This window comes from Scomber japonicus, chromosome 1 (genome assembly GCF_027409825.1).
Source record: "Scomber japonicus isolate fScoJap1 chromosome 1, fScoJap1.pri, whole genome shotgun sequence".
NCBI classification, from domain to species: domain Eukaryota; kingdom Metazoa; phylum Chordata; class Actinopteri; order Scombriformes; family Scombridae; genus Scomber; species Scomber japonicus.
The window spans coordinates 42,350,020-42,494,198 of NC_070578.1; the positions used below are offsets into that span (position 1 = coordinate 42,350,020).

Below are 144,179 nucleotides of genomic sequence, written 5' to 3' on the forward strand. Positions count from 1 at the left end.
TGTTGACTCATGACCAAGTTGCTGCCATCCTCTTTTCATCACTGGAGGAATTTGAACACATCAGTCACTCTGTTCTGAAAGATTTCTGTTTCATTCTGGGATTTAAACTGATGATTAATCCTTCATTTCTTTGGTGTTAACTTTATGTTTTTGTCACTGTTTTATTTGTATCAGGATGCAGCAGCAGAGATCAGACTCAGACACAGGAAGTGAAGACTCTATGGAACGTCCTCCTAACTTAACAGATGGACAACCTGCTGATGGAAGGTAAGAATTTAAAAGTGAAGTTTGTTATTATCTGACTCTCCTGAGAAGAGGAATCAATATATAGTTTCAGCAGTGACATCACAGTGTGCACCTGTGCAACAATCACATGTCAAAGAGTTCAGTGTTATAAGACACCAACATGGTCACTATATCAATATGTGTGTGTAACTTTGAAAACATCACATCAATAATCAGAGCAGCAGCTAACTTGGATGTGTCTGTCTTGAGCTCAGTCGCATTTTCTCACAGAGGCCAAGGGAAGCCAGGTTTCCTACCTTTTTTCAGACTGTAATTGTCGTTTAATAAAAACACTTTTTTTTATCAGTTAATGTAATCCTTCTGTGTTGTGGCTCTGTCATCTCCTCATTTCTCTTCTCTAATTATTGAGCATTTTATGATGTGTAAAACAGCGCCCCACTACATGTTACGAGGTAAATGAGCTGTGAAAACATGGTATTGCACACTATTGTCTGTGCAGAGGCCTAGCTGAGTTGGTGTCCATTTCTAAAAAAAACAGAAGAATGATTAACCAATTAGGTGAGGCTGCTGTCATGACACTGCTCACCTGTGATTAGTCAGGACAGTGTGAAAGGAAGCCACCAAGCCTTAAATAACGGGAGATTTGCTCATTTGTGTTGACAGCTAGTTAGCAAAGTTAGTAAACACAGTTATGGAGGGCGGAGATTTGGAGTATTTAGTAAAAAATGATTTAACTGAGCTACCTCTACAGCAGCAACTTGAGACTCAATCAGACGGCAAGCCAACACTGAATCTAGAGCTGCGTACTGAGAGGAGGAAAGGTTTTCAGACCTTCAATTACAATTTTTTCTGGTCCTGTCTCCTTTTTGACAATGATTCCTGCTCACTGAGCAAATAGGGTGAGTAAAATACACTTTTTCTGTGTGAAGCTTTTGAACTGCCCATTTAGCAATGTTTGTTATTTGTGATGTGATTATATTGCTTATTGTGCCTTGCTTGCCTTGATTAAGCAGCATGCGGGTCCACTGAAGTTGTTTATTGCAGTTGTTTATGCTGAGAAAATGAGCACCAATGACAGCAGCCAACATGAATAGGTGCACGTCACGTGTGCTGTTTATAGCCACTGGTACTGGGTTGTTTTGTTGCTGTCTTTCAGGTCATGCTGTATAATGAACATTTAAATATATTAAACAATAAAGAAAAGTGGAAAGTATTTGTAAGGATTGATAAACTGACTGAACAGATTTATAACTGACAGAAAGGATTGTTAGACACAAGAACGTTTTTTTCATTTATAGAAAAAGAGAAACATCTAAAGAGAGAAAATGAGATATAATGCATGTTATGAATACATGTTTATTTTTCATATCAGTGTTTACTGTGTCATAATTAATAGAAAAACCTTTGATAAAGAGACAATGAATGGTTTCTCAGCCACATTAAAATCAAATCAGAACACAGGAAACAAAGTGAAAAGGTGTGTTACATTTCAGTGTGTGTTGTCTTGTCTGTTCTTTCATGCAGCACAATCCATCTCATTAAAACTGCAAACAGTCCCTCACAAATGGAGCTAAACATACAGTCAATAGTACTGTCCCTCAGACACATGAAACACTTTGATTGTCAAAGGCTGTCTGTCATGTTTGACTTCACCTCTGCTGCTGTTGATAAGCTCCGCCTATGGCTCTGCCTCCAAGCTGTGATTGGACAGCTGATTATTGTTCAGTTTGACAGGAACATCTTCATCTCAGAAAGACTCATCTTCCTCTCTCACAGAGCTTCTTAGTGTTGGCAGGTGTTTGCTGCCCTCTGCAGGACAACACTGGCATGTAACACACCTCCTCACTTTGCTTTCTGTCACCTGATTTATTGTTGTCATTTTCACTTTATTTATTTAATCCTATTCAGTTTAACAGACAATACATTGATATAATGAGATAAGAGACCAAGTCATTGTCGTCCCCTTTTCATCACTGGAGGAATTTGAACTCATCAGTCACTCTGTTCTGAAAGATTTCTGTTTCATTCTGGGATTCAAACTGATGATTTATCTTAAATTTCTTTGGTTTTAACTCCAGGTCTTTGCCACTGTTTTCTTTGTATTAGGATGCAGCAGCAGAGAGCAGACTCTCCTGAACCCAGCTGTGTGCCGATGAAGGATTACTGGTTTACGTACCATCCCAATAAATTCAAAGATGGACAACATCCTCATGGAAGGTAAGAATTTAAAAGTGAAGTTTGTTATTATCTGACTCTCCTGAGAAGAGGAATCAATATATAGTTTCAGCAGTGACACCACAGTGTACACCTGTGCAACAGTCACATGTCAAAGAGTTCAGTGTTATAAGACACCAACATGGTCACTATATCAATATGTGTGTGTAACTTTGAAAACATCACATCAATAATCAGAGCAGCAGCTAACTTGGATGTGTCTGTCTTGAGCTAACTTCAAAGATGGACCCTGCTGAGCAAAAGTCAGAATATTGTACTACTGATTTTCATTCTGCTTCTAAAACTTCAGCTGCTGACAGTCTGCTCAAAATTCATCTTTTTAAACTCTTTGATTTGTTGTTTGTTTGTATCAGGATGCAGCAGCAGAGAGCAGACTCTCCTGAACCCAGCTGTGTGTCCATGAGGAGTGACTGGTCTATGGTCTTTAAAGATGGACAACCTGCTGATGAAAGGTAAGAATTTAACATCCAGTAATCAGAGCAGCATTTACAGGAGTTCATTTAGTCATCCTGACAGAACATCTTTAATAAGCTGAGTGCAGATTTGAGTCATTAAATGTCCTTAAACGTGATGTTTTCTCCACAGAGTTCAGCAGCAGAGCTCAGAGGTTCCCAGTGATCAGTCTGCACAGCAGCATCAAACACAGCTGGACTCCATATTTATGGTGTGTACATGTACAAACACACCTTTTACTATTAACTCCATCAACCACAGATGAAATACTAAAGCAGCATTCAGGTCCTAACAGTGTCCATGCTGCTCTGTTTAGACCAGCAGGCCTTCAGACTGACACATGAATCACATGTTGTGTTCTACCAGTTTAAATGAAATGTTCACTTTATCTTTCTGTTCCAGCTGCTGGAGGAGAACATCGTCACTTTTGTGAAGAAGGAGCTGAAGAGAATCCAAAGGGGTCTGAGTCCAGATTACCCAGAATGCTTAGAGAGTCAGAGTGAGGATGAGGAGGTGTTGGACGGTGAGGAGGAAGAGCAGAGGAGGAGCAGCAGAGAAGCATTTCTGAAGATCACAGTGCACTTCCTGAGGAGAATGAAGCAGGAGGAGCTGGCTGAGCGTCTGCAGAGCAGTAAGAGGATTTTAACAGATTTAACATGATGGAGAGGAAATGGAGGCAACATGGGAGAGGTTTATATTTCAAACTCTGCTGTAAATATGCTGCACACATCTGCATCAGATCAGAGACTGTTTGTCCTCCACTGATGAGCTGAATAAAACTGATGGAGGAGGAAAAACTACACAGACACACATGTTCAGATTTCTAGACTTTCTGTAGGATCCACTCACTGATATCATTTGTTGTTTGTTCATTCAGGAACTGGTGCTGCAAAGTGTCAACGTAAACTCAAGTCTAACCTGGAGAAGAAGTTCCAGTGTGTGTTTGAGGAGATCGCTAAAGCAGGAAACCCAACCCTTCTGAATCAGATCTACACACCGCTCTACATCACAGAGGGAGGGACTGCAGAGGTCAATGATGAACATGAGGTCAGACAGATTGAAACAGCATCCAGGAAACCAGACAGACCAGAAACAACAATCAGACAAGAAGACATCTTTAAAGCCTCACCTGGAAGAGATGAACCAATCAGAACAGTGATGACAAACGGAGTGGCTGGCATTGGGAAAACAGTCTTAACACAGAAGTTCACTCTGGACTGGGCTGAAGACAAAGCCAACCAGGACATAGACTTCACATTTCCATTCACTTTCAGAGAGCTGAATGTGGTGAAAGAGAACAAGTACAGCTTGGTGGAACTTGTTCATCACTTCTTTACTGAAACCAAAGAAGCAGGAATCTGCAGGTTTGAAGAGTTCCAGGTTGTGTTCATCTTTGACGGTCTGGATGAGTGTCGACTTCCTCTGGACTTCCACAACACTGAAATCCTGACTGATGTTACAGAGTCCACCTCAGTGGATGTGCTGCTGACAAACCTCATCAGGGGGAAACTGCTTCCCTCCGCTCGCCTCTGGATAACCACAAGACCTGGAGCAGCCAATCAGATCCCTCCTGAGTGTGTCGACATGGTGACAGATGTCAGAGGGTTCACTCACCCACAGAAGGAGGAATACTTCATGAAGAGATTCAGAGATGTGGAGCAGGCCAGAACCATCATCTCCCACATCAAGACATCACAAAGCCTCCACATCATGTGCCACATCCCAGTCTTCTGCTGGATCACTGCTACAGTTCTGGAGATTGTGTTGAAAAGCAGAGAGGGAGGAGAGATGCCCAAGACCCTGACTGAGATGTACATCCACTTCCTGGTGGTTCAGTCCAAACTGAATAACATCAAGTATAATGGAGGAGCTGGGACAGATCCACACTGGAGTCCAGAGAGCAGGAAGATGATTGAGTCTCTGGGAAAACTGGCTTTTGAGCAGCTGCACAAAGGCAACCTGATCTTCTATGAATCAGACCTGACAGAGTGTGGCATCGATATCAGAGCATCCTCAGTGTACTCAGGAGTGTTCACACAGGTCTTTAAAGAGGAGAGAGGGCTGTACCAGGACAAGGTGTTCTGCTTCGTCCATCTGAGACTTCAGGAGTTTCTGGCTGCTCTTCATGTCCACCTGACATTCATCAAGTCTGGAGTCAATCTGCTGGCAGCAAAACAAACAACATTCAGGTGGTCTAAAGTGATCAGAGACAAATCAACAAGTTTCTACCAGAGTGCTGTGGACGAGGCCTTAAAGAGTCCAAATGGACACCTGGACTTGTTCCTCCGCTTCCTCCTGGGTCTTTCACTGCAGGCCAATCAGACTCTCCTACAAGATCTGCTGACACAGACAGGAAGTAGCTTAAAGACAAATCAAAAAACAGTTGAGTACATCAAGAAGAAGATCAGTGAGAATGTGTCTGCAGAGAGAAGCATCAATCTGTTCCACTGTCTGAATGAACTGAATGATCGTTCTCTAGAGGAGGAGATCCAACAGTACCTGAGATCAGGAAGTCTCTCCACAAATGAACTGTCTCCTGCTCAGTGGTCAGCTCTGGTCTTCATCTTACTGTCATCAGAAAAAGATCTGGATGTCTTTGACCTGAAGAAATACTCTGCTTCAGAGGAGGCTCTTCTGAGGCTGCTGCCAGTGGTCAAAGCCTCCAACAAAGCTCTGTAGGTGCACACAGAACTATAGACTGAGCAAGGGGGTGATGGGGGGCTTCTTGAGCTACAGCCGCAAATGTTTTCTCAAGAGTCCTGAGTCTTTTAAGTTTTAAAATAACTTCAGTCTCTCTGACTGCATCAGCAAATCAGTGGAGCCACATTTCTATAACTGGGGAAGTATCTCCACATTCAGTTATGTTATGATGAGGAGAGTGAGAAAGGACTTAAAAGCAGAAGTAAGGAGAAGAGGAGAAAATGTGTGATGAAGTCAGGAGTAAATGAGTCGAAAATCAGTGAGAAGAGGACAGAAGCCGAAGTCTGGATTTAAGGAGTGAGAATAGAGAAGAAAGGGAGGAATGAAAGATAAAGAGAGGAAAAACATGAGGGAGAGAATAGGAAATGAGATGTGGAAACATGGAAAAAGAGAGAGAGAAAATGTGCTGAGAAGAAAGGAGTGAAGGAGAGCAGAGGAGAAGATGTAAAAAACATAATCTTTTTCATTTCAACTTTTATTTAGTCTTGGATATAAATGTAGAGACATTTACAACACAGCCAAGCAAAATAACACAAACACATCTCAGACAAAACAAACAGGTAATGATGTTGTAAGAAGATAGGGAATTACATACAACCCCATATTTACATCATGTGGCTTCCTCCCTGCACATAACTATTTAGATTAACATCATTTAAAGATTCTATATGTAAGAATTATAAAGATTTTTTTTTTTATTGCCAATGAGTGAACAGGTTATCATGGAATTTTAAAAATTAGACCTTCCCCGACTTTCTCATTTGGGTATATCAGCATTTGGACTGATTTCTATGTGTTAGACTCAGGCACAAAATCCAACAGATGTGATGTTTTTTGGTGCTCCTTGGTGCCTTGCCTCTGTCCCACTGACATCAACAAACCAGCAGCATCTAACACAACAAAAACTGTTCAATCTGAGTAGAAACATCCTGCAGATATTAGCTCTCCAGCAAATGAGACATCTAGCTGCCACCATCAACCACAACACATTTCACAACAAAACACCCCCACAATGACAAGTCTTCACCTCCTGAGAACTAACAGCTGAAACATTATTTCCTCAACAAAGGAGCAGAAAACAAGCTTCAGAGTGAAAGCAGAACACAGTTAACCATGTTTGTTTTTTCTGTTGATAGTCAAAAGGAAGTTGTTTCAGGTTGGGCATTGGATTGGCTCTCAACGGCCAGGCCGCGGAGCAGCAGGAGCCTCTTTGTGTGTATTTGCTTGTAAACAAACAGACTGACTGGGAATGAGAGATGTAAAGTAGGACAAAAACATCACATACAGTCAGCTTGTTCTGATGGAGTGTGATTGATGGAATGTGATCAACAGGATGTTGACTGCAGCTCACTTATGGAGAAGGAATTTCTGATTCCTACATATGAACCTGTAATCTTTGCTCAAAGAAGAAAATGAATGCCATTATTTTATTTTGTTCTTCTGATTCTTCTCCAGGTTGACTGAATGTAACCTCTCAGAGAGAAGCTGTGCAGCTCTGTCCTCAGTTCTCAGCTCCCAGTCCTCTAGTCTGAGAGATCTGGACCTGAGTAACAACAACCTGCAGGATTCAGGAGTGAAGCAGCTTTCTGTTGGACTGGAGAGTCCACACTGCGGACTGGAAACACTCAGGTCCTTCTTATGACTACGTATTTGAAGTAATATTTTGGCTTCACCTTAGTTTATAGTTTACATTTCATGCCAACATGTGAGTTACATTCTGTCATTTAATCTTCAATGTAGACTCAGTGTGCATAATGTCATGAAAATCTAGTACAATCGAAGTAATACCAGAAAATATACCACATTGGATTGCTGTCAGGTCCTATTCATGCAGGTGAACATACAGAGTATATTTTTTGCTCAGGAAATGTTGCACATGATTGTGTTTGCATTTTACATTTTTTGGAAAATATTACAAATAAAATGTTACTGAAAAATATAAATATAAAATGTTTGAGTTGAGAATGTTTTTAAGCTCATTAGATGAACTGTTGTGTGTGTTCAGTCTGTCAGGATGTCTGATCACAGAGGAAGGCTGTGCTTCTCTGGCCTCAGCTCTGAGCGCCAACCCCTCCCATCTGAGAGAGCTGGACCTGAGCTACAATCATCCAGGAGACTCAAGAGAGAAGCTTCTGTCTGCTGGACTGAAGGATCCACACTGGAGACTGGATACTCTCAGGTATGGACAGACAGATGTACACTCTCAGCTATGGACAGACAGGTGGACACTCTCAGCTATGGACAGACAGGTAGACATTCTCATGTATGGACAAACAGTTGGACACAGACATTTTGTGAGGAGGAAGAGCTGGAAACATTTTCTCTGTCAGAGCTGATCACCTATCTCAACTGAATCTTTGACTTTTTCTTCTTTCTAACTGAAGTTTCCTGTAAATGTTGAAAGTTAAACCTGATTAGATTCTATCACGGTTTCAGCCTGGAGCCTGCTGGAGTCCGATGGTTGACACCAGGTCTGAGGAAGTGTAAGTGTGCTTTTATCTTTATTTTTTATTTTATTGTGAAAAAAAACAAGAATTAAAAACAAAAATAAATAAACAGGGGGGACAAGAAGCATAAAGTCAACATTCAGACTAACAACCAGAACAGAACAACAAAAACACCACAAAAAAATAGAATAACTCAATAAATAAAAAGTCATAAAACATTAAATATCTGTACAGTTATACAGCTACAGACTGTGTGTTTCTATGTCTGTCTGTGTGCGTGTGTGTGTATCTGTGTGTGTGTGTGTGTGTGTGTGTGCGCATGTGCGTGTGTGTGTGTGTGTGTGTGTGTGTGTGTGTGTGTGTGTCAGTGACATCCTACTGTGGATGAAGATGATGTCATCATCAAACAGATGATAGATCAATAACTGCAGCTGTATTGTGTCTCGTTCTCTCCATCAGATGCCTGTGAACTGGAACTGGATCCAAACACAATGAACAGAAGAATCAAACTGTCTGATAACAACAGGAAGGTGACACGTGTGGAGGAGGATCAGTCATATCCTGATCATCCAGACAGATTTGTCTACACACCTCAGCTGCTGTGTAGAAATGTTCTGACTGGTCGCTGTTACTGGGAGGTTGAGTGGAGAGGACATGTTTCTGTATCAGTGAGTTACAGAAGAATCAGCAGGAAAGGAGTCAGTGCTGACTGTTGGTTTGGAAGGAATGATCAGTCCTGGAGTCTGAAGTGCTCTGATGATGGTCGTTACTCTGCCTGTCACAATAACAGAGAAACATCTGTCTCCGTCTCCTCCTCCTCTTCTGTCTCTAACAGAGTAGCAGTGTATGTGGACTGTCCTGCTGGCACTCTGTCCTTCTACAGAGTCTCCTCTGACACACTGATCCACCTCCACACCTTCAACACCACATTCACTGTACCTCTGTATGCTGGGTTTGGAGTCTGGTCTGGTTCAGTCTCTCTGGTTCCTCTGTAGGAGGGAGAGTCTCTCTGTGTCCTCTGTAGGAGGGAGAGTCTCTCTGTGTCCTCTGTAGGAGGGAGAGTCTCTCTGTCCTCTGTAGGAGGGAGTGTCTCTCTGTGTCCTCTGTAGGAGGGAGAGTTTCTCTGGTTCCTCTGTAGGAGGGAGAGTCTCTCTGGTTCCTCTGTAGGAGGGAGAGTCTCTCTGGGTCATCTGTAGGAGGGAGAGTCTCTCTGTGTCCTCTGTTGGAGGGAGAGTCTCTCTGGTTCCTCTGTAGGAGGGAGAGTCTCTCCTGTGGACAGAAACTCTGCTGACTGAAGATCAGCTGCTGAAATCAAACATCACACACGCTCTGCACTGTGAAACAGATCTGTCTCAGACTCAAACACTCTCTCATTCTACATGATGCAAATGTTCTGTTAATTTTTAGTCTGAGGACGACTTGCTATGTGTAAAGATGACACATAGGACTGAGTATGAACTCCTACAGCAGCACTTGAAGTCTTTTGATTAATGATGTAAAGGCTCCAATATTCCTTATAAATGTGTATCTTGAGTAAGTATGATATATTTTTATATTCCTCCTTAACATGCTAAGTAATTAATGGTTATATTTCACACATTTATTTTTGAGTTTAAGTTTTGATTAATATTTTCTACTTATATTTTTTGATGTTTTCATTAGTACTGAGTAATAGTTTTGATTTCTACGCAATATTTGACACGTTGCTTACATTACATTAGTAACTGATTTCAAACACCTTATGTTAATCATAAGTATATCTGTATAATCATCATCATGATGTTTGATAAGTGTATACATTTGAGATGTACAACATCAGAACAGAAAACAGAAAAACATCCATCTCCTCCTCTGCTGACTGAAGATCAGCTTTTTGAGTGTTTTTATGGTTCTCATTTTATCACACAATCATCAATAAAACTATTCATGACATAATTGTTGAAAGCATCCTCACTTTACTGACACAATGGATAATATAACAAGCTTTAAAATACAACACATCGTTAAAGTCAGCAGTGTGTAGTCGGCTCACATTTCAGATGTCTGAGTTATTAACAGCTCCACCAAATAGTGATTCTTCCCTCTAAACTTCTCACATGCTTTCATTTCAATAAATGTTCAAATGATCCAATATTTCAGCAAAAATCAAAGATTAGAGAAAAAGTCCAAAAACTTGTAACCATGACTTGAAATGAGATTAGCCAATTGTTAAGTTAACAGTTACATAAATATCACACACATAGGCCCGATAAGGAGGATGATAAGCTAAACACAAATGCAAAGTAACGGGAATAAGAAAATATATTTATTACACAAAATAATAAATAATGAAATAATTGAATAAACCAAGATTTTCCCTTTTTTTCTTTTAGATGTGAACTTGGATTCACTTAAGAAAATAAAATGGATCAACTGAAGTATATCACTTTGCTCGCTGTGTTTCAATTTCAATAGTAAATTTTCAATTCAGTATTAAATCAAAGTAATAAAAAGAATGAAATTAAAGTGTCCACCTTTACAGTTTGTTCTTCAGGTAGTGTCAAAATCAGTTTCCTTTATAATCCTTCTGTATTCACTCTTTAGATAATTGTCTTTCTTTTCTTTGCAAGTCCATTTCTGTAAAGTCAGTATGTCTCCCCGTTTGTTTTAGTCAGTAAGTCAGATTCAGTTTAGTTAGGGGCCCCTTTTTGGTATTTTATTAATGCAACAACATTAATGATTTAATTGCAATGAATATCTGTGAAACATAAGTAAATATAAGTTAAATATGATTTTATGTATGAATGTATACAAAAAATGAATGGAAATGTAACTATAGCTGTAGTTTGTCTAATGTTAAGAATAATCAACTAAATTAATTAAAACAACAGAATTTAATATATGTTAAATGTATGGGGGTTATATGTTTATTAAGGAAACCAGTGTACAAATGTTTATTGTGTTAATAGGAAAAGCTAAGATTTATTGTGTCTAAAAAAATAAAAAAAGAAAAAGAAAAGCAGAACTGTGAGTTCAAAGATAGAAACGTTATGATGAACAGTGTTTGTAGAGTTTCATAGATTTAATTTAGTAAAGTAATTAATTTAGTTTATGACCTGTCGTACCGGTCAGGTTTGTGTTCCTGTTAGAAGTTGTGTGGAGATTTTCCCGCAGTGTGTGAGAGACAGTACACACTTACGGACACTAGATGGCGGTAAACCCCAAGAAGTGTTTCCAGTGAGGAGAAGTCTTCTTCTTCTTCTGCTGCACGGTCACTGTGATAAACTCACTGCCACAGCGGTAGGAGGGCTGGATTGAGTTTCTACTGAACTGGAAATATCTTCCCAGATAGCAAAAGATGTTAATTCAACGTTGAATTATAGTCAGTAAGGTTGACTTCTGGTTGATATTTGGTTTGGTTTGACTGTTTTTACTGTTGAAAAAATGTCATTGAATCAACATTGAATTAAGCTGGTTTTAAAGTCGAGAAGTGGGTGAGACCATTTTACAGGAGGGCGGGGTCAATTGTTATTTTTGGCATATTAATCAGATTTGGACAAAGAGTTCATCTCAAAATTATACAGAGCAGTAGAACTTTTAAAAGGTAACAAGACAGCATCTGTAAAAGAGAAGTGGAGAAAAGAGGCTGGAAGGATTTTATTAGAAGAGGAATGGGAAGAGATCAGTGAGCAACAGTGGAAAACAACTGTCTCCCTTTCATGGAGAGAGTATGGCTGGAAGGACATAGTGAGATATTTTATTACATGAAAGAGAAAATAGAAATATCAGGATACAAAATGTGGAGAAAATCATTTCCATGTTTTTGGGGAATGCCTAAATTTCTTAAACATACGAAAAATTAGTTTGACATTGTATCACCACTGAGATCAGACTTTGCTGAGTAATAGTTGTATCCATTAAACCCCTTGGTTCTTGCTACAGACTTTAAATTGTTCATTTATTCACATGATTATAAGTTTTTCTACATCCTCCATCAAGAGAAAAGTTACTTTGTAAGAAGGGAGTGTTTGTTTATGGAGGATGTAATTTGATATCAATATTCATGGCATTATTTTTGAAATCCCAAAGAGACTTTTCTTCCCCTCTCAGTCTGCATGGACCCTCCCCCTTCCTGGACTTCTGCCACAGGTAAAACTAGTTCTGACGTCAAGCCAGATGTGGACTCTGAAGTTATGAGGGTGTGACAGCGTCTTCAGATCAAATGAACACAGACAGCAGGACTGACGAGGGAGAATGAGCAGCTTCTTCTCCCCTCATGTTTCTCTACACATGAAGGTGGAAAGTGTCTGTAAGTTGACCTGAAGAGACTTTAGCAGGTGAGAATCCTACCAGAGAAATCTGTAAATATCTGATGAACCATCAGTTTGATCACATTGTGTTGAATCACTGTTTGACTGGACAGTAGAAATGTTTCTGATGATGATTGTCTGTTTCACTAGATTTATTTAATCCTTCAGGTTTTGCAGAAATTTAGATTCTTGATGATTTGTTTCTTTATGAGTTAAAGGAGAGCAGTTTGAGAATGATTTCCTTGTTTTACTGTTAGTGATTCTCAGGTTGAACCAACAGCACTTTGATTGTAATCTGTGATCTTATCATCAGTGGAAAACGCAGGCAGTGTCAGAACTGGTCAAACAGCTATGATCAACTTGGCTGTGGTGCATTTTAATCCAAAAAACAACCATCCCCCAACACTGAGACAGACTTGGCTTGACTGAAAGCTCTTTTACAGTCCATGTTGTGAACTGTCCCAGAGGCTGCAGAGTCCTCAGATGGACCTGCTCAGTGTGTCTGATGGGAAGAGCTGCTGCTTCACTGTTTTCTACAGTATGTGTGACATGTTAGAGAGATGAATGAGAACTAATGTGTCCTGTGATGAAACCTTGTTGTAGTGAGTGAGTGCAGCTCTCCCAGCAGCTGTTTCTCTGCTATGGATCAGTGTGGGGACAGAGAGGAGGGAGTCCCTCCCTCTAAAAGCTCTCTGTGTGGGGAACATGACAGCCAGACCAAAGCTCAGAGGTGAGATGAGGATCTCTAACTGTCCATCACTGTTCTCCACTCACATCACTCCACCATCATTATTCACACTCACTGTCACATCTGACACTCAACTACTGAATAATAAGTCACAATAACTCAGAATGAACTACTAACTTTGTGAGTTAACAAAGAGCTCAACCACTGATTAGTCAACTAATCAAATGTCATCTGATGAAAGATGCTGTCTCATCTTTCATCAGATGACATTTTGATGAACAGGAGAATGTTTCTCATCCACTGTCTTCTTACTGATTTTCATTTTGCTTCTAAAACTTCAGCTGCTGACAGTCTGCTCAAAATTCATCTTTTTAAATTCTTTGATTTGTTGTTTGTTTGTATCAGGATGCAGCAGCAGAGAGCAGACTCTCCTGAACCCAGCTGTGTGTCCATGAAGAGTGACCGGTCTATGGGTCGTCCTATTGACATTAAAGATGGACAACCTGCTGATGGAAGGTAAGAATTTAAAAGTGAAGTTTGTTATTATCTGACTCTCCTGAGAAGAGGAATCAATATATAGTTTCAGTAGTGACATCACAGTGTACACCTGTGATGAAAAAAACAAACAAACACGTTTTAAGTAAACGTTTACACATTTTTTTGAAAAGTAGCTGATCATGTTTTCTTTTTTCTTTTCATTGTTTTATTATCAATATGTAATGAGAGAGCAGCACAGGTAAGCCTAAAATGCCCTCTACTTTTAACCTTTCAAAGACTGATCCTTGAGAAGACATTGATTAATATCCAAGTAAAGAGAATCTCTTGTGCTTCAGTCACTCCATAGGTGAAGGTCGGTACTCTCAGAATAGGACAAATTGTGAGAATTAGTTCAACGTTTTGACACTCACTGCGTCTTCATCAGAGTTAAAGGTTTGAGTCGAATCATTAGTCATTTGCACCTGAATAAACTGCCCAAGTGAATTATGTGCTCCACCATTGTTTTGAGAAGTGACCCATTGAACTGTTTCTCACTGCTTAATATGGGTCTTTTTCAATGACTGGGTTACAATATAAAGTACTTCAACTTTTTGATCCTTATTGATAGAGATCCTCAGGTATGTCACTGTGTCTTTGTTTACATTCAAGTAAACTCCAGAGGCCTGTACTACGAAGCTGGATTTTCTCTTATCTAGGTAACTTCAGGGTTATCCCTGGGTTTTCCGTACTACGAAGCTGGTTCACTTCTTACCGGGGTAAATCACCATGGTAACTTATGCTGAACGGCTAACCTGCTCCGGAGCAGGTTATGTTCTGGATAAGAGATCAACGAGTATAAAAGCACCACCTCCTGACCAATCAGTTCTCTTAGAAAATGACCTGCCCATTCTTAGAAGATCCTGGCAACATTGGTGCGCGGATCGTGAGAGGAGCGCTTAGGAGAGAATGAGCTTTTAGGGATAGATGCAATTTTTTAATTGGCCAAAATATATATTTAAAAAATAATCATTGAGGCACGTGGGCGATATTATTCTGTAGGTTTGACATCCTGAGATCAAAGTGTCAGGGAGCATAATAACTGTATTTATTTATTGTAATTGTAAAAAATTGACGAAAATATATATTTGTAAATAAGCCTTGAGACACATGAGGGATATTAGTCTGTATGTTATACAGTTGGTTTGAAATCATTCACTCAAATGGTTGAAGCGCATAATAGGTTTGTATTTTGAATGTTGAATATTAAACTAACTTAATGTCTCTATGAAAGGAAGGGCACTGAGGAAGCGCCCTGCCCCAAACGTCTGTGCGGTAATGAAGTGACATTGTGTGATCAGAGTGCTGTCCGTTTATATTGACCAATAAATTAATATTGTATGATCTCATGAATTTACGCTTTAACAGAGTCGGCAATTTCCTGCCAGCATTCCTTCCTGGCTTTTGCTGCAGCAACAATGTTGCTTTTGGCCTGGATGATGTGATTTAATTCTTCATATTGTTGAAGAATAATTGTCTGCTCCTCCATGGTAAAGTAGCTCTGCAGGGTTTCTCCATGTTTGTGATTGGTCAGATGCTGCAAACACCTCCCCTTTATGTGAGCGTGCGGAGATCCAGATTGGAAAACCCTGGGTTGATTTACCGAGTTGATAACCAGCTTCGTAGTACCGTTTATCCTAGACTGCGAATATCTGGATAAATCAATTCAGGTATCGGAGAGATATCCTGGATAGGTTAATCCAGCTTCGTAGTACAGGCCTCCGAAGTCTCAGAGAAGACATGAATTAAATAGAGAGCAGGGGTCCCAGACATTTTAGACCGTGGCACCCATTTAAAAGATTTTTTGTCATGGCACCTCTAGCTACCCAACCTAAATATAACTTGCATAGCATATATTTATACAGACACTTATTGGTGTCGACAATTTCATGTTAAATTAGCAAATTAGAATTAAAATACAAATATTATAACATGTGAAATGTATTTATATCAATGGTTTTGATTTTTATCTGCATGTTTTTGTTACTGTTTTATTTTTTTATCAGGATGCAGCAGCAGAGAACAGACTCTCCTGAACCCAGCTGTGTGTCCATGAAGAGTGACTGGTCCATGGATCGTCTGATCAGGTTTAAAGATGGACAACCTGCTGAGCAAAAGTAAGAATTTGACACCAAGTTTGACACCCATCAGAGCAGCATTTACAGGAGTTCATTTAGTCATCATGACAGAACATCTTTAATAAGCTGTGTGCAGATTTGAGTCATTAAATGTCCTTAAACGTGTCCATGAAGAGTGACTGGTCTATGCCTCGTCATATTTGGTTTAAACCTGGACAACCTGCTGATGGAAGGTAAGAATTTAATAATGGTTGGTTGGCTGTTTGGGCTGAATAAACCTCCTGTGTTATGTGGGGCGGAGCAGGTGGACCAGGCACAAACACCACAGACAGGTTAAATGGAAACAGCTTTAATGCTCAGAAACCAACAGACAGGCTTACAGACCATAAAGGGAAAGCAGTTCAAATAAGGTTGAAACCAGCAGGAACAGGTAACAAGAGGAACAGGAACAGCATCACAATCTAGTATCTAGAATGAAAGAAAATGAGTGAGAGCAGCATATGTAGCGAGGAGCTGATGAGGGAATTACACAGTGGCAGCAGGTGAGCAGGTGGGTTTGAAACTGAAGGCAGGGACAGAAACAGACAGGACAACACAAACAGCTTAAACAGGAATCATGACAGTCGCCCCTCAAGGGACAGCTCCCAAATGTCCCTCCGGGCTGCTCAGGAGGGAGAAAACAAAGAGGAGAAAGAAGGCAGGACAGATGGACAGGACCACTCTGGAGGCTGGAAGAGCTGCTCAGGGCAGAAACTTTGGAAACCAAGGTGTCAACAAAACCACATCGAAAGGGGGTCAAGATGCACGAGGACCTCGGAAGGGGCAGGCAACATTTTAGGAGACTCAGTGAAGCTGGGCAGCAGAGAAAGTCGGGATTGTGGCTGTCCTTAGTTCATAATTTAGGGGTTTAGGCTGCTTTCTCTCCATTAGACCAAATCTGTTTGATTCTGATGATTCAACTGATGGTCAGTCCTGCATTTCTTCATTTAATTTTATTAAACTTTATTGTCCACAATGTGGAAAATTGTTCACTGTAGTCGACATCAATTAGAAATTAGAACAACATGAAAAAATAGACAGAAGAATTTAAGAAAACAATTAATGTATTGGATTAAAACAACAAACAATACAGTTAGTTTGTTGAAAGTCATGGGTTACTTTTTGTACTATAACTAACCCTTCCTTCTTCTTCTGTTGATTCAAGACCACTTTTTATCACTGGAGCAATATGAACTCATCAGTCACTCTGTTCTGAAACACTTCCTTTTAATTCTGGGACTTAAACTGATGTTTAATCCTTAATTTCATTGGTTTTAACTGCATGTTTTTATCACTGTTTTATTAGTATCAGGATGCAGCAGCAGAGAGAAGACTCTCCTGAACCCAGCTGTGTGTCCATGAAGAGTGACCGGTCTAAGCATCATCCTATTAAGTTTAAAGATGGACAGCCTGCTGATAGAAGGTAAGAATTTAACATCCAGTAATCAGAGCAGCATTTACAGGAGTTCATTTTGTCATCATGACAGAACATCTTTAATAAGCTGAGTGCAGATTTGAGTCATTAAATGTCCTTAAACGTGATGTTTTCTCCACAGAGTTCAGCAGCAGAGCTCAGAGGTTCCCAGTGATCAGTCTGCACAGCAGCATCAAACACAGCTGGACTCCATATTTATGGTGTGTACATGTACAAACACACCTTTTACTTTTAACTCCATCAACCACAGATGAAATAGTAAAATAGCATTCAGGTCCTAACAGTGTCCATGCTGCTCTGTTTAGACCAGCAGGCCTTCAGACTGACACATGAATCACATGTTGTGTTCTACCAGTTTAAATGAAATGTTCACTTTATCTTTCTGTTCCAGCTGCTGGAGGAGAACATCTTCACTTTTGTGAAGAACGAGCTGAAGAGAGTCCAGAGGGGTCTGAGTCCAGATGACCCAGAATGCTTAGAGAGTCAGAGTGAGGATGAGGAGGTGTTGGACGGTGAGGAGGAAGAGCAGAGGAGGAGCAGCAGAGAGGCATTTCTGAAGATCACAGTGCACTTCCTGGGGAGAATGAAGCAGGAGGAGCTGGCTGAGCATCTGCAGAGCAGTAAGAGGATTTTGACAGATTTAACATGATGGAGAGGAAATGGAGGCAACATGGGAGAGGTTTATATTTCAAACTCTGCAGTAAATATGCTGCACACATCTGCATCAGATCAGAGGCTGTTTGTCCTCCACTGATGAGCTGAATAAAACTGATGGAGGAGGAAAAACTACACAGACACACTTACATGTTCAGATTTCTAGACTTTCTGTAGGATCCACTCACTGATTTCATTTGTTGTTTGTTCATTCAGGAGCTCGTGCTGCAAAGTGTCGACGTAAACTCAAGTCTAACCTGGAGAAGAAGTTCCAGTGTGTGTTTGAGGGGATCGCTAAAGCAGGAAACCCAACCCTTCTGAATCAGATCTACACACCGCTTTACATCACAGAGGGAGGGACTGCAGAGGTCAACAATGAACATGAGGTCAGACAGATTGAAACAGCATCCAGGAAACCAGACAGACCAGAAACAACAATCAGACAAGAAGACATCTTTAAAGCCTCACCTGGAAGAGGTGAACCAATCAGAACAGTGATGACAAAGGGAGTGGCTGGCATTGGGAAAACAGTCTTAACACAGAAGTTCACTCTGGACTGGGCTGAAGACAAAGCCAACCAGGACATACACTTCACATTTCCATTCACTTTCAGAGAACTGAATGTGGTGAAAGAGAAAAGGTACAGCTTGGTGGAACTTGTTCATCACTTCTTTACTGAAACCAAAGAAGCGGGAATCTGCAGGTTTGAAGAGTTCCAGGTTGTGTTCATCTTTGACGGTCTGGATGAGTGTCGACTTCCTCTGGACTTCCACAACACTGAGATCCTGACTGATGTTACAGAGTCCACCTCAGTGGATGTGCTGCTGACAAACCTCATCAGGGGGAAACTGCTTCCCTCTGCTCGCCTCTGGATAACCACACGACCTGCAGCGGCCAATCAGATCCCTCCTGAGTGTGTCAGCATGGTGACAGAGGTCAGAGGGTTCACTGACCCACAGAAGGAGGAGTACTTCAGGAAGAGATTCAGAGTTGAGGAGCAGGCCAGCACCATCATCTCCCACATCAAGACATCACGAAGCCTCCACATCATGTGCCACATCCCAGTCTTCTGCTGGATCACTGCTACAGTTCTGGAGGATGTGTTGAAAAGCAGAGAGGGAGGAGAGCTGCCCAAGACCCTGACTGAGATGTACATCCACTTTCTGGTGGTTCAGTCCAAACTGAAGAACATCAAGTATGATGGAGGAGCTGAGACAGATCCACACTGGAGTCCAGAGAGCAGGAAGATGATTAAGTCTCTGGGAAAACTGGCTTTTGAGCAGCTGCAGAAAGGCAACCTGATCTTCTATGAATCAGATCTGACAGAGTGTGGCATCGATATCAGAGCAGCCTCAGTGTACTCAGGAGTGTTCACACAGGTCTTTAAAGAGGAGAGAGGGCTGTACCAGGACAAGGTGTTCTGCTTCGTCCATCTGAGTGTTCAGGAGTTTCTGGCTGCTCTTCATGTCCATCTGACATTCATCAAGTCTGGAGTCAATCTGCTGGAAGAACAAACAACATCCTGTTGGTCTGAAGTGTTCAGAGACAAATCACCACGTTTCTACCACAGTGCTGTGGACGAGGCCTTAAAGAATCCAAATGGACACCTGGACTTGTTCCTCCGCTTCCTCCTGGGTCTTTCACTGCAGACCAATCAGACTCTCCTACGAGGTCTGCTGACACAAACAGGAAGTAGCTCACAGACCAATCAGGAAACAGTCAACCACATCAAAAAGAAGATCAGTGAGAATGTGTCTGCAGAGAGAAGCATCAATCTGTTCCACTGTCTGAATGAACTGAATGATCTTTCTCTAGTGGAGGAGATCCAACAGTACCTGAGATCAGGAAGTCTCTCCACAGATAAACTGTCTGCTGCTCAGTGGTCAGCTCTGGTCTTCATTTTACTGTCATCACAAAAAGATCTGGACTTGTTTGACCTGAAGAAATACTCTGCTTCAGAGAAGGCTCTTCTGAGGCTGCTGCCAGTGGTCAAAGCCTCCAACAAAGCTCTGTAGGTGTACACATAACTATAGACTGAGCAGGGGGGGCTTCTTGAGCTACAGCCGCAAATGTTCTTCTCAAAAAGTTTTTTTGGCTTTAATGTACAGGTTAATAGACAGAGACAGGAAATTGGAAGCAGAGAGGGGTGAATGACACACAGGATAGGACCACTCGGTGCAGGATTTGAACCGGGGTTGCCTGCAGCGAGGACTGTAGCCTCAACACATGGGGTGGGTGCTCTATCCACTGAGCTATGCTCTACCCCAAAAAAAGTCATGAATCTTAAGTTTTAAAAATAACTTTTTGAAAATTCCCTATGACAAGTTTCTATAACTGGGGGAGTATCTCCATCTGTAGGTCCACCCTAACATTGAGGATTGTTTTGTGTCATTTCACATTCAGTCATGTCATGATGAGGAGAGTGAGAAAGGACTTAAAAGCAGAAGTAAGAAGAAGATAGGAGAAAATGAGTGGAAAATCAGTGAGAAGAGGACAGAAGCAGACGTCTGGATTTAAGGAGTGAGAATAGAGAAGAAAGGGAGGAGTGAAAGATAAAGGAAATGTGGAAAAAGAGAGACACACAACACATTTCACAACAAAACACCCCCACAATGACAAGTCTTCACTTCCTGAGAACTAACAGCTGAAACATTATTTCCTCAACAAAGGAGCAGAAAACAAGCATCAGATTGAAAGCAGAACACAGTTAACCTTGTTTGTTTTTTCTGTTGATAGTCAAAAGGAAGTAATAAGCACACATTAAAAACACACAGCCTTTTGCTCCCTCACCACAGCATGCTGAGCCTACTGGTGTTCATGGTTTGTAAACAAAGTTTGCAGTTCATGGTTCAGGTTTGGATGGTTGATTAATCATTTTTCAGGTTGGCCATTGGATTGGCTCTCAACGGTTAGGCCACAGCGTAACAGGAGCCTCTTTGTGTGTATTTGTTTGTAAACAAACAGACTGACTGGGAGTGAGAGATGTTTGACTGCAGCTCACTTAATGGTCACCAGTGTCATTAATGAGAAGGAATTTCTGATTCCTACATATGAACCTGTAATCTTTACTCAAAGAAAAATAAATGCCATTATTTTATTTTGTTCTGCTGATTCTTCTCCAGGTTGACTGACTGTAACCTCTCAGAGAGAAGCTGTGCAGCTCTGTCCTCAGTTCTCAGCTCCCAGTCCTCTAGTTTGAGAGATCTGGACCTGAGTTACAACAACCTGCAGGATTCAGGAGTGAAGCAGCTTTCTGCTGGACTGCAAAGTCAACACTGCGGACTGGAAACTCTCAGGTTATTTTTATTACTGTGTATATGAAGTGATATTTTGTCTCTTCTACTGCCAAAGTAAAAACAGAATGGCATCAGATTAAACTCTGAGTTTCAGCAGTTGCAGCCTCCAGCAGGAACATGTGCTTTCTCTCCTTCTACTAACCTAAAATGTATCTGAATGACACCAACATACAGCAGGGGGTGCTGAGTTTGAACATAAAGGCCTGAAGGGGGAAAAAATGTTTGAGTTGAGAATGTTTTTAAGCTCATTAGATGAACTGTTGTGTGTGTTCAGTCTGTCAGGATGTGTGATCACAGAGGAAGGCTGTGCTTCTCTGGCCTCAGCTCTGAGCTACAACCCCTCCCATCTGAGAGAGTTGGACCTGAGTAACAACAACCTGCAGGATTCAGGAGTAAAGCTTGTTTCTGCTGGACTGGAGAGTCCACACTGTGGACTGGAAACCCTCAGGTCAGGATTCAACTGTAATCTGTAAAGGTATACCCACCAAGTTCAGACCTTCTGTATATATTGGATCTGTGAATTAACTTATTAAAATTCTTCTTCAGGCTGAGTGTCTGTAACCTCTCAGAGAGAAGCTGTGCAGCTCTGTCCTCAGTTCTCAGCTCCCAGTCCTCTAGTCTGAGAGATCTGGACCTGAGTAACAACAACCTGCAGGATTCAGGAGTGACGCAGCTTTCTGCTGGACTGGAGAGTCCACAATGTACACTTGGAAGCCTGAGGTCATGATTAAGCGGTCTATAAAAGTTTACCTACCAGTCATATACTTTCTTTATAAGTTGGATCTGTGAATTGTCTTATTGAACTTCTTCTTTAGGTTGAGTGACTGTAACCTCTCAGAGAGAAGCTGTGCAGCTCTGTCCTCAGTTCTCAGCTCCCAGTCCTCTAATCTGAGAGATCTGGACCTGAGTAACAACAACCTGCAGGATTCAGGAGTGAAGCAGCTTTCTGCTGGACTGGAGAGTCCACACTCCGGACTGGAAACTCTCAGGTCCTTCTTATGACTATGTATTTGAAGTAATATTTTGGCTTCTCCTTAGTTTATAGTTTACATTTAATGCCAACATATGAGTTACATTCTGTCATTTAATCTTCAATGTAGACTCAGTGTGCATAATGTCATGAAAATCTACTATAACGGAATTATTAACAGAAAATATACAACATTGGATTGCTGTCATGTCCTGTTCATGCAGGTGAACGTACAGAGAATATTTTTAGGAAAATATTACAAATAAAATGTTACTGACAAATATAAATATAAAATGTTTATTGAGTTGAGAATCTTTTCAAGCTCATTAGATGAACTGTTGTGTGTGTTCAGTCTGTCAGGATGTCTGATCACAGAGGAAGGCTGTGCTTCTCTGGCCTCAGCTCTGAGCTGCAACCCCTCCCATCTGAGAGAGCTGGACCTGAGCTACAATCATCCAGGAGACTCAGGAGAGAAGCTTCTGTCTGCTGGACTGGAGGATCCGCACTGGAGACTGGACACTCTCAGGTATGGACAGACATGTGGACACTCTCAGGTATGGACAGACATGTGGACACTCTCAGGTATGGACAGACAGGTGGACACTCTCAGGTATGGACAGACAGGTGGACACTCTCAGGTATGGACAGACAGGTGGACACTCAGGTATGGACAGACAGGTGGACACTCTCAGGAATGGACAGATGGACACTCTCAGTCTCTCAAGACCTGGAAACATTTTCTCTGTCAGAGCTGATCACAGATCTCAACTGAATCTTTTGACTTTTTCTTCTTTCTAACTGAAGTTTCCTGGAAATGTTGAAAGTTAAACCTGATTAGATTCTATCATGGTTTCAGCCTGCAGCCTGCTGGAGTCCGATGGTTGACACCAGGTCTGAGGAAGTGTAAGTGTGCCTTTATCTTTATTTTTTATTTTATTGTGGAAAAAAACAAGAATTAAAAATAAACACAAATAAACAGGGGGGACAAGAAGCATAAAGTCAACATTCAGACTAACAACCAGAACAGAACAACAAAAACACCACAAAAAAATAAAAGAACTAAATAAATAAAAAGTCATAAAACATTAAATATCTGTACAGTTATACAGCTACAGTCTGTGTGTGTGTGTGTGTGTGTGTGTCTGTCTGTCTGTGCCTGCGTGTCAGTGACATCCAACTGAGGATGAAGATGACGTCATCATCAAACAGATGATAGATCAATAACTGCAGTATTGTATTGTGTCTCGTTCTCTCCATCAGATGCCTGTGAACTGGAACTGGATCCAAACGCAATGAGCAGAGAACTCAAACTGTCTGATAACAACAGGAAGGTGACATATGTGTATCAGATTCAGTCATATCCTGATCATCCAGACAGATTCAATGTCAGGCCTCAGCTGCTGTGTAGAAATGATCTGACTGGTCGCTGTTACTGGGAGGTCGAGAGGAGAGGAAGAGTTTCTATATCAGTGAGTTACAGAGGAATCAGCAGGAAAGGACGCAGTGCTGACTGTGTGTTTGGAAGGAATGATCAGTCCTGGAGTCTGAACTGCTCTGATGATGGTTACTCTGTCTGTCACAATAAGATAGAAACACCCATCTCCTCCTCCTCCTCCTCCTCCTCCTCCTCCTCCTCTGTCTCTAACAGAGTAGCAGTGTATGTGGACTGTCCTGCTGGCACTCTGTCCTTCTACAGAGTCTCCTCTGACACACTGATCCACCTTCACACCTTCAACACCACATTCACTGAACCTGTGTGTGCTGGATTTGGGTTTGGATTTGGGTCCTTGCCATCTGGTTCCTCAGTCTCTCTGGTTCCTCTGTAGGAGGGAGAGTCTCTCTGTGTCCTCTGTAGGAGGGAGAGTCTCTCAGACAGAAACTCTGCTGACTGAAGATCAGCTGCTGAAATCAAACATCAAACACTCTGCACTGTGAAGCAGATCTGTCTCAGACTCACATTTTTCCCTCTAAACTTCTCACATGCTTTCATTTCAATAAATGTTCAAATGATCCAATATTTCAGCAAAAATCAAAGATTAGAGAAAAAGTCCAAAAACTGAAAACACATTTGTGTATCAGACCTTTGTTTTTTCTTCTTTCCTCTCCCATTAATCATTTATCAATAATTTAACTACATCACTCATAATACTGCAGTACTTTTACTGTAATAGGATTTTTCATGCAGGACTTTTACTAGTAATAGAGTATTCTTACTTTGCTCTACTGGTACTTTTACTACAGTAAAGTATCCGATTACTTTTTCCACTTCTGGATTTACAGAAATGTTGGAATGTTTCTTTACTGATGGATATTTTTTAATATCAACTCATCACGTGAGTTTTAGTCTGACAGTAACTTCCCGCCCCTCCCTGAGGATGAAGCCACGCCCCTTGTTTCCTGGATGCGTCAAGCTGTTGGACACAGACTGGAAACCGCAACGGATCAGACTTCAAAATAAAAGCTCATAACTGTGCTCATCAAAGAACAAACACTTCAGCCCAGAGATGTTTATTTTCAAACACTATTAAAGTCTCTGCTGGTGTGTGCTGTGATATGTTGGTTCAACCTTTACTTAAACAGCGTGATTCACTTTCTTTTGCTTGTGTACTTTGGACAATAAAGTAAAAATACAACACAAACGTTACACCTAAAACAACGACAAGTAAAATATACAATGGTGCATCAAAGCAGTGTTGCAGGTTCGGATGGAGACAAACTCAAACATTTAAAACCTGCTAGCTAAAGAATTAATTTGAAAGTGTCCATTTAATAAATCTAATAAACAACTTTTCTCTGTATGGAAGATTTTAAAGTACTTGAAGCTTTATCTCAAGGCGCATGTGAAAGGCTTTTTATGAAAGTTTTATTACTATTATCAGAGTCATTGTTTATTATGGATAATTGTTATTCTAGGGACCTTGATTTTTATCTTTAGATGTGATCATTTCTGTAATTTAATATATAAAACCTGAATTTTAGGTTACTTCATTTACTGTCCAAATAACAGAAATGCATAAAGAAGTAAAAGGGTAAAAAATATTGTATATAAAAACATCCAATAATGAGGTTTATTTAAAAAAACTCTCTAAATATATATAATATGCATTAACATGTTCTCGAAATTATGAGATGAGGAAAGGTGCCACATTGGAGTTTAAGATATTCACAGATCTTCTAGGATCAATTAGTCACAGGAGAAGCGTTTTATTAACATAAAAACCTCTATGCGTAGCTGGCAGCCACACAAGTGTGTCTGCAAATTGCAATACCAGAGGACAATGCTGCAAACAATCAATAACTGCTCTGGTATATAATATAATGACTCCAAAATCACTACATGCATCAACGGTCTCCTCATAGTCATACTACAACAGCTGTTTGAGAAAAATATATTTTTGCGTAATTTTCACCACTGTGGTCATCTATCCTAATAGGCGACGCAACAATTCCATTTGATTGCTTTTGTCTGTTTTGATTTCTTTTACTGTTTTTGTAGGCTAACATGTCTTTTTCACATTAGGAACGAATGTTTGAGAGAGAGATTAAAATAAGGGAGACGTGAAAATAAGAGGCTACATGTGCAAGACACCTCTCTGTTTTCTTGCTTTCACGTCTCTCTTATTTTAATTATTATTATTTTACTTATTGATCCTGGAAGTTCGAATTTGTGAATATCTTCCCAACTTTACCGAAATCCAATGTGGCACCTTTCCTCACCTCATAATTATGAGATAAGGTGTCTAAAAAATAAAAGATGAGAGAAAAGGTCAAAAACTGAAAACAGATTACATTTAATCCTGTCCCTACACCAGGAGAGGCATTAAAATCATGGTTGTGCCCTTCTATTTGAACAGTAAAGGTGCTGAAATTAAGTCTAATGAACATAATTGAAATTAAAGTTTGTTCTTCACAAGCACAAATGTTTGAAAGTCCAACAGAAATGGTGTATTGATGCCATTTTCCCCTCAGATACAGTCCTTAACAGTGTTATAAATCAATTTTATTCTTCAATGAATTAAAATAAAACATCAGTCTGAGTTTCCACTGCAGCAGTTAACAGCCCCCCAATGAAAGATCCTGAAACAAACTGGCCCATGGTTATACCTGGTTGCTGACCCCTGATGTAAGGTATTAAAGACATCAAACTAGAAATACAACATTCACAACACAAACTAACATCTGTGAATGTTGGCAGTGAACATTTGTTCAGATTCTTCAAACTGCAAAACGAGCTGTAAACACAATATCTGACACATCATCATAAATAATAATATATTACATTATACTAGCTCCACCTTACCTCTCCCCTTCTTCTGATCAAAGCTGAGATAAAACAAAGTAAAAAGCTAGTAAACAGTAACAGTAAACTACAATTGAGTAAAACATTGTAATTGATCTTCAGTTCTCCAAGGTCGAACACCAGACTCAAAGACACATGTTATGGAAGAAATTAGAAAATCTGAAGCTAAAAATAAACTCAGAGATGTCAGATGTTCTTGTTTTGGATAAAAAAGCATCGAAGTCAAGTTGAATCAAGCTGCTGAGTGATGTTTTTGGTCAGAGATACTAACAGCAGCTGATGATGCTGAGCTGATCTTTAGCTCATTACATGTTCAGACAGTAGAAGTACATCTACAGGTTAGACTGGTTTTGACTTCAGTTACAGTCAGATATGGTAAACTGCAAAAACAAAGTCATAGTGACGCTTCTTTTAAGAGATCTTTGCACCTTCCTGATACAGCAGAAGCTCACAGAGCAGAGAGGCAGAAACAAGCAGCAGAGGAGAAATAGAGAGAAAAATACTTCTAAAAGAGAGTTAATATAGCATCTGAAAAACAAAACCTGCCTGGTCGTGATTTGCTTTAAAAAGCACCTTCAGTAAGCCACAGAGGTTTTGGTGAGTTTTGACCAAATTAATTACACTTTTATTTGTGTTGTTTATATTTAACACTAGCGACCAGCTGATAATATAACAGTATGAAGAAAGCCTTAAGTACAACATATTTAGCAGTTAATGTATTTTGTTTATTAAGGAAACTAGTTTATACATGTTTGTTGTGTTAGAAGAAGCTGAATTGAAAAGTGTAACAAAACGTGATGATGAACAGTGTTTGTAGAGTTTCATAGATTTAATTTAGTAAAGTAATTAATTTTGTTTATGACCTGTTGTACTTGTCAGGTTTGTGTTCTTGTTAGAAGTTGTGTGGAGATTTTCCCGCAGTGTGTGAGAGACAGTACACACTTACGGACACTAGATGGCGGTAAACCCCAAGAAGTGTTTCCAGTGAGGAGAAGTCTTCTTCTTCTTCTGCTGCACGGTCACTGTGATAAACTCACTGCCACAGCGGTAGGAGGGCTGGATTGAGTTTCTACTGAACCGGAAATATCTTCCCAGATAGCAAAAGATATTAATTCAACGTTGAATTATAGTCAGTAAGGTTGACTTCTGGTTGATATTTGGTTTGGTTTGACTATTTTTACTGTTGAAAAAATGTCATTGAATCAACATTGAATTAAACTGGTTTTAAAGTAGAGAAGTGGGTGAGACCATTTTACAGGAGGGCGGGGGGGTCTCATATCCTAAATTAAGCACCATATACTGTGAACGACAGATTGTGATTATTTTAATAAATGTGTTTAAATCTTATAAAGTTATGTGTGTAATGTTGTGTAATGACAAAAACATCTACAAGTCGCTTTTAAACAGAGACAGTGAGGAAGGAGATAGGAGCGCCCCCTGCAGGAAGGTTCAACCATTTAAAATGTAACGGCTGTAACGGTTCCCAACAGACAGCGCCACCGTGTGTCCTCTGAGAGAAAGACGGTAGGTGAGAGTTTTTATTACTTTATTAGCTTTGTGATAAATGAATTCAGTGTTATGTACTAATTTTGTTAATAATGTGAAGACAAACATTTCACACTGCAGATATAAACAGGGTCTCGTAACGTTTTTTATTTTATTTTTAACACCAGCAGCAGGACACTAGATGGCGGTAAATCCCAAGAAGTGTTTCCAGTGAGGAGAAGTCTTCTGCTGCTGCACGGTCAGTTATTGCGGTGGATTGCACACTGATCTTTAGCTCATTAGATGTTCAGTTGGCTCCATCTCGTGGACAGATAGTAGAACTACATCATGTGTTCTATATCTGACACTGACTGGGTTTCTGCTACAGGTTAGACTGGTTTTGACGTCACTGATGTTGTTTAGATGTGGACTCTGAAGTTATGAGGGTGTGACAGCGTCTTCAGATCAAATGAACACAGACAGCAGGACTGACGAGGGAGAATGAGCAGCTTCTTCTCTCCTCATGTTTCCTCTACACATGAAGGTGGAAGGTGTCTGTAAGTTGACCTGAAGAGACTTCAGCAGGTGAGAATCCTACCAGAGAAATCTGTAAATGTCTGATGAATCACTTTGATCACATTGTGTTGAATCACTGTTTGATTGGACAGTAGAAATGTTTCTGATGATTGTCTGTTTCACTATATTTATTTAATCCTTCAGTTTTTGCAGAAATGTAAATTCTTGATGATTTATTCCTTTATAATGAGAGCAGTTTGACAATGATTTCCTTGTTTTACTGTTAGTGGTTCTCAGGTTGAAGCAGCAGCACTTTGATTGTAATCTGAGATCTTATCATCAGTGAAAAATGCAGTAAATGTCTGAACTTGTTCAACAGCTATGATCAACTTGACTGTGGTGCATTTTAATCCAAAACACAACCATCCTCCAACACTGAGACAGACTTGGTTTGACTGAAAGCTCTTTTACAGTCCATGTTGTGAACTGTCCCAGAGGCTGCAGAGTCCTCAGATGGACCTGCTCAGTGTGTCTGATGGGAAGAGCTGCTGCTTCACTGTTTTCTACAGTATTTGTGACATGTTAGAGAGATGAATGAGAACTAATGTGTCCTGTGATGAAACCTTGTTGTAGTGAGTGAGTGAGTGCAGCTCTCCCAGCAGCTGTTTCTCTGCTATGGATCAGTGTGAGGACAGAGAGGAGGGAGTCCCTCCCTCTAAAAGCTCTCTGTGTGGGGAACATGACAGCCAGACCAAAGCTCAGAGGTGAGATGAGGATCTCTAACTGTCCATCACTGTTCTCCACTCACATCACTCCACCATCATTATTCACACTCACTGTCACATCTGACACTCAACTACTGAATAATAAGTCACAAAAACTCAGAATGAACTACTAACTTTGTGAGTTAACAAAGAGCTCAACCACTGATTAGTCAACTAATCAACTAAGATGAGACAGCATCTTTCATCAGATGACATTTTAATGAACAGGAGAACGTTTCTCATCCACTGTCTTCTTACTGATTTTCATTCTGCTTCTAAAACTTCAGCTGCTGACAGTCTGCTCAAAATTCATCTTTTTAAACTCTTTGATTTGTTGTTTGTTTGTATCAGGATGCAGCAGCAGCTAACTTGGGTGTGTCTGTCTTGAGCAAGCTACTTAACCCTAAATAGCTCCTGATGAGCAGGATGGCACCCTGTGTAATAGTCCCTGCCATCAGTGTGTGAATGAATGGTACACCCTCATGTACCGATTCCATCAGGCACAGCTTATACCAATTTTATTTCATACCTTTTATTTCTCTTTCTTCTTTTTCTTCCCCCTCCTCTCTTCTAAACAAAACAAACAAAAAATAAATGATCCAATTCAAATCAGAAAAAGTTTTGAAAATCATTATCAGGATTTTTATGGATCAGATGGGAAATGGACAAGACATTATTCTCATAATTTACAGGAACTCTTACTTACTCTACTCTTATTTAGTAAAAGCTGCTTGAAGCTGTGTTCATCCATCTGAAGATGAACTGGGATGTTTATATTTCTTTAGTAATTGACTCATGACCAAGTCACCTGCCATCCTCTTTTCATCACTGGAGGAGTTTGAACTTGTCAGTCACTCTGTTCTGAAAGACTTCTGAACATCTTTAATAAGCTGAGTGCAGATTTGAGTCATTAAATGTCCTTAAACATGATGTTTTCTCCACAGAGTTCAGCAGCAGAGCTCAGAGGTTCCCAGTGATCAGTCTGCACGGCAGCATCAAACACAGCTGGACTCCATATTTATGGTGTGTACATGTACAAACACACCTTTTACTATTAACTCCATCAACCACAGATGAAATACTAAAGTAGCATTCAGGTCCTAACAGTGTCCATGCTGCTCTGTTTAGACCAGCAGGCCTTCAGACTGACACATGAATCACATGTTGTGTTCTACCAGTTTAAATGAAATGTTCACTTTAACTTTCTGTTCCAGCTGCTGGAGGAGAACATTGTCACTTTTGTGGACAACGAGCTGAAGAGAGTCCAGAGGGGTCTGAGTCCAGATGACCCAGAATGCTTAGAGAGTCAGAGTGTGGATGAGGAGGTGTTGGACGGTGAGGAGGAAGAGCAGAGGAGGAGCAGCGGAGACGCATTTCTGAAGATCACAGTGCACTTCCTGAGGAGAATGAAGCAGGAGGAGCTGGCTGAGCGTCTGCAGAGCAGTAAGAGGACTTTAACAGATTTAACATGATGGAGAGGAAATGGAGGCAACATGGGAGAGGTTTATATTTCAAACTCTGCTGTAAATATGCTGCACACATCTGTGTGGGATCAGATAAATTAAAAAGGCTAAAATAAGGCCAAAGCCAAGGGAGTTGAGAGTCAATTGATAGGGGAGAATATGGTGTGAATGGCGGGTTGTGCTCAGCTTGTCTTCCTGACATGTGGCAAAGACAAAACAGGCACACCAGGGGCTGTTGGGTTGCTGCTGGTTAGTTGCAGCATCAATGAGACCGGCTCTGCTTTATAGCTGCAGCTCTTTACCCCACAATTCTCCAGACCTCGACCCAGCTGTGTCACATGGTGAAAAGGCAGGAACAGGTCCAGTGCACCTCCACACTGCAAACCTAAAGGAGACAGAGAGAATGACTCGTCAAACATTTCTATATTCATTACTACCAAAATTCTACAAAATAATGGGATACAAAAAATGCTCCATATAAACACTAATATACTCAGATTCCTACAATTGCACCAGGAAACACTTAAAAAACCCACAAATAAAAGCACTAGTCTGTACCTGTGCTCTAAAAGGAGACAATGAGAATGACTCATCTAGTGTGTATGTTGCTGGCTAAGTATCTGCAGGTTGGATACACAAGTGAAAACCACACCAACTGATCACTGCTTACAAAATTAGGCCGATACAGGTCTACCCAGTTACAGAGGCAACATGGGAGAGATCAGAGGCTGTTTGTCCTCCACTGATGAGCTGAATAAAACTGATGGAGGAGGAAAAACTACACAGACACACTTACATGTTCAGATTTCTAGACTTTCTGTAGGATCCACTCAATGATTTCATTTGTTGTTTGTTCATTCAGGAATTCGTGCTGCAAAGTGTCGACGTAAACTCAAGTCTAACCTGGAGAAGAAGTTCCAGTGTCTGTTTGAGGAGATCGCTAAAGTAGGAAACCCAACCCTTCTGAATCAGATCTACACACCGCTCTACATCACAGAGGGAGGGACTGCAGAGGTCAATGATGAACATGAGGTCAGACAGATTGAAACAGCATCCAGGAAACCAGACAGACCAGAAACAGCAATCAGACAAGAAGACATCTTTAATGCCTCACCTATAAGAGATGAACCAATCAGAACAGTGATGACAAAGGGAGTGGCTGGCATTGGGAAAACAGTCTTAACACAGAAGTTCACTCTGGACTGGGCTGAAGGCAAAGCCAACCAGGACATACACTTCACATTTCCATTCACTTTCAGAGACCTGAATGTGCAGAAAGAGAAAAAGTACAGCTTGGTGGAACTTGTTCATCACTTCTTTACTGAAACCAAAGAAGCAGGAATCTGCAGGTTTGAAGAGTTCCAGGTTGTGTTCATCTTTGATGGTCTGGATGGGTGTCGACTTCCTCTGGACTTCCACAACACTGAGATCCTGACTGATGTTACAGAGTCCACCTCAGTGGATGTGCTGCTGACAAACCTTATCAGGGGGAATCTGCTTCCATCTGCTCGCCTCTGGATAACCACACGACCTGCAGCAGCCAATCAGATCCCTCCTGAGTGTGTCAGCATGGTGACAGAGGTCAGAGGGTTCACTGACCCACAGAAGGAGGAGTACTTCAAGAAGAGATTCAGAGATGAGGAGCAAGCCAGCACCATCATCTCCCACATCAAGACATCACAAAGCCTCCACATCATGTGCCACATCCCAGTCTTCTGCTGGATCACTGCTACAGTTCTGGAGGATGTGTTGAAAAGCAGAGAGGAAAGAGAGCTGCCCAAGACCCTGACTGAGATGTACATCCACTTCCTGGTGGTTCATTCTGAACTGAAGAAGGTCAAGTATGACGGAGGAGCTGAGACAGATTCACACTGGAGTCCAGAGAGCAGGAAGATGATTGAGTCTCTGGGAAAACTGGCTTTTGAGCAGCTGCAGAAAGGCAACCTGATCTTCTATGAATCAGACCTGACAGAGTGTGGCATCGATATCAGAAGAGCCTCAGTGTACTCAGGAGTGTTCACACAGGTCTTTAAAGAGGAGAAAGGGCTGTACCAGGACAAGGTGTTCTGCTTCGTCCATCTGAGCCTTCAGGAGTTTCTGGCTGCTCTTCATGTCCATCAGACATTCATCAAGTCTGGGGTCAATCTGCTGGCAGAAGAACAAACAACATCCAGGTGGTCTGAAGTGTTCAGAGGCAAATCAACAAGTTTCTATCAGAGTGCTGTGGATGAGGCCTTAAAGAGTCCAAATGGACACCTGGACTTGTTCCTCCGCTTCCTCCTGGGTCTTTCACTGCAGACCAATCAAACTCTCCTACGAGGTCTGCTGACACAGACTGGAAGCAGCTCAAAGACCAACCAGAAAACAGTTCAGTACATCAAGAAGAAGATCAATGAGAATGTGTCTGCAGAGAGAAGCATCAATCTGCTCCACTGTCTGAATGAACTGAATGATCGTTCTCTAGTGGAGGAGATGCAACAGTCCCTGAGGTGAAATGAAATTAGATGAAGAGAGAATTGAGAAAAGAATGAAAGGCAGATATTAGGAGACGGAGAAATTGTATGATCAGGAGTCAAGAGTAGAGGAGCAGAGAATTGATGAGAGGAAGACAGAAGTGGAAGTGTGGATTTGAGGAGTGAGGAAGAGAGAAGAAAGGGAGGAGTGAAAAAATAAAGTGAGGAAAAAGATGAAGGAGAGAGAATAGTAAATGAGATGTGAGAACTCAGTGGAAGTAGAGACTGCATTTACCATATAGATGAGCAAAAAAAACACATCAGACACACATATAACACACTTAGATAAGGATGGCGATTAAAATAATAAAACCAGGCCGCGCAGGTGGTCGAGTGGTTAATAATAATAACAATACATTTTATTTGATGGCGCCTTTCAAGTCAAGGTCACCTTACAGAGAATAAAATAGAATAAAACAACAAACATTATTAAAACCAGACATCAACCTAAAAACCTAAAAACAAGTGTAGTGCACAGTGTTACAGTGAGTATGACAGTTTGAACAGGTGTGTTTGAATTTGGATTTGAATGTTGTGATGGAGTCTGACTGTCGTATGTGTGGGGGGAGGGAGTTCCATAGTCTGGGTGCCGAGCAGCTGAAGGCTCGGGCACCCATGGTGCTGAGGCGTCATGTGGGGATGGTTAATAGACCAGCAGAGGTTGAGTGTAGGGTGCGGGAGGGGCTGTAGTCCTGGAGGAGGTTGCAGAGGTAAGAAGGGGCTAGATGGTGGAGGGCTTTGTATGTGAGGAGGAGGTTTTTGTATTGGATGCGGTATTGTACTGGGAGCCAGTGAAGTTGTATGAGAATAGGGGTGATGTGATCAGACGATTTGGTGGAGAGTTCTGAATAATTTGTAGTCTGTTGATGAGTTTGGCGGGGAGTCCGGTGAGGAGGGCATTGCAGTAGTCAAGGTGGGAAGTGACAAATGAATGAACCAGGATTTCAGTGCTGGGTTGGGACAATGATGGGCGGAGTCTGGAGATGTTTTTGAGGTGGAAGAAGGCAGTTCAGTTGATGTTTTTAATGTGAGGTGCAAATAGAGGGTGCTGTCCAGAGTGACGCCAAGGCTCTTGGGTGGCTTTGGAGCCGGGCCTCGGTTTTATTGCCGTTGAGCTTTAGGAAGTTCCTGCTCATCCAGCTCCGGATGTCTTCCAGGCAGGTGACGAGGGAGGTGGGAGGGATGGATGGCGGTGGTGGGTTTGGAGGAGATGTAAACCGGAGTGCCATCAGCGTAGCAGTGAAAATTGATCCCATGATGACGGAGGATTGTGCCCAGGGGGTGGAGGTAGATGATGAAGAGGAGTGGACCCAAGACTGACCCCTTGGGGACACCCAGTGAAACACCCGAACACCCAGACTTGTGGTCCCTTATTTTCACGAATTGTTGGCGGTCAGTGAGGTATGAGGTAAACCAGCAAAGTGCAGCACCAGTGATCCCAACAATGCCAGCCAGGCGGTCCAGGAGTAGTGTGTGGGAGATGGTGTCAAATGCTGCACTGAGGTCGAGGAGGATGAGGAGGTAAGTAGTCCAGAGTCAGCTGCACAGAGGAGGTTGTTGGTGATTTTGACCAGAGCTGTTTCAGTGCTGTGTTTTGGACGGAAACCGTATTGAAAGGGTTCATGGAGGTTGTTTGTATCGAGGTGGGACTGTAGTTGTGCAGCAACCACCCTTTCAAGTGTTTTGGAGATGAAGGGAAGGTTGTAGATGGGCCGGTAGAGGTTGAGGTCTGTTGGGTTGGGTCGTGTCGTATCAGAAGATAGCAGCTCAATACTTTGTTATTTTAAAGTTAAAGTTTCAAAAGGTCCAAATAGAAAAATCACCATGAGTCGTCCAGCTGAATGCAGTCAAAGTTTTATTCGTTGACGAAGAAAGCCTTGGAATCAAAATGGCACAGACAGCGCCTATGCCAAAATGATTTTTGATACAAATTCCCCTTTTATACTGATAATTCTGATACTGCCCACCGTGAGAGAGAGAGATGTCCCTCTACCTTATGTAATTTTTAACCAATCAAAATCTTGTCAAAACAACTTTTTTTGCAATGGTTTCATCCCAGGTGCACTGGGGACTTTCCACTGTGGCTTTGGCACTCACAGATGGGCAGAGGTTAAGTTCCGGTCAAGATAATCTAGGCCATAGTTATATTTTATAATCTTAATCAAATTATGACTTTGTAACAATCAAATTATTATTTTATAACACTTGTTACTGCATACTTTTCTATAAAGTGCAATGCATTTAATCACATATAATCAGAAAGTTCTTAAAACATAGGATGGGTGTGATAGCAGCCAGTTTGAGAGTGGGGGGTACAGTGCCAGTGGTGAGGGAGGAGTTAATTATGTTGGTGATCATGGGAGAAATGGATGGCAGACAGGCTTTGACGAGGGAGGTGGGAAGAGGATCAAGCTGACAGAGGTTTTGACTTTGTGGATGAGTTCAGAGATGGTGTGTTCTGATACTGGGGTGAAGTCGGAGAGGGAGCTGATGAGAGGTTGGTCGGTGGTGATCATCCATGTTGGATCGTTGGAGGAGGTGCCGGAAGAGGCCAGTTGTTGGTGAATGGTGTTGAAAAAAGTCCAGGAAGGCAGTGCACTGATTGGTGGAGATGTCTGGTGGGAGGGTTCTAGGAGTCTGAATTAGGTGGTGGAGGTGTTGAGAAGAGCACTTGCCATATACGCAGCCGACCCCGGTTCGAATCCCGGCCAAAGGTCCTTTGTTGCATGTCCCCCCCCCCCCAAGGCGTGACTTTTGAGGACCCCGTGTCAACTAATCAGGAAATAAACATTCTGATTACTTTGCCTCTCTACCACATCAATTAGTCTGTGCCTTTTAGACTTTATTAAAGCTGCAGTCTGTAACTATTTTTGTGTTATATTTGCTAATAAGATACAGATAAGCTGTGACAAAATCCACTGTCTCTGGGTCCAGCCAGAAGTTGTAAAATGATTTGCAAGAATCCACCGCTCACGAGTCAAAACAATCAATCAGAGCCCAGAGTAGTGTTAATGACGCTGTACACATGCTGCTGGCAGCTCTCTTCCCCCGTGCAGTGTCTGCTTTGCTGTCACTGGTCAAACAGGCTTCCTCTCTTAGGGCTGATTCATAGTCGACCAAAGCGAGGCAAGCCACGCGAGCAATGCACTTCCTTTCATAGTGTACACCAAGGGTCTTCAACGTTTTCCAGGCCAAGGACCCCCAAACTGATGGAGAGATGGAGCAGGGACCCCCTACTTATATATATTGTATAAAATTGTTTTATATTAAACTAGTCCTATAGTGCCATGTATAAATGTACCTTGTTATTGTGCATTCAATGCTAAGATATTAAAATAATACCAGACGTCCCAACCTGCAAAAAGTCATTTCAGGGAGGTCCGTTCTGGGGGTGGGGGGGTTTCCCGTTACACTTGGTGTGGTCCGGGTGGGGTGGGGGTGCGATCGTTCTAATAAACGGCAACACAGAGCTATAAGGACGCTTTGCTCTCATACACGCTGCATTTATAGTCGCACAAACGCACATGCGCGCAGTCACTAGTTCGCGCTCTTTTTCACTCCAGATTCCGGGAGATTGGATCTCATTTGCGGCCATCAGGGAACCGCTATCAATATGCGAGAGACTCCTGTAACTACCGGTAGAGTTGGGATGTCTGTAATAAACAGGCTCATATAGTCATGTTTTTATTTTAAATTTGTGCAAGGTACGGCCTCGTATTTGGCACAGCAGCGATGGGGGCGGGTCCTCCTCGTTGGCGGGACAGGTGTTGTGAATGAACCGGAGCCCAGCTTGAAAGAGCTCCTGTGTGTCGCTGAATGTGTGCACTGCTGACTGAAAGACGTCTTCTGCCTCCATTCATCTGTTCACTACAGTGTGTTGGATTCATGTTAATGTGTATTTAAAGACATTTCAATTTGTGGAAAAAATTGAGAGGGGGAATATAACAAGAATCAACCAAAACTTTCGTGACCCCCCTGCAGTACCTCCGCAGACCCCCTGTTGAAGACCTCTGGTGTACAGAGTGGAAGCAAGCCGCATGGGCCATACCTGAAATCCAATACACCACTCACACAACAGGGGGTAGCAGAGTCACCGGTGACATCGCAAAATGGCTACTGCGGAGGAGTGCATTATTTTGTTGTTGTTAAATTGGTGCCGGCAAAAAAACAAGCATGCAATTTCTATCCACGCATTCTCTATGGAAATCTTATTTGAGTGTAGGGATGTGGAAGTGTCATATAAATGCACAAGTTCACATAATTTCTCCTCTTCACCCGCCATGTTTCATACAGTCTTCTTCTGTTGTATAACAAAGTGGTTAATATTAAATGCATTATATGCATTACCACCTCCCACAGCAACGGATGGTATTAAATGCGTCACTGCGTTGCGTATCAAAAAATCTGACTGCACATTTTGAAACGCAGGCAAGCATCATGGCGGCCAATGCGTTGCGATGCGTTTGCGTGCCTTTGCGTCGACTATGAATTGGCCCTTACCGTGGGGACGAACCTTCACGTGTGTGTAGCGTGCATGGCAGGTTCCTCCGTGGGGAGGGGCTTTGAAGGCAGGATTGCAATGCAGCAGAGAGGAAGAAGGAGGGACCTGGAGGCTGTACTCATTAAAATTTTCTGGCTAAGTCCACTTTTTTTCTCAAAGCTACAGACTGCAGCTTTAATGTCACAGAAACAATATTCTGGAACATTTATGTGTCAACTAAAATGTATGAAAATACTAGACACTATGAACAATTAATTCACTCTCTGGTCATATGAAAACACCAAACTACCCGAGTGGAAATCGAACCACTGATTACTTTAACTATCAATATGTGAACCGGTGTCATCACTGTTACACCACAAAGACATCAAAGAAAGAAAGGAGATATTCACATAAACACTAAACCGTAACAAATCCTGATTAATCTAAAACAAGAGTTATTTATTGCAACCATTGGGTATAAAGCATTCAAATATTTTCTAAAATTACTGTTTAATTCTGGGATTTAAACTGATGATTAATCCTTCATTTCTTTGGTTTTCACTGGATGTTTTTATCACTGTTTTATTTATATCAGGATGCAGCAGCAGAGAGCAGACTCTCCTGAACCCAGCTGTGTGTCCATGAAGAGTGACCGTTCTATGGGTCATCCTACTGACTTTAAAGATGGACAACCTGCTGATGGAAGGTAAGAATTTAAAAGTGAAGTTTGTTATTATCTGACTCTCCTGAGAAGAGGAATCAATATATAGTTTCAGCAGTGACATCACAGTTTACACCTGTGCAACAGTCACATGTCAAAGAGTTCAGTGTTATAAGACACCAACATGGCCATAGGTTTTCTGAGAATGAAGCCATAGCTTGACACTCTAACAATTCCCTTTCAGAGTCTATACCCCTTCCACACCCCTCCTCCCATAATCCTCCCGTAAACCAACCTTGTTTTTCTTTTTTCTACCATTATGTAACTTGTCCAACTTGCCATTGCAAGTTTTTTGTTTGTTATAAATCCCTTGTTGCGTTTTACTTGTCATGTCGGACCATTATGTTGTTTACCTGGTTTCGTCCTACAAATCATTCCTGAAGAAGAACAATCCGGAATGACGGTTCATTCTGGTTTGGATGGCGGAGTCTACTCAGGGTCTTCTTTGGTTTTAACTGCATTATTTTATTTTTTTATCAGGATGCAGCAGCAGAGATCAGACTCTCCTGAACCCAGCTGTGTGTCCATGAAGAGTGACTGGTCTATGGGTCATCCTACTGACTTTAAAGATGGACAACCTGCTGATGGAAGGTAAGAATTTAAAAGTGAAGTTTGTTATTATCTGACTCTCCTGAGAAGAGGAATCAATATATAGTTTCAGCAGTGACATCACAGTGTACACCTGTGCAACAGTCACATGTCAAAGAGTTCAGTGTTATAAGACACCAACATGGTCACTATATCAATATGTGTGTGTAACTTTGAAAACATCACATCAATAATCAGAGCAGCAGCTAACTTGGATGTGTCTGTCTTGAGCTAACTTCAAAGATGGACCCTGCTGAGCAAAGGTCAGAATATTGATCTCAGGATTGATAAACTGACTGAATAGATTTATAACTGACAGAAAGGATTGTTAGACACAAGAATGTTTTTTTATTCATAGAAGAAGAGAAAAATCAATCTAAAACGTTTCATTAAAGGCAAATCAAAGAAAGATAGACAATTATATATCCTTTTCATATCAGTGTTTACTGTGTGATAATTAATAGTAAAACCTTTGATAAAGAGACAATGAATGGTTTCTCAGCCACATTAAAATCAAATCAGAACACAGGAAGCAAAGTGAAAAGGTGTGTTACATTTCAGTGTTTGTTGTCTTTTCTGTTCTTTCATGCAGCACAATCCATCTCATTAAAACTGCAAACAGTCCCTCACAAATGGAGCTAAACATACAGTCAATAGTACTGTCCCTCAGCCACAGGAAACACTTTGATTGTCAAAGGCTGTCTGTCATGTTTGACTTCACCTCTGCTGCTGTTGATAAGCTCCGCCCATGGCTCTGCCTCCAAGCTGTGATTGGACAGCTGATTATTGTTCAGTTTGACAGGAACATCTTCATCTCAAAAAGACTCATCTTCCTCTCTCACAGAGCTTCTTATTCAGTGTTGGCAGGTGTGTGCTGCCCTCTGCAGGACAACACTGGCATGTAACACATCTCCTCACTTTGTTTGCTGTGGTCTGATTTATTTATTTCCTCTTCACTTTATTTATTTCATCCTATTCAGTTTAACATACAATACATAGATATAATTACTACATTAATGCACCTGATCCTGACTCTTTAGTAGCTCATCCTCATGTACCGGCTCCATCAGGCAGACTTTATACCAGTTTAATTTCATACATTTTATTCTCTTTTTTATCCTTCCCCTCCTCTCTTCTAAACCAACCAACCAAAATTAAATGATTCCATTTAAATAAGAAAATGTTCTGAAAATCATTATCAGGATCTTTATGGATCAGAGTAAAAGCTGCTTGATGTTGTGTTCATCCATCTGAAGGTGAACTGGGATGTTTATATTTCCATCTTTAGTTATTGAAGTTAACACAGATTGTTACTGAGCCATAGAACTGCTGTGGAACATCCTCACTTCCTTCTTCTTCTGTTGACTCATGACCAAGTCGCTGCCATCCTCTTTTCATCACTGGAGGAATTTGAACTCATCAGACACTCTGTTCTGAAAGATTTCTGTTTAATTCTGGGATTGAAACTGATGATTAATCCTTCATTTCTTTGGTTTTAACTTCATTATTTTATTTTTTTTATCAGGATGCAGCAGCAGAGAGCAGACTCTCCTGAACCCAGCTGTGTGTCCATGAAGAGTGACCGTTCTATGGGTCATCCTACTGACTTTAAAGATGGACAACCTGCTGATGGAAGGTAAGAATTTGACATCCAGTAATCAGAGCAGCATTTACAGGAGTTCATTTTGTCATCATGACAGAACATCTTTAATAAGCTGAGTGCAGATTTGAGTCATTAAATGTCCTTAAACGTGATGTTTTCTCCACAGAGTTCAGCAGCAGAGCTCAGAGGTTCCCAGTGATCAGTCTGCACAGCAGCATCAAACACAGCTGGACTCCATATTTATGGTGTGTACATGTACAAACACAGCATGGGTAGTATATGCAAATAACACAATGTTTAAGTTCCATCTGCACCCAGAGCTCAGTTGGTGGTAAAAGTTGTCATCCAGCAGACTTTGGAGATGTGAATTAGACAACAAACTATGTTTCCTCATTTTCTGTAGTGGTGCCTTCAAGGACAGTAAAATGTGGGTCTCCCAAAACACATGTTAAACTAGTGTTAGGGAAAACCAGTAAAATGTCATAGGACTAAATACTTTAAAATATCAGCTTATTTGGAAAACTGGTTTCATGATACAAGGCTGAAGAGGAGGAAGAAGCAACCACAGGAGCTAAAATAGAGACGCTGCACCCAGGTAGCTTTGCAGTGCTTTGTTACACCTGACTTTGTTTCCTGACAATAAATGATATCACTTTTCCAACTCTGAAAACAGAACAGAACAACAGTGACTGTGTTAACCTAACACCATGCAGCCCTCAATGGTACATTTCTACTACATAAATGACCTACTTACAATAAAGCATCTGGTCCGTCCCTTCCAACTTTTAAATTCAGTGTGAGTCTGTGCATCTGAATGTGTCATGCAATCCCTCACACATCAGAAGAAAAAGTAAATAAATAACTTCTGGGCAACGGAATTTGGAAAAGTTAAATATCAAAAATCAACTTTAGCCCCGGGTCTGTTTTGTCAGTTTTGTCAGTTTTTCATTTTTTGACCTGAGCATAAAGTCAAAAGTCTGAAAAACTATTGGTAAGTTCCTTTTTTGTATCACATTCATAAACAAATCATGAAATAGCAAGCCATTTTTGGATTTTTGGATTCTCAAATAAACAAATGATACACAGACCCATCATATTCACAGTGATTAATTTTTCCTTTAACTCCATCAACCACAGATGAAATAGTAAAGTAGCATTCAGGTCCTAACAGTGTCCATGCTGCTCTGTTTAGACCAGCAGGCCTTCAGACTGACACATGAATCACATGTTGTGTTCTACCAGTTTAAATGAAACGTTCACTTTATCTTTCTGTTCCAGCTGCTGGAGGAGAACATCCTCACTTTTGTGAAGAACGAGCTGAAGAGAGTCCAGAGGGGTCTGAGTCCAGATTACCCAGAATGCTTAGAGAGTCAGAGTGAGGATGAGGAGGTGTTGGACGGTGAGGAGGAAGAGCAGAGGAGGAGCAGCAGAGACGCATTTCTGAAGATCACAGTGCACTTCCTGAGGAGAATGAAGCAGGAGGAGCTGGCTGAGCGTCTGCAGAGCAGTAAGAGGATTTTAACAGATTTTGTTTTTTAAACTTTATTTTTTCCAATCAATAAAAACAGATACAGATATACAAAAACACAAGGGGAATAAACACTACTTTGTCACATAAAGATGCCATTTTGTCCATCTTACAGCATACAGCTCTGTTTTGATTCGAAGACTGTAGGTCATTTGTTCCTTTGATCGAATTTCTTCTACAGTGACCAGCCAGTGGCTCAGTCCAGGTGGGTCCGTTCTCAGCCAACTTGTAATGGCTTTCTTAGCTGCAAGTGATAGGATCTTGAACAGGTGTATGTCTTCTTTACCTTTTACATTGTCTGGTATCAGTCCTAGATATATATACCGAGGATCATTAGGAATATTATATCCAAAAATTTCACCCATGACTCTTAAAACCCCCTCCCAAAATTACCAAAATATATGAGAATGGTTGGCATTCAGTTGCCCATAATTTCTCCAACAATATTGTTGTTGGCCTAATTGTTTATTTTTGATTTTTGGTGTAATAAAAAAACGTGTTAAATTTTTCCAACCAAACTCCCTCCATCACCAACATCACGAAGCCTCCTTTTTTAGAGCTTGTTGATGTATGTTGGGTCTTAAATATGGACTGCCAATCACTCCCAGACAACTCAATATTGAATTATTTTTCCCATTTCCCTTTTATATACACTGTATTTCTTCTCTGTTGCTTCAATAAACCCTTGTACAGTTTAGAGATCATTTTTGAAGGAGTTTGCTTGAACGCACCTGTCAACACCTCAATCACATCATTCCCTTCCAATGAGATTTCCTTCTTAATTTCTGTCTCATAAAAGTGTCTTAATTAAAGGTATCTGTATAAATTTCCATTTTCCAGTCCAAACTCATTTTTAAGTTGTCTGAATGATTTGAAATGTTGCTAATCTACCAGTGTACATGCAGCTGTTATTCCTTTGTCTCTCCACTCCTCAAAGGTCTTGTCTAGCGTTCCTGGTCTGAACCTGGAGGATTGGGAAGGCCAAATCAACAGCTTACAGTCTCCTGTTAACTTATACTTTTTAACCACATCATACCATATTTCAAACGTTTCTCTCATGATCGAGTTTTCTCCCTTCTCCCCATGCTGATAATTGTGAATCTACTATTCTAATTGGGAGCGATAAAAAAAGATATAACAACCTAGGCAAGAGATTCATCTTGACTACCTCAATTCTTGAGCTGAAATCCATTACTAATGTTGTCCACTTTGCCACATCTTTTTGAATTTTATCGTTAACTAGTTTGTAGTTTGTCTGATAAATTCTGTTGAATTCTTGAGTTATTATCACTCCTAGATATTTTATTGACTTAGCATTCCAATTTAATTTATATCTCTTCCTGATTTCTTTATTTGGCTTGTAGTTAAATTAAAACCTGAGTTTTAGATATATTCAATTTGTAGCTCGACATCAATCCATATTCTTCCATTATGTTTACTAATTCAGTAAACGTTGTATTTGGGTCTTGAAGGAAGGTGATTATATTGTCAGCAAATAAACCTATCTTGTGTTTATCTCTTGCTATTGTGATTCCTGTCAGCCCGTCCTCTTGTCTAAACATTTGAGCAGGTGGCACTATGAAAATCGCGAAGAGGGCAGGGCTAGCACAACAACCTTGTCGTGTCCCTCTGTACAGTTTAAAAGTGTCTGACAGGTGACCATTAATTTTAACTCTGGCTGATGGGTTTGTATACAATGCCTTTATGCATTTAATGAATTTATCATCGAAACCCATCCTCTCTAGTACTTTATACAAAAAATCCCAGCTGACCCTGTCAAATGCTTTTTTGGCATCTAAGCTGATCAGGGCATCGCTTGTGTGGTGTTTATTAACATGGTCTATAATATGAAGGGTGTGCCTTTTGTTATCCTGTGTTTGGCGTCCTTTTACAAAGCCTGTCTGGTCTTCGTGTATCAGGTCAGGCAGAAAATGCTCCAATCTTTTAGTGATAATGGACGTAAACAGTTTATAATCCACATTTAGTATCGGTATTGGGCGATATGACTCGCAGTAAGCTTTATTTTTCCCCTCTTTGGGAATAACAGATATCAGAGCATCCCTTGAAGATGGTGGGGTTATAGCCTTCTCAAACGTCCAATTAAATGATTCCAATAGTACCGGGGCAAGGACTTCTTTGAATTTTTTGTACCATTCATTTGGATAACCGTCGGACTCTTATTAGTCTCCAGTCTACCTATGGCTTTATCCAATTCGTCTTTTGTAATAGGAGAGGTCAAATATTTATTTTGCTCAGAACCTATAGAGGGGAGGTCCAGTGGAATCAGGAGTTGTTTTATTTTCTCTTTGTCAATCTTCTCAGGGTGTGAATATAAAGTCTCATAGTAGTTTTTAGATTAGAAAGTTTCTAGATTCTATGAATTTCTTCTTGATCATATTTTAATGAATTTGATAAAGGGTCCCTGATTTTATTAATTGAATTTGTTATTTGTTGCGTTCAAAGACACCTCGCTAATATTCGTGTTGCCATTGGGCCTGACTCATAGAAGGTTTGCTTTATGAATCTAATTAAGTTACATTAAGTTTTCTATTTGTTTTCTTATTTCTTTAATCTGATTCCCTATTGAATCTTTATTGTCATTTTTGGGTCGTTGTTTCTCTAGTTTTTCCAATTCCTTCTGTAATTGGTTGTATTTTGTTTTCCTTAGATGAGCTGTTCTTGATATTAGCTTCCCTCTCATAACTGCTTTGACTGTATCCCAAATAATAGTTGGGTCAACCTGGCCATCCCTATTGTCATTTATACATTCACCAATTTCTTTTTTAATTTCTTCCACTGTGGATTTATTGTTTAAAATTCCAATATTCAGCCTCCATAGTGTGTTCCTTGGCTTGCTGTTTAAATGTATATTTAGAGAAACAATGTTGTGTTCGGATATATATCCGCTGTTCCGATTGTGCACTCATGTACCCTGTGTCTATCTATAATATTCATCAGGAAAAGGTCCAACCTAGAGTGTACTTTGTGTGTAGCTGAGTAGTGGGTAAATTCCTTATTCCTTTTCCTCACTGAGACCCCGTTGGTGGGTCGAGGGTAGATCCTATGACTAAGATAGGGCCCTATGCATAGGGTGGCTAGGACTAACCCTACCATCCTAAAGGCCAGCGTAAGCTATTTAAAATTAGGTCGTCATTCCCAGACATTTCTTGACAATAAGCCTAAATAGAGCCTGATATTAGTCCAGTTCAAATCTTGTATTCCAGTCTCGTAGTGGCAGTAATCTTACCAGCCTGTGATGATTTCCAATTCTTCATTTTACCTCCCTTGCACTGGGTATCATCTCTGAGCAGTATGATCACTCTGGAAACTCTGTCTCGTGATGTCCCGTTACCTTCTGCCACGACCCCAGGAGCTCTCCCAGACGTGCTCCCCAGTCAGCCTCCCCCTCGGCTGGCGTTGCGTCTTCCACCATGATTCCACGTCTCCTCAGCTCGACTCTCGCGTCCTCCGTGCTGTTGTAGAGTGGGGCTCCCGTCTCCCAGTGGATGCGCATGTTTACATACGGTGTTTGGAAACTGACTCCTTTCACTTTCAGAGCCTTTTTGATCCCGTTGTATTCTTTGCGTTTCTTGACCACCTCTGCAGTGTAGTCATGATCAAAATAAAGAGTCTTGTTATTCAGCTGGATCCTATCCTTCTTGTTTTTTTCCACGCCTCTTTTAAAACCCATTCTTTGGTTGCGAACTCCTGGAAATTGATTATGAACTCTCTCGGGGGTTTATCTGGTGTGGGTCCGTGTGCGCCCGTTCTGTGTGCGTGTCGTATGTTTAACTCAATGCCGCCCGGGATCGGTAGCTTGCTCCGGATGAGCGCCTCCACAAACTCTAGCACCGAGTCTTCCCCCTCCTCTCCTTCTGCTACTCCAAAGATGCAGATGTTATTGCGTCTGGAGCGTGACTCAAGATCGTTTAATTTATGTTGCAGGGCTTTTTGCTGTTTCAAGCAGGGGCTCAGGGCCTCGGTTGTCCGATAAGTTGCGTACTTCTGCCCCAAGCATATCCAGTTTTCCGTTGATTTCTTGTCTAAGATGATTTCTTCTCGCAGAGTGTTATTATCGCCTTTTAGATCCGTTTTGAGATCGTTAATCGATTTAATTATGTCTGCGGGCACCATGGTGACCTGGTCCACTTTGCCGCCGCTGTCTCTGGCTGTCGTTGTGTTTTTCTGTTTTATAGGCTCTCTTTCGTCTGCTTTTTGGCTTCTAAGTGTTCTTCCCCAATCCAGCTATCTATTTTATCAACCAATACTGAATTTTGAGTTAGTTTCGGTTTAAATTGCGGTTTGTCTGGGAGAGCGATCTCACCGTGCGTCTGGCTACTCCATGTGCTAACCCGGAAGCCGATTTTAACAGATTTAACATGATGGAGAGGAAATGGAGGCAACATGGGAGAGGTTTATATTTCAAACTCTGCTGTAAATATGCTGCACACATCTGCATCAGATCAAAGGCTGTTTGTCCTCCACTGATGAGCTGAATAAAACTGATGGAGGAGGAAAAACTACACAGACACACTTACATGTTCAGATTTCTAGACTTTCTGTAGGATCCACTCACTGATTTCATTTATTGTTTGTTCATTCAGGAACTCGTACTGCAATGTGTCAACGTAAACTCAAGTCTAACCTGGAGAAGAAGTTCCAGTGTCTGTTTGAGGGGATCGCTAAAGCAGGAAACCCAACCCTTCTGAATGAGATCTACACACCGCTCTACATCACAGAGGGAGGGACTGCAGAGATCAATAATGAACATGAGGTCAGACAGATTGAAACAGCATCCAGGAAACCAGACAGACCAGAAACAACAATCAGACAAGAAGACATCTTTAATGCCTCACCTGGAAGAGATGAACCAATCAGAACAGTGATGACAAAGGGAGTGGCTGGCATTGGGAAAACAGTCTTAACACAGAAGTTCACTCTGCAATGGGCTGAAGGCAAAGCCAACCAGGACATAGACTTCGCATTTCCATTCACTTTCAGAGACCTGAATGTGGTGAAAGAGAAAAAGTACAGCTTGGTGGAACTTGTTCATCACTTCTTTACTGAAACCAAAGAAGCAGGAATCTGCAGGTTTGAAGAGTTCCAGGTTGTGTTCATCTTTGATGGTCTGGATGAGTGTCGACTTCCTCTGGACTTCCACAACACTGAGATCCTGACTGATGTTACAGAGTCCACCTCAGTGGATGTGCTGCTGACAAACCTCATCAGGGGGAAACTGCTTCCCTCTGCTCGCCTCTGGATAACCACACGACCTGCAGCAGCCAATCAGATCCCTCCTGAGTGTGTCGGCATGGTGACAGAGGTCAGAGGGTTCACTGACCCACAGAAGGAGCAGTACTTCAGGAAGAAATTCAGAGATGAGAAGCAGGCCAGCACCATCATCTCCCACATCAAGACATCACGAAGCCTCCACATCATGTGCCACATCCCAGTCTTCTGCTGGATCACTGCTACAGTCCTGGACGATGTGTTGAAAAGCAGAGAGGGAGGAGAGCTGCCCAAGACCCTGACTGAGATGTACATCCACTTCCTGGTGGTTCAGTCCAAACGGAAGAAGGTCAAGTATGATGGAGGATCTGAGACAGATCCACACTGGAGTCCAGAGAGCAGGAAGATGATTGAGTCTCTGGGAAAACTGGCTTTTGAGCAGCTGCAGAAAGGCAACCTGATCTTCTATGAATCAGACCTGACAGAGTGTGGCATCGATATCAGAGCAGCCTCAGTGTACTCAGGAGTGTTCACACAGGTCTTTAAAGAGGAGAGAGGGCTGTACCAAAACAAGATGTTCTGCTTCGTCCATCTGAGTGTTCAGGAGTTTCTGGCTGCTCTTCATGTCCATCCGACATTCATCAAGTCTGGGGTCAATCTGCTGGCAGAAGAACAAACAACATTGGAAGTGAACAGAGAAACACGTTTCTACCAGAGTGCTGTGGACGAGGCCTTAAAGAGTCCAAATGGACACCTGGACTTGTTCCTCCGCTTCCTCTTCGGTCTTTCACTGCAGACCAATCAGACTCTCCTACGAGGTCTGCTGACACAGACAGGAAGTAGCTCACAGACCAATCAGGAAACAGTCAAGTACATCAAGAAGAAGATCAGTGAGAATGTGTCTGCAGAGAGAAGCATCAATCTGTTCCACTGTCTGAATGAACTGAATGATCGTTCTCTAGTGGAGGAGATCCAACAGTACTTGAGATCAGGAAGTCTCTCCACGGATAAACTGTCTCCTGCTCAGTGGTCAGCTCTGGTCTTCATCTTACTGTCATCACAAAATGATCTGGACGTGTTTGATCTGAAGAAATACTCTGCTTCAGAGGAGGTTCTTCTGAGGCTGCTGCCAGTGGTCAAAGCCTCCAACAAAGCTCTGTAAGTGCACACAGAACTATGGGGGGTGGTGGGGGCTGAATCCTTTAGGTTTTTAACTTAACTTCAACTTGCTGTCATTTCCCTTCAGTGTCTCTGACTGCACCAACACATTTATTTATAACTAAATAAAACCCACCCCTCCCTGAGCTACTACCTTACCGTGGTGGAGGGGTCCCAATGACCCCAGGAGCTCAGTTGTCGGGGGCTTTATTCCCCTGGTAGGGTCTCCCATGGCAAACAGGTCCGGGGGGAGGGGCCAGACAAAAGGTAGCTCAGAAAACCCCGATGATGAATACGACTATTGGTTTTTCGTGTCCCTTGCCCGGACGCGGGTCACCGGGGCCCCCCCCTGGAGCCAGGCCTGGGGGCGGGGCTCGGAGGCGAGCGCCTGGTGGCCGGGCCTTCCCCCATGGGGCCCCGCCGGGCATAGCCCGAAGAAGGGACATGGGACCCCTCTCCCACAGACCCACCACCATTGAGAGGGGCCAAAGGGGTCGGGTGCGCTGTGAGCTGGGCAGCGGCCGAAGGCGGGGACCTTGGCGGTCCGATCCTCGGCTGCAGAAGCTAGCTTTAGGGACGTGGAACGTCACCTCTCTGGTGGGGAAGGAGCCTGAGCTGGTGCGTGAGGTTGAGAAGTTCCGGCTAGATATAGTCGGCCTCACCTCGACGCACAGCAAGGGCTCTGGAACCAGTCTCCTCGAGAGGGGTTGGACTCTCGTCCACTCTGGAGTTACCACTGGTGTCAGGCGCCGGGCAGGGGTGGCAATACTTATTGCTCCCCGGCTTGGTGCCTGTATGTTGGAGTTTACCCCGGTAGACGAGAGGGTGGCCTCCCTCCGCCTTCGGGTGGGGGGACGGATCCTGACTGTTGTTTGTGCCTACAGTCCAAACAGCAGTTCAGAGTATCCAGCCTTTTTGGACTCCTTGGAGGGGGTGCTGGAAAACACTCCCCCTGGGGATTCCCTCGTTCTGCTGGGGGACTTCAACGCCCATGTTGGTAGCGACAGTGAGACCTGGAAGGGTGTGATTGGGAGGAACGGCCCCCCTGATCTGAACCCGAGCGGTGTTCTGTTGTTGGACTTCTGTGCTCGTCACGGATTGTCCATAACGAACACCATGTTCAAGCATAAGGGTGTCCATATGTGCACTTGGCACCAGGACACCCTAGGCCGCAGTTCGATGATTGACTTTGTAGTCGTGTCGTCGGACTTGCGACCGCATTTCTTGGACACTCGGGTGAAGAGAGGGGCGGAGCTGTCAACTGATCACCACCTGGTGGTGAGTTGGCTCCGATGGTGGGGGAGGATGCCGGGCAGACCTGGCAGGCCCAAACGCATTGTGAGGGTCTGCTGGGAACGTCTGGCAGAGTCTCCTGTCAGAGAGAGTTTCAACTCCCACCTCCGGGAGAGCTTCGACCATGTGCCGGGGGGAGGCGGGGGACATTGAGTCCGAGTGGGCCATGTTCCGTGCCTCCATTGTTAAGGCGGCCGACCGGAGCTGTGGCCGCAAGGTGGTCGGTGCCTGTCGGGGCGGCAATCCCCGAACCCGCTGGTGGACACCGGCGGTGAGGGATGCCGTCAAGCTGAAGAAGGAGTCCTATAGGGCCTTTTTGGCCTGTAGGACTCCGGAGGCAGCAGACGGGTACCGGCAGGCCAAGCGGAATGCAGCTAGGTCACTGAGGCAAAAACCCGGACATGGGAGGAGTTCGGTGAGGCCATGGAAAAAGACTTCCAGACGGCTTCGAAGAGATTCTGGACCACCATCCGGCGTCTCAGGAGGGGGAAGCAGTGCACCGTAAACACTGTGTACGGTGGGGACGGTGTGCTGCTGACCTCGACTCGGGACGTTGTGGATCGGTGGAAGGAATACTTCGAAGACCTCCTCAATCCCACCAACACGCCTTCTGGTAAGGAAGCAGGGCCTGGGGGCTCGGGTGTGGGCTCTCCTATATCTGGGGTGGAGGTCGCCGAGGTGGTTAAAAAGCTCCTCGGTGGCAGGGCCCCGGGGGTGGATGAGATCCGCCCCGAGTTCCTCAAGGCCCTGGATGCTGTGGGGCTGTCATGGTTGACACGACTCTGCAGCATCGCGTGGACATCGGGGGCAGTGCCTCTGGATTGGCAGACTGGGGTGGTGGTCCCTCTTTTTAAGAAGGGGGACCGGAGGGTGTGTTCCAATTACAGGGGAATCACACTCCTCAGCCTCCCTGGTAAGGTCTATTCGGGGGTGCTGGAGAGGAGGGTCCGTCGGATAGTCGAATCTCGGATTCAGGAGGAGCAATGTGGTTTTCGTCCGGGCCGTGGAACAGTGGACCAGCTCTACACCCTCTGCAGGATCCTTGAGGGTGCATGGGAGTTTGCCCAACCAGTCCACATGTGTTTTGTCGACTTGGAGAAGGCATTCGACCGTGTCCCTCGGGGGATTCCGTGGGGGGTTCTCCGGGAATACGGGGTATCGGACTCCCTGATAAGGGCCGTCCGTTCCCTGTATGACCGGTGTCAGAGCTTGGTCCGCATTTCCGGCAATAAGTCGGACTTGTTTCCGGTGAGAGTTGGACTCCGCCAGGGCTGCCCTTTGTCACCGATCCTGTTCATAATTTTTATGGACAGGATTTCTAGGCGCAGCCAGGGTGTAGAGGGGGTCCGGTTTGGTGACCTCAGGATTGGGTCACTGCTTTTTGCAGATGATGTGGTCCTGTTGGCTTCATCAGACCGTGACCTCCAACTCTCACTGGATCGGTTCGCAGCCGAGTGTGAAGCGGCCGGGATGAGAATCAGCACCTCCAAATCCGAGGCCATGGTCCTCAACCGGAAAAGGGTGGAGTGCACTCTTCGGGTCGGGGATGAGATTCTGCCTCAAGTGGAGGAGTTCAAGTACCTCGGGGTCTTGTTCACGAGTGAGGGAAGGATGGAACGGGAGATCGACAGGCGGATCGGTGCGGCGTCTGCAGTAATGCGGACTCTGCACAGATCCGTCGTGGTGAAGAGAGAGCTGAGCCGAAAGGCGAAGCTCTCAATTTACCAGTCGATCTTCATTCCTACCCTCACCTATGGTCATGAGCTTTGGGTAGTGACCGAAAGAACAAGATCGCGGGTACAAGAGGCCAAAATGAGCTTCCTCCGTAGGGTGGCTGGGCTCTCCCTTAGAGATAGGGTGAGAAGCTCAGTTATCCGGAGGGAGCTCGGAGTAGACCCGCTGCTCCTCCACGTCGAGAGGAGCCAGATGAGGTGGTTCGGGCATCTAATTAGGATGCCTCCCGGACGCCTCCCTGGTGAGGTGTTCAGGGCACGTCCCACCGGTAGAAGACCTCGGGGAAGACCCAGGACACGCTGGAGAGACTATGTCTCTCGGCTGGCCTGGGAACGCCTCGGGGTCCCCCGGGAAGAGCTGGACGAAGTGGCTGGGGAGAGGGAAGTCTGGGCTTCCCTGCTTAGGCTGCTGCCCCCGCGACCCGACTCCGGATAAGCGGAAGAAGATGGATGGATGGATGGATAAAACCCAGTGTTTATCAATCAGTCAATCTTTATTTATATAGTGCGGTAGAGAGGAGAGAGAAGCACATTGAAAATCAGCATTGAAGTTGGAGGTCCGGGACTGGAATCTGTTATCCGGACGTCTACAGGCCCAGATTACCTGTGAGACCATAAAGCACAGACAACTCCGGGGAAGAAGTTTAAGTTAGTTAATGTGTTTATAGTGCATGAATGTAAATGGATATAGATGGATGGATAGAGAGAAAAAAAAGAAAGATCTCGCATTGACCATGAGACACACGCATTTCAAGCAGTTCATGTGCTCACACACCACGCCTGTCATTTCTCACGGTGAGAAATAATAGATCCCACCACACAGAACTTAATAAATAATAAATGAACGGGCGAGGCATAGGCACATTTCTCTGCTAAGTTCATAGCTGTCCCGAGTTAGCGACCTACCAACCATTCAGAAAATAGTATTTCTTGTTGCCAGGTAAAATCAGAAACTATGTTTATCCCCCCACCCCCCTCACTGCAAGCACGTTCTCTCTCTGCTCTCTGAAAGCTTCATTAAGGATGAATCTGTGACTGATGAGTATTCATGAATGGTTTGTTGAGCAAAAATCTGGTAGAGACTAATTATGCTGGGATACTGTGAATGTTCTGAATATGAACAGTGTGTGGACTGATTTCTATGTTATATTAAGGGCCGTCCACACTGAGAACGATAACTATAACAATAACTATAAATGTATAGTTTTGAATATCGTTCTAATTCATGTCCACAACTATAAAGATAACTATAGAGGAGTACGATATCGTTGAATCAATTTCAGAGCGATTTGATGAACAATAAAAACGCTGACAGCCAATCAGAATCCTTCCTCTAGCTGTCGTATTTATTTATTCTAAAGCAGCTTTGCTCCTCTCTCAGCACAGACGCTGTAAACTGGAGCAGGATGACAGAGGTGATTTCTTTATTATTACAAAGATGCCGGAACTTTGTCCTCTATTATAATGTAAAAACAACAAAGTAAGCAGATCTTTGAAAGAAGGAAGAAAATAACATCACATACAGTAGGCTTGTTCTGATGGAGTGTGAGCAACAGGATGCTCACTGCTTAATGGTCACCAGTGTCGTTAATGAGAGGGAATTTCTGATTTCTACATATGAACCTGTAATCTTTGCTCAAAGAAGAAAATGAATGCCATTATTTTATTTTGTTCTGCTGATTCTTCTTCAGGTTGAGTGACTGCAACCTCTCAGAGAGAAGCTGTGCAGCTCTGTCCTCGGTTCTCAGCTCCCAGTCCTCTAGTCTGAGAGATCTGGACCTGAGTCACAACAACCTGCAGGATTCAGGAGTGAAGAAGCTTTCTGCTGGACTGGAGAGTTCACACTGTGGACTGGAAACTCTCAGGTCATTATAGTACTCATATTTACTTCTCCCCAGTTTCTAGTTTACATGAAGAGTAATGTCTGAGCTTAAATGCTGAAATATCAAGTATACGGTTAGTAAAGTAAAACTAATTTCACGCCATCACGTGAGTATAGGAGCGGAAGGAAGTGCGTTTGGTTATTAATAATTATCAATAATTATCATAAATAATTATTAGTTATTAATAAGAAATTAAAGAATAATCAATTCTAATTATTAATTTGGGGCACCACTGGAAACAATAACCAAACAGTTAAATTAGCCTCAATAAAGAATAAAAAAATAACGATTAGAGTCCGAGCTCTGACTATTATGATATATGATTATACACTTAACACAATAACATACACACAATGATCACAAAACACTCTTTAAAGCTAAACAATTCATTAACAAACTATCAATTAACAAGTTAATCAATTTTCCGTTACAAACCGTCCTACCACTATAACTAATAGACAAACCCTAAACAGCAGCTGTGTATGAAATAGTCTGTACAAATGAGAGAGAGAGAGTGAGAGAGAGACTCTATGCTCAAAGATGAAGAAAATGAATGTCATTTTATTTTGTTGTGCTGATTGTTCTTCAGGTTGAGTGACTGTAACCTCTCAGAGGGAAGCTGTGCAGCTCTGTCCTCAGTTCTCAGCTCCCAGTCCTCTAGTCTGAGAGATCTGGACCTGAGTAACAACAGCCTGCAGGATTCAGGAGTGAAGCAGCTGTGTGCTGCACTGGAGAGTCCACACTGTACACTTGAAACTCTCCTACTGCCATCAGAAAGAGATCTGGACGTGTTTGACCTGAAGAAATACTCTGCTTCAGAGGCGGTTCTTCTGAGGCTGCTGCCAATGGTCAAAGCCTCCAACAAAGCTCTGTAAGTACTCAGATTGTTGGCTTTATTTATTATTATTTAGATACTCTGCTGTCTTTTTAAAATAAATTAAATAAGTAACCTATTTCTTGTTTTGTTTTTCTTCATATTTCCAGATTGACTGACTGTAACCTCTCAGAGAGAAGCTGTGCAGCTCTGTCCTCAGTTCTCAGCTCCCAGTCCTCTAGTCTGAGAGATCTGGACCTGAGTCACAACAATCTGCAGGATTCAGGAGTGGAGCAGCTTTCTGCTGGACTGGAGAGTCCACACTGTGGATTGGACACCCTCAGGTCAGGATTCAACTCTCTATAAAAGTTTACCCTACAACCTTTTATTGTCTTTATATATTGGGTCTGTGAATTGACTCATTAAAATTCTTGTCCAGGTTGAATGACTGTAACCTCTCAGAGAGAAGCTGTGTAGCTCTGTCCTCAGTTCTCAGCTCCCAGTCCTCTAGTCTGAGAGATCTGGACCTGAGTAACAACAACCTGCAGGATTCAGGAGTGAAGAAGCTTTCTGCTGGACTGGAGAGTCCACACTGCAGACTGGACACCCTCGGGTCAGGATTCAACTGTCTATAAAAGTTCAATTTTATATATTGGATCTGTGAATTGACTTCTTTAAATTCTTCTTCAGGTTGACTTACTGTAACCTCTCAGAGACAAGCTGTGCAGCTCTGTCCTCAGTTCTCAGCTCCCAGTCCTCTAGTCTTAGAGATCTGGACCTGAGTAACAACGACCTGCAGGATTCAGGAGTGAAGCAGCTTTCTTTTGGACTGAAGAGTCCACACTGTGGACTGGAAACACTCAGGTCAGTTTTATTACTGTGTATATAAAGTAATATACACTTGGCTTCTACCCAGTTTCTACTTCACATGAAGAGTTTTGACACTCAAAAGATTTTGTGTACTGTCTGAGCTTAAGTGTTGCAATATCAGGTATGCAGTAAACAAAATTCCTTTCATGCCATCATGTGAGTCAGGATAGATGTTTCTGTCATTTAATCTTCAACACTTAGAGCCTGATTTACGAAAGGTCTGCATGTGTAAAAATTGTTGCAAACTTGTCATCAGCTGCAAAAAATGTCCAAACTGATCTACTAACGCAGCGCACTGAGGCTTGTATCTTTCAGCTGTGCAAGATAATACGTGCTGTCCATTTAGTACGTTTGCCATAATGAATATGCAATATGGGGCGTTTCAACCCCAGTGTGCAGGGAGGAGAAAATGCAAATATGTTATTTATCGCATGCATTGTGATTTACCTGAAGGTAATTTTTCTGACACTAACTGCGTCTATAAATATATATATCAATACACACAGAATACTACATTGCAATAAATGCTAGATACCCATTCATATTGGCTTACAGTAATGCTGAGCCAACAATATGGGAAGATCTAGAATTAAAGATCATCTCCACAACCAAACCCAAAACATCTCTCAAGGCATTGTGGTTTGATTCCAAATATTGCCCAAATATTGACAATCATTATTATCAATTTCTCATGTAAAATAATAAAACGCATTCACAATATGTTACAACTTAATTTGCATTTCTCCCCTATGGGACAACTGTATCTTCAAGGTCAAAGATGACACACTACAAAATTATGAGTGGGAAAGAAAGGGGCTCCATTTATTGTCTGATCTCTTTTGAGAAGCTAACATGATGTCCGTTGAACAGTTAAAAAATAAGTTTGACCTTAATAATTAAGACCTCTGACTCTATCTGCAGATTAGATCACAACTAATAAAATTCCTTGGGGAACATATACATCTTCCAGAAATATCAAATTTAGAAAACAATTATTGACAATAAGTTAAAAAAAAGCACATTTGAGTGGTAAAATGTATAAGATGATAACTAATTGTGACAACGCTGCTTGTACCACATTGGAAAAGATTTGGGGGAAAGATATGGAGGAACTTATTGAGCCAGAGACATCTGTATGGCGGAAATGCATAGAATATCAAACTCTGCACGTAATAAAACCATAAATTTCAAATGTATGGGTCACCAGAGCAATGATAAATGCTGGCATTGTAACAAAGAAAAAGGTGTCTATTTCCACATGGTATGGAAATGCCATATCCTGCAGTAGTAATAGTGCAAAGTTTAGAACATCTGCCTGGACTGGTTGGAGTAGAGAGGAGAGAGAGGAAGGAGAGGAGAGAGAGGAAGGAGAGGAGAGAGAGGAAGGAGAGGAGAGAGAGAAGTACATTGAAGGTCTGGGACTGGAATCCGTCATCCGGACGTCTACAGGCCCAGATTACCTGTGAGACCAGAAAGCACAGACAACTCCAGGGAAGAAGTTTAGCTTATTGAATGCATTAATAGAACATGAATGTTAATGGATATAGATGGATGGATAGAGAGAGAGAGGGAGGAGGAGAGAGGAGCCCAGTGCATCATGGGAGTCCCCCGGCAGTCTAAGCCTATAGCAGCATAAACTAGGAGCTGGAACCGGCCCCAACTATAAGCTTTATCACAAAGGAACATTTGAAGCCTACTCTTAAACGTAGAGAGGGTTCTGCCCCCCGGAACCAATCTGGGAGATTGTTCCACAGGAGAGGAACCTGAGAACTGAAGGCTCTGCCTCCCATTCTACTTTTAGAGATACAAGGAACCACAAGTAAACCTGCATGCTGGGAGTGCAGTGTTCTAGTAGGTTCTAGTAGGTTTGGTTCATCCTTGGCTCCGTAGTCGTATCTAGAGCTTCTGATCTCACTAGCCATAGATAAATATCACATTTGTCCACTACAGCTTCTTATATATTTTGTAGCTCCACCAAAAAATGGTTACACACAGAACTATCCAGATTAACATCATTTAAAGATTCTATATGTAAGAATTATGAAAAGATCTCGCATTGACCATGAGACACACACATTTCAAGCAGTTCATGTGCTTTTGTTACACACAAAAATTATGATCTCTATGACTGAGAGACTGCGTATATTCCTATGTGCCTGGGTACGTGCATTTGTGTATATGTATCAGCCATTGTGTGAACTTCTTTGGTTGTTTAATGGACGCTGTTAAAACTTAAGTCAGAACTGTGTATGAAATTATGTCACCCCGAAAAATCAATAACAAAAAAAAAAAATACGCACAGGACCTGTCTTATTTTTGGAGTGGAATATATTTGGTTTTACAAACAGTATTTACTTTGTCACAAATACTCTCCCATATGTGGGTTTTTCTGGTAATATTTGTTTTTGTTATAACTAATATAAATATAATATATCTGTTCACCTCTTCCACTAGAACATGATCAAATTTCATTTTGCTCTTGCGGCTTTCTGCTCATCCAAACTCTCGATTAAGACACAAAACCCTCATTTAAATACTGCTGTCTGCACCTGTTGCTCCTGTTTTCATTTACAGAGTTATTCTTAGTAGATCACCCGCAAAATGCACGCAAACTGGATCTTAGTAAATCAGGCCCTTAGTGTGTATGAAGTACATAGTAAGTCTAGTATGATGTTTGTTGCTTTGGAAATGTTGCAAATTGAAATCTTTCTTTTTTTTCACTTAAAAAAAGACTACAAATGAAATGTTACATACAAATATAAACCCCTGAAGGACAAAATCCTATTTATTGAGTTGAGAATCTTTTTAAGCTCATGAGATGAAGTGTTGTTTGTGTTCAGTCTGTCAGGATGTCTGATCACAGAGGAAGGCTGTGCTTCTCTGGCCTCAGCTCTGAGCTCCAACCCCTCCCATCTGAGAGAGCTGGACCTGAGCTACAATCATCCAGGAGACTCAGGAGGGGAGTTACTGTCTGCTGGACTGGAGGATCCACACTGGAGACTGGACACTCTCAGGTATGGACAGACAGGTGGACACTCTCAAGTATGGACAGACAGGTGGACACTCTCAGGTATGGACAGACAGTTGGACTCTCTCAGGTATGGACAGACAGGTGGACTCTCTCAGGTATGGACAGACAGGTGGACTCTCTCAGGTATGGACAGACAGGTGGACACTCAGGTATGGACAGATGGACAGACACTCTGACTAACTGAGGGACTCTGGTTCATGTTTAATGTGGATATGAGTGAAGGTATATGAAGCTGATTGTATCTTTGTCTCTTCCTCCAGGATGGACCATGGTGGACCGCAGAGACTGAAACCTGGTCTGAGGAAGTGTGAGTGTGTTTTCAGTTTGATTCATGAGAACTTTGAGAAAAACTGGATGAAATATGTAAAAGAAGTGAAAAAAGTTCAAAATGATGGACTTACATTTATCTTGAACCAATGAATCCATGAAACAGAAATTTCCTTTTGTTCATCACAGTTCAGGAGTTAAAAGAGAAATGTTTTATAAATGTCCACATGGTGGTGCTACCTGCTCCAAAATGTCCCTCATGTCTGTCCTGCAGATAAAGTTCATTCATTCAAACTGACTTCAGCTGTTTGGACCATTTGGACTAAAATGTGTTTGTAACAGACGACAGTTTGAGATGAAAATAACAGACTTGATGTGCAAAGACCTTCACTTTACACCAAACCTGATGAACAAACATGAATATTACTGAATATCACTGTCATGTTGACTGACTGTTCATGTTCTAACTGAACTGTTAAAGGTTCACTTACTCTGTATGCTCAAAACTTTCAGTCACATCTCATGGTCTTCCTCAGTGATGGAGTGTCTCAGTTGTCATAGAGACGGTTTAAGTTTGAATGGTTTCAGTAAAGTAGTTAATAAATCAACAGATGATAAACTGCAGCTGTATTGTGTCTCGTTCTCTCCATCAGATGCCTGTGAACTGGAACTGGATCCAAACACAATGAACAAATTCCTCAAACTGTCTGATAACAACAGGAAGGTGACACGTGTGAAGAAGGATCAGTCATATCCTGATCATCCAGACAGATTTGATTACTGGCCTCAGCTGCTGTGTAGAAATGTTCTGACTGGTCGCTGTTACTGGGAGGTTGAGTGCAGAGGAGGAGTTTATCTATCAGTGACTTACAGAGTAATCAGAAGGAAAGGAGACAGTTATGACTGTTGGTTTGGATGGAATGATCAGTCCTGGAGACTGGAGTGCTTTCATGGTCGTTACTCTGTCTGTCACAATAAGAGAGAAACATCCATCTCCTCCTCCTCCTCCTCTATCTCTAACAGACTAGCAGTGTATGTGGACTGTCCTGCTGGCACCCTGTCCTTCTACAGAGTCTCCTCTGACACACTAATCCACCTCCACACCTTCTACACTACATTCACTGAACCTCTGTATGCTGGGTTTAGGCTCTGCTGGTCTGGTTCCTCAGTTTCTCTGTGTCCTCTGTAGGAGGGAGAGTCTCTCTGTGTCCTCTGCAGGAGGGAGAGTCTCTCCTATGGACAGAAACTCTGCTGACTGAAGATCAGTTGCTGAAATCAAACATCACACACACTCTGCACTGTGAAGCAGATCTGTCTCAGACTCAGAACATTTTTAACACAAAAAGAGTGTTTATTAATGTGTGTTAAGACTGAAGGCAATTGGTGGATTGACTTCCAGCCCTGGTAGATGATTGGCTGGTGATCCATATCACCACACATCAGAAGTCCTAGAACCTGTCTGTGGTGATGGCTCAATGTGTAAAATATACAAACAGCTGAAGTATTGTTTTTAGTCTGAGGACGACTTGCTATGTGTAAAGATGACACATAGGACTGAGTATGAACTCCTACAGCAGCACTTGAAGTCTTTTGATAAATGGATGTAAAGGCTCCAATATTCCTTATAGATGTGTATCTTCAATATATATGATGTATTTTTATATTGTAATTACTACTTAACATGCTAAATAATCAAATTGGTTATATTTCTTACATTTAGCCTATTTTTGAGTTTAAGTTTTGATTATGCATGTTTTCAATTACACACAACTGCAAAGTAACTGATTTCAAATACCTGTTAATCATAAGTGTATCTGTATAATCGTTATAATTATTTCTGATATGTGTATACATTTGAGATACATAGTAACAGAAAATCTCCTCTGCTGACTGAAGATCAGCTTTTTGAGTGTTTTTATGGTTCTCACATGTGTTTAATCAAACAATCATCAATAAAACTATTCATGGGATAATTGTTGAAAGCATCCTCACTTTACTGACACAATGGATAATATAACAAGCTTTTAAAATACAACACATTGTTTAAGATGAAACCAGTGATTTCCAACCTTTTTGACTTTTGACGTCTTACAAAAAGCAGTGTGTAGTCGGCTCACATTTCAGATGTCTGAGTTGTTAACAGCTCCACCAAATAGTGACTTTTCCCTCTAAACTTCTCACATGCTTTCATTTCAATAAATGTTCAAATGATCCAATATTTCAGCAAGAATTAAAGATGAGAGAAAAAGGTCAAAAACTGAAAACAGATTACATCTAATCATGCCCCCACACCAGGAGAGGCATTAAAATCATGGTTGTGCTCTTCTATTTGAACAGTAAAGGTGCTGAAATTAAGTCTAACAAACATAATTGAAATTAAAGAAATTAAAGAAGTTTATTCTTCATAAACACAAATGTTTGACATTCCAACAGAAATGGTGTGTTGATGCCATTTTCCCCTCAGATACTGTCCTTAACAGTGTTATACATCAATTTTATTCTTCAATGAATTCAACCCTAACCCTAACCCAGTGCAGCGGTTAACAGCCCCCCAATGAAAGATCCTGAAACAACCTGGCCCATGGTTAAACCTGGATGCTGACCTCTGATGTAAGGTATTAAAGACATCAAACTAGAAATACAACATTCACAACTAACATCTGTGAATGTTGGCAGTGAAAATTTGTTCAGATTCTTCAAACTGCAAAACGAGCTGTAAACACAATATCTGACACATCATCATAAATAATATATTACATTATACTAGCTCCACCTTACCCCTCCCCTTCTTCTGATCAAAGCTGAGATAAAACATAAAGAAAAAAGCTAGTAAACAGTAACAGTAAGCTACAATTGAGTAAAACATTGTAATTGATCTTCAGTTCTCCAGGGTCAAACACCAGACTCAAAGACACATGTTATGGAAAATAAACTCAGAGATTTCAGATGTTTGTGTTTTGGATAAAAAAGCATCACAGTCAAGTTGAATCAAGCTGCTGAGTGATGTTTTTGGTCAGAGATACTAACAGCAGCTGATGATGCTGAGCTGATCTTTAGCTCATTAGATGTTCAGATAGTAGAAGTACATCTACAGGTTAGACTGGTTTTGACTCCAGTTACAGTCAGATATGGTAAACTGCAAAAACAAAGTCATAGTGACGCTTCTTTTAAGAGATCTTTGCACCTTCCTGATACAGCAGAAGCTCACAGAGCAGAGAGGCAGAAACAAGCAGGAGAGGAGAAATAGAAAGAAAAATACTTCTAAAAAGAGTTAATATAGCATCTGAAAAACAAAACCTGCCTGGTCGTGATTTGCTTAAAAAGCACCTTCAATAAGCCACAGAGGTTTTGGTGAGTTTTGACCAAATTAATTACACTTTTATTTGTGTTGTTTATATTTAACACTAGCGACCAGCTGATAATACAACAGTATGAAGAAAGTTTATTGTGTTAGAAGAAGCTGAGTTGAACAGTGTAACAAAACGTTATGATGAACAGTGTTTGTAGAGTTTAATTAATTTAATTTAGTAAAACAATAATTGTGTTTATGACCTGTCGTACTGGTCAGGTTTGTGTTCCTGTTAGAAGTTGTGTGGAGATTTTCCCGCAGTGTGTGAGAGACAGTACACACTTACCGACACTAGATGGCGGTAAATCCCAAGAAGTGTTTCCAATGAGGAGAAATCTTCTTCTTCTGCTGCACGGTCACTGTGATAAACTCACTGCCACAGCGGTAGGAGGGCTGGATTGAGTTTCTACTGAATTGGAAATATCTTCCCAGATAGCAAAAAATGTTAATTCAGCGTTGAATTATAGTCAGTAAGGTTGACTTCTGGTTGATATTTGGTTTGGTTTGACTGTTTTTACTGTTGAAAAAATGTCATTGAATCAACATTGAATTAAGCTGGTTTTAAAGTAGAGAAGTGGGTGAGACCATTTTACAGGAGGGCGGGGGGGGTCTCATATCCTAAATTAAGCACCATATGCTGTGAACGACAGATTGGGATTATTTTAATAAATGTCTGTAAATCTTATAAAGTTATGTGTGTAATATGTAATGACAAAAACATCTACAAGTCGCTTTTAAACAGAGACAGTGAGGAAGGAGGAGAGAGGAGCGCCCCCTGCAGGAAGGTTCAACCATTTAAAATGTAACGGCTGTAACGGTTCCCAACAGACAGCGCCACCGTGTGTCCTCTGAGAGAAAGAGGTAGGTGAGAGTTTTTATTACTTTATATTAGCTTTGTGATAAATGAATTCAGTGTTATTAACTAATTTTGTTAATAATGTGAAGACAAACATTTCACACTGCAGATATAAACAGGGTCTCGTAACGTTTTTTATTTTCTTTTTAACACTTTTTAACACCAGCAGCAGCCAGTGCATGGACACTGGATGGCGGTAAATCCCAAGAAGTGTTTCCAGTGAGGAGAAGTCTTCTTCTGCTTCTGCTGCACGGTCACTGTGATCAACTCACTGCTACAGCGGTAGGAGGGCTGGATTTATTTTGAAGTTAATTGGGAATAGGCCTATTGAATTTAAACTTAACTGGAACATAAGCTTTGAACTGGATTTAAGTATTATACATTTTACTGTGTTTTTGATTTCATAATTATCAAGATAGTGAACTTTGGTATAATTGTGTTTTATTTACTTTCAGATTCAATTGGGATTCAAAATCTATGAAATAAATTAGGTTAACTCTGCCTCAAAACTTATCTCAATTAAAATCTATAAAATATGACTCTGTAATCTCTAGAATAAAATCTGATATTGGAAGATGTAATTTAATCCCATTTACTAGCTAAACTTCAAGAATAGAAGTGATCAAAATGAATGTTTTTCCAAGGTTGCTGCATTTATAGAATGGGATAAAATCATCTCAAGATACATTTGGCAAGGGAAAAGACGACAGATTAGATTTAACTCTACACTTACACAGGGTTGAAGGTGGGTTAACCCAACCCTGTTTTAAGAGCTATTGGCAAGATGGAAAGATATTGAATACCACACATTGGCCACAATTCCATTACAGGCCATAATAAATGATAATAAACTAAGAATACAGCTTAAAGAGGAGCTGAATCCATGGCTGGGTCTATCTCTTAATATATGGTTTGAAATTATATCAAAAAATGTCCTGACAGAGCAGTTGTTGAGTTAGTGAATTAGTTATTGCAATGGATTGCACATGATTCAGATTTCATACCTAATACAGCAGATAAGAGGTTTGGTAGATGGGAAAGGGGACCAACAGTATTTTGGGAGCTTTTTAAGAAGAAGGTTATGAAAAGTTTTCAGGATATAAAGAAGATCAATATGGCTTAAACAATCAGGATTTTTACAGATATTTACAAATGAGGCATTATGTAGAGTAAATAATAAGAAAGATTGATTAAGATGAGCTAGAATTGGGAATCATTAAATTGTTCATTTTAGCATATTAATCAGATTTGGGCAAAGAGTTAATCTCAAAATTATACAGAGGAGTGGAACATTTAAAAGGTAACAAGACAGCATATATAAAAGAGAAGTGGAGAAAAGAGGCTGGAAGGGTTTTATTAGAAGAGGAATGGGAAGAGATCAGTGAGCAACAGTGGAAAACAACTTGCTCCCTTTCATGGAGAGAGTATGGCTGGAAGAACATAGTGAGATATTTTATTACACGAAGAGAAAATAGAAATATCAGGATACAAAATGTGGAGAAAATCATTTCCATGTTTTTTGGGAATGCCCCTCTGTTAAACCTTACTGGCAGGATTTGAAGGGTGGAATATCCATTTCCATTTGACATATTATACTTGGGGAAAGGGAACGAAAGAATTACAAATTCAGGAGACAAATATATGTTTAGGATCATGATGGTTGCTAATAAAAAAAAACACACTAGGAAGTGTCTGAAGACAGAGACACCTAAGAGGAGGATTGGGTTGAAGTAATGCATAATATTTATACGATGGAAAGGTTGACTTTTTCTGTCAGATCAGAATCAGGTAAACGTAAATTTCTTAAACATAAAAAAAATTTGTTTGACTTTGTATCACCACTGAGATCAGACTTTGTTGAGTAATAGTATTGTATCCTTTAAACCCCTTGGTTCTTGCTACAGACTTTAAATTGTTCATTTGTTCACATGATTATAAGTTTTTCTACATCCTCCATCAAGAGAAAAGGGACTCTGTAAGAAGGGAGTGTTTGTTTATGGTTTGCATCTCTTGTACAGAGTTCTTGTACTGCTTTGTATGTCTAGAGAACATTATACAGGATGTAATTTTAGGAAGGGATTATGTATTTTGATATCAATAAAAAGTTAATTTAAAAAAACAACAACAAAAAGAACTGTTCATGGCATTATTTATGAAATCCCAAAGTGATTTTTCTTCCCCTCTCAGTCTGCAGAGACCCTCCCCCTTCCTGGACTTCTGCCACAGGTGAAACTAGTTCTGACGTCAAGCTAGATGTGGACTCTGAAGTTATGAGGGTATGACAGTGTCCTCAGATCAAATGAACACAGACAGCAGGACTGACAAGGGAGAATGAGCAGCGGGGCAAAAACAAAACTGATTTTTCACAATTAAAAGTGAAAGAATTAAAGCCAATGGTCATAACATTCACTCTTCATTGAGTTATCAAGGACACTTTCATGTTTTTGTGTTGAGAAATTTTGAGGATACAAATAAAATAGTCTGTGAATTATCCGGTCTTACTACAGAGCTATTTGATACTGTGTTCATCCATCTGAAGGTGAACTGGGATGTTTATATTTCCATCTTTACTTATTGAAGTTAACACAGATTGTTACTTATTAGAGTGTTAAATGACATAAGGTTGAACACTGACTCAGGCAAGGTGTCCGTTCTGGTCCTGTTGGATTTCAGTGCTGCATTTGACACTGTGGACCACAGTATACTGTTGAACAGGTTGGAAACTTGGGCAGGACTCAGGGGAACAGTCCCCGACTGGTTCAGGTCCTACTTGGAAGAGTGGAGTTATTTTGTGACCATTGGAAGTTATGAATCTGATCGAGTGGCTCTGAAATGTGGAGTTCCTCAGGGGTCAGTTCTTGGACCCCTTCTGTTCAGTCTATATATGCTGCCCTTGGGTCAAATTCTGCAGAACTTTAATGTAGACTATCACAGTTATGCAGATGACACACAGATATACCTAGCACTGTCCCCAGATGACTACAGTCCAATACAGTCATTGTGTCACTGTTTAGAGCAAGTCACTGATTGGATGAACCAAAATTTCCTTCAATTAAATCAGGACAAAACTGAGGTCATTGTTTTTGGCAATAAAGAGAAGAGGATTGCTGTCAGTAAACATCTGGAGTCACTCTCTCTAAAAACTAGGGACCAAGTCCGAAACCTTGGCGTGCTGATAGACTCAGATCTGACTTTCAGCAGTCACATCAAATCAATCACCAAAACAGCCTTCTATCAGCTTAAGAACATATCCAGAGTGAAGGGTTTTATGTCTCAAACAGACCAGGAGAAGTTGATTCATGCTTTCATCTCAAGTAGACTCGACTACTGTAACGGTCTTCTGACTGGACTCCCACAAAAAAGCATTAAACAGCTGCAGCTCATTCAGAACGCTGCAGCTCGAGTTTTAACCAGAACAAAGAGATCAGAGCACATTACTCCAGTTCTAAAGTCTTTACACTGGCTCCCAGTCAGCTATAGAATAGATTTTAAAGTTCTGCTACTGGTCTACAAATCACTGAATGGTTTAGGTCCAGAATACATAAATGACATGTTAGTAGAATATAAACCCAGTAGAGCTCTGAGATCTACTGACTCAGGTCAGATAGTCGAGCCCAGAGCTCTGAGATCTACTGACTCAGGTCAGATAGTTGAGCCCAGAGCTCTGAGATCTACTGACTCAGGTCAGATAGTTGAGCCCAGAGCTCTGAGATCTACTGACTCAGGTCAGATAGTTGAGCCCAGAGCTCTGAGATCTACTGACTCAGGTCAGATAGTTGAGCCCATAGTTCAAACTAAACATGATGAAGCAGCTTTTACACAACTGGAACAAACTACCAGCAGAACTGAAATCATTTTAAAATCCAGGTTAAAAACACTTCTCTTCTCCTGAGCTTATGATTGAACTCTTTTAAAGCACTTTACATTTTAATCTTTCATTTGCACTCTGTCCTTTTTAATGATTTTAAAGCAAATCATTACTTTATGCTGCAATCTTTTATTTAATGCTCTATTCTAGCATTTTATTTCTCTCTTTCTATTTTTCTGTACTTTGTTGTTATTATTAGTGTGTGTGTGTGTGGGGGGGGGGGGGGTTAATTATATATTTTAATGTTTCTCAAATTGCATGTTTACCTGTTTTATGTAAAGCACATTGAGTTGCCATTGAGTATGAAATGCACTATACAAATAAAACTGCCTTGCCTTGCCTTGCCTTACTGAGCCATAGAACTCCTGTTGAACATCCTCACTTCCTTCTTCTTCTGTTGACTCATGACCAAGTCGCTGCCATCCTCTTTTCATCACTGGAGGAATTTGAACTCATCAGTCACTCTGTTCTGAAAGATTTCTGTTTAATTCTGGGATTTAAGCTGATAATTAATCCTTCATTTCTTTGGTCTTAACAGCATAATTTTATGTTGTATCAGGATGCAGCAGCAGAGAGCAGACTCTCCTGAACTCAGCTGTGTGTCCATGAAGAGTGACAGCTCTATGTATCATCCTATTACATTTAAAGATGGACAACCTGCTGATGGAAGGTAATAATTTAAAAGTGAAGTTTGTTATTATCTGACTCTCCTGAGAAGAGGAATCAATATATAGTTTCAGCAGTGACATCACAGTGTTCACCTGTGCAACAGTCACATGTCAAAGAGTTCAGTGTTATAAGACTGCAACATGGTCACTATATCAATATGTGTGTGTAACTTTGAAAACATCACATCAATAATCAGAGCAGCAGCTAACTTGGATGTGTCTGTCTTGAGCTAACTTCAAAGATGGACCCTGCTGAGCAAAGGTCAGAATATTGATCTCAGGATTGATAAACTGACTGAACAGATTCATAATTGACAGAAAGGATTGTTAGACACAAGAATGTTTTTCATTTATTAAAGAAAAACATTAAAGACAAATCAAAGAAATAAAGAAAATGAGATTGTTACTGAGCCATAGGACTTCTGTTGAACATCCTCACTTCCTTCTTCTTCTGTTGACTCATGACCAAGTCGCTGCCATCCTCTTTTCATCACTGGAGGAATTTGAACTCATCAGTCACTCTGTTCTGAAAGATTTCTGTTTAATTCTGGGATTTAAACTGATGATCAATCCTTCAGTTCTTTGGTTTTAACTGCATTATTTTATTTTTGTATCAGGATGCAGCAGCAGAGAACAGACTCTCCTGAACCCAGCTGTGTGTCTATGAAGAGTGATGACTCTATGGATCATCCTACTGAGTTTAAAGATGGACAACCTGCTGATGGAAGGTAAGAATTTAACATCCAGTAATCAGAGCAGCATTTACAGGAGTTCATTTAGTCATCATAACAGAACATCTTTAATAAGCTGAGTGCAGATTTGAGTCATTAAATGTCCTTAAACGTGATGTTTTCTCCACAGAGTTCAGCAGCAGAGCTCAGAGGTTCCCAGTGATCAGTCTGCACAGCAGCATCAAACACAGCTGGACTCCATATTTATGGTGTGTACATGTACAAACACAGCATGGGTAGTATATGCAGATAAAACAATGTTTAAGTTCCATCTGCACCCAGAGCTCCCCGCTCAGTTGGTGGTAAAAGTTGTCATCCAGCAGACTTTGGAGATGCGCATTAGACAACAAATTATGTTTCCTCATTTTCTGTAGTGGTGCCTTCAAGGACGGTACAATGTGGGTCTCCCAAAACACATGTTAAACTAGTGTCAGTAAAATGTCATAGCACTAAATACTAAAATATCAGTTTATATGGAAGAACACTTGTTTCATGATACAAGGCTGAAGAGGAGGAAGAAGAAACCACAGGAGCTAAAATAGAGACGCTGCAGCCAGGTAGCTTTGCAGTGCTTTGTTACACCTGACTTTGTTTCCTGAATATATTATATCACTTTTCCAACTCTGAAAACAGAACAGAATAACAGTGACTGTGTTAACCGACATGTAACTTGTGTCTGCATCCAGCACCATGCAGCCCTCATACATTTACAATAATCCACATAACTGACTCCAGCACTCCAGTACTTGATGAGGAAAAGTTTTGTAAATGAAAATAAGCCTCTGTAAAAAGATATTCAAAGCTCACAAACGTGTTCTTTGGTATTCTGCTGGCCGTGACACACCATCAATACTTATTTTCTTTCCCAATCATAGGACACCAATTTCAAAAATAATGGCACATTTTTACTACATAGATGACCTACTTACAATAAAGCATCTGGTCCATCCCTTCCAACTTTTAAATTCAATGTGAGTCTGTGCATCTGACTGTGTCATGCAGTCCCTCACACATCAGAAGAAAAAGTAAATAAATAACTTCTGGGCAACGGAATTTGGAAAAGTTAAATATCAAAAACAAATTTGGCCCCGGGTCCGTTTTGTTAGTTTTCATTTTTTGACCTGAGCGTGAAGTCAAAAGTCTGAAAAACTATTGGTAATTTTTTTTTGTATCACATTCATAAACAAATTATGAAATAACAAGCCATTTTAATTTTTTTTTATTTTTGATTCTCAAATAAACGAATGACACAGTGATTAATTTTTACTATGAACTCCATCAACCACAGATGAAATAGTAAAGTAGCATTCAGGTCCTAACAGTGTCCATGCTGCTCTGTTTAGACCAGCAGGCCTTCAGACTGACACATGAATCACATGTTGTGTTCTACCAGTTTAAATGAAATGTTCACGTTATCTTTCTGTTCCAGCTGCTGGAGGAGAACATCCTCACTTTTGTGAAGAACGAGCTTAAGAGAGTCCAGAGGGGTCTGAGTCCAGATGACCCAGAATGCTTAGAGAGTCAGAGTGAGGATGAGGAGGTGTTGGATGGTGAGGAGGAAGGGCAGAGGAGGAGCAGCAGAGAGGCATTTCTGAAGATCACACTGCACTTCCTGAGGAGAATGAAGCAGGAGGAGCTGGCTGAGCATCTGCAGAGCAGTAAGAGGATTTTAACAGATTTAACACGATGGAGAGGAAATGGAGGCAACATGGGAGAGGTTTATATTTCAAACTCTGCTGTAAATATGCTGCACACATCTGCATCAGATCAGAGGCTGTTTGTCCTCCACTGATGAGCTGAATAAAACTGATGGAGGAGGAAAAACTACACAGACACACTTACATGTTCAGATTTCTAGACTTTCTGTAGGATCCACTCACTGATTTCATTTGTTGTTTGTTCATTCAGGAACGTGTCGACGTAAACTCAAGTCTAACCTGGAGAAGAAGTTCCAGTGTCTGTTTGAGGGGATCGCTAAAGCAGGAAACCCAACCCTTCTGAATCAGATCTACACACCGCTCTACATCACAGAGGGAGGGACTGCAGAGGTCAATGATGAACATGAGGTCAGACAGATTGAAACAGCATCCAGGAAACCAGACAGACCAGAAACAACAATCAGACAAGAAGACATCTTTAAAGCCTCACCTGGAAGAGATGAACCAATCAGAACAGTGATGACAAAGGGAGTGGCTGGCATTGGGAAAACAGTCTTAACACAGAAGTTCACTCTGGACTGGGCTGAAGACAAAGCCAACCAGGACATACACTTCACATTTCCATTCACTTTCAGAGAGCTGAATGTGCTGAAAGAGAAAAAGTACAGCTTGGTGGAACTTGTTCATCACTTCTTTACTGAAACCAAAGAAGCAGGAATCTGCAGGTTTGAAGAGTTCCAGGTTGTGTTCATCTTTGACGGTCTGGATGAGTGTCGACTTCCTCTGGACTTCCACAACACTGAGATCCTGACTGATGTTACAGAGTCCACCTCAGTGGATGTGCTGCTGACAAACCTCATCAGGGGGAAACTGCTTCCCTCTGCTCGCCTCTGGATAACCACACGACCTGCAGCAGCCAATCAGATCCCTCCTGAGTGTGTCGGCATGGTGACAGAGGTCAGAGGGTTCACTGACCCACAGAAGGAGGAGTACTTCAGGAAGAGATTCAGATATGAGGAGCAAGCCAGAACCATCATCTCCCACATCAAGACATCCCGAAGCCTCCACATCATGTGCCACATCCCAGTCTTCTGCTGGATCACTGCTACAGTTCTGGAGGATGTGTTGAAAAGCAGAGAGAGAAGAAAGCTGCCCAAGACCTTGACTGAGATGTACATCCACTTCCTGGTGGTTCAGTCCAAACTGAAGAAGGTCAAGTATGATGGAGGAGCTGAGACAGATCCACACTGGAGTCCAGAGAGCAGGAAGATGATTGAGTCTCTGGGAAAACTGGCTTTTGAGCAGCTGCAGAAAGCCAACCTGATCTTCTATGAATCAGACCTGACAGAGTGCGGCTTCGATATCAGAGCAGCCTCAGTGTGCTCAGGAGTGTTCACACAGGTCTTTAAAGAGGAGAGAGGGCTGTACCAGGACAAGGTGTTCTGCTTCGTCCATCTGAGTGTTCAGGAGTTTCTGGCTGCTCTTCATGTCCATCTGACATTCATCAAGTCTGGAGTCAATCTGCTGGAAAAAGAACAAACAACATCCAGGTGGTCTAAGGTCTTTAAAGGCAAATCAACACGTTTCTACCAGAGTGCTGTGGACGAGGCCTTAAAGAGTCCAAATGGACACCTGGACTTGTTCCTCCGCTTCCTCCTGGGGCTTTCACTGCAGACCAATCAGACTCTCCTACGAGGTCTGCTGACACAGACAGGAAGTAGCTCAAAGACCAATCAGAAAGCAGTTGAGTACATCAAGAAGAAGATCAGTGAGAATGTGTCTGCAGAGAGAATCATCAATCTGTTCCACTGTCTGAATGAACTGAAAGATCGTTCTCTAGTGAAGGAGATCCAACAGTACCTGAGATCAGGAAGTCTCTCCACACATAAACCGTCTCCTGCCCAGTGGTCAGCTCTGGGCTTCATCTTACTCTCATCAGAAAAAGATCTGGACGTGTTTGACCTGAAGAAATACTCTGCTTCAGAGGAGGCTCTTCTGAGGCTGCTGCCAGTGGTCAAAGCCTCCAACAAAGCTCTGTAGGTGCACACAGAACTATGTCTTATTGTTACAGCTGCAAATGTGTATATGTTAACATTTATGTTGTTATTATGATTTCAGAATGATGAAAACAGATGGACATTTTTCTTTGGTAACTTTCATGTTTTTCCAAATAATGTACAGATTTTTAGGCATTCAATTGTTTCAAATAACAATTAAAACTAGAAAATTCCAGGGAAATTTTGAGTGCCACGCGGCTACTGCCGGGACAAGTACACAATTTATTTCCAGTGTTCAAAAGTCACCCAGATCATATAACACTAAGTAACTTTTACTGTGGCAGTATTAAGTACATCTTACTGGTCAGTATCAAGTGTAACAGTAGATGTAAGCAGAGAGTAGCACACAGAGCACAAGGCAGTAGCAACATGCACTAACTCTAAGCACTACACTACAGCACTTTACACTTTACCCTGTTAGCGCACACACACACACACACACACACACACACACACACACACACCAGCCTGCATTTGAGCAGTAAGACTGTCAATATAATTCATATGTATATATAGAGACAGAGTATCAATACTAGCTCGGCTGCTACCTCAGTTAACTGGCAAAACAGACAGACAGGTAGAATTAGCCAATCACAAAAAGTTAGATCAGTTTAGCCAATCACAAAAAAGGCCCTACGGTTGCTAAGGGCAGCTAAGGCCCTGCGGTTGCTATGGCGATTTCAGGATCTGCATAGAAAAATGTCTCAAAATTCTAAAGAATTTGGCTTCTGACAAGGTCCTGAACAATTGCAAACTGTGAGAAAACCGTAACTCCTGTCCAAAAACCAAAAACACCGTGAGAGACACAGAAGCCGGCAGATTCTGACAGTGTTTATTTTATTCAGATATTCTTTAAAATGAGCGAGTAAGCTCAGTGTGAACACAGAGTGAGATTCTTTTGAAAAAAGAAGACGATTACATTAGAGTCAGTGGGGAGCGAGACAGGGATTGCCGCCAGTCTCGGCCCCCCCGTTTAAATTTTGTGCAGACCAAGCCTGTCAAAGTCACATTTTATGAATCCCAACACCTATGTCTACATTTTGACAAAAAATTATTTGTCTCCTTTTTACCGTTTGGCCGTGAGCTCGAGTTAAAAATAAAAATGAAGGTTAATTTTTATTGCTTCTCACACTCTAGCTAACTGCCGCTTCCACTCTAACTTTGACGAAAAAGTGATTTCCACTCCTCGTTTGACTGCTCATAGTTTGAAAAGTTTACATGTTATGGAAAAACAGTTTGGTATTTTTCCAGAGAGCACAAATTTTCCTCTGTTTTAAAGTTTGAATCATATTTCTACGTGCAGGTATGAGAGAGCTATGTGACTCTGAAAAAAGGTGAAATTTTGGGTTTTTTTTCAAAAAATTCCCATTCATTTTCAATGGAGAAATCTCCCGGTTTTTTAGGAATAACTTTGGGAAAAATTGGAATTTCAACACCAAAAGTCATAGCACCCCTCCCCCGATCGAGCCGCACGTTTTGATGTATATATTGTCGGGGTTTTCTCAAAGCTGCGGGAGGAGTTACGCGCCAAAAAACGGCGGAAGAATAATAAAAAGTATGGAGAAGATTAATAGTTGCCTCGGAGCTAGAACCCCGTGGCACTAAAAATATTGCATATAGCTGCAGGAAAAATCTCCCCTGGGACACAGTTTGGACTAAACCCCATATTTACAACATCTGGCTTCCTCCCTGCACATAACTATGCAGATTAACATCATTTAAAGATTCTATATGTAAGACTTATGAAGGAATGAAGAATTTTACATTCTTTCGACAGACTTTCTCAGTTAGGTATATCAGCTTGTGGACTGATTTCTATTTTGTGTCTGAGTCTAACAGACTCAGACACAAAATCCAACAGATGTGATGTTTTTTGGTGATCCTTGGTGCCTTGCCTCTGTCCCACTGACATCAACAAACCAGCAGCATCGAACACAACAAAAACAGTCCAATCTGAGTAGAAACAACCTGCAGATATTAGCTCTCCAGCTAATGAGACAGCTAGCTGCCATCATCAACCACAACACATTTCACAACAAAACACCCCCACAATGACAAGTCTTCACCTCCTGAGAATTAACAGCTGAAACATTATTTCCTCAACAAAGGAGCAGACAACAAGCTTCAGAGTGAAAGAAGAACACAGTTAACCTTGTTTGTTTTTTCTGTTGATAGTCAAAAGGAGGTAATAAGCACACATTAAAAACACACATCCTTTTGCTCCCTGACCACAGCATGCTGAGCCGACTGGTGTTTATGGTTGGTAAACAACTTTAGAGACTAATGACTAATGAGAAGGAACTTTTAATCACTGGAAGAAAACGAATGTTTTTAATTATTTTCTTTTGTTCTGCTGATTCTTCTTCAGGTTGAGTGACTGTAACCTCTCAGAGAGAAGCTGTGCAGCTCTGTCCTCAGTTCTCAGCTCCCAGTCCTCTAGTCTGAGAGATCTGGACCTGAGTAACAACAACCTGCAGGATTCAGGAGTGAAGCACCTTTCTGCTGGACTGGAGAGTCCACACTGTGGACTGGAAACTCTCAGGTTATTTTTATTACTGTGTATATGAAGTGATATTTTGTCTCGTCTCCTGCCAAACTAAAAACAGAATGGCATCAGATTAAACTCTGAGCTTCAGCAGTTGCAGCCTCCAGCGGGATGTGCTTTCTCTCCTTCTACTAACCTAAAATGTATCTGAATGACACCAACATACAGCAGGGGGCGCTGAGTGTAAACATAAAGGCCTAAAGGGGAAAAAAATGTTTGAGTTGAGAATGTTTTTAAGCTCATTAGATGAACTGTTGTGTGTGTTCAGTCTGTCAGGATGTCTGATCACAGAGGAAGGCTGTGCTTCTCTGGCCTCAGCTCTGAGCTACAACCCCTCCCATCTGAGAGATCTGGACCTGAGTAACAACAACCTGCAGGATTCAGGAGTAAAGCAGCTTTCTGCTGGACTGAAGAGTCCACACTGTGGACTGGAATCCCTCAGGTCAGGATTGAACTGTAATCTGTAAAGGTATACCCACCAAGTTCTGACCTTCTTTAAATACTGGATCTGTGAATTAACTTATTAAAATTCTTCTTCAGGCTGAGTGTCTGTAACCTCTCAGAGAGAAGCTGTGCAGCTCTGTCCTCAGTCCTCAGCTCCCAGTCCTCTAGTCTGAGAGATCTGGACCTGAGTAACAATGACCTACAGGATTCAGGAGTGGAGCAACTGTTTGCTGGACTGGAGAGTCCACACTGTGGACTGGAAACTCTCAGGTAATTTTTACTAACCCTACCCCTTACTTCTATGCATATGAAATAATATTTTAGCTCCCCTCCAGTTTCTGGTTTACATGAAGAGTTTTTGATACAAGGAATGTTTTTTGTACTGTCGGAGCTGAAGTGTTACAATATCAAATCTACAGTAAATAAAATTGTTTATTGAGTTGAGAATGTTTTTAAGCTCATTAGATGAACTGCTGAGTGTGTTCAGTCTGTCAGGATGTCTGATCACAGAGGAAGGCTGTTCTTCTCTGGCCTCAGCTCTGAGGGCCAACCCCTCCCTTCTGAGAGATCTGGACCTGAGCTACAATCATCCAGGACGTTCAAGAGAGAAGCTGTCTGCTGGACTGGAGGATCCACACTGGAGACTGGACACTCTCAGGTATGCAGAGACAGGTGGACACTCTCATGTATGGACAGACCGGTGGACACTCTCAGGTATACATTGTGTGAGGAGGAAGAGCTGGAAGCATTTTCTCTGACAGAGCTGATCACAGATCTCAACTGAATCTTTGACTTTTTCTTCTTTCTAACTGAAGTTTCCTGTAAATGTTGAAAGTTAAACCTGATTAGATTCTATCACGGTTTCAGCCTGCAGCCTGCTGGAGTCCAATGGTTGACACCAGGTCTGAGGAAGTGTAAGTCTGCTTTTTATCTTTATTTTTTATTTTATTGTGGAAAAAAACAAGAATTAAAAACAAACAAAAATAAACAGGGGGGACAAGAAGCATAAAGTCAACATTCAGACTAACAACCAGAACAGAACAACAAAAATACCACAAAAAATAAAAGAACTCAATAAATAAAAAGTCATAAAACATTAAATATCTGTACAGTTATACAGCTACAGTCTGTCTGTGTGTTTCTATGTGTGTGTGTGTCTGTCTGTTACAGTCTATGTGTGTGTCAGTCTGTGTGTGTGTTACAGTGTGTGTGTGTGTGTGTGTGTGTGTGTGTGTGTGTGTGTCAGTGACATCCTACTGTGGATGAAGATGACGTCATCATCAAACAGATGATAGATCAATAACTGCAGCTGTATTGTGTCTCGTTCTCTCCATCAGATGCCTGTGAACTGGAACTGGATCCAAACACAAAGAACAGAGAACTCAAACTGTCTGATAACAACAGGAAGGTGACACATGTGTATGAGGTTCAGTCATACCCTGCTCATCCAGACAGATTTGTCTCCTGGCCTCAGCTGCTGTGTAGAAATGTTCTGACTGGTCGCTGTTACTGGGAGGTCAAGTGTAGAGGAAGAGTTCATATATCAGTGAGTTACGGAGGAATCAGCAGGAAAGGATACAGTGATGGCTGTGTGTTTGGAAGGAATGATCAGTCCTGGAGTCTGCGGTGCTCTGATGGTCGTTACTCTGCCTGGCACAATAACAGAGAAACATCCATCTCCTCCTCCTCCTCCTCCTCCTCCTCCTCCTCCTCCTCCTCCTCCTCCTCCTCTGTCTCTAACAGAGTGGCAGTGTATGTGGACTGTCCTGCTGGCACTCTGTCCTTCTACAGAGTCTCCGCTGACACACTGATCCACCTCCACACCTTCAACACCACATTCGCTGAACCTCTGTATGCTGGGTTTGGAGTCTGGTCTGGTTCAGTCTCTCTGTGTCCTCTGTAGGAGGGAGAGTCTCTCCTGTGGACAGAAACTCTGCACTGTGAAGCAGATCAGTCTCAGACTCAAACACTCATATTTCCTTCTACGTGATTCATCGATGTCAGGACTGTAGATGTATTTTGTGTTTAATTGTTCTTTTTGTGTAGATGATTGGCTGATGATCCATATCACCACGCATCAGAAGTCCTAGAACCTCTCTGTGGTGATGGCTCAATGTGTAAAATATACAAAGAGCTGAAGTATTGTTTTTAGTTTGAGGATGACTTGGTATGTGTAAAGATGACACATAGGACTGAGTATGAACTCCTACAGCAGCACCTGAAGTCTTTGATTAATGGATGTAAAGGCTCCAATATTGCTTATAGATGAGTATCTTGAATAAGTATGATGTATTTTTATATTCCTCCTTAACATGCTAAATAATCAATGGTTATATTTCACACATTTATTTTTGAGTTTAAGTTTTGATTCATATTTTCTACTTATATTTTTGATGTTTTTACTAGTACTGAGTAAAGTTTTGATTTGTACTCAATATTCGACACGTTTATTTTATCCTCCTCTCCTGACACATTAATTTATTTATTTAATTAGAAACGTTTTGCTATGCTTACATTACATTACTAACTGATTTCAAATACCTTATGTTAATAATAAGTATATCTGTATAATCATCATTGTGATGTTTGATATGAAAATCTCCTCTGCTGACTGAAGATCAGCTTTTTGAGTGTTTTTAGTGTTTTTATGGTTCTCACATGTATTTTATCACACAATCATCAATAAAACTATTCATGGCATAATTGTTGAAAGCATCCTCACTTTACTGACACAATGGATAATATAACAAGCTTTTAAAATACAACACATTGTTGAAGATGAAACCAAACAGCAGTGTGTAGTCGGCTCACATTTCAGATGTCTGAGTTGTTAACAGCTCCACCAAATACTGATTCTTCCCTCTAAACTTCTCACAAGCTTTCATTTCATTAAATGTTCAAATGATCCAATATTTCAGCAAAAATCAAAGATTAGAGAAAAAGTCCAAAAACTTGTAACCACTACTTGAAATGAGATTAGCCAATTGTTAAGTTAACAGTTACATAAATATCACACACATAAGCCCGATAAGGAGGATGGTAAGCAAAACACAAATGCAAAATAGTGGAAATAAAAATATATATTTATTACACAAAATAATAAATAATGAAATAATTGAATAAACCAAGATTTTCCCTTTTTTTCTTTTAGATGTGAACTTGGATTCACTTAAGAAAATAAAAGAAAATGGATCAACTGAAGTATATCACTTTGCTTGCTGTGTTTCAATTTCAATCGTAAATTTTCAATTCAGTATTAAATCAAAGTAATAAAAAGAATGAAATTAAAGTGTCCACCTTTACAGTTTGTTCTTTAGGTAGTGTCAAAATCAGTTTCCTTTATAATCCTTCTGTATTCACTCTTTAGATAATTGTCTCTTTCTTTTCTTTGCAAGTCCATTTCTGTAAGGTCAGTATGTCTCCGTTTGTTTTAGTCAGTAAGTCAGATTCAGTTTAGTTAGGGGCCCCTTTTTGGTCTTTTATTAATGCAACAACAACATTAATGATTTAATTGCAATGAATATCTGTGAAACATAAATAAATATAAGTTAAATATGATTTTATGTATGAATGTATACAAAAAAATTAATGGAAATGTAACTATAACTAGTTTGTTTAATGTTAAGAATAATCAACTATAAACAAATGAATTCAAACAACAGAATTAAATATATGTTAAATGTATGGGGGTTATATGTTTATTAAGGAAACCAGTCTACAAATGTTTATTGTGTTAATAGGAAAAGTTAAGTTTTATTGTGTCTAAAAAAAAAAAAAAAAAAAAAGCAGAGCTGTGAGTTCAAAGATAGAAACGTTATGATGAACAGTGTTTGTAGAGTTTAATTAATTTAATTAAGTTTATGACCTGTCGTACTGGTCAGGTTTGTGTTCCTGTTAGAAGCTGTGTGGAGATTTTCCCGCAGTGTGTGAGAGACAGTACACACTTACGGACACTAGATGGCGGTAAACCCCAAGAAGTGTTTCCAGTGAGGAGAAGTCTTCTTCTTCTGCTGCACGGTCACTGTGATAAACTCACTGCCACAGCGGTAGGAGGGCTGGATTGAGTTTCTACTGAACTGGAAATATCTCCCCAGATAGCAAAAGATGTTAATTTAACGTTGAATTATAGTCAGTAAGGTTGACTTCTGGTTGATATTTGGTTTGGTTTGACTGTTTTTACTGTTTACTGTTTATTAAGGAAACCAGTGTACAAATGTTTATTGTGTTAATAGGAAAAGTTAAGTTTTATTGTGTCTTTAAAAAATAAAAGCAAATTTGAGTTCAAAGATAGAAACGTTATGATGAACAGTGTTTGTAGAGTTTAGTTAATTTAATTTAGTAAAGTAATTAATTTAGTTTATGACCTGTCGTACTGGTCAGGTTTGTGTTCCTGTAAGAAGTTGTATGGAGATTTTCCCGCAGTGTGTGAGAGACAGTACACACTCACGGACACTAGATGGCGGTAAACCCCAAGAAGTGTTTCCAGTGAGGAGAAGTCTTCTTCTGCTGCTGCACGGTCACTGTGATAAACTCACTGCCACAGCGGTAGGAGGGCTGGATTGAGTTTCTACTGAACTGGAAATATCTCCCCAGATAGCAAAAGATGTTAATTTAACGTTGAATTATAGTCAGTAAGGTTGACTTCTGGTTGATATTTGGTTTGGTTTGACTGTTTTTACTGTTGAAAAAATGTCATTGAATCAACATTGAATTAAGCTGGTTTTAAAGTAGAGAAGTGGGTGAGACCATTTTACAGGAGGGCGGGGGGGGTCTCATATCCTAAATTAAGCTCCATATGCTGTGAACAACAGATTGTGATTATTTTAATAAATGTGTGTAACTCTAATAAAGTGATGTGTGTAATATGTAATGACAAAAACATCTACAAGTCGCTTTTAAACAGACAGTGAGGAAGGAGGAGAGAGGAGCGCCCCCTGCAGGAAGGTTCAACCATTTAAAATGTAACGGCTGTAACGGTTCCCAACAGACAGCGCCACCGTGTGTCCTCTGAGAGAAAGACGGTAGGTGAGAGTTTTTATTACTTTATATTAGCTTTGTGATAAATGAATTCAGTGTTATGAACTAATTTTGTTAATAATGTGAAGACAAACATTTCACACTGCAGATATAAACAGGGTCTCATAACGTTCTTTCTTTTCTTTTTAACACTTTTTAACACCAGCAGCAGTCAGTGTTAACCTTGCTGATTTAATGTGGAGATAAAATAAAGTTTGTTTGAGTATGTTGACAGATTTTTCTCCTTGAAGGTGACTTTATGTAGTCAACAAAACCATATTTGATCATGCTAGGTATGCTAACGTTAAGTGTATGTTAATAATTAATAATTTCCTCTCTTCAAATATTAATAACTCTTGTAGGAAACTTTTAGGAGGAACATATCACACAGTTTTTCAAATCCCTATCAGCTCCCACTGAGTCTTAAAATTAAAAATTAAAATGTTGATGATCACTTTTTTGTGTTTTGGTTGGTGCAGTGTGACTGCTTTAGAGAAGGAATCCAGGTAGTGCTGTGTGTTTTTTATCTAATCAGTTTTCTGTTTGTTATTCTCAGCAGATAACTTTCCCATTTTCACCTTGAACACTCACTAAGACCTCCGACAAACATAGGCTACTGTTCTCACATACACACAAACCTGTTATGTTAATGAACACTAATAATGGAGACAGAAATGTACATTAATTTGTCTCATTTTATACATATTCACATATTTTGGACATTTACTACAGATTAATGTCATCTTGCTTACTTTTGTGATGTTATAATGTAAAAAGGTACAAATATAAAACTATTATCAGACTTCATGATTCAACTAATATTTACACTGCCAAATTGACTTCAGGGCAGAGCTGCTATTCTTTTATCAGATTTCCTTAAACCTTCAGATTAAACATGAATACAGAGAGTTGAGGCTGTTAGTGAATCAACAGACCTTAAAAATCTCCTGCTCTGAGTTACATGTTTATTCTTCTGGTTGGATTCCTGGTTGAAGCTGCTGATATATTTCACCTTCACTCATCGGCTTCATTCAGATGATTTTCAGCATCTAAAGGTAACTGACAGTTTTCATCATGTTTGTGTCTGCAGGTGTTAAAATGATCTGATATCAGTAGAGATGGAAGTTATAGTGATGTGTTATGTTGCTTTGTTTGCTGCACTGCTGGAATAAACTAAACACCAGAAGAAATAAGAAACACATTTTGTCAAAGCTGAAATTCATTTTTACAATTTAACTGTGATAGAAAGACAGGAAACATTTGTGTAAGATAAAATAAAATATTACAGCTGTAACAACTACAACCATAAATATAGACAAAAAAAAATATCCTCATGCATATGTAACTATTTGTTATGATGAAGTAGGTTAGAAGCTAATGAAACAGCAATAAAAGTATCTACGTTCTGTGGTTCAAAAGGAGGAGGATGAGTAAACCATGACTGATGTGCAGCTGGTTGTAATGAATGAGCATGTTGTTGTGTTTGTGTGAAGGTGTTTTTTCTGCTATGGATCAGTGTGAGGACAGAGAGGAGGGAGTCCCTCCCTCTAAAAGCTCTCTGTGTGGGGAACATGACAGCCAGACCAAAGCTCAGAGGTGAGATGAGGATCTCTAACTGTCCATCACTGTTCTCCACTCACATCACTCCACCATCATTATTCACACTCACTGTCACATCTGACACTCAACTACTGAATAATAAGTCACAATAACTCAGAATGAACTACTAACTTTGTGAGTTAACAAAGAGCTCAACCACTGATTAGTCAACTAATCAACTAAGATGAGACAGCATCTTTCATCAGATGACATTTTGATGAACAGGAGAACATTTCTCATCCACTGTCTTCTTACTGATTTTCATTCTGCTTCTAAAACTTCAGCTGCTGACAGTCTGCTCAACATTCATCTTTTTAAACTCTTTGATTTGTTAATTGTTTGTTAGTATCAGGATGCAGCAGCAGAGAGCAGACTCTCCTGAACCCAGCTGTGTGTCCTTGAAGAGTGACCGGTCTGTGGGTCGTCCTATTCACTTTAAAAATGGACAACCTGCTGATGGAAGGTAAGAATTTAAAAGTGAAGTTTGTTATTATCTGACTCTCCTGAGAAGAGGAATCAATATATAGTTTCAGCAGTGACATCACAGTGTTCACCTGTGCAACAGTCACATGTCAAAGAGTTCAGTGTTATATTATATAATATGTTTAATTGTAGTAAAACATCTTCTAATGAGTCAGCTCCACCATGTTGTCCAAATATGTTCAGTTCTGGCTCCAAAAATCAAAGATGGCACCATTCAAATCCAAGATAGTGATGTCAAATTGCCAAACTCAAGGCTTCAAACACCACAAACCACTGGGTGACATCACAGTGACTACATCCAATGATTGTTTTTTTTCTGTCTATGTTTATACCAGTTTAATATCATATCAACATTTCTTTCTCTTTCTTCTTCTCCCCCCTCCCCTCTTCTAAACAATCCAAACAAAATGTTTATGATGCCATTCAAATCAAAACATGTTATGAAATTGTTGAATGAACTGTTTTATTGGTATCAGGATGCAGCAGCAGAGAGCAGACTCTCCTGAACCCAGCTGTGTGTCCATGAAGAGTGACTGGTCTATGGGTCATCCTTTAAAGTTTAAAGATGGACAACCTCCTGATGGAAGGTAAGAATTTAAAAGTGAAGTTTGTTATTATCTGACTCTCCTGAGAAGATGAATCAATATACAGTTTCAGCAGTGACATCACGGTGTACACCTGTGCAACAGTCACATGTAAAAGAGTTCAGTGTTATAAGACACCAACATGGTCACTATATCAATATGTGTGTGTAACTTTGAAAACATCACATCAATAATCAGAGCAGCAGCTAACTTGGATGTGTCTGTCTTGAGCTAACTTCAAAGATGGACCCTGCTGAGCAAAGGTCAGAATATTAATCTCAGGATTGATAAACTGACTGAACAGATTTATAACTGACAGAAAGGATTGTTAGACACAAGAATGTTTTTCATTTATAGAAGAAGAGAAAAAATCTAAAATGTCTCATCATGACAGAACATCTTTAATAAGCTGAGTGCAGATTTGAGTCATTAAATGTCCTTAAACGTGATGTTTTCTCCACAGAGTTCAGCAGCAGAGCTCAGAGGTTCCCAGTGATCAGTCTGCACAGCAGCATCAAACACAGCTGGACTCCATATTTATGGTGTGTACATGTACAAACACAAGAAAAAAGTCTGCACACTGCAGCTCCCAATGTAGGCAATTTATTTGGAAATCACCAGCCTGACGTTTCGAGCACAAACCTCTTCCTCAGACAGGTACTGTGCTCAAAACATCACGCTGGTGATATCCAAATACATAATCACCATTTACTATGATAGTTTTATAATTTTATAATTTTTCAGATTGCCAAATTGCATTGTATCATTACAATATGGGTAGTATATGCAAAAGAAGAATGTTTAACTTCCCTCTATGTTGCCTGTACCCAGAATTCCCCACTCAGTTACTGGCAAAAGTTGCCACTTAGCGGACTTTAAAGATGTGTTAGACATTAGACAACAAACTACGTTTCATCATTTTCAATTGTGGTGCCTTCAAGGAACCAAATGTGGGTATTCTAAACCACTTCATGTCACACTAGTGGTAGGAAAAAGTGTATAGTAAAAAAATTATACTAATAAATACTAAATATCAGCATGCTTTGAAAATAAAACTATAAATCAATCAATCAGACTTTATTTGTATAGCACTTCTCATACAAATTAACCTCCTATATGCAACAATAAATGAACCTCATAAATCTACAATGAGGAAACACCAAACGTAGAATAAAAATGTAAAAAAAAATCAAAATGGCCAAAAAGAATAAAAGAAAAAGATTAAAAAAGATAATATTAAGTAAACACAACAACACTAAGTAAAGTGAGTAAAGCCAGAAATGTAAGGTAGGAAAACAAAGATAAAGATAAAAGAATGATCAAATAAAATCTACCAAGTACTAGAACAGGCTAAAACATGAATGAAAGTAATGATTTTAATTAAATAAATAAACTTAAAAACCAGACTAAGTCTATATTGCGCTGTGGAAGTGGAGTGTGAAGGAGGAAGCAACAACCACAGGAGCTTTGGTAAACCTGACTTTGTTTCCTGACAGAATATTATGTCAGACTATTCCAATTCTGAATGGAGAACAGAGCAACAGTTACTGTGTCAACCTATGTGTAACTTGTGTCTGCATCCAGCACCATACAGCCCTCGTAAGTTTACAATGGTCCACATAACTGACTCCAGCACACTGTTTGTTTCTTCAACAACCCATCAGCAGGCTACAGTCAGTCTGATTGGACGAGACGTGCAATTCATTCTGATTGTTGTAGGATTTTGCCTTAAGAGCAGTATCTTAAAAAATAATTGCACATTTTTATTACATAGGTGACCTAGTTTTAATAAAACATCATATTTAAAGTACTGAATTTTTCATCTAACTCCATCAACCACAGATGATGGTAGCATTCAGGTCCTAACAGTGTCCATGCTGCTCTGTTTAGACCAGCAGGCCTTCAGACTGATACATGAATCACATGTTGTGTTCTACCAGTTTAAATGAAATGTTCACTTTATCTTTCTGTTCCAGCTGCTGGAGGAAAACATCCTCACTTTTGTGAAGAAGGAGCTGAAGAGAGTCCACAGGGGTCTGAGTCCAGATTACCCAGAATGCTTAGAAAGTCAGAGTGAGGATGAGGATGAGGAGGTGTTGGACGGTGAGGAGGAAGAGCAGAGGAGGAGCAGCAGAGAGGCATTTGTGAAGATCACAGTGCACTTCCTGAGGAGAATGAAGCAGGAGGAGCTGGCTGAGCATCTGCAGAGCAGTAAGAGGATTTTAACAGATTTAATATGATGGAGAGGAAATGGAGGCAACATGGGAGAGGTTTATATTTCAAACTCTGCTGTAAATATGCTGCACACACCTGCATCAGATCAGAGGCTGTTTGTCCTCCACTGATGAGCTGAATAAAACTGATGGAGGAGGAAAACCTACACAGACACACTTACATGTTCAGATTTCTAGACTTTCTGTAGGATCCACTCACTGATTTCATTTGTTGTTTGTTCATTCAGGAGCTCGTGCTGCAAAGTGTCGACGTAAACTTAAGTCTAACCTGGAGAAGAAGTTCCAGTGTCTGTTTGAGGGGATCGCTAAAGCAGGAAACCCAACCCTTCTGAATCAGATCTACACACCGCTCTACATCACAGAGGGAGGGACTGCAGAGGTCAATGATGAACATGAGGTCAGACAGATTGAAACAGCATCCAGGAAACCAGACAGACCAGAAACAACAATCAGACAAGAAGACATCTTTAAAGCCTCACCTGGAAGAGATGAACCAATCAGAACAGTGATGACAAAGGGAGTGGCTGGCATTGGGAAAACAGTCTTAACACAGAAGTTCACTCTGGACTGGGCTGAAGACAAAGCCAACCAGGACATACACTTCACATTTCCATTCACTTTCAAAGAGCTGAATGTGCTGAAAGAGAAAAAGTACAGCTTGGTGGAACTTGTTCATCACTTCTTTACTGAAACCAAAGAAGCAGGAATCTGCAGGTTTGAAGAGTTCCAGGTTGTGTTCATCTTTGACGGTCTGGATGAGTGTCGACTTCCTCTGGACTTCCACAACACTGAGATCCTGACTGATGTTACAGAGTCCACCTCAGTGGATTTGCTGCTGACAAACCTCATCAGGGGGAAACTGCTTCCCTCTGCTCGCCTCTGGATAACCACACGACCTGCAGCAGCCAATCAGATCCCTCCTGAGTGTGTCGGCATGGTGACAGAGGTCAGAGGGTTCACTGACCCACAGAAGGAGGAGTACTTCAGGAAGAGATTCAGAGATGAGGAGCAGGCCAGCACAATTATCTCCCACATCAAGACATCAAGAAGCCTCCACATCATGTGCCACATCCCAGTCTTCTGCTGGATCACTGCTACAGTTCTGGAGGATGTGTTGAAAAGCAGAAAGAGAGGAGAGCGTCCCAAGACCCTGACTGAGATGTACATCCACTTCCTGGTGATTCAGTCCAAACTGAAGAACATGAAGTATGATGGAGGAGCTGAGACAGATCCACACTGGAGTCCAGAGAGCAGGAAGATGATTGATTCTCTGGGAAAACTGGCTTTTGAGCAGCTGCAGAAAGGCAACCTGATCTTCTATGAATCAGACCTGACAGAGTGTGGCATCGATATCAGAGCAGCCTCAGTTTGCTCAGGAGTGTTCACACAGATCTTTAAAGAGGAGAGAGGGCTGTACCAGGACAAAGTGTTCTGCTTCGTCCATCTGAGCCTTCAGGAGTTTCTGGCTGCTCTTCATGTCCATCTGACATTCATCAAGTCTGGAGTCAATCTGCTGGAAGAACAACAAACAACATCCTGGTGGTCTGAAGCGTTCGGAGGCAAATCAACATGTTTCTACCAGAGTGCTGTGGACGAGGCCTTAAAGAGTCCAAATGGACACCTGGACTTGTTCCTCCGCTTCCTCCTGGGTCTTTCACTGCAGACCAATCAGACTCTCCTACGAGGTCTGCTGACACAGACAGGAAGTAGCTTAAAGACCAGTCAGAAAACAGTTGAGTACATCAAGAAGAAGATCAGTGAGAATCCATCTGCAGAGAGAAGCATCAATCTGTTCCACTGTCTGAATGAACTGAATGATTGTTCTCTAGTGGAGCAGATCCAACAGTCCCTGAGATCAGGAAGTCTCTCCACAGATAAACTGTCTCCTGCTCAGTGGTCAGCTCTGGTCTTCATCTTACTGTCATCAGAAAAAGATCTGGACGTGTTTGACCTGAAGAAATACTCTGCTTCAGAGGAGGCTCTTCTGAGGCTGCTGCCAGTGGTCAAAGCCTCCAACAAAGCTCTGTAGGTGCACACAGAACTATGAGTTTCAACCGTAAATATTTTCTCAAAATAACTTAAACTTTTTGTGAATTCCCTCAGTCTCTTTGGCTGCAAAATTATTGGAGCCAAACTTCTATAACTGGGGATATATCACCACCTGTAGGTCCACCCTAACATTGTCATAGGGGGTTGTTGTGTTTCGTTTGTCATTCATTCACGTCATGAGGGGAGAGAGATGAATGTGTGATGAAGAGTCAGCAGTAGAGGAGTGGAGAATTGGTGAGAAGAGGACAGAAGCAGAAGTCTGGATTTAAGGAGTGAACAAGAGAAGAAAGGGAGGAGTGAAAGATAAAGTGAGGAAAAACATGAAGGAGATGATAGGAAATGAGATGTTGAAAGTTGTGGAAAAATAAGGTGAAAGAGTGACAAGAAAAGAAAGTAGAGACTCTAGGTAGCGACATTTACAACATAGCCAAGCTAAAAAAAACACTTAAACACCAAATTCTAGGCACAAGAAACAGATAAGGATAGCTGTAAAAATAATAAAAACCAAATGAAAAATACAAATATAATAAAACCTTGAACAATTTTAATGAATAAAAAAGTTAAAAATGAGCCGTTTGAAATAATACTACTACTAATGACAATAATAATAATAATAATAATAATGACAATAATAATAATAATAATAATAATGATGATGATAATAATATTAATACATAACTTTATTTATACATTGCCATTCAAAACAAAGTTACAAAATGCTTTACAGTGAAAACAGGTAATGCAAGTTAGCCTTTATTTATAGAGCACTCATGTTCCAAAATGCTTCACACAGAGCATCAAAAAAAATCTAAATTGCCATAAGGATAAAAATCAAGTCAGCTTAACAAAGTTCTGCAGGTTATTCCAGTTGCATAGTTGGACAAGTTCAGTTTGGTGCTCCTTGGTGCCTTGCCTCTGTCCCACTGACATCAACAAACCAGCAGCATCTAACACAACAACAACAGTCCAATCTGAGTAGAAACAACCTGCAGATATTAGCTCTCCAGCTAATGAGACAGCTAGCTGCCACCATCAACCACAACACATTTCACAACAAAACACCCCCACAATGACAAGTCTTCACCTCCTGAGAACTAACAGCTGAAACATTATTCCCTCAACAAAGGAGCAGAAAACAAGCTTCAGAGTGAAAGCAGAACACAGTTAACATTGTTTGTTTTTTCTGTTGATAGTCAAAAGGAAGTAATAAGCACACATTAAAAACACACAGCCTTTTGCTCCCTGACCACAGCATGCTGAGCCTACTGGTGTTTATGGTTGGTAAACAAAGTTTGCAGTTCATGGTTCATGTTTGGATGGTTGATTAATGTATAATGTTTCAGGTTGGCCATTGGATTGGCTCTCAACGGTCAGGGCGCAGCGCAGCAGGAGCCTCTTTGTGTGTATTTGCTTGTAAACAAACAAACTGACTGGGAGTGAGAGATGTTTTGCAGAAACACGTTACTGTTTTGTTATCTGAATTGTAAAGTAGGAAAAAACCATCACATACAGTCGGGTGGTTCTGATGGAGTGTGAGCAACAGGATGTTGAGTGCAGCTCACTTAATGGTCACCAGTGTCATTAATGAGAAGGAATTTCTGATTCCTACATATGAACCTGTAATCTAAGAAAATGAATGCCATTATTTTATTTTGTTCTGCTATTCCTTCTTCAGGTTGAGTGTCTGCAACCTCTCAGAGAGAAGCTGTGCAGCTCTGTCCTCAGTTCTCAGCTCCCAGTCCTCTAGTCTGAGAGATCTGGACCTGAGTAACAACAATCTGCAGGATTCAGGAGTGAAGCAGCTTTCTGCTGGACTGGAGAGTCCACACTGTGGACTGGAAACACTCAGGTTATTTTTATTATTGTATATATGAAGTGATATTTTGTCTCTTTTCCTGCCAAAGTAAAAACAGAATGTTATCATATTAAACTCTGACCTTCAGCTGTTGCAGCCTCCAGCAGGAACATGTGCTTTCTCTCCTTCTACTAACCTAAAATGTATCTGAATGACATCAACATACAGCAGGGGGCGCTGAGTGTAAACATAAAGTCCTGAAGGGGAAAAAAATGTTTGAGTTGAGAATGTTTTTAGGCTCATTCGATGAACTGTTGTGTGTGTTCAGTCTGTCAGGATGTCTGATCACAGAGGAAGGCTGTGCTTCTCTGGCCTCAGCTCTGAGGTCCAACCCCTCCCATCTGAGAGAGCTGGACCTGAGTAACAACAAACTGCAGGATTCAGGAGTAAAGCTTGTTTCTGCTGGACTGGAGAGTCCACACTGTGGACTGGAATCCCTCAGGTCAGGATTCAACTATAATCTGTGAAGGTATACCCACCAAGTTCTGACCTTCTTTATATATTGGATCTGTGAATTAACTTATTAAAATTCTTCTCCAGGTTGAGTGACTGTAACCTCTCAGAGAGAAGCTGTACAGCTCTGTCCTCAGTTCTCAGCTCCCAGTCCTCTAGTCTGAGAGATCTGGACCTGAGTAACAACAACCTGCAGGATTCAGGAGTGAAGCAGCTTTCTGCTGGACTGGAGAGTCAACACTGCGGACTGGAAACTCTCAGGTCCTTCTTATGACTACGTATTTGAAGTAATATTTTGGCTTCACCTTAGTTTATAGTTTACATTTTCATGCCATGTGTGATTTATATTTATTCATTTAATCTTCAATGTAGACTCAGTGTGCATAATGTCATGAAAATCTACTATAATCAAATTATTAACAGAAAATATACTACATTGGATTGCTGTCATGTCCTTTACATTCAGGTGAACATACATAGTATATTTTTTGCTCAGGAAATGTTGTACATGATTGTGTTTGCATTTTACATTATTTGGAAAATATTACAAATAAAATGTCACTGACAAATATAAATATAACATGTTTATTGAGTTGAGAATGTTTTTAAGCTCATTAGATGAACTGTTGTGTGTGTTCAGTCTGTCAGGATGTCTGATCACAGAGGAAGGCTGTGTTTCTCTGGCCTCAGCTCTGAGCCGCAACCCCTCCCATCTGAGAGAGCTGGACCTGAGCTACAATCATCCAGGAGACTCAGGAGAGAAGCTTCTGTCTGCTGGACTGAAGGATCCACACTGGAGACTGGACACTCTCAGGTATGGACAGGTGGACACTCTCAGGTATGGACAGGCAGATGGACACTCTCAGGTATGGACAGATGGACACTCTCAAGTATGGACAGACAGATGGACACTCTCAGGTATGGACAGGCAGATGGACACTCTCAGGTATGGACAGACAGGTTGACACTCTCAGGTATGGACAGACAGATGGACACTCTCAGGTATGGACAGACATTGTGCGATAGAGGAGGAATAGCTGGAAACATTTTCTCTGACAGAGCTGATCACAGATCTCAACTGAATCTTTGACTTTTTCTTCTTTCGAACTGAAGTTTCCTGTAAATGTTGAAAGTTAAACCTGATTAGATTCTATCACGGTTTCAGCCTGCAGCCTGCTGGAGTCCGATGGTTGACACCAGGTCTGAGGAAGTGTAAGTCTGCTTTTATCTTTATTTTTTATTTTATTGTGGAAAAAAACAAGAATTAAAAACAGAAATAACTGAACAAAATAAACAGGGGGGGGGGGCAAGAAGCATAAAGTCAACATTCAGACTAACAACCTGAACAAAACAACAAAAACGCCACAAAAAAATAAAATAGCTCAATAAATAAAAAGTCATAAAAAACAGTCTGTGTGTGTTTCTATGTCTGTCTGTGTGTGTGTTTCAGTATGTGTGTGTGTGTGTGTGTGTGTCTATATGTGTGTGTGTGTGCGTGTGTCTGTCTGTGTGTCTGTCTGTCTGTGACATCCTACTGTGGATGAAGATGACGTCATCATCAAACAGATGATAGATCAATAACTGCAGCTGTATTGTGTCTCGTTCTCTCCATCAGATGCCTGTGAACTGGAACTGGATCCAAACACAGTGAACAGAGAACTCAAACTGTCTGATAACAACAGGAAGGTGACACATGTGAACGAGTTTCAGTCATATCCTGATCATCCAGACAGATTTGATGTCTGTCCTCAGCTGCTGTGTAGAAATGTTCTGACTGGTTGCTATTACTGGGAGGTCGAGTGGAGAGGAAACGTTTCTATATCAGTGACTTACAGAAGAATCGGAAGGGAAGGAGTCAGAGCTGACTGTGTGTTTGGAAGGAATGATCAGTCCTGGAGTCTGAGGTGCTCTGATGATGGACATTACTCTGTCTGTCACAATAAGAGAGAAACATCCATCTCCTCCTCCTCCGCCTCCTCCCACTCCTCCTCCTCCTCCTCTGTCTCTAACAGAGTGGCAGGGTATGTGGACTGTCCTGCTGGCACTCTGTCCTTCTACAGAGTCTCCTCTGACACACTGATCCACCTCCACACCTTCAACACCACATTCACTGAACCTCTGTATGCTGGGTTTGGAGTCTGGTCTGGTTCAGTCTCTCTGTGTCCTCTGTAGGAGGGAGATTCTCTCTGGTTCGTCTGTAGGAGGGAGAGTCTCTCTGTGGTTCCTCTGTAGGAGGGAGAGTCTCTCCTGTGGAGAGAAACTCTGCTGACTGAAGATCAACTGCTGAAATCAAACCTCACACACACTCTGCACTGTGAAGCAGATCTGTCTCAGACTCAAACACTCTTTCATTCTACATGATGCAATGATGTCAGGACTGTAGATGTATTTTGTGTTTAAATATGCAATTGGTGGATTGACTTCCAGCCCTGGTAGATGATTGGCTGATGATCCATATCACCACGCATCAGAAGTCCTAGAACCTCTCTGTGGTGATGGCTCAATGTGTAAAATATACAAAGAGCTGAAGTATTGTTTTTAGTTTGAAGACGACTTGCTATGTGTAAAGATGACATATAGGACTGAGTAAGAACTCCTACAGCAGCACTTGAAGTCTTTTGATTAATGGATGTAAAGGCTCCAATATTCCTTATAGATGAGTATCTTGAACAAGTATGATGTATTTCTATATTCCTCCTTAACATGCAAGTAATTAATGGTTATATTTCACACATTTATTTTTGAGTTTAAGTTTTGATTCATATTTTCTACTTATATTTTTGATGTTTTTATTAGTACTGAGTAATAGTTTTGATTTGTACACAATATTCGACACGTTGCTTACATTACATTACTAACTGATTTCAAATACCTCATGTTAATCATAAGTATATCTACATAATAATCATCATGATGTTTGATAAGTGTATAAATTTGAGATGTACAACATCAGAACAGAAAACAGAAAAACATCCATCTCCTCCTCTGCTGACTGAAGATCAGCTTTTTTAGTGTTTTTATGGTTCTCACATGTATTTTATCACACAATCATCAATAAATCTATTCATGGCATAATTGTTGAAAGCATCCTCACCTAACTGACACAATGGATAATATAACAAGCTTTTAAAATACAACACATTGTTAAAGATGAAACCAGTCAGCAGTGTGTAGTCGGCTCACATTTCAGATGTCTATGAGTTGTTAACAGCTCCACCAAATACTGATTTTTCCCTCTAAACTTCTCACATGCTTTCATTTCAATAAATGTTCAAATGATCCAATATTTCAGCAAAAATCAAAGATTAGAGAAAAAGTCCAAAAACTTGTAATCACGACTTGAAATGAGATTAGCCAATTGTTAAGTTAATAGTTACATAAATATCACACACATAGGCCCGATAAGGAGGATGGTAAGCAAGACACAAATGCAACATAACGGGAATAAGAAAATATATTTATTACACAAAATATAAACCAAGATTTTCCCTTTTTTTCTTTTAGATGTGAACTTGGATTCACTTAAGAAAATAAAATGGATCAACTGAAGTATATCACTTTGCTTGCTGTGTTTCAATTTCAATAGTAAATTTTCAATTCAGTATTAAATCAAAGTAATAAAAAGAATGAAATTAAAGTGTCCACCTTTACAGTTTGTTCTTTAAGTAGTGTCAAAATCAGTTTTCTTTATAATCCTTCTGTATTCACTCTTTAGATAATTGTCTTTCTTTTCTTTGCAAGTCCATTTCTGTAAAGTCAGTATGTCTCCCTGTTTGTTTTAGTCAGTAAGTCAGATTCAGTTTAGTTAGGGGCCCCTTTTTAGTCTTTTATTAATGCAACAACAACATTAATGATTGAATTGCAATGAATATCTGTGAAACATAAATAAATATAAGTTAAATATGATTTTATGTATGAATGTATACAAAAAATGAATGGAAATGTAACTATAGCTGTAGTTTGTCTAATGTTAAGAATAATCAACTATAAACAAATGAATTAAAACAACAGAATTAAATATATGTTAAATGTATGGGGGTTATATGTTTATTAAGGAAACCAGCCTACAAATGTTTATTGTGTTAATAGGAAAAGTTAAGTTTTATTGTGTCTAAAAAAAATTTTTTTTTAAAAAGCAGTGTAAAAAATAAAAATAAATAAAAAGCAGAGCTGTGAGTTCAAAGATAGAAAAGTGATGATAAACGGTGTTTGTAGAGTTTCATAGATTTAATTTAGTAAAGTAATTAATTTTGTTTATGACCTGTCGTACTGGTCAGGTTTGTGTTCCTGTTAGAAGTTGTGTGGAGATTTTCCCGCAGTGTGTGAGAGACAGTACACACTTACGGACACTAGATGGCGGTAAACCCCAAGAAGTGTTTCCAGTGAGGAGAAGTCTTCTTCTTCTGCTGCACGGTCACTGTGATAAACTCACTGCCACAGCGGTAGGAGGGCTGGATTGAGTTTCTACTGAACTGGAAATATCTTCCCAGATAGCGAAAGATGTTAATTCAACGTTGAATTATAGTCAGTAAGGTTGACTTCTGGTTGATATTTGGTTTGGTTTGACTGTTTTTACTGTTGAAAAAATGCCATTGAATTAAACTGGTTTTAAAGTAGAGAAGTGGGTGAGACCATTTTACGGGGGGGGGTTCTCATATCCTAAATTAAACACCATATGCTTTGAACGACAGATTGTGATTATTTTAATAAATATGTTTAAATCCTATAAAGTTATGTGTGTAATATGTAATGACAAATATTTACAAGTCGCCTTTAAACAGAGACAATGAGGAAGGAGGAGAGAGGAGCGCCCCCTGCAGGAAGGTTAAATCATTTAAAATGTAACGGCTGTAACGGTTCCCAACAGACAGCGCCACCGTGTGTCCTCTGAGAGAAAGACGGTAGGTGAGAGTTTTTATTACTTTATATTAGCTTTGTGATACATGAATTCAGTGGTATGTACTAATTTTGTTAATAATGTGAAGACAAACATTTCACACTGCAGATATAAACAGGGTCTCGTAACGTTTTTTCTTTTCTTTTTAACACTTTTTAACACCAGCAGCAGCCAGTGTTAACCTTGCTGATTTAATGTGGAGATAAGATAAAGTTTTTGTTGAATATAGTGACAGATATTTCTCCCTAAAGGTGATTTTATGTAGTTAACAAAACCATGTTGATGATGCTAGGTATGCTAACGTTACGTATTTTATAAGTAGCCTATGTTAATCAGTGAATAAGTGGGTTTGATGGACTATAAAATAAACCAAAGATTTGTAGAAACATGCCCAGAACTACTCAAGCTAACGTTATCATGTCTTAACAGTAGCCAGCACCAGCAGAACTGAAATCAGCCCCAACTGTGAACATTTTTAAATCCAGGTTAAAAACATTTCTCTTCTCCTGAGTTTATGATTGAGCTCTTTCAAAGCACTTTACATTTTAATCTTTCATTTGCGCACTCTGTCCTTTTAATGATTTTAAAGCTAATTTATTATTTTATGCTGCAATCTTATATTTAATGCTCTATTCTAGCATTTTATTTATGTCTTTCTATTTTTCTGTACTATGTTTTTATTATGGGGGGGGGGGGGTTAATTGTATGTTTTAATGTTTCTGTTTTATGTAAAGCACATTGAGTTGCCATTGTGTATGAAATGCGCTATATAAATAAAACTGCCTTGCCATGCCTTAACAGTTAAAGCAAGGAGGTCAGAGAAAATAAATGTAGAGAGACAATGCTCTGTTAAATATTGAGTTAGAGCCATAAAATCATTTACAAACACTTTTCTCACTGATCCAATTAAAGCTAACTGACTTTAATGCTGCCTGTGTGCTCTCTGTCACAGATCTCATACATGCATATTGTGTCCTCAGTCTCTTTTATACAGTTGTAGACACATGAACATCAGCAAATGTCTGTTACACCTGCATTGTGATTATCAATACTTGTGTGTGGCTATGCTGAAGGCCTTTTTTTAACACAGCAGCTATCAGAGCAGGCCACCAAACAAACATCAGAGAGCAAACAGAGTGGAAGAGTTTCTGCTGAAAAAAAAACACCAATACCTGAGGAGGGTCAAAGTCAACTTATCAGTGCCCTCTTGTAAACTAGTTTTGTAATATTCACACTGTTTCTGAACTACTGCAAAGCTAGTTTCTTGTTACATATCAGCTGACATATACTGTGATGCAGCTATATCTGCCATAAGCTTACATCAGCTTAGCCATACATCACTCTAGTCCTGAGATATTGTGTCTACTCTAAATGCATGTCCATTTCTTGGACTTCCACTATTTTGGCCTGACACTATGAATGTATACATACATTCATAGTGTCAGGCCAAAATAGTGGAATATTGTTGGCAGATAAACTTTTTATTGCAGCATCTTCATTTTGACGCACTCTGTTTTTCTTTCAGTGTCTCAGTGGTTTTCCTGTGAGTCTCATTGGATGGCTGATGTCTTGATGACTTGCAGTTTTCTGAACCAGGTAATAACAGTGAACCTGTAGATGTTTCACTGTATGTTCTTCTGAGGAGCTGAAGTTCATGCTCAAGATCCACTGCAGGCCAGCAAAACACTAGAAGGCCCACACAACATGCAAGAACGGTACGTCTCAATTAAACATTTTATGGTAGCAAATTGTGCTTTTAGGTTGATAGAGAGCTGTATTTACAATGTCTAGTATTTTTATATTCACAAATTGTTTTGCATTGCCCCTTTATAGATCTGTCTGATCAACACTATAATGGTGAATAACCAAATAATAATCAGCATTTACATGGTGCACTGATAATACTCTCCCATATTCTCCTGTGGGAGAATTTCCCAGTCCTGCTCGTTCTGTATTATGAAGCACAGCAGACCAGTGAAAAATGTGGTTACATCCAAAATGACCTGGATGTGTTGGTATGGGTGTCAGAGTGTGTAATGTATGTGTGTACGTAAATGTGTGTATGTGCAGATACAAATTGATAATTTATATTGATTATTATGTTAATGAACACTAATAATGGAGACAGAAATGTACATTAATTTGTCTAATTTTATACATATTAATATATTTTGGACATTTACTACAGATAAATTCCATCTGACCTACTTTTGTGTTAATATTTAAACTGTCGTTAATGTTTGACTTCAGCTGTACCAAAGTCCAGAGCTGCTATTCTGTTATCAGATTTCCATAAACCTTCAGATTAAAGGTGAATACAGAGAGTTGAGACTGTTAGTGAATCAACAGACCTTAAAAATCTCCTGCTCTGAGTTACATGTTTATTCTTCTGGTTGGATTCCTGGTTGAAGCTGCTGATATATTTCACCTTCACTCATCGGCTTCATTCAGATGATTTTCAGCATCTAAAGGTAACGTAACTGACAGTTTTCATCATGTTTGTGTCTGCAGGTGTTAAAATGATCTGATATCAGTAGAGATGGAAATTATAGTGATGTGTTATGTTGCTTTGTTTGCTGCACTGCTGGAATAAACTAAACACCAGAAGAAATAAGAAACACATTTTGTCAAAGCTGAAATTCATTTTTATAATTTCACTGTGATAGAAAGACAGGAAACATTCTTGTAAGATAAAATACAATATATTACAGCTGTAACAACTACAACCATAAATATAGACAAATAAAAATATTATATATATATATATTTTTCATCCTTTAATTTCTGTTCATACCTGATCAATATTCAATTAAATCTATTGATTCTTCTCTCACCTCCTTTGTTTGTACTTTTTGTCTCTGCTGATTACTGAGTCCTCCATGTGCCCAGCGCCGCCGATTGGACATCATACAAACGTGCAACATGAACTCTACCATTAGATATAACTGATGGTCTGTTAAAGTTACACACAGACAGAACAGAAGTAATTCAGTACAGTCTCTGATTAAAACAGATTATTGCAGAGAAAACAGAGAGCGATGAATGAGAATCAGCTGCAGTTTCTCTGTGTGTTTCCTCTGCAGGTGAAGGTAGAATGACTCTGTGACAGGATGTGGATCTGAATTCACCTGGTCAGTACTTTCATATCTTGTTCCATGTAGCTGACTCCACCACCAGATCATCTCCATTTAAACAGATGTGTCTCCATACTGACAAATGAAAAGTCACTGAAACATTCAAAAAGTTATTAAACATTAAAGCTCAGTGAAAGTCTTTAAATAGTTTGTTACTTTGTCTCCATCTGGTGGTGGAATGAATAATGACAGGATGTTAGACAGCAGTGCAGACCTGTGTGATGTGCAGCTGGTTGTAATGAATGAGCATGTTGTGTTTGTGTGAAGGTGTTTCTCTGCTATGGATCAGTGTGAGGACAGAGAGGAGGGAGTCCCTCCCTCTAAAAGCTCTCTGTGTGGGGAACATGACAGCCAGACCAAAGCTCAGAGGTGAGATGAGGATCTCTAACTGTCCATCACTGTTCTCCACTCACATCACTCCACCATCATTATTCACACTCACTGTCACATCTGACACTCAACTACTGAATAATAAGTCACAATAACTCAGAATGAACTAGTAACTTTGTGAGTTAACAAAGTGACTCTTTGATTTGTTGTTTGTTTGTATCAGGATGCAGCAGCAGAGATCAGACTCTCCTGAACCCAGCTGTGTGTCCATGAAGAGTGACTTCTCTATGGATCGTCCTATTGACATTAAAGATGGACAACCTGCTGATGGAAGGTAAGAATTTAAAAGTGAAGTTTGTTATTATCTGACTCTCCTGAGAAGAGGAATTAATATGTAGTTTCAGCAGTGACATCAGAGGAAACAAAGTGAAAAGGTGTGTTACATTTCAGTGTGTGTTGTCTTGTCTGTTCTTTCATGCAGCACAATCCATCTCATTAAAACTGCAAACAGTCCCTCACAAATGGAGCTAAACATACAGTCAATAGTACTGTCCCTCAGACACAGGAAACACTTTGATTGTCAAAGGCTGTCTGTCATGTTTGACTTCACCTCTGCTGCTGTTGATAAGCTCTGCCCATGGCTCTGCCTCCAAGCTGTGATTGGACAGCTGATTATTGTTCAATTTGACAGGAACATCTTCATCTCAGAAAGACTCATCTTCCTTTCTCACAGAGCTTCTTATTCAGTGTTGGCAGGTGTTTGCTGCCCTCTGCAGGACAACACTGACATGTAACACACATCCTCACTTTGTTTTCTGTGGACTGATTTATTTTTTCTTTTTCACTTTGTTTTTTATCTTACTTATTTTAACACACAGTACGTTGATATAATTACAATACTAATCCAGTTGATTCCAACCCCTTTGTAGCTCACCTTCATGTTCTGATCCATCAGACACAGCTCAGTGGATATTTTGGCTGTAACATTTTGGTCATGTGCTCAGTTTTTCTTGAAAGTACATTTTGTTTTAATAGTTTTAGGAATTTTTCACGAGTGAAAATTAGCATTAGGATCAGCATTACCACAATTAACCATAGACTGTAAAGGTACTAAACAAGCTAGGAGCTAGAATTATGGTCAGCTCCACCATCTCGTCCAAATATTCTAAATATCTCGTCAGTTTTCGCTCCAAAAAGATCAATCCAAAGAAAACATTTATGATGCCATCCAAATTAAAAAGTATATTTTGAAATTGATGAATGAACTGTTTTATTCGTATCAGGATGCAGCAGCAGAGAGCAGACTCTCCTGAACCCAGCTGTGTGTCCATGAAGAGTGACTGGTCTATGGATCGTCCTATTGACATTAAAGATGGACAACCTGCTGATGGAAGGTAAGAATTTAAAACAGGTCAGAATATTGATCTCAGGATTGATAAACGGACTGTACAGATTTATAAATGACAGAAAAGATTTTTAGACACAAGAATGTTTTTCATTTATAGAAGAAGAGAAAAAATCTAAAATGTCTCATCATGACAGAACATCTTTAATAACCTATGTGCAGTTTTGAGTGATTAAATTTTCTTAAATGTGATGTTTTCTCCACAGAGTTCAGCAGCAGTGCTCAGAGGTTCCCACTGATCAGTCTGCACAACAACATCAAACACAGCTGGACTCCATATTTATGGTGTGTACATGTACTAACACCGATTTTCGAACAGCACTGTATCATTTACAATGTGGACAGTATATGCAAAAGAACAATGTTTAATGTCCCTCCATGTTGCCATCACCCAAAGCTCCCCACTCAGTTACTTGCAAAAATCGACTTTGGAGATCTGAATTAGACAACAAATTATGTTTCCTCATACTGTGGAAGAAAACTATCTGTCAATCTGTCAGACTTCATTTTTATGGAACTTTTCATACAAATGAAATAAAAGATGGAAAAAATGATGAGAAGTAAAGTGAGTAAAACCAGAAATGTAAGGTAGGAAAACAAAGATAAAGACAAAATAAGGGTACAATAAAATAATATAGCTACTAAAAGAGAGATGTGTTGAAATAAACATATTAAAAGTAGATTATAAAAAGGAAAACAATCAAGAAAATAAAAATACAATGAAAGGATATACTAAGTACTAAAACATGAATGAAAGATGGATAGATTAAATAAATGAAGTTGAATTTAAAGCCACACTTAAAAGGTAGATCTTAATTTTGCTTTTTCTAAAATCAGCATCAACTAGTTTCATGATATGAGGCTGAATATTGCGCAGTGGAGTCAGACAGTACAGTGTGGAGGAGGAAGATATAACTGGAGCTGAAATAGAGAAAACTGCATTGCAACAAACTTTGCAGTGTTTTGACAGATTATTATATCAGACTTTTCCAACTCTGAATGCAGAACAGAACAACAGTTACTGTGTTAACCTACATGTAACTTGTGTCTGCATCCAGCATCATACAGCCCTCGTAAGTTTACAATGGTCCACCAGTACTGAGTAGACTCAATGAGGAAAAACGTTTTTGTAAATGAAAATAAGCCTCAGTAAAGAGATATTCACAGCTCATGAACTTTGTCTTTGGTGCTCAGCTGACCTCAACAACCCATCAGGAGGCTACAGTCAGTCTGATTGGACGAGACGTGCAATTCATTCTGGTTGTTGTAGTTTTCTTTAATCACCGGACACTGATTTAATAAATAATTGAACTTTGTAATAAACCTAGTTTTAATCAACTACTAATAAAAAATATTTAGAGTACTGAATTTTTCATTTAACTCCATCAACCACAGATGAAATAGTAAAGTAGCATTCAGGTCCTAACAGTGTCCATGCTGCTCTGTTTAGACCAGCAGGCCTTCAGACTGACACATGAATCACATATTATGTTCTATCAGTTTAAATGAAATGTTCATTTTATCTTTCTGTTCCAGCTGCTGGAGGAGAACATCGTCACTTTTGTGAAGAACGAGCTGAAGAGAGTCCAGAGGAGTCTGAGTCCAGATGACCCAGAATGCTTAGAGAGTCAGAGTGAGGATGAGGAGGAGTTGGACGATGATGAGGAAGAGCGGAGGAGGAGCAGTAGAGAGGCATTTCTGAAGATCACAGTGCACTTCCTGAGGAGAATGAAGCAGGAGGAGCTGGCTGAGCGTCTGCAGAGCAGTAAGAGGATTTTAACAGATTTAACATGATGGAGAGGAAATGGAGGCAACATGGGAGAGGTTTATATTTCAAACTCTGCTGTAAATATGCTGCACACATCTGCATCAGATCAGAGGCTGTTTGTCCTCCACTGATGAGCTGAATAAAACGGATGGAGGAGGAAAAACTACACAGACACACTTACATGTTCAGATTTCTTCTTTCTGTAGGATCCACTCACTGATTTCATTTGTTGTTTGTTCATTCAGGAGCTGGTGCTGCAGAGTGTCGACGTAAACTCAAGTCTAACCTGGAGAAGAAGTTCCAGTGTCTGTTTGAGGGGATCGCTAAAGCAGGAAACCCAACCCTTCTGAATCAGATCTACACACCGCTCTACATCACAGAGGGAGGGACTGCAGAGGTCAATGATGAACATGAGGTCAGACAGATTGAAACAGCATCCAGGAAACCAGACAGACCAGAAACAACAATCAGACAAGAAGACATCTTTAAAGCCTCACCTGGAAGAGATGAACCAATCAGAACAGTGATGACAAAGGGAGTGGCTGGCATTGGGAAAACAGTCTTAACACAGAAGTTCACTCTGGACTGGGCTGAAGACAAAGCCAACCAGGACATACACTTCACATTTCCATTCACTTTCAAAGAGCTGAATGTGCTGAAAGAGAAAAAGTACAGCTTGGTGGAACTTGTTCATCACTTCTTTAGTGAAACCAAAGAAGCAGGAATCTGCAGGTTTGAAGAGTTCCAGGTTGTGTTCATCTTTGATGGTCTGGATGAGTGTCGACTTCCTCTGGACTTCTACAACAATAAGAACCTGACTGATGTTACAGAGTCCACCTCAGTGGATGTGCTGCTGACAAACCTCATCAGGGGGAAACTGCTTCCCTCTGCTCGCCTCTGGATAACCACACGACCTGCAGCAGCCAATCAGATCCCTCCTGAGTGTGTCGGCATGGTGACAGAGATCAGAGGGTTCACTGACCCACAGAAGGAGGAGTACTTCAGGAAGAGAATCAGAGATGAGGAGCAGGCCAGCACCATCATCTCCCACATCAAGACATCAAGAAGCCTCCACATCATGTGCCACATCCCAGTCTTCTGCTGGATCACTGCTACAGTTCTGGAGGATGTGTTGAAAAGAAGAAAGAGAGGAGAGCTGCCCAAGACCCTGACTGAGATGTACATCCACTTCCTGGTGGTTCAGTCCAAACTGAAGAACATCAAGTATCATGGAGGAGCTGAGACAGATCCACACTGGAGTCCAGAGAGCAGGAAGATGATTAAGTCTCTGGGAAAACTGGCTTTTGAGCAGCTGCAGAAAGGCAACCTGATCTTCTATGAATCAGACCTGGCAGAGTGTGGCATCGATATCAGAGCAGCCTCAGTGTACTCAGGAGTGTTCACACAGGTCTTTAAAGAGGAGAGAGGGCTGTACCAGGACAAGGTGTTCTGCTTCGTCCATCTGAGTGTTCAGGAGTTTCTGGCTGCTCTTCATGTCCATCTGATATTCATCAAGTCTGGAGTCAATCTGCTGGCAGAACAACAAACAATATCCAGGTGGTCTAAAGGGATCAGAGACAAATCACCACGTTTCTACCAGAGTGCTGTGGACGAGGCCTTAAAGAGTCCAAATGGACACCTGGACTTGTTCCTCCGCTTCCTCCTGGGTCTTTCACTGCAGACCAATCACACTCTCCTACGAGGTCTGCTGACACAGACAGGAAGTAGCTTAAAGACCAATCAGGAAACAGTCGAGTACATCAAGATGAAGATCAGTGAGAATCTGTCTGCAGAGAGAAGCATCAATCTGTTCCACTGTCTGAATGAACTGAATGATCGTTCTCTAGTGGAGGAGATCCAACAGTACCTGAGATCAGGAAGTCTCTCTGCACATAAACTGTCTCCTGCTGAGTGGTCAGCTCTGGGCTTCCTCTTACTGTCATCCGAAAAAGATCTGGACGTGTTTGACCTGAAGAAATACTCTGCTTCAGAGGAGGCTCTTCTGAGGCTGCTGCCAGTGGTCAAAGCCTCCAACAAAGCTCTGTCAGTACACATAGAACTATCTCGATTAATGTATTTTAATCTTTGCTCAGAGAAGAAAACTAATGTCCTATGTTTTCCTGCTGATTCTTCTTTAGGTTGAGTGACTGCAACCTCTCAGAGAGAAGCTGTGCTGCGCTGTCCTCAGTTCTCAGCTCCCAGTCCTCTAGTCTGAGAGATCTGGACCTGAGTAACAACAACCTTCAGGATTCAGGAGTGAAGCAGCTTTCTGCTGGACTGGAGAGTCCAGACTGCAGACTGGAAACTCTCAGGTCATTATAGTACTGTATATTTAAAGTAATATTATTGCTACTAGGGTTGCAAAATTCCGGGAATTTTCAAACTTGGAAACTTTCCATGGGAATTAACGGGAATTAACGGGAATAAACTGGGAATTTACTAAACTGAAGGTATGTTCTTATTAGGGAACTTAAATATAGTTGTGTAAAATAATATTTTAGCATAATCCTGACTAAAACAACCAGATATCATGCAGTACAGTTGAATATCTATGCTATCTGAGACCACGCCCCCTACATGCACTGTGCATTCCTCCATCACATGCACAGATGATTTCTACAATCCTAGACCACACTTTTGAGCCCAGAGCACAGAACTTGAAGCCGGACTTTTGAGCCTGTGGTTTTGATGACATTATATGATAATATATTTAGGGATATTTTTATGTGTAAGTGCTATATTTAGCCTTATGGTGGAAAAAATAAAACTGGTCAAAACCAAATTAACCACAATTTGTACAGTAAATATCACTTCAACAGACAGGAGTGGAACTTTGATGTTACTAGTTATATCATTTGTACCTAAGTAAATAACAATAACTAATAGTTAAAAACATCTTGTATATTTTGGATTTTATGAGTTGTATCTCCACCAGGATACATTGGACACATCCCCCTCAGGGATGTGTAGCTTCACAGACACATTGTTGTATTTTTCAGAGTTGTGTGTGAAACCATTAAGAATAACAACATTTAGTTGTTTTTTTACTATTAAATTATAAGTAATTGTATAATTTAATATAACTTCAACAGCTCAGGGACATCAAGCGACATTGTGCACCTTTTTTTATCGTCAACTTAAAATAATGTTTTTTAATGAAGGGGTGGACTTTTTTTTTATCCAATTAATCAATCAAATGATGATACCTTTCCACTAAATTACCCTCAGTTGCCATTAATTCCCATAAATTCCCATTTAATTCCCATAATTTTGTTTCCAATTTGGAATATTTCCAAAATTCCCCAGCTTAACTTCCCATGGAAATTTACCGGAAACTTTCCACCCCTTTGCAACCCTAATTGCTACCCCCAGTTTCTAGTTTACATGAAGAGTTTTTGATACTCAAAAGATTTTGTGTAATGTCTGTGGTGAAGTGTTGTAATATCAAGTGTGTAGTAGGTAAAATTCCTTTCAAAGGCTGGCCATAGGATTTTCGTGGCCCCAATTTACTCCCAGCACAATCACCAAATCACATGCACTGCTCATAAGTGAATGAACACGAACACACACACACACTCAAGATGGACAAATAAGTTAACAACAATTCTTTTACTTTATTTGAAAACCATGTCCATCATAAATATGTCAAAATAGGGATCTCTGCAGCTCCAGTATCATGAGAAGCTTATTAAATTAACTGTTATGTGTGTTCAGTCTGTCAGGATGTCTGATCACAGAGGAAGGCTTTGCTTCTCTGGCTTCAGCTCTGAGTTCCAACCCCTCCCATCTGAGAGAGCTGGACCTGAGCTACAATCATCCAGGAGACTCAGGAGAGAAGCTTCTGTCTGCTGGACTGGAGGATCCACACTGGAGACTGGACACTCTCAGGTATGGACTGGTGGACACCCTCAGGTATGGACAGACAGGTGGACACTCTCAGGTATGGACAGACAGGTGGACACTCTCAGGTATGGACAGACAGGTGGACACTCTCAGGTATGGACAGACAGGTGGACAATCTCAGGTATGGACAGACAGGTGGACACTCTCAGGTATGGACAGACAGGTGGACAATCTCAGGTATGGACAGACAGGTGGACACTCTCAGGTATGGACAGACTCTGACTAACTGAGGGTATCTGGTTCATGTTTAATGGTGGATATGAGTGAAGGTGTATGAAGCTGATTGTGTCTTTGTCTCTTCCTCCAGGATGGACCATGGTGGACTGCAGACATTGAAACCTGGTGTGAGGAAGTGTGAGTGTGTTTTCAGTTTGATTCATGAGAACTTTGAGAAAAATGGATGAAATATGTAAAAGAAATGAAAAAAGTTAAAAATGATGGAAAATGTGTTTTGTCAGAAATGGGCGTGGCCTAAACTGACATTTATCTTGAACCAATGAATCCATGAAACAGAAATTTCCTTCTGTTCGTCACAGTTCAGGAGTTAAAAGAGAAATGTTTTATAAATGTCCACATGGTGGCGCTACCTGCTCCAAAATGTCCCTCATGTCTCTCCTGCAGATAAAGTTCATTCATTCATACTGACTTCAGCTGTTTGGAGCATTTGGACTAAAATGTGTTTGTAACAGACGACAGTTTGAGATGAAAATAACAGACTTGATGTGCAAAGACCTTCACTTTACACCAAACCTGATGAACAAACATGAATATTACTGAATATCACTGTCATGTTGACTGTTCATGTTCTAGCTGAACTGTTAAAGGTCCACTTACTCTGTATGTCCAAAGCTTTCAGTCACATCTCATGGTCTTCCTCAGTGATGGAGTGTCTCAGTTGTCATGGAGATGGTTTAAGTTTAAATGGTTTCAGTAAAGTTGTTAATAAATCAGCAGATGATAAACTGCAGCTGTATTGTGTCTCGTTCTCTCCATCAGATGCCTGTGAACTGGAACTGGATCCAAACACAACACACAGAAACCTCAAACTGTCTGACAACAACAGGAAGGTGACATGTGTGAAGGAGGATCAGTCATATCCTGATCATCCAGACAGATTTGATTACTGGCCTCAGCTGCTTTGTAGGAATGATCTGACTGGTCGCTGTTACTGGGAGGTCGAGTGGAGAGGAAGAGTTTCTATATCAGTGAGTTACAGAGGAATCAGCAGGAGAGGAGACAGAGATGACTGTTGGTTTGGAGGGAATGTTCAGTCCTGGAGACTTTACTGCTCAGATAAGAACGCTTACTCTGTCTGGCACAATAAGAGACAAACACCCATCTCCTCCTCCTCCTCCTCCTCCTCCTCCTCTGTCTCTAACAGAGTAGCAGTGTATGTGGACTGTCCTGCTGGCACTCTGTCCTTCTACAGAGTCTCCTCTGACACACTGATCCACCTCCACACCTTCAACACCACATTCATTGAACCTCTGTGTGCTGGATTTGAATTTGGATTTGGGTCCTTGTCATCTGGTTCCTCAGTGTCTCTGTGTCCTCTGTAGGAGGGAGAGTCTCACCTGTGGACAGAAACTCTGCTGACTGAAGATCAGCTGCTGAAATCAAACATCACACACACTCTGCACTGTGAAGCAGATCTGTCTCAGACTCAGTCAGTTATTTTCCCTTCTACATGATTCATTGATTAGTCTCAGTTGAATCTGCTGTTGTTACTGTCAGGATCCAATGAGCAGCATGCAAAATCAAATAACATCTGTCCAGCTTCTCATATGTATTTTATCTCACCATTATCAATAAAAACTATTCATGGCATAATTGTTGAAAGCATCCTCACTTTCCTTCTACATGGTTCATCGATGTCAGGACTGTAGATGTATTTTGTGTTTAATTGTTCTTTTTGTGTTAAAATATGTTCTATTAATATGTGTTAAGACTGAAGGGAATTGGTGGATTGACTTCCAGCCCTGGTAGATGATTAGCTGATGATCCATATCACCACGCATCAGAAGTCCTAGAACCTCTCTGTGGTGATGGCTCAATGTGTAAAATATACAAAGAGCTGAAGTATTGTTTTTAGTTTGAGGACGACTTGCTATGTGTAAAGATGACACATAGGACTGAGTAAGAACTTCTACAGCAGCACCTGAAGTCTTTTGATTAATGGATGTAAAGGCTCCAATATTCCTTATAGACAATTACTCCTTAACATGCTAAGTAATCCAATTGGTTATAATTCTAACATTTAGCCTATAGCATTTAGCTTTTTGAGTGTTTTTGTGTTCCTCACGTGTATTTTATCAAACAATCATCAATAAAACTATTCATGACATAATTGTTGAAAGCATCTTCACTTTACTGACACAATTGATAATATAACAAGCTTTTAAAATACAACACATTGTTAAAAATGAAACCAGTGGTTTCCAACCTTTTTGGCTTTTGACGTCTTACAAAAAGCAGCGTGTAGTCGCCTCACATTTCAGATGTCTATGAGTTGTTAACAGCTCTACCAAACACTGATTTTTCCCTCTAAACTTCTCACATGCTTTCATTTCAATAAATGTTCAAATGATCCAATATTTCAGCAAAAATCAAAGATTAGAGAAAAAGGTCCAGAACTTGTAACCACTTGAAATGAGATGAGCTAATTGTTAAGTAAATAGTTACATAAATATCACACACATAAGCCCGATAAGGAGGATGGTAAGCAAAACACAAATGCAAAATAACGGGAATAAAAATATATATTTATTACACAAAACACTAAATAATTAAATAATTGAATAAACCAAGATTTTCCCTTTTTATCTTTTAGATGTGAACTTGGATTCACATAAGAAAATAAAATAAAATGGATCAACTGAAGTATATCACTTTGTTCACTGTGTTTCAATTTCAATAGTAAATTTTCAATTCAGTATTAAATCAAAGTAATAAAAAGAATGAATTTAAAGTGTCCACCTTTACAGTTTGTTCTTTAGGTAGTGTCAAAATCAGTTTCCTTTATAATCCTTCTGTATTCACTCTTTAGATAATTGTCTTTCTTTTCTTTGGAAGTCCAGTTCAGTAAAGTCAGTAAGTCTCCCTGTTTGTTTTAGTCAGTAAGTCAGATTCAGTTTAGTTAGGGGCCCCTTTTTGGTCTTTTATTAATGCAACAACATTAATGATTTAATTGCAATGAATATCTGTGAAACATAAGTAAATATAAGTTAAATATGACTTTATGTATGAATGTATACATACATACAAATGAATGGAAATGTAACAATAGCTGTAGTTTGTCTAATGTTAAGAATAATCAACTATAAACAAATGAATTAAAACAACAGAATTAAATATATGTTAAATGTATGGGGGTTATATGTTTATTAAGGAAACTAGTGTACAAATGTTTATTGTGTTAATAGGAAAAGTTAAGTTTTATTGTGTCTAAAAAAGTAAATTTAAAAAAAAAGCAGAGCTGTGAGTTCAAAGATAGAAACGTTATGATGAACAATGTTTGTAGAGTTTCATAGATTTAATTTAGTAAAGTAATTAATTTTGTTTATGACCTGTCGTACTGGTCAGGTTTGTGTTCCTGTTAGAAGTTGTGTGGAGATTTTCCCGCAGTGTGTGAGAGACAGTACACACTTACGGACACTAGATGGCTGTAAACCCCAAGAAGTGTTTCCAGTGAGGAGAAGTCTTCTTCTTCTGCTGCACGGTCACTGTGATAAACTCACTGCCACAGCGGTAGGAGGGCTGGATTGAGTTTCTACTGAACTGGAAATATCTTCCCAGATAGCGAAAGATGTTAATTCAACGTTGAATTATAGTCAGTAAGGTTGACTTCTGGTTGATATTTGGTTTGGTTTGACTGTTTTTACTGTTGAAAAAATGTCATTGAATCAACATTGAATTAAACTGGTTTTAAAGTAGAGAAGTGGGTGAGACCATTTTACAGGAGGGCGGGGGTCTTATATCCTAAATTAAGCACCATATGCTGTGAACGACAGATTGTGATTATTTTAATAAATGTGTGTAAATCTTATAAAGTTATGTGTGTAATATGTAATGACAAAAACATCTACAAGTCGCTTTTAAACAGAGACAGTGAGGAAGGAGGAGAGAGGAGCGCCCCCTGCAGGAAGGTTCAATCATTTAAAATGTAACGGCTGTAACGGTTCCCAACAGACAGCGCCACCGTGTGTCCTCTGAGAGAAAGACGGTAGGTGAGAGTTTTTATTACTTTATATTAGCTTTGTGATAAATGAATTCAGTGTTATGAACTAATTTTGTTAATAATGTGAAGACAAACATTTCACACTGCAGATATAAACAGGGTCTCGTAACGTTTTTTCTTTTCTTTTTAACACTTTTTAACACCAGCAGCAGCAGCCAGTGCATGGACACTAGATGGCGGTAAATCCCAAGAAGTGTTTCCAGTGAGGAGAAGTCTTGTTCTTCTGCTGCACGGTCACTGTGATAAACTCACTGCCACAGCGGTAGGAGGGCTGGGATTTATTTTGAAATTAATTGGGAATATTGAATTTAAACTGAACTGGAACATAAACTTTGAAGTGGATTTAAGTGTTATACATTGTACTGTGTTTTTGATTTCATAATTATCAAGATTGTGAACTTTGGCATAATTGTGTTTTATTTACTTTGATTTGAGAACTGTGATACAATTCTGCCACCTGTGAAAAAGAGAGAAACGAGTTTACTTGAGAAAATAACTATACCAAAAATAGTCAAGATTCAATTGGGATTCAAAATCTATGAAATAAATGAGAGTAACTCTGCCTCAAGACTTATCTCAATTAAAATCTATAAAATATGACTCTGTAATCTCTAGAATAAAATCTGATATTGGAAGATGTAATTTAATCCCATTTACTAGCTAAACTTCAAGAATAGAAGTGATCGAAATGAATGTTCTTCCAAGGTTGCTGCATTTATAGAATGGATAAAATCATCTCAAGATACATTTGGCAAGGGAAAAGACCACGGATTAGATTTAACTCTACAGTTACACAGGGTTGAAGGTGGGTTAACCCTGCTCTGTTTTAAGAGCTATTGGCAAGATGGAAAGACATTGAATACCACACATCGGCCACAATTCCATTACAGGCCATAATAAATGATAATAAACTAAGAATACAGCTTAAAGAGGAGCTGAATCCATGGCTGGGTCTATCCCTTAATGTATGGTTTGAGATTATATCAAAAAATGGCCTGACAGAGCAGTTCTTGAGTTAGTGAGTTAGTTATTGCAATGGATTACACATGATTCAGATTTCATACCTAATACAGCAGATAAGAGGTTTGGTAGATGGGGAAGGGGACCAACAGTATTTTGGGAGCTTTTTAAGAAGAAGGTTATGAAAAGTTTTCAGGATATAAAGAAGATCAATATGGCTTAAACAATCAGGATTTTTACAGATATTTACAAATGAGGCATTATGTCGAGTAAATAATACGAAAGATTGATTAAGATGAGCTAGAATTGGGAATCATTAAATTGTTGTTTTTGGCATATTAATCAGATTTGGGCAAAGAGTTAATCTCAAAATTATACAGAGGAGTGGAACATTTAAAAGGTAACAATACAGCATATAGAGAAGAGAAGAGAAGTGGAGAAAAGAGGCTGGAAGGATTTTATTAGAAGAGGAATGGGAAGAGATCAGTGAGCAACAGTGGAAAACAACTTGCTCCCTTTCATGGAGAGAGTATGGCGGGAAGAACATAGTGAGATATTTTATTACACGAAGAGAAAATAGAAATATCAGGATACAAAATGTGGAGAAAATCATTTTCATGTTTTTTGGGAATGCCCCTCTGTTAAACCTTGGCAGGATTTGAAAGGTGGAATATCCATTTCCATTTGACATATTATACTTGGGAAAAGGGAACGAAAGAATTACAAATTCAGGAGACAAATATATGTTTAGGATCATGATGGTTGCTAATTTAAAAAAAAATAGCAGGAAGTGTCTGAAGACAGAGACACCTAAGAGGAGGATTGGGTTGATGATGATGAAAAGGCTGACTTTTTCTATCAGATCAGAATCTGGTAAACATAAATTTCTTAAACATAAGAAAAATTAGTTCGACTTTGTATCACCACTGAGATCAGACTTTGCTGAGTAATCGTATTGTATCCTTTAAACCCATTGGTTCTTGCTACAGACTTTAATTGTTCATTTGTTCATATGATTATAAGTTTTTCTACATCCTCCATCAAGAGAAAAGTTACTCTGTGAAAAAAAAGTTACTCTGTTTGTTTATGGTTTGCATCTCTTGTACAGAGTTCTTGTACTGCTTTGTATGTCTAGAGAACGTTATACAGGATGTAATTTGAGGAAGGAATTATGTATTTTGATATCAATAAAAAGTTAATTCCAAAAGAAAATTAAAAAAACAACTGTTCATGGCATTATTTTTGAAATCCCAAAGAGACGTTTCTTCCCCTCTCAGTGTGCAGAGACCCTCCCCCTTCCTGGACTTCTGCCACAGGTGAAACTAGTTCTGACGTCAAGCTAGATGTGGACTCTGAAGTTATGAGGGTGTGACAGCGTCTTCAGATCAAATGAACACAGACAGCAGGACTGACGAGGGAGAATGAGCAGCTTCTTCTCTCCTCATGTTTCTCTACACATGAAGGTGGAAAGTGTCTGTAAGTTGACCTGAAGAGACTTCAGCAGGTGAGAATCCTACCAGAGAAATCTGTAAATGTCTGATGAACCATCAGTTTGATCACATTGTGTTGAATCACTGTTTGACTGGACAGTAGAAATGTTTCTGATGATGATTGTCTGTTTCACTAGATTTATTTAATCCTTCAGGTTTTACAGAAGATTTAGATTATTGATGATTTGTTTCTTTATGAGTTAATGGAGAGCAGTTTGAGAATGATTTCCTTGTTTTACTGTTAGTGATTCTCAGGTGGAACCAACAGCACTTTGATTGTAATCTGAGATTTTATCACCAGTGAAAAATGTAGGAAATGTCAGAACTTGTCAGACAGATTGGATCAATTTGGATCAATCCAAAAAACAACCATCTTCCAACACTGAGACAGACTTGGTTTGACTGAAATCTCTTTTACAGTCCATGTTGTGAACTGTCCCAGAGGCTGCAGAGTCCTCAGATGGACCTGCTCAGTGTGTCTGATGGGAAGAGCTGCTGCTTCTCTGTTTTCTACAGTATTTTTGGACATGTTAGAGAGATGAATGAGAACTAATGTGTCCTGTGATGAAATCTTGTTGTCGTGAGTGAGTGCAGCTCTCCCAGCAGCTGTTTCTCTGCTATGGATCAGTGTGAGGACAGAGAGGAGGGAGTCCCTCCCTCTAAAAGCTCTCTGTGTGGGGAACATGACAGCCAGACCAAAGCTCAGAGGTGAGATGAGGATCTCTAACTGTCCATCACTGTTCTCCACTCACATCACTCCACCATCATTATTCACACTCACTGTCACATCTGACACTCAACTACTGAATAATAAGTCACAATAAGTCAGAATGAACTACTAACTTTGTGAGTTAACAAAGAGCTCAACCACTGATTAGTCAACTAATCAACTAAGATGAGACAGCATCTTTCATCAGATTACTGATTTTCATTCTGCTTCTAAAACTTCAGCTGCTGACAGTCTGCTCAAAATTCATCTTTTTAAACTCTTTGATTTGTTGTTTGTTTGTATCAGGATGCAGCAGCAGAGAGCAGACTCTCCTGAACCCAGCTGTGAGTCCATGAAGAGTGACCGGTCTATGGGTGATCCTATTGACTTTAAAGATGGACAACCTGCTGATGGAAGGTAAGAAAAAACGAAAAAAAAACAAACATTTTCAGTAAAAGCTCAGAATTTTTTTTTAAATTTATTATTCAAGATTGATCTAACATATCTTACAACAGGTTACAGGAATGTGTACCATTCCTTGGAAAATAAACATATGTTGTGAGGTAGAGATAAGTTTTTTAAAATGTTTGTCTCTATTATTACTAAATAGAACAGTGAAGCATTGTGCTTGTATATCATTAACCATGTAAGCAGCACTTATTTGTGAAAAAAGTCAAATAGAAAACTTTTTAATGTTATAATTGCACACTAATAATACACTAATATTAACATTGTAATCCACCAATTTTAGAGAATATGTAATTAGAGATCCACTTTCAATTTGGATTTTTAAGAATTGATCCAATTAATCTTAAAGGTGTTCAAAGTATTGAAATAAGCAGCACTTATTGTGAAAAAAGTCAAATAGAAATCTTTTTATTGTAATAATTGCACATTAATATAAATTGTAATCCACCAATTTTAGAAAATATGTAATTAGAGATACACTTTTAATTTGGTATTTTAAAAAGTAGCTGATCTGGTTTTCTTTTTTCTTTTCATTGTTTTATTATCAATATGTAATGAGAGAGCAGCACAGGTAAGCCTAAGACATTGATTAATATCCAAGTAGAGAGAATTTCTTGTGCTTCAGCCACTCTACAGGTGAAGGTCGGTACTCTCAGAATAGGACAAATTGTGAGAATTAGTTCAATGTTTTGACACTAACTGCATCTTCATCAGAGTCAAAGGTTTGAGTTGAATCATTAGTCATTTGCACCTGAATAAACTGCCCAAGTGAATTGTGTGCTCCACCATTGTTTTGAGAAGTGACCCATTGAACTGTTTCTCACTGCTTAATATGGGTCTTTTTCAATGACTGGGCCAAAATATAAAGTAATTCAACTTTTTGATCCTTATTGATAGAGATCCTCAGGTATGCCACTGTGTCTTTGACAGGAATGTTTGATAGTGAGTCTTTCACTGCCAATAATTCACATTTGTTTATATTCAAGTGTTCTCCAGAAGTCTCAGAAGATATGAATTAAATAGAGAGCAGGGGTTCCCAGACATTTTAGACCATGGCACCTCAAGCTACCCATCCAAATATAACTTGCATAGCCTGTATTTATACAGACGCTTATTGGTGTCAACAATTTCATATTATATTAGTAAATTAGAATTAAAATACAAATATTTTAACATGTAAAATGTATTTCTATCAGTTTCTTCAATTAATTATCTTGTATTCAAGATGTAGCCAACAAGAAAAACAAATAAAAGAGGTTTGGGGCTTTATAAAGGGACATGTGAGCTACTGTTGAAGTGGAGAAGGAGAACAAGAGCAGGCTGGTCTGACTCTTACATGACCAGTCTTGTTTTGTTTTCATACCAAAGATGAGAGAGCATCACACACATATGATATGCGAACATTTAACGTTTCAGTGAACGCACACAAACAATGATGGACATCAGTCTTTCCTGAACAGATCATATCTGTCCATGAATCTGTTTTTTTTGCTGTTTTGTGCATCAAATCTTTTCATTGCTGCTCTGACAGTCACTGATCTTCTGATTGCTGAGCTCCTGGAAAACATGTTGTGTTTCTCAGTATTTTTTGTCATTGACCGTTCTCCACTCACATCTCTCCACCATCATTATTCACTGTCAGAAACTGTGTCTGTTTGCTTATGGCCTCAGAGATAGAGGCACCAATTTTTGGATTGTATCTGAAATACTCTGAGTTTTTTTTATTGCATCTCAATGAATGATGAGTAATGGAGATGATGACTGAAGATGGTGATGATGGTTTCAGATTCAGATGACTTTATTTATCCCAGAAGGCAATTCAGTTTTACAATCTACCCAGACCTTATACAAAACAGAGACACACACTCATAAACTGATGGGTGTAGTGGACTGTGCCAGACACAATAAATAAGTAGACGTCCACACTGACAGCTTGTATGGCCCCTTGCACACTGACAAGGGTCAGGCAAGTAGAGTTGACATTCAAAGCATAAATAAGTAAATAAATAAAAACATTATAGAATATATTTAACAATGCACAATTCCTTTTTGCTTTTTCACTGCTGACAATCTACAGCAGTATTACAGACTTTGAAGAAGGCCTGAAGTGCTTGGTTTGCTGAAAAGACAACTCTTTCTCATTCATGCTTAAGCTACTATTTCAGGCCGTTCTCATCCTCTGTTCGTATGATACGAATCATATTATTTAAATACATGCATTAACATGAGCGATCAGAGCGCAACCAAGTCTCAATGCAGTTCTTAAAATAGCCCAGAGATTTGAATTTCTTTAAATCAAAGCATTATGTGTTACTTTTTGAGATCTTTTAGCCTACTTCACTTTGTCAAAAAGAATAACACATTTTGTGACCATCTCACCACCTGCTGTGATACTGGGTTGCATCTAAAGCAACTACCAAGGGAAGCTTTGGGCTTTTGGTTGCGTCTTCACCACAGTAACGGTCACTGAGGATCATAGGTAGGCTAATGTAACCGCTTCAGCTGTTGTCCAAAACAGCCCAGATTCCTCAGAATCCAAAGTGAAATAATCAAAGCCAATACCATAACATTCGCCCATCTTTTATTTCTTCATCAAGAACGTTAAAATTATCAGTGAGGAAAAGTATTATACAGCTTTTGGTGGTGTCTTCACCATAGTAACAGTTGCTAATGCAACTACTTCCACTATTGTCCAAAATGGCAAAAATGTTCTCACAATTGAAAGTGAAAGAATTAAAGCCAATGATCATAACATTCACTGTTCGTTTCGTTGAGTTATCAAGGACACTTGTGTTGAAAAATTTTGAGGATACAAATAAAATCATCAGTGAATTATGCCGACACATCGAGTATAAAATATCACAGTTAAATGTTGAGTAATATAGCAGTTCTGCAGGCACCAAATGTGCAAACCCATTAAAATTAGTTTGAAAGTCATGGGTTACATATGAATTTCAATGCATTACTTTTCATACATATAAGTATGAACCGTGAATGAAAATGGCCATCTTCAGTTATTGAGGTTAACACAGATTGTTACTGAGCCATAGAACTCCTGTTGAACATCCTCACTTCCTTCTTCTTCTGTTGACTCATGACCAAGTCGCTGCCATCCCCTTTTCATCACTGGAGGAATTTGAAATCATTCACTCTGTTCTGAAAGATTTCTGTTTAATTCTGGGATTTAAACTGAAGATTAATACTCAATTTCTTTGGTTTTAAAACTGCATGTTATTATTACTGTTTTATTAGTATCAGGATGCAGCAGCAGAGAGCAGACTCTCCTGAACCCAGCTGTGTGTCCATGAAGAGTGAACGGTCTATGCAGGGCCTTATTCACTTTAAAGATGGACAACCTGCTGATGGAAGGTAAGAATTTGTCATCCAGTAATCAGAGCAGCATTTATATGAGTTCATTTTGTCATCATAACAGAACATCTTTAATAAGCGGAGTGCAGATTTGAGTCATTAAATGTCCTTAAACGTGATGTTTTCTCCACAGACTTCAGCAGCAGAGCTCAGAGGTTCCCAGTGATCAGTCTGCACAGCAGCATCAAACACAGCTGGACTCCATATTTATGGTGTGTACATGTACAAACACAACTTTTACTATTAACTCCATCAACCACAGATGAAATAGTAAAGTAGCATTCAGGTCCTAACAGTGTCCATGCTGCTCTGTTTAGACCAGCAGGCCTTCAGACTGACACATGAATCACATGTTGTGTTCTACCAGTTTAAATGAAATGTTCACTTTATCTTTCTGTTCCAGCTGCTGGAGGAGAACATCGTCACGTTTGTGAAGAACGAGCTGAAGAGAGTCCAGAGGTGTCTGAGTCCAGATGACCCAGAATGCTTAGAGAGTCAGAGTGAGGATGAGGTGTTGGACGGTGAGGAGGAAGAGCAGAGGAGGCGCAGCAGAGACGCATTTCTGAAGATCACACTGCACTTCCTGAGGAGAATGAAGCAGGAGGAGCTGGCTGAGCGTCTGCAGAGCAGTAAGAGGATTTTAACAGATTTAACATGATGGAGAGGAAATGGAGGCAACATGGGAGAGGTTTATATTTCAAACTCTGCTGTAAATATGCTGCACACATCTGAACCAGATCAGAGGCTGTTTGTCCTCCACTGATGAGCTGAATAAAACTGATGGAGGAGGAAAAACTACACAGACACACTTACATGTTCAGATTTCTAGACTTTCTGTAGGATCCACTCACTGATCTCATTTGTTGTTTGTTCATTCAGGAGCTTGTGCTGCAAAGTGTCGACGTAAACTCAAGTCTAACCTGGAGAAGAAGTTCCAGTGTGTGTTTGAGGGGATCACTAAAGCAGGAAACCCAACCCTTCTGAATCAGATCTACACACCGCTCTACATCACAGAGGGAGGGACTGCAGAGGTCAATGATGAACATGAGGTCAGACAGATTGAAACAGCATCCAGGAAACCAGACAGACCAGAAACAGCAATCAGACAAGAAGACATCTTTAAAGCCTCACCTGGAAGAGATGAACCAATCAGAACAGTGATGACAAAGGGAGTGGCTGGCATTGGGAAAACAGTCTTAACACAGAAGTTCACTCTGGACTGGGCTGAAGACAAAGCCAACCAGGACATACACTTCACATTTCCATTCACTTTCAGAGAGCTGAATGTGCTGAAAGAGAAAAAGTACAGCTTGGTGGAACTTGTTCATCACTTCTTTACTGAAACCAAAGAAGCAGAAATCTGCAGGTTTGAAGAGTTCCAGGTTGTGTTCATCTTTGACGGTCTGGATGAGTGTCGACTTCCTCTGGACTTCCACAACACTGAGATCCTGACTGACGTTACAGAGTCCACCTCAGTGGATGTGCTGCTGACAAACCTCATCAGGGGGAAACTGCTTCCCTCTGCTCGCCTCTGGATAACCACACGACCTGCAGCAGCCAATCAGATCCCTCCTGAGTGTGTCTGCATGGTGACAGAGGTCAGAGGGTTCACTGACCCACAGAAGGAGGAGTACTTCAGGAAGAGATTCAGAGATGAGGAGCAAGCCAGCACCATCATCTCCCACATCAAGACATCACGAAGCCTCCACATCATGTGCCACATCCCAGTCTTCTGCTGGATCACTGCTACAGTTCTGGAGGATGTGTTGAAAAGCAGAGAGAGAGGAGAGCTGCCCAAGACCCTGACTGAGATGTACATCCACTTCCTGGTGGTCCAGTCCAAACTGAAGAACATCAAGTATGATGGAGGAGCTGAGACAGATCCACACTGGAGTCCAGACAGCAGGAAGATGATTGAGTCTCTGGGAAAACTAGCTTTTGAGCAGCTGCAGAAAGGCAACCTGATCTTCTATGAATCAGACCTGACAGAGTGTGGCATTGATATTAGAGCAGCCTCAGTGTGCTCAGGAGTGTTCACACAGGTCTTTAAAGAGGAGAGAGGGCTGTACCAGGACAAGGTGTTCTGCTTCGTCCATCTGAGCCTTCAGGAGTTTCTGGCTGCTCTTCATGTCCATCTGACATTCATCACGTCTGGAGTCAATCTGCTGGAAGAAGAACAAACAACATCCAGGTGTCTTGACGTGTTCAAATCAACACGTTTCTACCAGAGTGCTGTGGACGAGGCCTTAAAGAGTCCAAATGGACACCTGGACTTGTTCCTCCGCTTCCTCCTGGGTCTTTCACTGCAGACCAATCAGACTCTCCTACGAGGTCTGCTGACACAGAAAGGAAGTAGCTCACAGACCAATCAGGAATCAGTCCAGTACATCAAGAAGAAGATCAATGAGAATGTGTCTGCAGAGAGAAGCATCAATCTGTTCCACTGTCTGAATGAACTGAATGATCGTTCTCTAGTGGAGGAGATCCAACAGTATCTGAGATCAGGAAGTCTCTCCACAGATAAACTGTCTCCTGCTCAGTGGTCAGCTCTGGTCTTCATCTTACTGTCATCAGGAAAAGATCTGGACGTGTTTGACCTGAAGAAATACTCTGCTTCAGAGGAGGCTCTTCTGAGGCTGCTGCCAGTGGTCAAAGCCTCCAACAAAGCTCTGTAAGTACACACAGAACCATAGACTGAGCAGGGTGGTGATGGGGGGCTTCTTGAGCTACAGCCGCAAATGTTTTCTCAAAAGTCCTGAATCTTTTACATTTTTAAAATAACTTTTTGTAAATTCCCTCAGTCTCTCTGACGGCATCAGCAAATCATTGGAGCCAAATGTCTATAACTGGGGAAATATCTCCACCTGTAGGTCCACCCTAACATTGAGGATTGTTGTGTGTTGTTTTTCATTCAGTCATGTCACGATGAGGAGAGTGAGAAAGGACTTAAAAGCAGAAGTAAGAAGATAGGAGAAAATGTGTGATGAAGTCAGGAGTAAATGAGTGAGAAATCAGTGAGAAGAGGACAGAAGCAGAAGTCTGGATTTAAGGAGTGAAAATAGAGAAGAAAGGGAGAAGTGAGGAAAAACACGAGGGAGAAGAAAGGAGTGAAGGTGAGCGGAGGAGAAGATGGAAAAAATATAATTTTCCTTTTTCATTTCAACCATCATTTAGTCTTGGATATAAAGGTTGAGACATTTACAACATAGCCAAGCAAAAAAACACAAACACATCTCAGACAAAAGAAACAGATAATGATGCTGTAAGAATAATAAAAACCCAATGAACCAAATACTAACATATATAACATATATTAAAACCTTGAGCAATTTTACATTTACAGCAAAGTGAGTCAGCTAAAAACAAGCAGTTTGTAATAATAATGATAATGATAATAATAAGGCAAAGGCTATTTGCACCCCAGTACAATTAGGAGTGCATGCTGTGGGACAGAGTGTTGGAGGGGAGCGTCTTAAGATATGCGGAAGACTCCCGTATCCCACCAGGACAGCGGGATAAATATACGTTGGTGTTCTCTTATATAATAATTTCTGTCCGGTGAGATCTATCACTTCTTGGGGTGAAGAAATGTCAGGTGTGGCGTGAGAGCAGCTTGGGCCAATGCCTGAGACTTGTGAGGTCTGAAATGTATTTTGGTATCCATGGCAACCATAAACTTATCTGTCAAGATTTGATTTCCATCATATAACAAACTGAAGGTTGTAAATTCAGATATTTTTGGGTTGCTGCATTTTCATAACTTTGTTAAGTAAATGCATACAGAGTTTTTCTGCAAGAGACATTATCAACATATGACTGCTGCTGCAAAGACTCGAATTTGTGTCTCCTGCACTAATGACGGACACGCTACCCATTACGCCACTGCTTTGGTCCTATAGTGATGCGACAGCCCAATATCTTTGCTAATACGGAAGATAGATAACTGACGCTTGTTTGCATTCACTGAGGAAAGATTATGAAAATATAATACAACTTTCCCGCCAGAAATGTCTAGAAAAAACATTAGAGATTAAACCTTTCTAAATTCTCCCTTTTCTGGTGGCGTGGAAGATGAATGTCCACCATGTCTTCACGTTGTTATACGTCTAGGGTGCAAATAGCTCAGCTGTGTGACAGAGGCTATTTGTACCAGGGGTGCAAATAGACACTCTGTAATAGGCAAATAACTATATATGTGTATATATATATATATATATATATATATATATATATATATATATAGCCTTTCAAAACAAAGTTCTAAAGTGATTTACAGTAATAACAGGTAATGCATGTTAATTATCCAATAAAAAAATAGCAATACATATTTACAGAGCACTTAACGAAACTCACTCACGTTAGAAAGTGCTTCGCATAGAACATCAAAAAAGAAAAAATGGATGAAATTAAAGTTTTTAAATAGTTCTAAAGATACAAATCAGGTCAGCTTAACAAAGTTCTGCAGGTGGACAGTTATATACATTACATTACATGATCAGAAATCTTAATAGTTTTATATTTTCTTCTCTCATTGGAGAACATTAAGTATTTGCAGTAGAGAGAAGTTAAGAAGAAAAGAGGATGAAAGGAGAACAGAGTGACCAGGAGTAGATCAGATAAAGAACTACAGTATAATAATGTTTATATTGCTCTGTTATTCCATTAAGAAATCTGATATAATTTGAGTAAATATTCTTCTGTTGGTCTGATATTCAATTCAGAAACATTTTACATTCATTAATCATATTTATTGCCAATGATTGAATAGATTGTCATGGAATTTAAAAAATGAGACGTTCCCCGACTTTCTCAGTTGGGTATATCAGCATGTGGACTGATTTCTATGTGTTAGACTCAGGCACAAAATCCAACAGACGTAATGTTTTTTGGTGCTCCTTGGTGCCTTGCCTCTGTCCCACTGACATCAACAAACCAGCAACATCTAACACAACATCAAAACATCTAACAAACATCCTGCAAATATTAGCTCTCCAGCTAATGAGACAGCTAGCTGCCACCATCAACCACAACACATTTCACAACAAAACACCCCCATAATGACAAGTCTTCACCTCCTGAGAACTAACAGCTGAAACATTATTTCCTCGACAGAACACAGTTAACCATGTCTGTTTTTTCTGTTGATAGTCAAAAGGAAGTAATAAGCACACATTAAAAACACACCGCCTTTTGCTCCCTGACCACAGCATGCTGAGCCTACTGGTGTTTATGGTTGGTAAACAAGGTTTGCAGTTCATGGTTCAGGTTTGGATGGTTGATTAATGTATAATGTGTCAGGTTGGGCATTGGATTGGCTCTCAACGGTCAGGCCACAGAGCAGCAGGAGCCTCTTTGTGACTGGGAGTGAGAGATGTTTTGCAGAAACACATTAGAGATCTTCTGTTTTATTATCTGAATTGTAAGTGAGGAAAAAAACATCACATACAGTCGGATGGTTCTGATGGAGTGTGAGCAACAGGATGTTGACTGCAGCTCACTTAATGGTCACCAGTGTCATTAATGAGCAGGAATTTCTGATTCCTACATATGAACCTGTAATCTTTGCTCAAAGAAGAAAATGAATGCCATTATTGTATTTTGTTCTGCTGATTCTTCTTCAGGTTGAGTGACTGTAACCTCTCAGAGAGAAGCTGTGCAGCTCTGTCCTCAGTTCTCAGCTCCCAGTCCTCTAGTCTGAGAGATCTGGACCTGAGTAACAACATCCTGCAGGATTCAGGAGTGAAGCAGCTTTCTGCTGGACTGGAGAGTCAACACTGCGGACTGGAAACTCTCAGGTTATTTTTATTACTATGTATATGAAGTGATATTTTCTACTAACATAAAATGTATCTGAATGATTCCAATACAGCAGGGGGCACTGAGTGTAAACATAATGGCCTGAAGGGGGAAAAATTTTAAGCTCATTAGATGAACTGTTGTGTGTGTGTTCAGTCTGTCAGGATGTCTGATCACAGAGGAAGGCTGTGCTTCTCTGGCCTCAGCTCTGAGCTGCAACCCCTCCCATCTGAGAGAGCTGGACCTGAGCTACAATCATCCAGGAGACTCAGGAAAGAAGCTTCTGTCTGCTGGACTGGAGGATCCACACTGGAGACTGGACACTCTCAGGTATGGACAGACAGGTGGACACTCTCAGGTATGGACAGACAGGTGGACACTCTCAGGTATGGACAGACAGGTGGACACTTTCAGGTATGGACAGACAGGTGGACACTCTCAGATATGGACAGACAGGTGGGCACTCGGGTATGGACAGACAGGTGGACACTTACAGGTATGGACAGGTGGACACCCTCAGGTATGGACAGACAGGTGGACACTCTCAGGTATGGACAGTCAGGTGGATACTCTCAGGTATGGACAGACAGGTGGACACTCTCAGGTATGGTCAGACATTGTGTGATAGAGGAGGAAGAGCTGGAAACATTTTCTCTGTCAGAGCTGATCACAGATCTCAACTGAATCTTTGACTTTTTCTTCTTTCTAACTGAAGTTTGCTGTAAATGTTAAAAGTTAAACCTGATTAGATTCTATCACGGTTTCAGCCTGCAGCCTGCTGGAGTCCGATGGTTGACACCAGGTCTGAGGAAGTGTAAGTGTGCTTTTATCTTTATTTTTTATTTTATTGTGGAAAAAAACAAGAATTAAAAACAAACAAAAATAAACAGGGGGGACAAGAAGCATAAAGTCAACATTCAGACTAACAACCAGAACAGAACAACAAAAACATCACAAAAAAATAAAAGAACTCAATAAATAAAGTCATAAAACATTAAATATCTACAGTTATACAGCTACAGTTCGTGTCTGTCTGTCTGTCTGACATCCTACTGAAGACGAAGATTCATCATCAAACAGATATTGACTGTTCATGTTCTAACTGAACTATTAAAGGTTCACTTACACTGTATGTCCAAAGCTTTCAGTCACATCTCATGGTCTTCCTCAGTTGTCATGGAGATGGTTTAAGTTTGAATAGTTTAATTTCAGTAATGTCAGTAAATTTGTTCATAAATCAACAGATGATGTAGTGCAGCTGTATTGTGTCTCGTTCTCTCCATCAGATGCCTGTGAACTGGAACTGGATCCAAACACAATGAATAGAAAACTCAAACTGTCTGACAACAACAGGAAGGTGACACATGTGGAGGAGGATCAGTCATATCTTGATCATCCAGACAGATTTGACTACTGGCCTCAGCTGCTGTGTAGAAATGTTCTGACTGGTCGCTGTTTCTGGGAAGTCGAGTGGAGAGGAGAAGTTAATATATCAGTGAGTTACAGAGGAATCAGCAGGAAAGGAGACAGTGCTGACTGTAGGTTAGGATGGAATGATCAGTCCTGGTGTCTGAAGTGCTCTGATTATGGTCGTTACTCTGTCTGTCATAAAAACAGAGGAAGATTCATCTTCTCCTCCTCCTCCTCCTCCTCCTCCTCTGTCTCTAACAGAGTAGCAGTGTATGTGGACTGTCCTGCTGGCACTCTGTCCTTCTACAGAGTCTCCTCTGACACACTGATCCACCTCCACACCTTCAACACCACATTCACTGAACCTCTGTGTGCTGGGTTTATGTTCTGGCCTGGTTCCTCAGTCTCTCTGGTTCCTCTGTAGGAGGGAGAGTCTCTCTGGTTCCTCTGTAGGAGGGAGAGTCTCTCTGTGTCCTCTGTAGGAGGGAGAGTCTCTCTGGTTCCTCTGTAGGAGGGAGAGTCTCTCAGACAGAAACTCTGCTGACTGAAGATCAGCTGCTGAAATCAAACATCACACACACTCTGCACTGTGAAGCAGATTTGTCTCAGACTCAAACACTCTTTCATTCTACATGATGCAATGATGTCAGGACTGTAGATGTATTTTGTGTTAAAATAAGTCCTAGAACCTCTCTGTGGTGATGGCTCAATGTGTAAAATATACAAAGAGCTGAAGTATTGTTTTTAGTTTGAGGACGACTTGCTGTGTGTAAAGATGACACATAGGACTGAGTATGAACTCCTACAGCAGCACTTGAAGTCTTTTGATTAATGGATGTAAAGGCTCCAATATTCCTTATAGATGTGTATCTTGAATAAGTATGAGGCATTCTTATATTCCTCCTTAACATGCTAAGTAATTAATGGTTATATTTCGCACATTTATTTTTGAGTTGAAGTTTTTATTCATATTTTCTAGTTATATTTTTGATGTTTTGATTAGTACTGAGTAATAGTTTTGATTTGTACACAATATTTGACACGTTGCTTACATTACATTAGTAACTGATTTCAAATACCTTATGTTAATAATAAGTATATCTGCATAATCATCATCATTATGTTTGATATGTGTATAAATTTAAGATACACAGTAACAGAAACTCTCCTCCTCTGCTGACTGAAGATCAGCTTTTTGGGTGTTTTTATGGTTCTCATGTATTTTATCTTATCATCAATAAACCTATTCATGACATAATTGTTGAAAGCATCCTCACTTAACTGACACAATGGATAATATAACAAGCTTTAAAATACAACACATTGTTAAAGATGAAACCAGTCAGCAGTGTGTAGTCGGCTCACATTTCAGATGTCTGAGTTGTTAACAGCTCCACCAAATAGTGATTTTTCCCTCTAAACTTCTCACATGCTTTCATTTCAATAAATGTTCAAATGATCCAATATTTCAGCAAAAATCAAAGATTAGAGAAAAAGTCCAAAAACTTGTAATCACGATTTGAATTGAGATTCGCTAATTGTTAAGTTAATAGTTACATAAATATCACACACATAGGCCCGATAAGGAGGATGGTAAGCAAAACACAAATGCAAAATAACGGGAATAAAAATATATATTTATTACACAAAATAATAAATAATGAAATAATTGAATAAACCAAGATTTCCCCCTTTTTTTCTTTTAGATGTGAACTTGGATTCACTTAAGAAAATAAAATGGATCAACTGAAGTATATCACTTTGTTCACTGTGTTTCAATTTCAATAGTAAATTTTCAATTCAGTATTAAATGAAAGTAATAAAAAGAATGAAGTTAAAGTGTCCATCTTTACAGTTTGTTCTTTAGGTAGTGTCAAAATCAGTTTCCTTTATAATCCTTCTGTATTCACGCTTTAGATAATTGTCTTTCTTTTCTTTGGAAGTCCAGTTCTGTAAAGTCAGTATGTCTCCCCATTTGTTTTAGTCAGTAAGTAAGATTCAGTTTAGTTAGGGGCCCCTTTTTGGCCTTTTATTAATGCAACAACAACATTAATGATTGAATTGCAATTAATATCTGTGAAACATAAATAAATATAAGTTAAATATGATTTTATGTATGAATGTATACCAAAAATGAATGGAAATGTAACTATAGCTGTAGTTTGTCGAATGTTAATAATAATCAACTATAAACAAATGAATTCAAACAACAGAATTAAATATATGTTAAATGTATGGGGGTTACATGTTTATTAAGGAAACCAGCATACAAATGTTTATTGTGTTAATAGGAAAAGTTAAGTTTTATTGTGTCTAAAAAAATAAATTAAAAAAACGCAAAACTGTGAGTTCAAAGATAGAAACGTTATGATGAACAGTGTTTGTAGAGTTTCATAGATTTAATTTAGTAAAGTAATTAATTGTGTTTATGACCTGTCGTACTGGTCAGGTTTGTGTTCCTGTTAGAAGTTGTGTGGAGATTTTCCCGCAGTGTGTGAGAGACAGTACACACTTACGGACACTAGATGGCGGTAAACCCCAAGAAGTGTTTCCAGTGAGGAGAAGTCTTCTTCTTCTGCTGCTGAGTGGAAAGGAAGCTAATTTTTTCTGCCTCTGGTAGAGGTGGGTTAATAATCACCTAAAGAGTATGCATTTGTGTCATGAATAGTTAAGAAATAAGTAGTTATGCTCTGTAAAATTGTATACTTGCTCACTATACTTTTGTGAAACAGAATAAAACCTGCAGCCGAGTGGAAAGGAAGCTAATGTTGTCTGCTTCTGTGTTCATATATACAGCGACCGCCATCGATTCAGCGGCAGCCGGGTTTCCAACCACTCCTAACTTCCATCAAGTTAGGGGGGGGGGGCAACAGTTACACTGCAGGTTCCGATGTTACTCACAAAATATAACAGAAGAAGGTATGATGCGTTATTATTCTCTAAACTGTCATTTTATTGAGAATTAAAATCTCCACCTTGAACACTTATAAACAAACATACTGTCCTCATACACATGCACCTGTTATAATAATGAAGACGGAAACGTACATTCATTTCAATCAGGAGATACAAGTGAATAAAAAATACATTTATTATACAATGAGAGAAACAAAGTCTTTAGTAATAGACAAAGCCTTTGGTGCTTGAACTCTATGAGGAAATCCTCCCAGAACAGCTGCAAAAAAATAGGTTCCTGAAGTTCAGACACTGGTGGTGGTGATTGCTGATGAGTCAGATGAGAAGATGGTAGAATTAAAGGTGGACTTCTGTGACTGGGCAGAGATTAGGAAATGGGGGGACACACACGTAACTGCTGTAAGTCAGACTGAAGCAGAGAGAAAGAGAAGCACATGTAAAAAGACTGTGACTAGATGACAGGCTAACTATGAAGTGGCATTTCATATCATTCAATCCCTGAAAGAACTTTGGCTAAGCTTCATTTGCCTCATTTTACACACATTCACCTGCTGATCACGTTTATCCAGCAGCACACTTTAATTGTTTTGCAGTCTTTTCTAGTCTCAGCTCTAGTCTGGCATGCAGCTCCACTTTCCCTTCTTCACCCAGTCTCTGCAGTATCAGTATTCCCATCACTTCATCAGCCACCACCAGTGTCTGGACTCCATATCATTTCTATTCATATGATAAACACTATTCATCTTGCTGTTTTTGTGTTGTTGTTGGAATATAATGCAATATAATGCACAAACCATAAAACTATAATCAGACCTTGTGATTCAACTGATAAAGATTTATACTGTCTGTTAATGTTTGACTTCAATTGTTCCAAAGTTCAGAGCTGTTGTTCTGTGATCAGATTTCCTTAAAGAAGACTTCAGATTAAAGATGAACACAGAGAGTTTAGACTGTTTGTGAATTAACAGACCTTAAAAACCTCCTGCTGTGAGTTACATGTTTATTCTTCTTCTGGTTGGTGTTCTGGTTCAAGCTGCTGATATATTTCACCTTCAATCATCGGCTTCATTAATCTAAAGGTAACGTAGCAGACAGTTTTCATCATGTTTGTGTCAGCAGGTGTTAAAATGATCTGGTAGCTATAGTGATGTGTTATGTTGCTTTGTTTACTGCACTGGTGAAACGAACAAAACAGAAGAAATAAGAAAAACTTGCTGATAATAGATAATATTAGAAACATCTGTACAATAAAATTCACACCGGGACATCAATCATCATGAACCTAAACAATTACATAACATTACTTTAGAAGTTTGTATTTATTACTAGACTTTACTTTTCTAGTCAGTCACAGTTTGATGATAATGTACATTGACATTAATATTATTATTGTACTGCCCATTGTCCCACCTGTGCTAAGCTGGCAATATGTAAACTCTTAGACTGATAATACTATAACATTAGTTATATGAGCATAAACATGTCATATACAGTATGTACATGACATAATATAAAGATTTGGGTCATTTCCAAGTGGTGCACCACCCTGCTCAACAATGAAAACTGGGTGTTAAATGGTTTGGGTACGACGACATTCATTCTACAAACCTTTAGCTAAATACAATGATTAAGAAAATATACAGTGAATGTGACTTTTTTTCATAAAATGAACTCAAAATGTTTGTTTTTGTAAAATGAGTTTTTGAAGTCAGTAATTGTATGTTCCATTTATTTAATTGGTCAATAAGTTTTGTGGCAGTATCAAAGGATATTATTACATTTATAACTACTAATCCACAGTTACAACAGTCCACAGTCCAACAAAAAGAGTTTATTTCACAGGTGGGATGGTTAGTGATTAACAGGTTACAAAACAAATAAAATAATAAACTTAAAACAAGGTCACAGTAATAGTGTTAAAAACATCTTTTAATTCATGATATTCAGTTATTTAACCAGACCAAGAGCACAACTGTAACTACAACCATAGAAATAGTGAAGTAAAAATATGATGATGTATATGTAAGTATTTGTTAGAGTGAAACAGGTTAGAAGCCAATGGAATAGCAATAAAACAGTATCTAAGTGCTATGTTTTAAAGGTGGATCATGAGTTAACCTTAATGAGTGCTTTATGAAAACAGATTAAATATATTCACAAAAATAAATAAAATTTCACATAAAAAAAGGATGGATGACTCTTTACCATTTCACTTGTTGGGCAATGGTTACAGGTTCGGCTGTCTACAATAATTCATGATTATTAAACTTGTGTACAGCTGTAGAGTAATAAAGTAATCGTCAATGTTGGGATTACAGTTGTATGGATCAAAATGTGATAGTGTGAGAGGCAGGGGGTGAACAACTGTCATCACTGTCCTGGTAGTGCAGAGAAGAGGCTCAACAGCCCTGCAGTGTTCTAGTCCTCCTGTTGGAGCATGGTTGAATGCTGGTTACAGGTTTGACCATCAGCAGAATTCTCTGAAAGAGAACAATGGAGAAGTGGGGTTCTGGTTTTGATACCCTGTGTCCATGAGTGTAGTTAACACCTGGGTTTGAACAACCAAGGACTATGGGAAGATGAGTTTCTTAAAGACTCCCTTTGTAAGAATCTTGAAACATGAGGTCAGCCACTACGACCCAGCACACTTAACTGTGCTTCATCATAATAACAAAATATTATATAACGTTATGCTGCACACAACTGGAACAAACTACCAGCAGAACTGAAATCAGCCCCAACAGTGAACACTTTTAAATCCAGGTTAAAAACATTTCTCTTCTCCTGTGCTTATGATTGAGCTCTTTTAAAGCACTTTACACTTTAATCTTTCTTTTGCACTCTATGTCCTTTTAATGATTTTAAAGCTAATTTATTATTTTATGCTGCAATCATTTTATTTATGTCTTTCTATTTTTCTGTACTTTGTTTTTATTATGGGGGGGTGGGGGTGGGGGTTAATTGTATGTTTTTACATGTTTTTCTGTTTTATGTACAGCACATTGAATTGCCATTGTGTATGAAATGCGCTATATAAATAAAACTGCCTTGCCTTGCCTTGCCTAAAATAGAAAAATCAATTTAAATGTCTCTAAAACTGAAGACAAATGAAATTGTTCATTGTTTAATTTCTCTTCATACCTGATCAGCATTCAGCTCAATGTATTGCTTCTTCCTTCTCCTCCTCCTGATTTTTGTCCTTTCTATCTCTACTGATTACTGAGTCCTCCACAGATGGCGGGCGCCATCTATTGGATATCATGCAAACATGCAACATGAACTGTATGTATCGGCTGCAATTTCTCTGTGTGTTTCCTCTGCAGGTGAAGGTAGAATGACTCTGTGACAGGATGTGGATCTGAATTCACCTGGTCAGTACTTTCATATCTTGTTACATGTAGCTGACTCCACCACCAGATCATCTCCATTTAAACTGAGATGTGTCTCCATACTGACAAATGAAAAGTCATACAGTCAAACATTCAAAACGTTATTAAACTATAAGTTGTTACTTTGTCTCCATCTGGTGGTGTAATGAATAATGACAGGATGTTAGACAGCAGTGCAGACCTGTGTGATGTGCAGCTGGTTGTAATGAATGAGCATGTTGTTGTGTTTGTGTGAAGGTGTTTCTCTGCTATGGATCAGTGTGAGGACAGAGAGGAGGGAGTCCCTCCCTCTAAAAGCTCTCTGTGTGGGGAACATGACAGCCAGACCAAAGCTCAGAGGTGAGATGAGGATCTCTAACTGTCCATCACTGTTCTCCACTCACATCACTCCACCATCATTATTCACACTCACTGTCACATCTGACACTCAACTACTGAATAATAAGTCACAATAAATCAGAATGAACTACTAACTTTGTGAGTTAACAAAGAGACTCTTTGATTTGTTAATTGTTTATTAGTATCAGGATGCAGCAGCAGAGAGCAGACTCTCCTGAACCCAGCTGTGTGTCCATGAAGAGTGACTGGTCTATGGGTCACCTTATTGACATTAAAGATGGACAACCTCCTGATGGAAGGTAAGAATTTAAAAGTGAAGTTTGTTATTATCTGACTCTCCTGAGAAGAGGAATCAATATATAGTTTCAGCAGTGACATCATAGTGTTCACCTGTGCAACAGTCACATATCAAAGAGTTCAGTGTTATAAGACACCAACATGGTCACTATATCAATATGTGTGTGTAACTTTGAAAACATCACATCAATAATCAGAGCAGCAGATAACTTGGATGTGTCTGTCTTGAGCTAACTTCAAAGATGGACCCTGCTGAGCAAAGGTCAGAATATTGATCTCAGGATTGATAAACTGACTCAACACATTTATTTATTTGACAGAAAAGATTGTTAGACACAAGAATGTTTTTCATTTATGGAAGAAGAGAAAAAAATCTAAAGTCGCTCATTAAAGACAAATCAATGAAGGAAAGAAAAGGAGATACAATGCACATTATGTATACATTTCCTTTTCATGTCAGTGTTAATTGTGTCATAATTATTTGAAATAATAAGTCACAATAACTCAGAATGAACTACTAACTTTGTGAGTTAACAAAGAGCTCAACCACTGATTAGTCAACTAATCAACTAAGATGAGACAGCATCTTTCATCAGATGACATTTTGATGAACAGGAGAACATTTCTCATCCACTGTCTTCTTACTGATTTTCATTCTGCTTCTACAACTTCAGCTGCTGACAGTCTGCTCAAAATTCATCTTTTTAAACTCTAATTGTTTGTTTGTATCAGGATGCAGCAGCAGAGAGCAGACTCTCCTGAACCCAGCTGTGTGTCCATGAAGAGTGACGGGTCTATGGGTCACCTTATTGACATTAAAGATGGACAACCTGCTGATGGAAGGTAAGAACTTAAAAGTGAAGTTTGTTATTATCTGACTCTCCTAAGAAGAGCAATCAATATATAGTTTCAGCAGTGACATCGCAGTGTTCACCTGTGCAACAGTCACATGTCAAAGAGTTCAGTGTTATAAGACACCAACATGGTCACTATATCAATATGTGTGTAACTTTCAAAACATACATCCATCAATTGTCTGCCGCTTATCAGAGGCTGGGTCACAATGGCAATAGGCTAATCAATGTAACCCAAATATCCTTCTCCCCAGCAACGCTTGTCAGCTCCTCCTGGGGATCCCGAGGCGTTCCCAGGCCAGGAGAGATATATAATGCCCCCGGCATCTTCTGGGTCTACCCCACAGTCTCCTCCCAGTCAATAGTACTGTCCCTCAGCCACTGGCTTGTATAATACATCTGAGGATGCCATTAATGCAGTTGTTCATCTGAACGACTGTGGCCTTTGGTCCAGAGCTGATGCCCAGTCTTCACCGGGCGTCTTGACCCTTAACCATGACACCCTCAATTGGCAGGTCGGCAGTGGTTGCCAGGTCTCTAGCTCTCTTCTTCCCTTTTATGCCAGAGCCAGTAAGAGTTTCTGCTGCCTCCCCAATCCTGCACACAGCTGTTTTCCACCCCTTCCCTGATATACCCAGTGCAGTGAGCACTGTCCATGCAGACTGTCCCAGGAACCCTCTGCACCCCACTTCAACACAAAACAGCCATGCTTGCCACCCTATCTCTCTGCACTCCAGGACCCTCGCACCTTCTGGAGGATGTTGGCTCTGGTCCTCCTTACAGTAGATGGCCGTTCCCCATGCTTCTTGACTTCTTAGGCTTGAACATTCTAGATAGATGTGTTTATGTAGCCATTCTCCGTCATGTAGGCTGCCATCTGTCTTGCCAAGACTGAGAAGAAAATCTTGGCCTCTACACTCAGAAGAGAGATGGTTCTAAACTGGCTGATCTCGGAAGATCCCTTCTCCTTTGGGACAAAGCAGCCCTCTGCCACTTTCCAGGTTGCTGGTATGGTGCTAGTATACGCCGCTTGATGCTGTGTTCATCCATCTGAGAGTGAACTGGAATGTTTCAATAATCTTTAGTTATTGACGTTGGCACAGATTGTTACTGAGCCATAGAATTCCTGTGGAACATCCTCACTTCCTTCTCCTTCTGTTGACTCATGACCAAGTTGCCTACTATGGTACAGGCCGACCAAAGTGGTCTAATCTTTAGTAGGAGGCAGACACAGAAGGCTTGATCAGTTGTCCAACGATATTTTATTATTATAAAATGTGCCACTATGTTTCACATGTAACCAAAAAGTTGTACAAAACAAGAGAAAAATAAACAATTATCTTAACTCATAAGCATACATTATTCGACCACCCCTCCACATGGTTCTTCCCTAGTGACATCACGAATGATGTCACCAGTCTATAAATTCAGGAAACGTAGGCCACCTCCTCCCTTTGTTTCCTGAGTACATGGTAAATAACAAAGAAAGACAATACTAAACTTATGTCCTCAAACTAAACCAATAAACTCTTACTAACCTTAATACAAGTGTGTTTTATTTTAACCAAAAGTCTGCTGAGATGTAACTTAACCAAATATACTGCAAAACACAAACAAACCCAGGATAGTAAGTGTCTGCAAAGTATTATTACTGACTAACTGATGGTCCAAACAACAAACAACAAGTATAATTAAATTAATAAGTTATGGAACAATGGGGACAAATGGTGTGCTCTTACTCATTTTGTCACACCTACCATTATCATTATCTGTTCTGTTATGTTATTCTAGGGTATAGAGTTAAACTGATGATTAATCTTTCATTTCTTTGGTTTTAACTGCTATTAAGTTTATTATTGGACAATCTGCTTACATCCAGTAATCAGAGCAGCATTTACTGAAGTCTATTTTGTCATCATGACAGAACATCTTCTTTTTTTTAAGTCATTAAATGTCCTTAAACGTGATGTTTTCTCCAGAGTTCAGCAGCAGAGCTCAGAGGTTCCCAGTGATCAGTCTGCACAGCAGCATCAAACACAGCTGGACTCCATATTTATGGTGTGTATGTACTAACAAACTTTTTACTATTAAAGAGAAAGTTTGCAGATTTTCAATCAGAAATGTATCATTACAATGTGGGTAGTGCATGCAAACAACAATGTTTAACTTCCCTCCATTTTGCCTGCACCCAGAGTACCCAACTCAGTTACTGGCAAAAATCGTCATCTGGCGATATTCGGAGATGTGCATTAGACGGCTATGTTTCCCCATTTTCTGTTGTGGCGCCCTCAAGGACAGTAAATTTGTGGGTCTTTCAAAACACCTACCATGTGGGGAAAACCAGACCAGACTATCAGCATATCAGCATATTAGAAACAACACTTGTTTCATGATACAAGGCTGAATATTACACTGTGGAATCAGATACTACAGAGTGTGGAGGAAGAAGAAGAAGAGAGAAAGAACACTGCTCTGCAACAAACATTGCAGTTTGGTAAACCTGACTGTTTTCTGACAGAATAAAGAATGGTGACTGTGTTGATTAGATGAGGCACGTGCAATGCATTCAGGTTGTTGTAGCATTTCTCCTTAAGAGCAGTATGGAAAATGTAAAACCTTTATTTCAAAAATAATGGCACATTTCAACTATATAGGTGACCTAGTTTTTATAAAACATCATATTCACAGCTGTGATTTTTTCCTTTAGCTACATCAACTGCAGATGAAATACTAAAGTACAATTCAGGTCCTAACAGTGTCCATGCTGCTCTGTTTAGACCAGCAGGCCTTCAGACTGACACATGAAACACATGTTGTGTTCTACCAGTTTAAATGAAATGTTCACTTTATCTTTCTGTTCCAGCTGCTGGAGGAGAACATCGTCACTTTTGTGAAGAACGAGCTGAAGAGAGTCCACAGGGGTCTGAGTCCAGATGACCCAGAATGCTTAGAGAGTCAGAGTGAGGATGAGGAGGTGTTGGACGGTGAGGAGGAAGAGCAGAGGAGGAGCAGCAGAGAGGCATTTCTGAAGATCACAGTGCACTTCCTGAGGAGAATGAAGCAGGAGGAGCTGGCTGAGCGTCTGCAGAGCAGTAAGAGGATTTTAACAGATTTAACATGATGGAGAGGAAATGGAGGCAACATGGGAGAGGTTTATATTACAAACTCTGCTGTAAATATGCTGCACACATCTGCATCAGATCAGAGGCTGTTTGTCCTCCACTGATGAGCTGAATAAAACTGATGGAGGAGGAAAAACTACACAGACACACTTACATGTTCAGATGTCTAGACTTTCTGTAGGATCCACTCACTGATTTCATTTGTTGTTTGTTCATTCAGGAGCTGGTGCTGCAAAGTGTCGACGTAAACTAAAGTCTAACCTGGAGAAGAAGTTCCAGTGTCTGTTTGAGGGGATCGCTAAAGCAGGAAACCCAACCCTTCTGAATCAGATCTACACACCACTCTACATCACAGAGGGAGGGACTGCAGAGGTCAATGATGAACATGAGGTCAGACAGATTGAAACAGCATCCAGGAAACCAGACAGACCAGAAACAGCAATCAGACAAGAAGACATCTTTAAAGCCTCACCTGGAAGAGATGAACCAATCAGAACAGTGATGACAAAGGGAGTGGCTGGCATTGGGAAAACAGTCTTAACACAGAAGTTCACTCTGGACTGGGCTGAAGACAAAGCCAACCAGGACATACACTTCACATTTCCATTCACTTTCAAAGAGCTGAATGTGCTGAAAGAGAAAAAGTACAGCTTGGTGGAACTTGTTCATCACTTCTTTACTGAAACCAAAGAAGCAGGAATCTGCAGGTTTGAAGAGTTCCAGGTTGTGTTCATCTTTGACGGTCTGGATGAGTGTCGACTTCCTCTCGACTTCCACAACACTGAGATCCTGACTGATGTTACAGAGTCCACGTCAGTGGATGTGCTGCTGACAAACCTCATCAGGGGGAAACTGCTTCCCTCTGCTCGCCTCTGGATAACCACACGACCTGCAGCAGCCAATCAGATCCCTCCTGAGTGTGTCGCCAGGGTGACAGAGATCAGAGGGTTCACTGACCCACAGAAGGAGGAGTACTTCAGGAAGAGATTCAGAGATGAGGAGCAAGCCAGCACCATCATCTCCCACATCAAGACATCACGAAGCCTCCACATCATGTGCCACATTCCAGTCTTCTGCTGGATCACTGCTACAGTTCTGGAGGATGTGTTGAAAAGCAGAGAGGGAGGAGAGCTGCCCAAGACCCTGACTGAGATGTACATCCACTTCCTGGTGCTTCAGTCCAAACTGAAGAACATCAAGTATGATGGAGGCGCTGAGACAGATCCACACTGGAGTCCAGAGAGCAGGAAGATGATTGAGTCTCTGGGAAAACTGGCTTTTGAGCAGCTGCAGAAAGGCAACCTGATCTTCTACGAATCAGACCTGACAGAGTGTGGCATCGATATCAGAGCAGCCTCAGTGTACTCAGGAGTGTTCACACAGGTCTTTAAAGAGGAGAGAGGTCTGTACCAGGACAAGGTATTCTGCTTCGTCCATCTGAGTGTTCAGGAGTTTCTGGCTGCTCTTCATGTCCATCTGACATTCATCAAGTCTGGAGTCAATCTGCTGGCAGAAGAACAAAAAACATCCTGGGGGTCTGAAGCGCTTACAGACAAACCTGAACCAACACGTTTCTACCAGAGTGCTGTGGACGAGGCCTTAAAGAGTCCAAATGGACACCTGGACTTGTTCCTCCGCTTCCTCCTGGGTCTTTCACTGCAGACCAATCACACTCTCCTACGAGGTCTGCTGACACAGACAGGAAGTATCTCACAGACCAATCAGAAAACAGTCAAGTACATCAAGAAGAAGATCAGTGAGAATGTGTCTGCAGAGAGAAGCATCAATCTGTTCCACTGTCTGAATGAACTGAATGATCGTTCTCTCGTGGAGGAGATCCAACAGTACCTGAGATCGGGAAGTCTCTCCACAGATAAACTGTCTCCTGCTCAGTGGTCAGCTCTGGTCTTCATCTTACTCTCATCAGAAAAAGATCTGAACGTGTTTGACCTGAAGAAATACTCTGCTTCAGAGGAGGCTCTTCTGAGGCTGCTGCCAGTGGTCAAAGCCTCCAACAAAGCTCTGTAGGTGCAAACAGAAAAGTTAGAAAGGAGAACAGAGTGACCAGGAATAGATCAGATAAAGAACCATAAGACAATTATAATATCCCCATGTTGTTCATCCGGCTCTGCTCTAATATTCAGTTCAGAGTACCACATTTACTTATTGTTTGGTATCAGTGATTTGCATTTAGAGCAGCCCAGATTATGGATGGATTTGAATACACCACATTTGTCAGTTTAACATTTATATTGTGATTTCTATTCTAGCAGATTATAACAAAAATGGGTTTCAAGATTAGTAGTGCTATTTACACCAAATCCCTACCCTACCTGTGTTATGTAATTTAAAAAATAATAGATATTGGAATAGTATCAGACCACTATGGCCTAATTTTAAGTGGATCACTAAATGGCTGTTGGTGTCACTGATGAGAAGGAATTTTTACTCTGCAGTCAAATAGTGATGATGGAGTGCGAGCACACCTGCGATTGCAAGCAATAGGATGCTAACTGTGGGTCACAGGAATTTCTGATTCCAATATATACTGTAGAACCTATAATCTTTGCTCAAAGAAGAATATTAATGATTGCAATTGTTTCCATTTGTTCTGCTGATTCTTCTTCAGGTTGAGTGGCTGCAACCTCTCAGAGAGAAGCTGTGCAGCTCTGTCCTCAGTTCTCAGCTCCCAGTCCTCCAGTCTGAGAGATCTGGACCTGAGTAACAACAACCTGCAGGATTCAGGAGTGAAGCGTCTCTCTGCTGGACTGGAGAGTCCGCACTGCGGACTGGAAACTCTCAGGTCATTATAGTACTGCATATTTAAAGTAATATTATTGCTACCCAGAGTTTCTAGTTTACATGAAAATTAACTGTTATGTGTGTTCAGTCTGTCAGGATGTGTGATCACAGAGGAAGGCTGTGCTTCTCTGGCCTCAGCTCTGAGCGCCAACCCCTCCCATCTGAGAGAGCTGGACCTGAGCTTCAATCATCCAGGAGACTCAGGAGAGAAGCTGTCTGCTGGACTGAAGGATCCACACTGGAGACTGGACACTCTCAGGTAAGGACAGACAGATGGACACTCTCAGGTATGGACAGATGGACAGACACTCTGACTAACTGAAGGACTCTGGTTCATGTTTAATGGTGTATATGAGTGAAGGTGTATGAAGCTGATTGTGTCTTTGTCACTTCCTCCAGGTTGGACCATGGTGGACCGGAGAGACTGAAACTTGATGTGAGGAAATGTGAGTGTGTTTTCAGTTTGAAAATTTTGAGAAAAATATGTAAAAGAAGAGAAAAAAGTTCAAAATGACAGAAAATGTGTTGACAGAAAATGTGTTGACAGAAAATGTGTTGACAGAAAAAATGACAGAAATGAGCGTGGCCTAAACTTACATTTATCTTTAACCAATTAATCCATGAAACAGAAATTTCCTTCTGTTCATCACAGTTCAGGAGCTAAAAGAGAAATGTTTTATAAATATACACATGGTGGCGCTACCTGCTCCAAAATGTCCCTCATGTCTCTCCTGCAGATAAAGTTCATTCATTCATACTGACTTCAGCTGCTTGGAGCATTTGGACTAAAATGTGTTTGTAACAGACGACAGTTTGAGATGAAAATAACAGACTTGATGTGCAAAGACTTTCACTTTACACCAAACTCAATTAAAAAACACTGACTTAAGTTTGAATTTGGTTAAAAAAAAAAATTCCCACTTGCTCTAAAGCTGTCACATCTCATGGGCTTCCTCGGTCATGGAGTGAGTCAATTGTTATGGAGATGGTTTATGTTTGAATCGTTTAATTTTGGTAATTGTGAGTAAAGTTGTTAAATCAACAGATGATAAACTGCAGATGTATTGTGTCTCATTCTCTCCATCAGATGCCTGTGAACTGGAACTGGACACAAACACAACACACAAAAATCTCAAACTGTCTGACAACAACAGGAAGGTGTCATGTGTGGAAGACGATCAGTCATATCCTGATCATCCAGACAGATTTGACTCCTGTCCTCAGCTGCTGTGTAGAAATGATCTGACTGGTCGCTGTTACTGGGAGGTCGAGTGGAGAGGAACAGTTTTTACATCAGTGACTTACAGAGGAATCAAAAGGAGAGGAGGCAGAGATGACTGTGAGTTTGGAAGGAATGATCAGTCCTGGAGTCTGGACTGCTCTGATGATGGTTGTTACTCTGTCTGGCAGAATAACAAAAAAACATCCATCTCCTCCTCCTCCACTACCTCCTCCTCTGTCTCTAACAGAGTAGCAGTGTATGTGGACTGTCCTGCTGGCACTCTGTCCTTCTACAGAGTCTCCTCTGACACATTGATCCACCTCCACACCTTCAACACCACATTCACTCAGCCTCTGTATGCTGGATTTGGAGTCTGGTCTGGTTCCTCAGTCTCTCTGGTTCCTCTGTAGGAGGGAGAGTCTCTCTGGTTCCTCTGTAGGAGGGAGAGTCTCTCTGGTTCCTCTGTAGGAGGGAGAGTCTCTCTGTGTCCTCTGTAGGAAGGAGAGTCTCTCCTGTGGACAGAAACTCTGCTGACTGAAGATCAGCTGCTGAAATCAAACATCACACTCTGCACTGTGAATCAGATCTGTCTCAGACTCAAACACTCAGTTATTTTCCTTCTACGTGATTCATTGATTAGTCTCAGTTGACTCCGCTGTTGTTGTTGTCAGGATCCAATGAGCAACATGCAGCTCTATTCATGTTTTAATCAAATAACATCTGTCCAGCTGTGGAACCCAGTGTTATTGTGTTTCTCACATGTATTTTATCTCACCATTATCAATAAAACATATTCATGACATAATTGTTGAAAGCATCCTCACTTTACTAGCACAATGAATAATATAACAAGCTTTTAAAATACAACACATTGTTTAAGATGAAACCAGTGGTTACCAACCTTTTTGTCTTTTGACGTCTTACAAAAAGCAGTGTAGTCGGCTCACATTTCAGATGTCTATGAGTTGTTAACAGCTCCACCAAATAGTGACTTTTCCCTCTAAACTTCTGACATGCTTTCATTTCAATAAATTTTCAAATGATCCAATATTTCAGCAAAAATCAAAGATTAGAGAAAAAGGTCAAAAACTGTAAACAGGTTACATCTAATCCTGCCCCCACACCAGGAGAGGCATTAAAATCATGGTTGTACCCTTCTATTTGAACAGTAAAGGTGCTGAAATGAAGTCATCTAATAAACTTAATCGAAATTAAAGAACACGTTTGTTCTTCAACACAAATGTTTGACAGTCCAACAGAAATGGTGTGTTGATGCCATTTTCCCCTCAGATAAGTCCTTAACAGTGTTATAAATCAATTTTATTCTTCAATGAATTCAAATAAAACGTATCATGAGTTTCCACTGCAGCAGTTAACAGCCCCCCCAATGAAAGATCCTGAAACAAACTGGCCCATAGTTAAACCTGGTTGCTGACCCCTGATGTAAGGTATTAAAGACATCAAACTAGAAATACAACAATACAAACTAACATCTGTGAATGTTGGCAGTGAAAATTTGTTCAGATTCTTCAAACTGCAAAACGAGCTGTAAACACAATATCTGACACATCATCATAAATAATAATATATTACATTATACTAGCTCCACCATACCTCTCCCCTTCTTCTGATCAAAGCTGAGATAGAACATAAAGTAAAAAAGCTAGTAAACAGTAACAGTAAACTACAATTGATTAATCTTCAATTCTCTAGGGTCAGACTCAAAGACACATGTTATGGAAGAAATTAGAAAATCTGAAGCTAAAAATAATCTCAGAGATGTCAGATGTTCTTGTTATGGAACAAAAATCATCAAAGTCAAGTTGAACCAAGCTGCTGAGTGATGTTGTTGGTCAGAGATACTAACAGCAGCTGATGATTCTGAGCTGATCTTTAGCTCATTAGATGTTCAGATAGTAGAAGTACAGCTACAGGTTAGACTGGTTTTACCTTCAGTTACAGTCAGATATGGTAAACTGCAAAAACAAAGTCATAGTGACGCTTCTTTTAAGAGATCTTTGCACCTTCCTGATACAGCAGAAGCTCACAGAGCAGAGAGGCAGAAACAAGCAGCAGAGGAGAAATAGAGAGAAAAATACTTCTAAAAAGAGTTAATATAGCATCTGAAAAACATAACCTACCTGGTCGTGATTTGCTTTAAAAAAAGCACCTTCAATAAGCCACAGAGGTTTTGGTGAGTTTTGACCAAATTAATTACACTTTTATTTGTGTTATTTATATTTAACACTAGCGACCAGCTGATAATATAACAGTATGAAGAAAGCCTTAAGTACAAAATGTTTAGCAGTTAATGGCTTTTGTTTATTAAGGAAACTAGTTTATATGTTTATTGTGTTAGAAGAAGCTGAGTTGAACAGTGTAACAAAATGTGATGATGAACATTGTTTGTAGAGTTTAATTAATTTAATTTTGTTTATGACCTGTCGTACTGGTCAGGTTTGTGTTCCTGTTAGAAGTTGTGTGGAGATTTTCCCGCAGTGTGTGAGAGACAGTACACACTTACGGACACTAGATGGCGGTAAACCCCAAGAAGTGTTTCCAGTGAGGAGAAGTCTTCTTCTTCTGCAGCTGCACGGTCACTGTGATAAACTCACTGCCACAGCGGTAGGAGGGCTGGATTGAGTTTCTACTGAACTGGAAATATCTTCCTAGATAGCAAAAGATGTTAATTCAACATTGAATTATAGTCAGTAAGGTTGACTTCTGGTTGATATTTGGTTTGGTTTGACTGTTTTTACTGTTGAAAAAATGTTATTGAATCAACATTGAATTAAGCTGGTTTTAAAGTAGAGAAGTGGGTGAGACCATTTTACAGGAGGGCGGGGGGGTCTCATATCCTAAATTAAGCACCATATGCTGTGAACGACAGATTGTGATTTTTTAAATAAATGTGTGTAAATCTTATAAAGTGTGTCTTATATGTGTGTAATGTGTAATGACAAAAACATCTACAAGTCGCTTTTAAACAGAGACAGTGAGGAAGGAGGAGAGAGGAGCGCCCCCTGCAGGAAGGTTCAACCATTTAAAATGTAACGGCTGTAACGGTTCCCAACAGACAGCGCCACCGTGTGTCCTCTGAGAGAAAGACGGTAGGTGAGAGTTTTTATTACTTTATATTAGCTTTGTGATAAATGAATTCAGCATTATGAACTAATTTTGTTAATAATGTGAAGACAAACATTTCACACTGCAGATATAAACAGGGTCTCGTAACGTTTTTTCTTTTCTTTTTAACACTTTTTAACACCAGCAGCAGCCAGTGCATGGACACTAGATGGCGGTAAATCCTATTAAGTGTTTCCAATGAGGAGAAGTGGTCTTCTTCTTCTGCTGCTGCACGGTCACTGTGATAAACTCACTGCCACAGCGGTAGGAGGGCTGGGATTTATTTTGAAATTAATTGGGAATATTGAATTTAAACTGAACTGGAACATTAGCTTTGAAGTGGATTGAAGTGTTATACATTGTAGGCCTACTATGTATTTGATTTCATAATTATCAAGATTGTGAACTTTGGTATAATTGTGTTTTATTTACTTTGATTTGAGAACTGTGATACAATTCTGCTATCTGTGAAAAAGGGAGAAACGAGTTTACTTGAGAAAATAGTTTAAGATTCAATTGGGATTCAAAATCTATGACATAAATTAGGTTAACTCTGCCTCAAGACTTATCCCATCTATAAAATATGACTCTGTAATCTCTAGAATAAAATCTGATATTGGAAAATGGAATTTAATCCCATTAACTAGCTAAACTTCAAGAATAGAAGCGATCAAAATTAATGTTCTTCCAAAGTTGCTGCATTTATAGAATGGGATAAAATCATCTCAAGATACATTTGGCAAGGGAAAAGACCACGGATTAGATTTAACTCTACAGTTACACAGGGTTGAAGGTGGGTTAACCCTGCTCTGTTTTAAGAGCTATTGGCAAGATGGAAAGACATTGAATACCACACATTGGCCACAATTCCATTACAGGACATAATAAATCAGTCCGTCGAGAGGAGCCAGATGAGGTGGTTCGGGCATCTAATTAGGATGCCTCCCGGACGCCTCCCTGGTGAGGTGTTCAGGGCACGTCCCACCGGTAGAAGACCTCGGGGAAGACCCAGGACACGCTGGAGAGACTATGTCTCTCGGCTGGCCTGGGAACGCCTCGGGGTCCCCCGGGAAGAGCTGGACGACGTGGCTGGGGAGAGGGAAGTCTGGGCTTCCCTGCTTAGGCTGCTGCCCCCGCGACCCGACTCCGGATAAGCGGAAGAAGATGGATGGATGGATGGACATAATAAATTATAATAAATTAAGGATACAGCTTAAAGAGGAGCTGAATCCATGGCTGGGTCTATCCCTTAATATATGGTTTGAGATTATATCAAAGAATGGCCTGACAGAGCAGTTGTTGAGTTAGTGAGTTAGTTATTGTGACAGATTGCACATGATTCAGATTTCATACCTAATACAGCAGATAAGAGGTTCAGTAGATGGGGAAGGGGACCAACAGTATTTTGGGAGCTTTTTAAGAAGAAGGTTATGAAAAGTTTTCAGGATATAAAGAAAATCAATATGGCTTAAACAATCAGGATTTTTACAGATATTTACAAATGAGGCATTATGTAGAACAAATCATAAGAAAGATTGATTAAGATGAGCTAGAATTGGGAATCATTAAATTGATATTTTTAGCATATTAATCAGATTTGGGCAAAAAGTTAATCTCAAAATTATACAGAGGAGTGGAACATTTAAAAGGTAACAAGACAGCATATATAAAAGAGAAGTGGAGAAAGGAGGCTTGAAGGATTTTATTAGAAGAGGAATGGGAAGAGATCAGTGAGCAACAGTGGAAAACAACTTGATCCCTTTCATGGAGAGAGTATGGCTGGAAGAACATAGTGAGATATTTTATTACACGAAGAGAAAATAGGAATATCAGGATACAAAATGTGGAGAAAATCATTTTCATGTTTTTTGGGAATGCCCCTCTGTTAAACCTTGGCAGGATTTGAAGGGTGGAATGTCCATTTCCATTTGACATATTATACTTGGGAAAAGGTAACGAAAGAATCACAAATTCAGGAGACAAATATATGTTTAGGATCATGATGGTTGCTAATAAAAAAAACACCAGGAAGTGTCTGAAGACAGAGACACCTAAGAGGAGGATTGGGTTGAAGTAATGCATAATATTTACGATGGAAAGGATGACTTTTTCTGTCAGATCAGAATCTGGTAAACGTAAATTTCTTAAACATAAAAAAAATTTGTTTGACTTTGTATCACCACTGAGATCAGACTTTGTTGAGTAATAGTATTGTATCCTTTAAACCCCTTGGTTCTTGCTACAGACTTTAAATTGTTCATTTGTTCACATGATTATAAGTTTTTCTACATCCTCCATCAAGAGAAAAGTTACTCTGTAAGAAGGGAGTGTTTGTTTATGGTTTGCATCTCTTGTACAGAGTTCTGCTTTGCATGTCTAGAGAACATTATACAGGATGTAATTTGAGGAAGGAATTATGTATTTTGATATCGAAATGTAAATTAAAAAAAAACAAAAAAAAACAACTATTCATGGCATTATTTTTTAAATCCCAAAGAGACTTTTCTTCCCCTCTCAGTCTGCATGGACCCTCCCCCTTCTGCCACAGGTGAAACTAGTTCTGACGTCAAGCTAGATGTGGACTCTGAAGTTATGAGGGTGTGACAGCGTCTTCAGATCAAATGAACACAGACAGCAGGACTGACGAGGGAGAATGAGCAGCTTCTTCTCTCCTCATGTTTCTCTACACATGAAGGTGGAAAGTGTCTGTAAGTTGACCTGAAGAGACTTCAGCAGGTGAGAATCCTACCAGAGAAATCTGTAAATGTCTGATGAACCATCAGTTTGATCATATTGTGTTGAATCACTGTTTGACTGGACAGTAGAAATGTTTCTGATGATGATTGTCTGTTTCACTAGATTTATTTAATCCTTCAGGTTTTGCAGAAATTTAGATTCTTGATGATTTGTTTCTTTCTGAGTTAAAGGAGAGCAGTTTGAGAATGATTTCCTTGTTTTACTGTTAGTGATTCTCAGGTTGAACCAACAGCACTTTGATTGTAATCTGAGATCTTATCATCAGTGAAAAATGCAGGCAGTGTCAGAACTGGTCAAACAGCTATGATCAACTTGGCTGTGGTGCATTTTAATCCAAAAAACAACCATCCCCCAACACTGAGACAGACTTGGTTTGACTGAAAGCTCTTTTACAGTCCATGTTGTGAACTTTCCCAGAGGCTGCAGAGTCCTCATATGGACCTGCTCCGTGTGTCTGATGGGAAGAGCTGCTGCTTCTCTTTATTCTACAGTATTTGTGACATGTTAGAGAGATGAATGAGAACTAATGTGTCCTGTGATGAAACCTTGTTGTAGTGAGTGAGTGCAGCTCTCCCAGCAGCTGTTTCTCTGCTATGGATCAGTGTGAGGACAGAGAGGAGGGAGTCCCTCCCTCTAAAAGCTCTCTGTGTGGGGAACATGACAGCCAGACCAAAGCTCAGAGGTGAGATGAGGATCTCTAACTGTCCATCACTGTTCACCACTC

At 40.3% G+C, this 144,179-nt stretch overlaps 2 protein-coding genes and 1 long non-coding RNA gene across 3 annotated transcripts; all 3 read left to right on the plus strand.

Moving 5' to 3' along the window:
• The first annotated feature begins 4,518 nt into the window (after positions 1–4,518).
• LOC128372129 (NACHT, LRR and PYD domains-containing protein 12-like) lies at positions 4,519–59,495 on the plus strand. Its single transcript, XM_053332420.1, has 9 exons — positions 4,519–4,587; positions 47,412–48,415; positions 53,133–53,306; positions 54,309–54,482; positions 54,578–54,751; positions 54,829–55,002; positions 57,849–58,022; positions 58,300–58,346; positions 58,960–59,495. The coding sequence occupies exons 1-9, from the start codon at positions 4,519–4,521 to the stop codon at positions 59,493–59,495; spliced, it is 2,526 nt and encodes an 841-aa protein (XP_053188395.1).
• Positions 9,113–24,851, plus strand: LOC128359909 (uncharacterized). The gene is made up of 2 exons (XR_008321473.1): positions 9,113–9,323; positions 23,937–24,851. It is a non-coding gene; the product is annotated as an uncharacterized LOC128359909 (long non-coding RNA).
• Positions 59,496–104,500: 45,005 nt separating the features above from the next.
• LOC128360807 (stonustoxin subunit beta-like) lies at positions 104,501–105,806 on the plus strand. Its single transcript, XM_053321321.1, has 2 exons — positions 104,501–104,546; positions 105,189–105,806. The coding sequence occupies exons 1-2, from the start codon at positions 104,501–104,503 to the stop codon at positions 105,749–105,751; spliced, it is 609 nt and encodes a 202-aa protein (XP_053177296.1). The 3' UTR covers positions 105,752–105,806.
• The last annotated feature ends 38,373 nt before the right edge of the window (positions 105,807–144,179 follow it).

Coding starts and splice junctions, on each gene's coding strand:
- LOC128372129 (XM_053332420.1), top strand. CDS start 4,519: ATGGTGACAGATGTCAGAGGGTTCACTCACCCACAGAAGGAGGAATAC. Junction 4,588..47,411: donor TCATGAAGAGATTCAGAGAT/GTGGAGCAGGCC, acceptor TTCAGAGATGAG/AAGCAGGCCAGCACCATCAT. Junction 48,416..53,132: donor AAAGCCTCCAACAAAGCTCT/GTAAGTGCACAC, acceptor ATTCTTCTTCAG/GTTGAGTGACTGCAACCTCT.
- LOC128360807 (XM_053321321.1), top strand. CDS start 104,501: ATGGACCATGGTGGACTGCAGACATTGAAACCTGGTGTGAGGAAGT. Junction 104,547..105,188: donor GAAACCTGGTGTGAGGAAGT/GTGAGTGTGTTT, acceptor TCTCTCCATCAG/ATGCCTGTGAACTGGAACTG.